General features: G+C 52.3%; 2 protein-coding genes and 1 pseudogene across 9 annotated transcripts; 1 reads left to right on the top strand and 2 right to left on the bottom strand.

Moving 5' to 3' along the window:
• Positions 1-18,582: 18,582 nt before the first annotated feature.
• On the top strand, positions 18,583-98,893 carry LMBR1 (limb development membrane protein 1). The gene is made up of 17 exons (XM_053926750.1): positions 18,583-18,841; positions 27,484-27,556; positions 29,786-29,825; positions 36,192-36,331; positions 47,609-47,712; positions 64,131-64,257; positions 64,682-64,750; positions 65,650-65,714; positions 69,525-69,597; positions 77,922-78,002; positions 81,738-81,814; positions 82,455-82,532; positions 85,860-85,933; positions 86,168-86,258; positions 87,523-87,589; positions 94,618-94,779; positions 96,830-98,893. The coding sequence occupies exons 1-17, from the start codon at positions 18,776-18,778 to the stop codon at positions 96,913-96,915; spliced, it is 1,473 nt and encodes a 490-aa protein (XP_053782725.1). The 5' UTR covers positions 18,583-18,775; the 3' UTR covers positions 96,916-98,893.
• Positions 98,894-101,445: 2,552 nt separating this feature from the next.
• RNF32 (ring finger protein 32) lies at positions 101,446-122,508 on the bottom strand. 8 transcript variants are annotated; one of them, XM_045198772.2, is made up of 9 exons: positions 122,421-122,508; positions 120,678-120,768; positions 119,896-120,160; positions 118,603-118,745; positions 115,251-115,283; positions 114,585-114,709; positions 114,396-114,504; positions 102,846-103,013; positions 101,446-102,247 (listed from the first exon to the last, which is right to left on the bottom strand). In XM_045198772.2, exons 2-9 carry the CDS (start codon positions 120,690-120,692, stop codon positions 101,996-101,998), a joined length of 1,110 nt encoding a protein of 369 aa, XP_045054707.1. In that variant the 5' UTR covers positions 120,693-120,768; positions 122,421-122,508; the 3' UTR covers positions 101,446-101,995. The 8 variants fall into 8 exon arrangements, with proteins under 8 accessions (XP_045054707.1, XP_045054706.1, XP_053783127.1 ...); XM_045198771.2 differs by having other exon boundaries at positions 122,275-122,490; XM_053927152.1 differs by having other exon boundaries at positions 119,896-120,052; positions 122,275-122,490.
• LOC112308319 (kxDL motif-containing protein 1 pseudogene) lies at positions 121,629-124,934 on the bottom strand (annotated as a pseudogene).
• Positions 124,935-133,917: the final 8,983 nt, after the last annotated feature.

The following is a 133,917-nucleotide window of genomic DNA, read 5'->3' as shown; positions in this document are numbered from 1 at the left end:
ACCTAAATCACGTGTCTCTTTTCAAAAAATAACTTGGAATAAGTTGATTAAAGTTACCTTACTACTTTTGTTTTTTAACAGTGTTATTGAAGTACAATTGGTATGCTAAAAGGCACATATTTAATGTATACAAGTTGATGAGTTTGGACATATGTATGTCTACACTGTGATTCCATCATCTCCAAGTTTCCTTCTGCCCCCCCTTTCTTTGGGGTAAGAACACTTAACATGAGCTCTACACTTGATTAATTTTTTAAAAAAGTTTATTTATTTTTAGAGTAAGAAGAAGGCAGAGAGAGAGAGAGAAACACAATCTATTGTTCTGCTTATTTTTGTAGTCATTGGTTGTTTCTTGTATGTGCCCCAACAGGGGATCGAACCTGCAACCTTGGCCCATCAGGACGGCGCTCTAACCCACTGAACTACCCAGCCAGGGCACAACTAATTTTTAAGTACACAGTATCATATTGTTAATTACAGGCACTATGTTGCATAGCAGATCTGTAGACACTATTTACCTTGCGAAACTGAAACTTTACACCACTGGACAACAACCCCACGTTCCTCCCTCCCCCAGCCCCTGGCAGGCAACTTCCTCTACTCTCTGTGTCTATGAACTCAGTTACTTTGGATTCCACAGGGAGTGGGACCCCCCCAGTACTTCTCCTGCTGAACTGGCTGACTTCACTGAGCATAGTGAACCACGGCTCTGCAGTTTCTTACGAAACTAAACCCACTCTCACACAGGACCCAGCATCCACGCTCCTTGGTATCCACCCAAAGAAGGTGAAGACTTCCGTCCCCACAGAAACCTGCTCCTGGATGTTTACACAGATTTAGTTAGAGTTGCCAAATCTTGGAAACAACCAAGATGTCGCTCAGTAACTGATGGATAAACCGTGGTCCGTTCAGACAATGGCATAGTACCCAGCATTAAAAAGAAATGAGTTATTAAACCATGAAAAGACGGGGAGGAAGCTTAAATGCATATCACGAAGTGAAAGAAGCCAGTCTGAACAGGCTACTTTCTGTGTGATTCCAACTCTAGGACGTTCTGGAAAAGGCAAAACTACGGGAACAGTAAAAATATCAGTGGTTCCCAGGAGTGAGAGGAGAGGGAGGAGTGAACAGGCGGAGCACAGAAGGTTTAGGGCAGTGAAATGACATTGCGCATGGCCCTGTACTGATGGATGCATGTCCTTACACCTTTGTCCAAACCCCTAGAATGGGCAACACCAAAGCCACCCTCACATAACTACAGACTACGGGGGACTACTTGACGTGTCACTGTGATACAGTTTGATACATTTTAGTCCATTGTACCAAATGCACCCTCTGGTGGGGGTCTTGATAATGGGGAGCTGTGTTGGGGGGGGAGTGAGGGGCACATTGGAAACCCTGTACCTTCCTCTTAATTTTATTGTAAACCTAGAACTGCTCTAAAAAGGTAAAGTCATTAAAAAAAAAAAAAAAAAAGCTTTGCCTAGACAATGGCTACTGGAGATGAACAGCTTAAAAAATTAATTCAGTTTTTACATCCTTTGAGCTTCATTAACTCCTTTTCAGGAAATTGCAGACTTAGACGATCTCACTCTGCCCCTCTCTCCCGCAGAAAACTCCTGAGACTTAGCAGCACTCGTTTAGATTTTGCTGACGAGGCCCTGGGCCGAGAGGCACGGAAGGGCGCTGTGCCCCGCCCCTCCCACCTCGGGAGCCAGAGCCGGGTTGACCAGGTGCCCCTCCAGGGCAGGCCCAGCAGGTGAGCCTGTTTGTCTCCCCCTCCTCTGGTTCACGCCCCCGATCATTTCCCAGGAAGAGGGAGCCGGAAACCCGAAGCAAACTCCATGTGTGCACATCTGGGAATGATTCTGTTCTACCTCCCTCTTGGTCGGTGGTGTGGCGGGGTACAGAATTGTAGGTTCGATATAATTACTGCCCGCCCCCCGCCCCCCGAACTTGGAAGGTGTCGCTTCATTATTCTCTAGCATCTGGTGCTGTTGGTGAGAAATCAGACGCCAATCTGATTGTTGCCCTTTCTGAGTTCGGAAGAGCTGTGGGCCTTTTTCACTTACTGTGCCAAGAACTTTTATTTATTTTTGCTACTTTCATTGTATTTTAATTTATACCGATACAAAACCACCCAGGTGGAGGTGAAGGAGGATGACCCTTCGGTGGTCATGGAGACAAGGATGAGTCCGTACAAATCCCTCCCCTCCCCCACCACGGCTCAGATGACCAATCAGGGTCACCCTTGTTGGTGCGTCAGTTGGGGTCTGTTGGGGCCTGAGGCTCCACAGTGACAGGGCAGTCCCGGTGTCGGTGGTCGTGGAAGCCGCGGTCCCCCGTGGAGCTGGGCGAGGTGGCGGTGGAGCTGCTGCCGGATGGCCTGAGTCCACGCCCCCGTCCACGTCCTCCCGGGGGAGACACAGGCGTGTCCCCCTGTCACCATTATCGTGGTGGGTCTTGAATTTATAGTCTTGTTCAGTCTGTTCGGAGTGGACTTCGCAGGAGACGTGTGTGAAGCGCGGCTGGCTGTGCAGAGGGAGGAGAAATGCGCCTCAGGGACAAGGGGAGCAGGGCCTCAGAGGAGTGCGCGGGGATCGGTGGTCCTCGGGCGCCGCCGGCGTATGAGAGTCGCCGCATGTACCCGGGCTCACCGGCTCCAGCAGAGGTGACCACGGCCTCCTGGCAGCCGAGGCAGGGCGTGATGCCCCTCGTGCCCGCGCTGGAGGAAGAGATGCACTCGCTCAGGCCAGAGGAGAGGGCACAGAGGTCACAGGAAGAGGAGTGAAGGTCACCATGTGAAGGTGCTTTTCCAAACCTGCCAGGAGACTGAGAGCTGAGCCCCGCTGGGGCCCTGCTGGAGCGGGCCTGGGTCTGAAAACAGCACCGTTCCTTGCTTCCACTTTGGCCTCCCCCCAGGTGCTGCGGTGACCCCCTACCTCCCCCTGACAACCCTGGAGGCCAGAGGGTGCAGGAGCCCCTCCTCCTGCCTGCGCTGCACACAGCAGTCAGCTCTGGAGTGGACAAACCATCCACGTGTGAAGAACACGGGGCGTCCTGGGATACACCGAGATGTGGGGGCTTCTCGTAGTCACGGTGTTTGGATTCTCTCAGCCACGGTGAGAGAAATGCTGTACTTAAGAAATGCATCTCTGCCCCGGCTGGTGTGGCTCAGTGAATTGAGCGCTGGCCTGCACACCAAAGGATTGCCGGTTCGATTCCCCATCCAGGCACATGCTTGGGTTGTGGGCTACGTCCCCAGTAGGGGGCATACTAGAGGCAACCGAACATTGACGTTTCTCTCCCTCTCTTTCTCCCTCCTTTCCCCCTCTATAAAAATAAATAAAATTGAAAAAAGAAAGAAAGAAATGCTTCAGAGAGGGCTGGATGAAAGTGAAGGGACTGACCAAAGAACATTTATGCACGACTCATGGACACGGACAACAGTATCGGGACTGACCGAAGGGACAGAGAGGGTGAGTGGAGGTGGGGAAAGGGAGAAAGAGCGGGAACAATTGTCATAGCCTGAACAATAAATTTAAAAAAAATGTGTCTTTGACACCAATGGAATCTTCCTCAGATGAACTTCTCAGTGCTTTGTAAGCATTAACACATACTAATTGAACAAGTAAACATTTACATTTGTTCTCTCCCTGACCACGGTGCTTTATTTTCTGATGGCGGTCTGCATTCAACACTGTTTTGTATTACTTTCAGTGTACAGCACAGCAGACAGACATTGTCATAAGTTGCAAACTGAGCCCTCCACCCTCCGATGTTTCCGGTGCCCGCCTGGTACCCAGCGTAGTTGTTACAATGTTATTGACTATGTTCCCTGTGCTGGACTTGCGTCCCTGTGACTGTGCGGTAACTGTGCCGAGAACTTTAAATCTGAGGATTTGCGTCTGCTGCCTCTGGTAATTTATGTTACTGCTTTAATACTATCCACCCCTCAGTCTCTTTATTTTCTTTCTGGGACACTCGTTGATTAGATGTCAGATTTTGGGGGGACTGGTGTTCTAATCCTTACTGTTTCCCATATTTTTCCTTTGTTTTTTTGCTCAGCTCTGCCTTCCAGCTTTTTTTTTCAATTGCACCACTTTGAAAAGTCTCTTGTCCTCATTTTTTCCCCCTCTCCCTATCATCCCTTTCTGTTTTACGAATACATTGTTTCCCTATAGCTCCAAGGATACAGTTTAGCGTCTTGCTTGAAGTTCCGCCCTGTTTCCTGTGATGTGTCAGGTCACTCTAGTTTGTTTCTATTTTGAAACAAATATGTCTTCCAGTTTCAGAAGCATTGTGCATTTATGTAATTGGAAAACCAATCTGGAAAATGAAAGTGGGAAAACGCAGCAATGAATAAAACCACATCCCCCTTGCCCCACCCCAAGCTGGAGATGAGCACCCTTACTGTCTGCGTGCACATCTTTGCAGGTATGCACATATATGCACATGCATGACATGGATGTTGGTGTGTTTGCAAACACACCGTGCATTTTTCATCGTGATGAGATTGTGGTTACCCATGGTTTCTCAGTTCCCTCATTCTTGTTTCTCTTTCTCTTTCTCCTTCATGTCCCTGGTTTCCCAGAAACGCCTGGTCGTCCTGTGCCGACCTGCCAGCTGAGAAGGAGGCGATGGTGTGTCCAGAGTGGGCCTTGCAGTGTGGCTGGGGCCAGTCCATGTCAGGCTGCCCTTTGGGGTGAGCAGGATGGGAGACCCACGGGCTTGTAGGGGATGAGCTTTGCATGTGAAATGGAAAGAGAGAACCCGAACCCACAGACAGAGGTGCTGAGGTCCAGTTCCACTTCTCCACGGGTCTGCGATTCCTTTCCAAGGGCTGCAAGTGAGTTGCCAGGGAGCTCCGCTGGGCTTGTTCTGGGTGACTGGGCCGGGTCAGCCGCCCCCCCTGGGGAGCCCTTCATGCTGGAATGCAGAGTAGATAAAACTCTGGACGTGTCCACTTTTTCATAAAACATACTGATCACTCATTCCATTTTGCAGCCTGGAGACCCCCTTATTCTCTCGGAAGCTAAGAACGCTTGATTCTAAGGCCGTGTCCTGCGATCTCCACCAGTCCCTCCTGGAGAGCATGAGTTGGCTCCTGGGAGCTGGTCCTCGACTTCCTCTTGCTGGCCGGCCGACCCTCTCCAATCGGTTATTCACACGGGGCTCCTCTCCGAGGTCAGCGTTTCTGACAGTTACCATCTCCATGCCCTATGACATCAACCTGTCAGGGGCGGCCGGCCGCTGGTTCACTGCGAGGCCTTTTTGAGCTGTAGGTAAATATATTAACAAAGACCCCGGCTGCTGCCCGACATTAAATAATGGCCGTGAATGATGGGAAGAAGAGCACCCCACGTTCTCTCACCAACCGCAAGATTGATGAGAATGGATCGCTCTGCCAGGAGAACTCAAAAATATGACAACCTTTTATTCCTCTGCCGCGTGGACGCATGTGTATTCACTTCTATGTTGTTACCAAAAACCCTCTCACAGCCATTCTGAGCTGGAAACACATTAAATCATCTCGTTAATTATATCGGAACGGCGTGCTGAGGTTCTGTGGCTAATCTAGTTTAAACTTGGCCTCTTCAGCTCATCCAATATTTTATTTCTATTCAGGTCATATTAGTCAACTGGTCACAGGCAGCTGTATGTATTTATCTTATTGGTTTATTTTAGCCCAGTAGTAAATTGTGCTAGAATTATAATCGTTCCTCTGTTTATATACATCTCACAATCCCATACAAACTTGACCTTTCAAAATGTGGTCTCAACACAGCATAAATATTAACGCTTCTACCGTCATCCCTCCCACTTTTTCCGGGGGAGTTTAAGCGGCTCAGAGTACTTTTTTCCCCTTGGAAACACTTCCCTTTTGTGTTTAATTGTGGCCGTGATCTCTATGTGCAAAGGGATACAAAGAGAGTTGCATAGAGAGCAACAATGTGCTTTAAAGCTAAAAGAAAAAGAAAAAAAAAAAGCAGCCCTGGCCGGGTAGCTCAGTGGGTGAGAGCGTCATCCCGCAGCACCAAGGTTGCGGTTCTATCTCTGCTCACCAGAGTCATCTGATGAATGCATCAGTAAGTACAACAGCAACTCCATGCTTCTCTCTCTCCCCTTGCCTCCTCCTCTCTCTAAAGTCAGTCAATAAAAATTAAAAAAAGGAAAAGAAGGTACTGGTGGAGGACGGGGGCAGGCTGGGCTCTGGGACTGTCTTGAGCTAACAGATTTCACCGGGAAGGTCGGGGGAGGGCAGCAAGGCCCAGGCCTCTTGGGACACCGGTCACAGTCCAGTATCCAGGGAGGAGGAGCGTCTTCCTTGCATCCCCCTTGCTGCCTTCCCGTCACCTTGCACGCGTGAGGACCTGCAGCAGGAGATAGAGGCTCAGTTAAGTGCCAGTCGCTTCCAGGGAAGGGCCTCCCAGGGTCAGATTCCTTAACTCGGTACATTTGTTACCGTTCAGGCTCGTGCCCCCCAGGGTCAGAGACTCAATTTTAGCCAAATACCTGGAGCGAATCAGATCCACGCCGCCACCTTCACGGAAGTGGTGACGAGGACAGGCCGTTGGGCTATTTACTGCAGGGTAAGAGGGTCACCAGACCGGTGGCCGTCTCCCTGGAGGCCGGCCCCGAGGGACGGAAGCTTAAATGCCATCGGGGGCAGCAGGGAGAGGCAGGGCCGCTTTGGGACCCGAGACCAAGGCAGCAGGAGGCACCCCGCGTAGGAGCGGTCTTGCCTCTGGCCCAGGCCCACTAACCGCAGCCTCTGGGCCCAGGTCGAGCGAGGTTGGATGGCCAGGTGGGCAGCGGTGGGTCCCCCCCATGGTTCCGGGGGAGGGGCTGGGGCAGCTATCCCCGGCCTTCCTTGCACCCTTTCCTCTTTCATTATTCAGATACATTAATGTGTCAGTTGGTTCATGGTTGCCTTTGCCGGAAGCCTCTTTCATCTCCTCCATCTGGCCAAAGTAACCCCCACCAGAAGGATCCACAGAAGAAGCCTCAGCTGCACACACACTGCCCACCACGCACAGACCCTGAACCCCGGCGCTGAGGGAGGCGGGGAGGCCGCCGGGGCCTCTTCAGCTTCCCATTGGGGGCCTCAGCCAATATCCACCCCCCTCCTCCCCCCAGGCCCAGGCTTCGAGGCTGGGCCAGCTCTACTACCTCACTTAGCGCCTTTCCCACCAGCTGAGCGCTGATTTGCTACCTACCTCTGAAATCTCATCTCCCTCATTTCCCAATCCCAAGGGGACCCCTCACTCTCTCACCACTGTCCTTTATGAGTAGCAAATAAAAATGTTCTGATTTTTTTGTTCCTGGTAAGGCTGTTAGAAACCGAGCTTCGGACCTCGGAGTTGGTATAAACCCCGGGCGAATTGCAGAGGGATTGCAGAGGAAACATCCTGCTTTGAAAAATGATACACGGACTTCATTCCCTAACTCTCTGCTGTGGTGGAAAATCTCACAGGGCACGGAAGTAGAGATGATCCTATAGTGAATCCCACGGACCCCCTCCCCACGCGGCCGAGGCGTATAACCCCCTCAGTTCATCTCCTCCCAAACCTTCATCTTTCCTGCCAGGTTATTTTGGACAAAGTCTCTGACCTCATACATATTATTGTGCCCTGGAAATAGTTCAGTATCGTACAGATAGCCATTTCTGCGATGGTTTTAATGTGGTGAAATACACCTGACATCAATTTACCGTTTTAATAATTTTTAAGTGTCCATCTCAGTGGCGTCGAGCTCACTCACTGTGCTGTGCAGCGGCCACCACCGCCTTCTCCAGAACTTCCTCATCTTCCCAAATGGAAGCTCCACCCCATTAAATGTCCCCCCACCCCTGCCCACCACCTGCTCTGGCCATGACAACTCCCGGAGCCCCGTGCAGGTGGCTCACACAGCATTAGTCCTTTTGTGTCTGGCTGATTTCAGTTACAATAAGGTTTCAAGGTTTACAGATACATTTTTAAAGGCTCAAACTGGCTAAAACTGTGCAGAATCTCCTATAGAGCCGTCTCTTATTTTACAGGGAGCAGGAAAGAGTCAAAGTGCAAGGTGGGGGTGGTGGGAGGGAATGTCTCCTTTAGATGCCACAGAGTCCCCTTTTTCCAGGGGGTGGGAGGGACATGGAGCAAGGGAGAAAACAGTTCGCAGGGACCAGAAACATAGGATTTGAGAGACCCCTTGAATGCACCAGGATCCTCTCACAGCCTGGCTCTCGAGGAAGAACATCCCTGTAATGGCTGTAATTGAGCGAGGGGGCCCCCGCAGGCACAAGACCACAGCCCCGAGCAGGAGGGCTGCCTCTCTCGTGTCTGTTATCTGCTGCCGTCCCTTGTCCGTCCAGCCTCTCGTTTGCCGCAGTCTCTCTGCTTCTTGGTTCCCAGCTCAACAGAAAACGTCCTCGTTCCAGATGAAGCTGGTACTTCGACACCCCAATAACTAGTATAATCATTAGACACATGTACCCGCCTCTCCTAAAGTCTAAGCGGAGGCTGGCGGAGGCTGGTTAGCATTGCTCTGCATTTGTGCATTTTTCGGTCAGCTCTGTTCAGGTTAGTATGTTCAGTTCCTGGAGAGTTGGAGAGTGCTGAGCATGGAGAACTAATGGGCAAACCTAAAAAGAAAAAGAAAAAGAAATTGTAGAAGTCTTCTTCCCCCCAAACAAGGCATCAGGTCACCCTACTGAGGACAGAAGTCAGGACAGCAGTGTCCCAGTTTGGTTGGGTGTGACTGTCGCCCACAGGGCAAGCTCCGCTCTCTGCAGGTTTGCAATCGTTAACAAGTGGGTGGGTGTCCGTTTGGACTGTGTGTCTGCATCCAGGCCAGAGCAGGGCGAGGGGACGGCTGCGGGTGCGTGACGGGCTGGGCTCGCTGCCGTCCTCTCCCTGGCCCCTCAGTGTCCACCCTTGGGGTAGAGGGCCGGTGGCTCTTCAGAGGGCCAGTTCCTGTCCTCACACTCTGCTGAGAACCTGGTCAACCGGCCGTGTCACTTACTAGTGGCTAATTTCATTGCTCTTTCTTGCCCTCATCAGGGGAAGAGAGAGACCCAGCTGGACGAACCACGGCCAGGGCCCTGCACTCGCCTCCACATGTCCTGAAGCCATCCTGCATCCCTGCTTTTGTCCTTGTGCCTCACAGAGACCTGCTTACCTTTGCTGATGAGACAGAGGGAGAAGGTGGAAATGTTTACATCTTAGATGTTATGCTTTATCTGATTATTTACAGGCATCTAGGATAGTCATTACTGTGTGGTCTTATTTGCCTACCAGGAATTAACCACACTTGAATTTAATTAGAAGAGAACATCCGTGGTTTTGGATAAAGCTCATTCCTCTTACATTTGAAAATCAATCTGATTTATTCCCACTCGGATGTCTCACGCCTCTGAAACAAATCTTCCAGAAAGCGGACAGCGTGTGTTTTCTTCCCAATGAGCTCACTTCAGAAAGTGACGAAGCGACTTTCCAAAATAACTCCTTGTTTAAGGGGAGGTTGATTTGTGTGCTTTTTCTTATAATCATTATTCAAGTAACAGTTTAATTCCACCCCAGACACAGGCCAGGAACTCAGCTGGACAGACATCGCCGCAGGGAGGGTCAGGTGCACACCGGGAGGGTCCACCAGCATCACCGTTTGTGCTGATGGAGGCTGAAGACTCAGGAGCTCGGACGTTAGGTCAGGTGTAGAATCCTGGCTCCCGAGACCTCCTAGAACACACACACGCACACTCACCCACAGACACACAGGTGCACGTGAAGTCAGGAGGCTGGATAACTTCTAAGGTCTCAGCCTGCGACGTTTAAAGCAACCCAATGAACAAATCAAAGTGTGTATTTTAGTGACATAGTCATAGGACTGAATGTGAGCAGAAGAGCAACTATCCCGTGACTGTAGACAGTGCATTTCGTTAGCGGGAACATGCCATCCTCAAGTCGGACACAATTATTATCTGCCTGTATTGCAACAATAGCTCTATGGTCTCAGACTATAACATAATACAATGTAGCGCAATGTAATATGATATGTACTCTACTGTAATATAATGCAAATAAGCAACATAATGCAACACAGCACCATACAATGTAATGTAACAACATAAGGTAATGTAAAGTGATTCAATATAACATCATACAAAGGGAGGCCCAAAAAACCCTGGAATTTATTTATAGAAAATTGTGTATTTATTCTTACATGTTTAAACTTCAGTCACCCTCAAAGTCCTCTCCACTGGATGCAATACACCTAGCGAGATGTTCTTCCCACTGCTCAAACAGTTTTTGAACTTGTCGATTCTGATGCCTTTTGGTGCTTCTGTCATTTTTTGTTTCACCTCGTCCACATCGGCAACACGATTCCCTTTGAGGACTTTTTTCATCCAAGGAAACAAAAAAAGAAAGTCACTCGGGGCAAGATCAGGTGAACAGGGAGGGTGGGGCACGGGGGTCCTGCCACCTTTGGTCAGAAACTGCTGAACACTCAGCAGTGTGGGCAGATGCACTTGTCAATCACCCATCATGCGATGGGCAAACATGTTGAAAGAGTCTTAAAAAAAAATTCACTGAAGCTGAATACCATCTCTCACAACAACACCAGCTGGTGCACTGATCCAGATGGGTTCCTAGGAGACGCACCCAGTGAGGGAAGGCTGGACTCCAAGAGGCTCACCTTCCAGGAGATAATTCTGGGTTTTGGGGTCCCCACCCCTATACTATGACATCTTTAATTGGCTCTCCAGCATCTGCCTAGGTCCTTTGCAAACTCTCTGGACAGTGAGCCCAGGCAGCAGCGGACAGGCATGTGTGACACAGGGCTCCCAGGGGACCCAGACTCCGAGGGCTCAGTCAAGGCCATTCATAAAGCCTTTACGTCGGAAAACCCAAAACAACAACAACCGTAGACCGGGCACTAGAAGAGCCAGCCCACATTGGTGTAAAAAACACTAGAGGTACGCCAGAAAAACAATTAAGAAATGTTCTTTCCAACCAGCAGTTTTCTCTGTGGCCACAATCAACACTGATCAAGACAGCGGACAAATATAAAGTCACCCGGGTCTCTTTAGAGAGCCCGAAGGTGTCCCGGGAACGTCGGACTTCACAAGCTGTGAGGACCGACTTCCACGCGGTCCTGACGTGATTCAGAGATGGTCCCTGGCCCGCTGGGCGCTGTCCTGGCCACGCACTATCAGGCTGTCGGGCAGGATTTATACGAGGGAGGATCCTGTAGGCGGCATTATTGATGGCAAATGGAAGCCTCACCAGACGCTGGAAATCGGAAGTACTTCTGTAAAACCCCCTTTGCACTTGAAAGGGCTATAAATCTAAAAATAATCTTGAATTCACAAGCAATCCTTTTATGCAATAAGTTGATAGCAAATATATTACTGAAGAGACACTTAATTACCTTAAAATCTACCACAGTTAGGAATGTATTGCAGCTCTTAAATTATAATTTAATCTTGTAACAGTAAGAAAATAAATATTTTTACGGTTCACTTTTCTCCTTTGGAGTTCCACCTTTCATCCTCACACATATAAAGACCAAGTAGCACTGTTTATAAACTGACATCCCAGGCAGTTCCAAAATTTCCTAAATATATAAAAAGCTGATTTTTTAAATCCTTACCCAAGGACATTTTTTCATGGACTTGAGAGAGATGGGGAGAGAGAGAGAGAGAGAGGGAGAGAGAGAGAGATATCTAGATTCCCTGACCAGGGATCAAACCCAAAACCTAGGTAGGTGCCCTGGCCAGGAATCAAACCTGCAACATTTTGGTGTACAGGACGGCACTCCAACCAACTGAGCCATTGGGCCAGGCCAGAAAGCTGATTTTGATGAACGAGAGAAAGGGCGTTTTCTCATTCCTCTCCGTGATGCCAGCAGTCACAGAGCTCTCCAGTGTGGCAGGGACCAATTCTACGGCACCAGCTCACATGAAGGAGACCTTCTGTGGACCGAAGGGAGTGGCCAGGGGCTGCCGATGCTCTACCTGGCGATTTCTAGCTGCGTGTCGGTGTTCTCACTCGGCCAGCTCAGAGGGACTCTTCATATCCGTCTCTGTCTGTCTCTCTGTATCACCCTTCTCCACCTATGTAACTGTAGCTTACGTCTGCAACAGTCTCTACTGTATCTGTATCCACATCTGTGTTTATAACTCTGTCTCTTTCTCTGTCCCCTGGGACAGCTCCGTGGAGCTCTGGACTTGGAGCAGAGATGACCTGAGCTCTGGGATTTCCTCTACCATTTATCGGCCGTGCAACGCTGGGTGTATAATTTAACATCATTGTGTTTCAGTTTGCTCATCTGTTAAAAAGGGACGATAACCCTAGTTTATCCCGTTGAAAGAATGGGTAGCAAGTGCCTTGTGGGCTATAAAATACCACATGAAGGTAAAACATGAGTAATAAAAATTTTAGGTCCAGTTTGGGAGGTGGTTGTAAATTAGGATATCGTTTCTCTTTAGGGGCCCTGCTCAGCAAAGGGCTGCCTGCTACGCTTTGCTCTTTGGGAGAATCTGCGGGAGCAGGAGGAGTGGGGCAGGGCCGTGCGGTGGACCCTGCCGTGAGCACTCACTGCTCCTGGCCTCAGTTTCCCCTTGGTAATATCCTCGGTCGATTCCATTAGAAGACATCGTCCTATGACCCAGGTGAAATCTGCGATGAAGGGAAAAATTAAGTGTGAGGATAAGCTAGATAAATAGCATCCCCTTTGGTCTAAAGTGGGCCAGCCTCCTGGGTTCTAAACCAGGGACGCCAGCCATAGGAGAGGCTGGTGGCTCAGAGGCCCAGGAGCAGGAAGGGACACACCTCCTGTGCCAGCCACTGAGGGTGTCACCGATGCCTCATGGAGCGCTGCTGCCCCCTGCTCGGTCCTCGCTCGCCATGCAGCCAGCCGGCGTACAGGGATGTCCCCTTCCCCTGAAGCAGGACTCATGGAGACAGCTTCTCGCAGTCCCATCCCTCCGCTAAGGTTGTTACACTGCAGGCTGGGCACACTGCCGACAAATGTGACCCCTACAAAGCATTTTCCAGGCATGCGCCTGTGTGCCATTCTGGTCCTGATGTCTGGGTGAATAGAGAGGGTGGTGAGGGGCACTTTGCTTCACTTGAAGACTTCTTGAAGAGGTGAATGAATAAGGCATTTCTTCCTTTTCAAGATTTTATTTATTTATTATTTAGAAAAGGGAAGGGAGGGAGAAAGAGAGGGAGAGAAACATCAATGTGTGGTTGCCTCTCGTGTGCCCCCTACTGAGGACCTGGCCCACAACCCAGGCACCCATCCTGACCAGGAATCAAACCAGCGACCCTTTGGTTCGCAGGCAGGCACTCAGTCTGCTGAGCCACACCAGGGCCAAATAATGCATTTCTGAGTCTGTCACTGTGACCTCCCAGTCCTTGTCCGCCACAAGCCTTTCTGGAGAAGCACTCTGAGCTCTGTGTAGGGTCCTGGGTGGAGAAGTGACAGGGGCATGGTCCCTGACTGTAGAGGACTGAGGCTGAGGACACAAGTCACATGCACAGACAGACGTTGACAGCAAGGACTTGTGTATTGTGCCAGACGTCATGTCAAAAAGCAACACAGGGGACTCGGGCTATTTCGCGTCCTAGTGGGCGGCTCATACGTCTCTTGGCGGCCCCTTTCCTCTTGCTTTTAGCGTTTATGCCGTTGAGAGGACTGCTGACTTCCTGGATAGAGTGATTTTATGACACTCACTTGAAAATGGGTTTAAAAGTGCTGTAAAAGAGGGACATTAGCAGCAGGATGTCTGGGAGTGCCACAGCTCAGGGGGCACAAAGGTGACAGATATTTGTCATGGTTTACAAGCTGCCTAGCTCCGCCTCTCGGCTCCTTAGAGAACACTGAGCTCCTCTTCCCGTCTGGGAGGAGGTTGCAGCTGGGGCTGCTGCTTTTTCCGGGGGCCCACTGGGGTGGCGGACCCGGACTGTATGGAAACGCAGGCTGCCCCTGGGGCTGTGACCTGCCCCTCGGCAGAGAAGACTGGAGGGGGGAACCCTATTCCCAGAAAAACTCATCAAGAAGTATGTTTTGTCTGCTGGTGTGGCATGCAACCCAAGAGCTGGGGAAACGATGGCAGGTTCCTGAATACCGTATGTATAAAAAGATGCGCGCAGTATTGGATAGGAAACCGCAAACGCTGTCAAAATGTCAGTTCTCCCTGACTCAGCTCCTACCAGATGCCAAGTGGATTCTGGGTCTTGGGAGGAAATGATGAATGATTCCAAGTTTATCTGGAAAAATAACCATTGGAGAGTAACCAGGACATCCTAATGTGGACAAGGGGACACTCTCAATGGACACCCCCCTCCCCCTACAGCCCTCTGTCCCCCGCCTTCTTTCTGGGCCATTCTCAGTGTGTGGCCTGGGTTCTCAGGGGTTAAATCTCCCTGAGGCCAGGGGCAGTCCTACTCCTAGCATAAAAAGGGCCAGTTCCTAACTTCTCTGTGTGTTAGTTTTCAAAACTGTAGAGTTGGCACCATGAGCACCTCTAAATGGAATGATGGTGAACCCGAAATTAGATAATATAAAGAGGCTATTAGAACAGTGCCTGGCGAACAACAGTAAGTGCTCAGAAATGTTGCCTATTTTCACTAAAAAATGGAAGTTTAAGAACCCAGGAGGTCTTAGACATGGTGCAAAGTTGGGTGTGGGATGTTCCAGAAGTGAGAGCGAGGCACCGTGCAGAGAAGTTGTAGCTCAAGCCGCTCCGCAGGCCCGGGTGGGCTGGGCAGCCTCTCAGGAAGGGAGCGGCCAGGGCAGCAAAGGTACCCGCTGGAGAGGGGGTGGGGGATGCAGGAGCTGGGAAGGTGGTGAATTTTCCTCTCGTTGGGGACCGGATATGGATGGAGGATGTGGGCTGGGAGTCCGCAAGCCTTGGTTTTCCAGTTATGAACTTGTGTCTCTTCAGGAAAGCCTGGGTCTTGGCTGCAAGCCGAGTAGGAGCTTTCCAACTGCTGCCGCGCACACCTGCGACGCCCCGGGGGTCCCTGGACAGTCTTGCTCCCCATGCCGTGAGGTGAGGTGCACTTGACTGATGGTTCCTTTCCCCCGCTTTGACTCATGTCCCTCCTAAATTCTGTGTGTCGGACTTGGAAGGAAAAAGAAAGTGAAGGTGGGTAATTAAAGCCAAGAAAGACGGTGCATGACTAAATTCATTATAAGCCAATAAAAATGATTGAAGTCAACCTGCAGTAAGTTAATGTGTATTTATGATATTGCCTTTAGAGAGTGTGCTAAATCGTCTCTTAGTTCACTGAACCCAAGCAGTGCCCTGCATAATTGCAAGGAAGGCCTGACATACGCCCTACGTGAGCATGTGGGGTGGGCACTTTCGCAAGATCTGTGGTGGTAAAAACCCAAGAGACCCAGTCCTCCCTGGGCCTAGTGACGAGTGGGGCAGAGACAGCGGGCCCTGCTTATGAGGGTCAGTTCTGGGTCAGCGTGGCTGGGCCACAGGCACCCAGATATCTAGCCTGAAATTACAGGGGGGGTGTGTCTGGGAGAGTGTGTCTCTGGGAACATTAACATCTGAATCTGCAGACCAAGCACAACAGACTGCCCTCTCCGGGGGGACAGATCTCATCACGGGTCTGAATAGGACAAAACGGGATGGCTGTTTTTGAGCTGGGACATCGGTCTTCTCCTGAACTTGAGATGGAACCATGTCATCAGCTCTCCTGGGCATCCAGCCTGCGGACTTCAGATCATGGGGGCTTGTCAGCCTCCACAATCATGGGGGCCACCTCCTTATTATGTACCTGTCTATCCATGCATCCATCCATCCATCTCATCACCTACCTGTCCATGCCTGTCTCTGTCTCCTATTGGTTGTGTTTCTCCTGAGAGCCCCGGCTGACACACTGCTCCTGCACTTCAGGGTAGTGGGGTGTTTGTGCACATGCTGAGGTGCATGGATGCATTCAGAAGAATTTAGGGGGGAGGGGGAGGGGGGGTTGGGGCAGAACCTGGAACAGAGGGATCTGAGGGTTTCACTCCGCGTCTCCCAGGAAGATGAAGGGTTTGGGTTTTATTGCTCGGAGGAGGCACCAGTGCCACAAAAAGAACTAGAGCTGGTGAGTCAGATGGACCTGGGCTCGAAGGTGAGCCGTGCAAACCAGGCCAGGTACTCACTTGCCCTGTCCAAGCCTCGGTGTCTTCGATGGTCCCACAGAGCTGACGATACCTGCCTCACAGGGTTACTGCCATGGTGACATTATGGGATGTGTGGAGGCGCCTGGGACGTAGTGGTTGTTCTACAAGAGCTAGCTCCCCACAGCCCCGGCATTCACTCACATGGACCTGAGATGCTGACGTAAACTGTGAGGGCAGGTGTGCTAAGTGTCCCACGAATGGCTGGGAAGACAACTCCTGTCACTCTTGTGTTTTGCCCCCGCGCTCCATGAGAACAGCACCGACACAGTCTTCTCCCCATGTGTGTCTGCAGTTGTGAACGCACGAGTGAAGGAAGAGACAGGAGTGTCGGGAAAGGCTTTGTGGAGAAGGACGGGGTCCCCGAATCTGATCAGCAGGCGGGGAGGCTGTGGAGTGGTTGAAGGTGCCAGGCCTTGGGCCAGGAAGGCTCTGGGGTTGGAGAGAGCCGGAGCCAGGCTGCAGGAAAGGGCTCTGCAGGGAAAGAAGTGGGGACAATGGCTGGAAGGGTGGTGCGGCCCCAAAACCAAGGTCTGGAATGCCACGTCTAGGAGTTTCATTTTACTCCACAGTTAATGAGATAACTGCAACACAGTGCTCCGAGCGGAGGAGAAAAGCTGTGTTTTGGGGAGATTCATGTTTCAGAGGGATGCAGAAACGAGGGTGTTGGCTGGGGTGGCAGAGATAATGGGGCCACCCATCTCCAGGTTGGTTGGAGCGAATTTACACAGTGGCAGTTGGAGGGGGGCCCAGGGGCTGGGAGAAGGGACGGCCCTGATTACATGAGCACGTCTCTGTAGGTTCCTATTTTCTAATGTCCCTTTGGCCAAAGAAATTCACATGTCCAGGCCCAGATTTAAGGGTGGAAAATAGACTCCAGTTCTTGCTGGAGGAGCCAAGCCATAGGCAAAGGGGTGAGGGTGGAAGGAGGGGTGAGCTCATGACCATTTTAAGCTGAACCCTGGGCTAAGTGGTATAAGTACCAAAGGCAGGAAGGGAGAACCAAGTACCAAGATCTAAGTGGGAGAATGTCTAAGAATGTCTACAGACAACCTCGTAAAAGGAAACAAAGAGGTTTAGATGGTTGGCATGTTGGGTTAGGGAAACCGGCCGTGCCGTAGGCACCCACTTTCTGGAATAGGTGATGAAATGCCACACACCTTTAAAAAAAAAAAAGATTTTATTTATTTATTTTTGAGAAGGGAAGGGAGGGAGAAAGAGAGGGAGAGAAACATCAATGTGTGGCTGCCTCTCATGCGCCCCCTGCTGTGGACCTGGCCCACAACCCAGGCACGTGCCCTGACTGGGAATCGAACTGGTGACACTTTGGTTCACAGGCCTGCACTCAATCCACTGAGCCACACCAGCCAGGGCTTGTCTTAATTTTTTAATTCAACTTTTATTTATTTATATTTAGAAAGAAAAACTGATTATCGTATTACAGGGTATTATTTTGCGTATGGTTATTGTTACCTTTTAACACATAAGCATAACTAAAATAATTAAAACATTTATATAAATATGGAATTAGTACTACCCATGTATAATGTGCATCCTTATTTTTCCCTCAAAAATTTGGGCAAAAAGTGCGCATTATACATGGCAAAATATGGTACCATAAAATCATTTGAAAGCAATTTGTAGATTTTCTTGCTTCCTAATGATTTTCAATTAGAGATGCAAAAAAAATATATAGTCAACAGGAATTTAAATGACTTTCTTATAGTCAAATAAATAAAAAATAATATGATGAACACACCAAACCAAACAAAAACCAATAAAAGATCCTTAATGAAGAATGGGGTGAATGACTGTGTCTGGCACGTTTGTCAGCCCCCCCCCCAATAAACGTGCTGTCCAGGGTCTGCCTGTGCAAATGGCTACCCTGCGACTTGGCAGGGGCCCCACTTTCAAGGCTATCGACATTTGCCAGGTGGGGAAGCCCCAGAACTCGGGTCGCAGGAGCCCCTTATCAGACCCGGAGAAGCCAGGTTTCCGCCCACAGCATGTCCCGAAACAACCGATTTCCGACCCGTACTTACTCTGGCAGCGAGTGAGTTTCCGTGGGAGAGCTCCTGCCTGCCTCTGCCCCAGGGTCCTGCAGGCTGAGCTGGGTGCCGGGTGCGACGCTGCCATAAACGACCAACTACTATGAATAGAGCGCCGACAGTGGGCTGGCCCGCGCATTTGCACTTGTCACCCACACTGGAGGGGGAACAGCCTCTGCGAAGTCGTCCCGATTGCCCGCTCGCTCGGCTTCGGGAGCGTGGCACCAAGCCCCGGTCCCGCCCCCCTCGCCCTCGCCACGCCCCCACCGCCTTAGGAACACCGACGCCGCGGCGCGCTCCTCTGACGCTTGGCGCCTTTCTGTGACGTAGGCCCCGCCCCAGTCCCGCCCCGGATCGCTAGGCACCGGCCCTCTACCCGGAGCGGCTTGTTCAGAGGCGGCGCTGAGACGGTGGCCGTGGTCGCGGTCGCCGTCCCCGCCCCGCCGGCTGTGGCCCGTTGTGGTCCCGGCTCAGCGCAGCGGCCGCCCTGCCCCTTGGGTCGGCAGGCGATGGTACGGCGGGGCGCGCGGACGCGGGCATGACGGAGGATGGAAGCGCAGGACGAGGTGTCGGCGCGGGAGCAGCACTTCCACAGCCAAGTGCGGGAGTTCACGGTGAGCTGGGCCCCCGCTCCCCGCCCCCTGCCCCCGCCTCCTTTCCTGGCCCCTCCATTCCCACCGACTCCCGACTGCCCGGTCGCCTCCCCGTGGCCACCTGCGCCGCTTCCCGCCCGGATCCGCCCCCGCGCGCGCCCACCGCCTGCCCGCCTCCGCCCTGCGCGCCGTTCCGTCGAGTCACCTGTGGTCCCACGCGGAGTGCTGTGGCGCCCCCCCGCGCCCGCACCGTCTCTGCTCTTCCTGGGCCGGGTGCCGGGCCTGGCGGGGAGACGGGCGCGCGTGCGAGTCCCCGCGGCGCGGGGCGCTCAAGCCGTCTGTGCGCCTGCAGCCCACTTGTATTAAGGCCGAACCACCTTCTGCTGGGGGAAGACCGGCGAGTCACCCGCCCGCGTCCCTGGTGCTTCGAGGCAGCCTCGCGGAGGCCCCTCTTCTGGCCCCTGTTTGGTCCGCGCTGCTGCCGGGATGTGGGCGCCGGCGTGGCCGTGGGAACCCGCTTGGAGACTTCCCTTAACACGGCGCCCAGAGAGGTGCCCTTCGGCGTCTGTAGAGCGGCGGAGACGGGCCAACTTCTCCCCGCTTCTCTCAGGCGTGGGCCCCCGGGGCTGGAGAGAACAAGTGGTTTCCCGTGGCCCGTCGGTGCGGGTGCGGACCTGGACGCCGCGAGTCTCTGCGCCAAGTCCTGCCCCGGAGCAGAGAGGAGCCCCGGATCCGAACTGTGCGGATGGAGAGACTTTGATTTCAATTTGTAGATTAAAGCTACAGTGACCGAGGGGGGCGCACGACCAAGCGCGTACCCAGTTTGAGGATTGCGACCCGCCTCCCCATCGCAGCGACTGTCGCCCAGGACGGCGACTCCTGCCCGGCTCCGCGGGGCCTTCTGCGCCGTCGCAGTCGTGCGCGGTGATGCAGACGGAGACTCGTCCGCGCGCTCGTGTCTGGTTCTCACCCGGCGATGCCAATATGCTCGTGCACGTGTACGCGCTCGGAGGTCCTAACCGTGCACGCCTCTCCTGTTTGCAGCGCTTCGTGTTTTCTGCCCTTCACGGACTCTCTAGATGGTATCTATCGCACGAAGGATTTTATTGAATTTCCTTGATGATTTGAATTTCTGAGCGCCCTTTCATGCGTTTATCGGTCATTTGGAAATCTTTTCTGAAGTGTCTGCAAGTCTTTTCTCCCATTTTAAAATTAGTTTATTTATCTTTTTAATGTTGATTTGCAAGAGTTCTTTGTTCGAGATGTGGCAACTTAGTGACGTCTTCTGACAAGCGGAAATTCTTGATTTTAATACCGCTCACTATATCAAGTGTTTTTTTTTATAATCAGTGTTTTTTTGTTTTATGTCCCGTTTGAGAAATCTTTGCTTAAGTCAAGGTTATGAAGAGGTTCTCTTGTGCTTTTCCCTAACTCCTTAATTGATTTGCTCCATCCCATTGAGATCTGAGTTCACTTGCAGCTTATTGCTGTGTGCGGGGTGAAGTAGGGGCCATACATGTTTCTTTTTTTAAATATATTTTATTGATCATGCTATTACAGTTGTCCCATTTTTTTCTCCCCTTTATTCCCCTCCATCCCATACCCCTCCTTCCACCATCATTCCCCCCCTTAGTTCATGTCCATGGGTCGTGCATGTGAGTTCTTTGGCTTCTCCATTTCCCGTACTATTCTTAACCTCCCCCTATCTATTTTCTACCTACCATTTCTGCTTCTTAGTGCCTGAACCTTCTTCCCCATTCTCCCCTTCCCCCTCCCCGATGATAACCCTCCGTGGTGATCTCCTTATCTATGATTCTGTTCCTGTTCTGCTTGTTTGCAAAGTTTTTTAGATTCAACTGTTGATAGTTGTGTATTGATGGTCATTTTACTGTTCATGTTTTTGATCTTCTTTTTCTTAGATAAGTCCCTTTAACATTTCACATAATAAGGGCTTGGTGATGATAAACTCCTTTAACTTGACCTTATCTGGGAAGCACTTTATCTGCCCTTCCATTCTAAATGATAGCTTTGCTGGATGGAGCAATCTTGGATGTAGGTCCTTGCCTTTCATGACTTGGAATGCTTCTTTCCTGCCCCTTCTTGCCTGCAAGGTCTCTTTTGAGAAAGCAGCTGATAGTCTAATGGGAACTCCTTTGTAGGTAACTGTGTCCTTTTCTCTTGCTGCTTTTACAATTCTCTCTTTATCTTTTTAATCTTTGGCATTTTAATTATGATGTACCTTTGTGTGTTCCTCTTTGGGTCCATCTTGTTTGGGACTCTCTGAGTTTCCTGGACTTGTATGTCTATTTCCTTTGCCAGATTGGGGAATTTTTCTCTCATTTTTTCAAATAAGTTTTCAGTTTCTAGCTGTTCCTCTTCTCCTTCTGTTATCACTGTAATTCGGACGTTGGAACGTTTAAAGTTGTCCTGGAGGTTCCTAAGCTTCTCCTCATTTTTTTGAATTCTTCTTTGTTTAATTCTGTTCTGGTTGAATGTTTATTTCTTCCTTCTGGTCCAAACCATTGATGTGAGTCCCAGTTTCCTTCCTGTCACTGTTGCTTCCCTGCACATTTTCCTTTATTTCACTTTTCATAGCCTCCACTTCTTCCTCTATTTTGTGACCATACTCATCCACTTCTGTGAGCACCCTGATCACCAGTGTTTTGAACTCTGCCTCTGATAGATTGGTCACTTAGTTGTTTTTCTGGAGCCTTGATCTGTTCTTTCACTTGGGCCATATTTCTTTGTCTCCACACACCTGTTACGTAGTAAGGGGCGGAGCCTTATGTGTTCACCAAGGCGGGGCAACCTATGTTGCTGGGCTGTGATGCTCTTCGTGGGGGAGGGGTCTGGGAGGGAACAGTGCTGCTTGTTCACCTCTCCTCTGATTTTCAGTCACTTGCCACTTCCCACGAGCAAATTGGGCCCTTCTGGTGCTGATTCCCGGGTGGGTGGGCTCGTGTACATTCGAGGACCCTGTGGGTCTCTCCAACAGACTCTCCTGTGAGGCTGGGGGTTTCTTCCAGTGCCTCAACCCCCACAGGTGTTTTCAATCAGGTTTTGAGGTTTCATTTCCCCACCTGGGACCCTGGGTTGCGTGGTCTGTGTCACTCCCCAGTTGTTCCACCCGGTTTATCCGCACGCGAATGTGGGGCTGTCCCCTCCACCAGCCATCGCCTGGCTGTGAGTCCTCTCCACCCAGCTGCCCACCTCCGCCCCTCCTACCTGTCTGGATGAATGTTTCTTCTTTAACTCCTTGGTTGTCGGACTTCCATACAGTTCGGTTTTCTGGCAGTTCTGGTTGTTTTTTGTGTTTAAATTGTTGTTGTCCTTGTTTTGGTTGTGGGAGGAGGCAGAGTGTGTCTACCTGCGCCTCCATCTCGTCTGGAAGTGCCACACGTGTTTCTTCACCTGGATGTGCAGTTGCTTAAGCGCCATGGTGACCTTTGCCACAGTCAGGTCACTGTGTGTGTATGGGGTTTGAGCGGGGACTCTGCTGCTCCACTGGGCTGTGTGTTTTCAGTTTATTTTGAAGGAACTGGGTGCTCTGTCATTGGGACTGCGGCCCCAGGTGCAGCGGCTGGGGGCTCCATTGCCTTGTCTCCTGCCGCCCCTTAGCTGCTGTCAGCCAGGCTTCGGCGTAGTGACAGGGTTACTGGCAGACTCCAGTTGAGAAGGAGTCTCTACAGAAAGCTGACGGCGACAGGGGGACAAAAACAAGGGCACCGGAGGGAATCCTAGCTCGACATCGCCCACAGCGCCATCCAGCAGGCACCATGGCCTGACACAGCCAGAGAGACGTGAAGCCTCATGCGGAAGGTCTGTTCCCCTCAGTCCTGCCGCCCTACACGCAATGCATGACTTCAGCAAAAACGTTACGAGGCGTGCTAAGAGGCAGAGCATGCAGTCTCCAGACACAAAGCAAGCAGCAGACCAGGCTCGGGCGTTACAGAGGTTTGGGGATTGTGAAGCCAGAATTCAAAATAACTGATTGGTGTGCAGAGGGCTCAGATGGAAGAAACGCACAGCATGCAAGAGCAGATGGGCGATGGGAGCGAAGAGAGGGGAACTCTGAGGGGCGTTAGGGACCGAGTAAGGTGTCACAAAAATGAGGAGGGCCTTTGATGGACTTCTCAGTTGATGCCACAGGGCCAAGGGAAGAATGAGTGAGCTGGAAGATGTGTCAGCAGAAGCTTTCCAAACCGAAGAACGAGGGGAAAAAGCGATTAAGAGAAGAAACAGCACAGCCAAGGACTGTAGGACAATCACAGAAGATACGACACACACGTATTGAGAATGCCAGAGAGAGAAGTACACGGGGAGGAAGAGGAGAAAGCTTTGCAGTGGTGATGGCCGAGAATTTTCCAAAGCTGCATGCAGGCTCAGAGACACCAAACAGGACAGATACGCAAACCGTCTAGACCTGGGTGTGTCACCTTCACACTGCAGAGCAGTGGAGACAGCGCGGAGAAAAGAAGCCGGAGGAGTGAAACACCTTCCATGTGGAGGATCGAGAGTGAGAGTCGGCCCCGGCCCTGTGGCTCGTTGGGTGGCTTGGCTGGAGCACCACCCCATGCACCGTAAGGGTGTGGGTTTGGTCTCCTGCCAGGGCACTTGTGGGTTCAGTCCCCAGTTGGGGTGCGTATGGGAGGCAACCCGTTGATGTTTCTCTCTCAGCCTTCTTCTTTGTCTAAAATCAGTGAGCGTCGGGTGAGGATTTGATCAGCCTGATAGGTATGGTTCCCATACGAAGCCACACACAGCCACTGCAGTGTTACTGGCTGTGTTCCCTGTGCTGGCCCTCACGTCCTGTGACTGTCCGGTAACGCCCGTCTGTACTTCTCATTCCCTTCACCTTTCACCAGCCTTTCAGCCCCTCTCCCACTGGCCACTCTTAGTTCTCTGCGAGGTTATTGAAAGAATTACAATGTAAATTTTAATTACTCAAGAACACTCACCATCTCTGTTGTTTCCCTTCACCAGCCTCAGAGTCGCTCTGGCTCTGCAGGGGGAATGGGGCTGCTGACTGCATTGCTGCAGACCTGTCTCTGCCCCGTCCCCGCCCCCAACACCCCCCCACCCCGTGGTGTCAGAGATGTGTTGGTGGTTGCTGGCCTTGAGCCCCTTTGTCCCTGCCCCTCTGCTTTTAGTCGCCCTGAATTTGTTGAAGCCCCTCGGCCCTAAATGAAAAGCTGGGATGTACCGCTTTCCTATAACATACTAGTTTGAATTTAGGTTCAAGCCTTACACCTGGAATTTAAGGATACTAGCTTTTTACATTGTTTTTTAAAAATTCTCTGTAGGTTACTGTGAGTGGGTGACTTGGCTCCCACACGCCCAGCCCTTCGTGAGCAGCATCAGGACTGACGGGGCCCCTGGAAAGGGCGGGTCACCATCTGGCCATCCCGAGAAGTCTGCTGGGGAGCTCCGTCGTCCCTCTCCTCCGTCACTGATGGGGGCCCGCCTCTCCCTTCGCGTGATTTCCCCCGTCTGTGCACAGGGGTTTGTCGTGTGCCTCTGGGTGCAGGAGGACTGGAGGAGTCCTCACCACCTGCCGCCCTTCCACACGCCCTCCTGTGGGCCTGTCTCTCTGCTGAGTTAGACGCTCACATAGGGGATCCCGGACGGCAGTCCAGCCAGGCCCCTGACTTTGGCTCTGTCCGTTATGGTGGCATTTTTATTCTCATAGGGGGTCGCTTTTACTTCCCAATGAGCAACACGTTGGCTTTCGTGGTTGCCCATCTTACTCCTGCTCTAGAGTGAATTGCTCTCCACCAGCCTTTCACTCAGTGCCCCGCGTCTGGGTCCCTTGAACTCCTTTTTCATCACCCTTCATGCCCTCCCATTCGCCGCATCTGCACTAGCTCCTGAAACTGCTGCTCCCCACCCCCAGATACTAACTAAAAGTCCCTTAAACATCCTCGAAGCAGTCTTCTGTTGTTCCACTGCCCTGGTCAAGTGCCTTTCTGCAGCCGCTCCTCCAACGGGGCCCTCTGCTCCTGCCCATCACCCGCCTGGTTTCACTGCTTGCCGCTCTCCTTAGGGCTCGCTCAGGGCCAGTCATTTCACTCCGCTCTTGCGGGGGCCCTAAACCTGGGGTTCTCAGACAGGGGCCCAGGGATTTCTGGGCGGCAGTGGTGAAGTCCCGGGGCAGATGAGGTTGCCTGTGAGGACCTTGCAGAAGGAGAGCAGGTGTCTGGCTCTGCCCTGGGATCGCAGGGGAGGGCGATGGCTAGCAGCTGGCAGTCAGTGAGGGTCACTGGGAGAGGGTCGGGGGAGGAGGTATGCTGCCGTGCAGGCTGCTGTGCAGAGGGCAGGGGGAATCATGAAAGCGTCATGTGGCTCCTGGGGTCCCTCCCGACCCTGCCAGGGCAGGCTGAGTTGGGCAGGGGCGTGAAGTCGGGTTTGTGCTTGCAGAGAGAGGGGAGGTGGGAAATGAAGGCTGCGGTGTGGACCATAAGGGCAGGAGGGAAGAGGGCACCTGGGAGACCCAGGCCCCTGACGTTTCCTGGGGACCCTCCTTGCATCGGCCTCAGAATGGGAGAGCCAGGCTCCTGCCTTACATGCAGGGGGGGCTCCTGCGCTGCTCGGAGTTGCAGTGCGGGTGGGCCTACAGCTTTAAAGGCTGCTCCCCTCCCCTGGACTCCCCTGTCTGCTGCGTCTCCCCTCCCTGTGCTCCCCCACGCTCCCGACCTTGCTTCCGCTTTGCTGACAAAATGGAAACCACCGAGAGACAGTGGCTTTGCTGCCACTGCTCACCTGCTTGGCCGCCGCAGTGGGACACGCATCTGTCCTGCTCTTCCTCCTGTCCTTGCTCCTCCTCCTCCTCCTCTAACCTATGGGGGTGTCAGAGCTGGCCCCTCAGGGCGGGCGCATGTGCATCAGCAGTCTCTCTGCCCTGGGTGGTTCCACACCCATCGTAACTTTTCCCATCTTAAAAGCAAACCAACCGTGACTCCACATTCCCTTCACGTTTCCTTTGCTTCTCGTTACCGTGAAACTTCTGGGAAGAGCTGTCTGCACACATTTGTTTCCAGTTCTTCTCCCTCAGTCCCCTTCGGTCTGGGTTTTGCCCCCACCCCTCCAACACCTGCACGTCTTGCTCTCTCTTTGCCCACGACTTCCCCAGGTGTCCCCTGGTTGGTGAGGCCTGCCCGGCCCCTGCGGGCGCTCCGTGTTCCCTGCGCCTGGACACATGCTATATTTGCGTGTTTATTACCTGTATTCCCGCTGGGACGGCAGCTCAGTGAGGCCGGCCCTTGGCTGTGTCCTGCTGGGCTCTCAGTCCTTAGGAGACTGCTCGCCACACGGGCTCGCTGAGGGTGACTTCTCCCAGCCCCGGCACAGGTGCTCATCCCTTAGGTCATCTGAGCTCTCCGACTTTGACCTTGACCTCATACGGCACGTTGTTGTCTGTGCCCGCGCACTCTTCTTCCGTTGCTCTGCCAGCCTGCTGGGCCTTCCGTCCCCTCGTACACAGTGTCCCCTGATTGTGCTCTGCACATTTCTGCCCCAGGCACTTGTCTTTCTGGTTGACCCCTCTCTCGCACTCCAGGGGATTTTGGGAAGAGGTGGTGATGGAGTGTCCCTTCTCTGCCAGGGCTCCCTGTGGGCCCCGCAGGCCGTCTCTGATGCTCCTGACTGCTCCTTGGGTCACTGTCCCAGGACAGTCGGGGGAGCTCTGATAGGAGGCTCATGGTCTTCCTCTCCATCTTTTAAAAATATATATATTTTATTTATTTGTTTTTAGAGAGAGGGGAAGGGAGGGAGAGAAACATTGATGTGAGAGAGAAGCATCCATCGGTTGCACCTCATGCGCCCCCTGCTGGGGACCTGACCCGCAACCCAGGCCTGTGCCCTGACTGGGAACCGAACTGGTGACCGACTGGTGCTTTGTCCACAGAGCCACACCAGCCAGGGCTTCCATCTTTAGCTGTCATTTCCTAGGCGACGTTGTACGGTGATGTTCACCACACAGGTCCACGGTCATTCTCAGTCACATGCTACCGACCCTTCCTGATAAATGCACATGTGGGGCGCTCCCTAGACTTTATCTCCACCTGGAATGCTTTCATTTGAGCGTTTTCCAAGTATTTTACTGTGGTCCACAGTTCTCAGAGGCCATTATTTCTGGCATACCTGGTCTTTGACCGTGAGGAGATCTGGTTTTTACCCACCCTTTTTTGCCTGCCACGCCCTAGATCTGATGGGAACTGGATGGAATCTAGTACTAACATCTGCGTTCAGCTTGTTTACTTTGACATATGGTGTGTTCACTGAGCAATTACTATGTCACTAGTTAGTGATGCCTTGTGTGTGCGCGTCCGTGTGGTACACATTTCACGTGACAGAGTCCGTCCTGCTGGCTGTCGGCGTTGCCCCTGCGGTCCCTGTGAGTGCCTGGGTCCTGCGCCTGTGTCTCACGCTCGGCTCCACGCTGGCTCCCGACTGCGAGGACAGCTTGGTCAGGTCAGGAATGGTGTTAAAACTGGCTCTTATAAGTTATTCCATCCAAACTTCGTGCTAGCAAAATATTGAAGACGTTTACTTTGGAATAGATTAAATCCTTTTCTCTATAGATACTAAGGGTATAACCTCTATTATTTTAAAAAAACATGAAAGACTGTATTGATAGCTGATGAGTCCACTTTGTTTTGTTCCAGATATGCTTCCTCCTCTTTGCCGTTCTCTATGCCGTTTCCTACGTTGTCATCACGAGGTACAGGAGGAAGTCAGGCAAGTACAAACGCCGTGGCCAGGCCTCGGTCATGCACGCGGGGTGGCCTAGGCCTGGCGTGCGGGCTGCACCCTGCCCATCCGGCGGCTGTGTATTCACTTTGCCCGGGACTGAGGCAGGCAGTGGCCCGGTGCTAAGAGCACTAAAAATCCCCTGTAGGGAACCTGACCCCCACAGGCTGTCCTCTGAGACCCAGGCCGGTCTGTCACACCCCCGGGCCGAGCGAAGCATGTGCTGGCTCCTCAGTGTCTGGGGACTCCAGTGTTCGCGAGGCTCTTTGGTTCCTTGACACCGGCTCTGAGTTCTAGTGTGCTCTCCCCATCCCATCCTGGCTCTGACTTCCAGGTGGTCTTTCTAGTTCCAGAGTGACGTGGAGGTCAGTCTCCCAGCACTGAGGCCTTTTATGACTCCGTATGTATCCTGCCAGAGGGACCCCATATCTTCATTCTTTTTTTAAAGAGCTTTGTGCTGATTGGTCGATTCACAAACGTTAGTGCTAGGGTTTAACAACTACCCAAGCAGGTACCTTACTCGCTGGCCTTCTGTTAAAGCTCAGCTGTTCTCCAGAAACCATAGAATTTGCTACCTGTGATGTTGGGCTCATTCTGGGTACCATGTGAACGCTAAGGGTTCCAGATACTGAAGGCCCCTTGCACTGTGTCCTCACGCTGCACTTGTCAGACTTTTGAAAGCGGTCGGGAGTGCTGCTGGCTCCGGCGGCTCCCTCAGCACTGTCATGGGGCTCCGTGGCCGCCCCGAAGCGCCCTCGGTCTCTCAGCTTTGCAGGCCTGAGGCCCGAAGCAGAACCTCAGGCAGTTTAGAAGATGTTTTGGCAACAGGTTTCATAGACCATGGACACAGAAGTGTGTACACACACACACACACACACACAGGTGGTATGAATGAATGTTTTAGGGGGATTAGGGGATGGTGAGCGGGCCGATTGGAGATTCGTTAGATGCATGTTAGAATAATCACAGGGACAGGTGATAGGTGATGAGGATGCTGGGACTAGTTGGTGCAGTGTGGAGACAGAATTGAAAAAATAAAACGTCGTTTGAGGTGTTGATTGGATGTGGGCACAGCAGTATAAACATGAGTTGGGACTTTGTTGTTTTGTGGCCCCTTCAGTCGTGAGGCTGTTGAGAGCAGCCGTAAGGCTGTTGAGAGCAGCCGTAAGCAAGAATGTAGACAGGACTAGGGACCAGCCCTGATGCGAACCGGCAGTGAAGCGGGTGGGTGCTCAGAGCCACGGAGACTCACAGAGAGAGCCTCGGAGGGCAAGCCAGTTAGGTCCTGAGTGGGAGGGGGCCCAAGGGGCCATGTAATATTCTTTTTCTTTTTCAGAAAGGTTTTACATATTTATTTTTAGAGAGGGGGAAGGGAGGGGGAAATTCAGGGAGAGAAACATCGATGGGAGAGAGAAAGGTGGTTTCTTGTACACACCGCAACTAGAAACCGAATCTGCGACCCAGACATGTGCCCTGACTGGGAATCGAACCAGCGACCTTTTGCTTGGCAGAACGATGCTCAACCAACTGAGCCACACCAGCCAGGGCCAATAGTCTTATAACTGGGTCGTAGATTCTTTGGCTGGTAAGCATAAGTGAGAGGACCAGAGAGAATGCTGAAAGCCGTGGAGGGGGTGGGGGAGGCTGCCTGAGCATCGGCAAGACTTGAGGCTCCTGTGTGTCACCTGCGCAGTGGCGGTGGTGCGCTGTGGCAGCGGTGCCCAGGGTGGCCCAGGGTGGCCCAGGCAAGGCCTTATCACTACCACTGCTAATGACAACTCAGACTGTGGAAAAGAACATGCGTTCTAAGGGTCTGAATTCTAATTACATAGTAACCTTTTTTTTGCTATGATTAACCATTAAACTTCATTCATCTGCGATTTCACGTACCTGGGTAACAGTAAACTTGGTAGTGGCCCCAGGAGTCTGAGCAGATTGGATTTTCTTAAGCACTGAATGTTTGGGACATTTTAATTTACATGTGGTCCTTTTGTTAACAAGAGTTTTTGAGTAATCCAAACAGTTCTTTAACCATACCCACCCTATCTGATTTAGTGAGATACAAACTTGTGTCTGTGCCGAAGCAAACACAGTGGTGTTTAACAGTTGTTTCCAGTCAACAGTTGCTTCTTTAAATTTGTATTTTTGTTTTTTATAAATTAATGAAACATTTTGTTGGAAAATACAGTAATATAAATACCTTAATCATTTTTGCAGATGAACACGAAGATGAAGAGGCCATCGTCAACAGGATTTCGTATGTATTTAAATTGTTTTGTTCTTAATTCTGAAGTCATACATTCTCCAAATTTAATTCCACCTTTTGGGCAGAGATGTGGAAGAGGTTTACGTAACGCCTTCCGCTCCTCCATCTGTGCTAACCCTATCCCAGAAAGCACGCATAGGCGGTACGCATGACTAATGGAGGGCTGGTCATCTCGTGTGAAAACTGGCTTGTTTAAGGAGCCCACAGACCTTCTCTGCAGAAGGTGTGACCGGGAAGTGGGCGGCCAGCGGGGCCACGGGGAGGACGGCCCTTGGCTGCGAGGGGTCTGCTGAGAGGACCCCGCAGTTCTGGAGGAGGGGCAGAGGCCACTCTGGTGAACTCCCTCCTGTGGGCGGGAGGCGGTCCTTTCAGGGCCGCCAGAGCTCTGTGCCCGCCCACCCGTGTACGCCGACCCAACGTGCGGGAGGGAGACACCTTCCGTCCTCTCAGGAGTCACAGTAGATGGAGAGCAGTGCGTTCCTGTCTGTCAGAATTTGCGTGATTAAAATCTGAAATTCCACAGCTGTACCTGCGACACAGGAGAGTCTCCGTATTCCAGGATTGTTGTTACTGACGCTTAAACTTTCCTTTTGTAGCAAACATTCATGGGCAAGTTAGAGAATGCAAAGCCTTTCCGCACTGACCTCTGGGAGCGGGTGCTGACCAGGGTGCCCGTGTTCGCAGGACTCGTTCGTGCCTGAGCCCTGTGAGTGGTGCCTTGTCCTGCCAATCCCTGCAGCCTCGCACACCCGGAAGTGGGCCGCTGCCGTCGGTGTGCCTGCGGTCGCCCGGCCACGTGCCTGTAGCAGCAGGGAGGCGCCCTGTGCCTGCAGTCCCTGCAGACCGAAGCGCATCCTCAGCTCCCCGGCCCCGTGGGTTTGACTGTCGACCTGTCACACCCAGTGTCAGATCACACAGCTTTTGCTGAGGTGCTGCGCACACACTCATGCACACACATATGCACACGCTTTTGCTGCACTGGACATGGCTCAGCCGTGAAGAGGAAGGCAGCCCTGAGGCTGCTGCTGTGTGGATGGGTCTCGAGCGCACAGTGCCAAGTGAGACAGGCCCATCACGTCACCAAAGGCCACACAGCCTGTGAGTCCCTTGAGGAGGGACGCCAGAACAGGTGGATCCAGCAGAAGGCCAGGCGGCGCCCAGGGGCCGAGGGAAGGAGCCCAGGGGGGCTGTCTCTGGCAAAGAAGTGCTCCAGCGCTGCCCCTGGATCGGTCACTGCAGAGTGGTCAGTGCTGTGGGAATCCCACCTCAATAAAAAATGCTTTCAAGTAATGAGTGGCCCGAACAGGACTGATTTGATGGATAACAGGAAAGTGAACACGGGTGGGTCCTGCGTTGCTAGATTGGGCGTTTAAATTATTTTTAGTGCCTGCGGAAAACACCTCTAACTTCATACTGGGAGCTCTCCCTGCGGGTTTAAAACGGGGGTCTGACACGTGGTGAGTTAAAGGTACAGGGTGAGGCTCCGCAGGCGTTGTCCCAGCGCTGTGACATTGGGGGGCATTCCCACGTGGGCCATCGTGGTCCCTGTCGTGGTTGCTGCCCCTGTGAGAACACAGCACCCACCCCACTTCCGTGCCTCAGAGGCCGCAGCTGTGTGCCTCGGCCCCAGGGCTGGCGGGGTGTCCCCAGGGAGGTCTTCTCCTCTCTGTCGGGCCTCTGGCCCACTCGGCGGTGCATTTACTGACCTGATTTGCAGATCGATATTTTATAAATAGGCAGGAACACATTGCTCTTGCAGTGTTTTAGGACACCCTGTGGTTTCCTCGGGGAGAGGCTCAGGAGGGGCCCCGCCCCCACCTGTTTCAGCCAGACGGCCTGTCCAAGGGCCCCGTCCTGACGGGAGGTGGGTGTGCATGGACGGCAAGGTCAGGAGGGAGTGCGGAGTGGAAGGCCCCCCGTGCTCCCGCCCTGCCTGTCCCCCTGGGTCCTCGCCCTGGCTCTCACGGTCTCCCTCTGGCTTCTGTCCCTTCTGTGATGAGAGCGGGGGAACTGAGCCTGGGCTCAGGCTCTGACCCTGGGATGACCTTGAGTCCAGGGGAGACAAAGGGGCCGAGGGACGCATTCCCCGTGTGGGAGCCCGGCCCACCGCCTGTGGGGTCACGCTGTTGTGCGGGAGATGTCGCATATGCAGGCAGTGAGGTGTGGCGCGGCTGTGCAGGAGTGTGATCTCAGGCATCCCTGCTCCCCGACCCTCACCCTCATCGTCCTTCCCCCAGGGAAGGGCGTCGTGTGGGCACAGCAGAGGGAGACACAGAAACTGCAGCTGGGAAGGAGGAGGTGCGGGCATCACGTGGGCGTCGCCTGTGTGCCCAGAGAGGTCAGGGAGCTCTGATGCGCAGGGTCCTCCAGCAGGTCTGGCACTGGAGGGGCTGGCACCATGGAGTCCCCACCTTCTGTCTCTCCTGGGCTCTAGGGCCCTGCCTTCTGCGTCGGTCTGGGTCTGCCTCCCCGCCCCCTGAATTCACATCCTCTGCCCTCCCCACCAAAGTGGCCTTTCAGGCAGCCCGCAGCCCTCGCTGGGGTTTGTGTTAGAGCAGTTGGTGTGGAAGTACGGTGCCTGCCTGGGGAGGCTTCTGGGGAGGGCCAGGGAGTCCAGGCCGGTGAAGTGGGTCTCTGTGCAGGGGCAGGCCTGCCCTGGGGCACGGCCCCCGAGGGGCACCCGCTGTGGCTCTCAGGACCTGAGGGGAGGGGAGGAAGTCGCCCTGCAGAGGGAGGTCTGGCAGGGGTGTCACCCCGAGGTGGAGAGGAGGGACGCCCACAGTGTTTGGGGCAGGGCTCCGTCACAGGAGGCAGAGCCCACACAGGGTGGCAGGGCACCCGTGCAGGTGGCCTGGCCTGGGGGGGCTCAGGTGGGGTACCTCTGCATGGGGGGGCTGTCAGTGTGATGTGGATTGATCCCCCGGAGGTGACGGAGCCAGGCTCGGAGCCAGGCTCGGAGCCAGGCTCGGAGCCAGGAGAGGGAGCCCGGGACAGTGACCCTGGGTTGTCCCCGTGAGGCTGGAGGTGCCGGTGTGGCCCCGTGGTCTCTGCCCAGGGTTACTGAGCCAACTGCAGATGGCAGTGTGGGTGTATGCATGTGTGAGGGGACCCCAAACCTGGGATCACCTTCTGGAGGGCAAGCCCTTGTAGGACAGGCTTCCCCCACTGGGTGAGCGTTCTAGGAACCCTTCTGCATCCGTGTGCCAGCTGGCATTGTTGTGAGAGGCTGTGTTTGGATTCAGTGAATTTTTTTTGAAGACTCTTTCAGCGTGTTTGCCCATTGCATGATGGGTGATTGACGAGCACAACTGCCCACACCACGCTGAGTGTCCAGCATTTCCTGACCAAAGACGGCACGACCCCTGTGCCCACCCTCTCCATTCACCCGATCTCACCCCGAATGACTCTTTTTGTTGTTTCCTTGGATGAAAAAAGTCCTCAAAGGGAGACATTTTGCTGATGTGGAAGAGGTGAAACAACAAAGGCAGAAGCACCAAAAGACATCAGAATCAACAAGTCCAGGAACTGTCTTGAGCAGTGGGAAAAACATTTCAGTGGGTGTGTTGCCTCCAACAGGGAGTTGTTTGAAGGTGACTGAAGTTTACACATGGAAGAGTAAATACGTTTTATAAATACATTCCAGGTTTTCTGGGTTCCCCCTCGGTACTCACACAGCACACACGCACACCCCTGGGTGGCCTGTCACTGAGCACCTGGAGCGTGACACCCTGGAGCAGGGAGTGCTGGCAGCACCCAGACCTCCACCTGGGCCCACTGCTGTCCGCTCACAGGGACCAGGGCTCCTGGGGGCAACGGGCTGCAGGGCCGGGGTGGGGCGTGGGGCAGGCTCACCTCGTAGACTTTGTGCTCCAAGGCGAGGAGGTGCGAGGAGAACGATGGGGCCATGCCAGGAAGACTGTGAAGCCTCTGAGGGCTTTCCCGCCGCATCAGGGCCATCTGAGCGTCTGAGTAACGGTGGTCCTGGGTCCTGTGTGGACTCAGTGGAAGAGTCTGAGCCTGTCCTGGTGGCCACCACTGAATGCGTGGTGGTTGGACAAGGAGCAGGTGTCTCTCCTGGTTCCAAGCTCAGCTTCCACGTGGTACCTGCAGATAGAGGGAAGAGGCCCCGCAGACGCTACCCTGACCAGTGGTCAGCATGCGACCCGTGTGGGACAGACGGACTCAAGGCTGCTGGGGAGCCTGCAGTAAGACGCCTGGAGACTGTGTCTGTGACATCCTGGCGGGCTGCACACGTCCCCAGCTGGGCCCCTTATTGCCCCTCCAGGTGCAGCCTTCACCATCACGGTGGCAGATCAGCCGGACAGCCTGTGGTCAGGCTGACTCTTGGAGGCATCCTCGGCCCCTCCCATTCCACAGAAGTGGCTCTGGGGCAGGAGGTGGTGGTTGGAAAACTGCCCTTCGGTTTGGGGGGCGCTTTTCTGTAGGCACAGAAGCAGCCACCACTCTGCCTCTGCCTCCGCAGCGTGGCGCCGCGGGGCCATGCTGTAGGACCCGTGCCGCGCTCACCCCTGTGTGCCAGTGGCTAGGTCCGCTGTCCTCGCGGCCCCCAGGGGCTGAGGGTGGGGTGGTGGTGTTGTGCGTCGGGGCCAGCCCCCGTGTGGACCATGCAGTCAGCTCCCGAGGTCTTGCTGAAAGCCACCGTGATGGTCACAGTGGCCACATAGCCAGGAGTTTGGGTCGCCTGTGGCTTCACATCCTTGGTCAGCCCTCCTACACGTGTGGCTCTGTTGGGTTACAGGCCCCAGTTTTGACTTGGAGACTGGGGTTGGCCCTCACGGCCTGGTCTGTGGTTGGAGTGTTGTGGGCGCTGAGACCAGGGCTGGGATGCCGAGGGACGTGTCGCAGGGCGAGCGGTGTGGGGGCCCAGGGAGAAAGCTGGCCGTGGCCCAGGCCGGAGGCGCAGTGCCCACAGAGTGTGGGGGGCAAATGTGGGGGGGAATGGGTTGGCTGGCCAGCTACGGGACTGGTGTGGGGTGTGGGAGAGCCACTGGGGTGGCTGTGCAGTGCCTGGCCTGGGGCTGTGGGCTTGACCTTAGTCCAGGCGTTGGGAGGAGGGGTGGACGCCCGCGGGACACGTGCTCCCTCCAAGGGGAGCACGAGACTCCCGCCAGGCCCCTGGCTGGCCATTGGGGGCGGTGGCCGTGGGCCTGGAGGAGGACTTGTGCTCCTGCTCTACCAGCAAGCATGTCCAGTCAGCAGAGCCTCACAGGGTGCGTCCTGCGTCTGGTTGGGATGGTATTTTCGGCGAGTGTCATTCAGTGTCCCAGTCAGTGATTGACTAGCAGGTTTTGGGCCTGGCTTGACTTTGAAGTAGGAGACACTTCTGCGGGTCGCCACAAGGTGGCGTTGGCCGCACAAGTTACTCTGTTCCATGAGGGTTTTGAACGTTTAGTATGACCTTTTTTTGTTGTATCTTCTTATGTTTTCACGTTCTCCCTGCATTTGCTTTAATGGAGTGGATGTTAATGGAGTGGATGTTAAATTGTTACCTCCAGTGTTGGTGAGATTCCTGTTTTCTTCGCCATTGAAAAAAATCTTAGAAACATGGATAGAAAATTTAAACTTTTCAAAGACGTGTGGCTGGGAGCCAAAGCCCCTTACAATTCCACTGTCCTATGGGATTGTTAGGTGTTGCACTGGGTTTTTTGTGCCTCTAATTTTCTTCTTGTACATGTGTGCTTTTTTGGGGGGTGTTTTATATTTATTTTTCCTGCTTTTCTTCAGTTTGTTCATTTTTACTTGTTTTAGATGCCTTTCGAAATTAGTACATATTAGAGATATTTTGAAACATGACAAAATAGTGTTTTAAATACTGTTTAATAGTATAATATTCTTTAATAGTTCCTTACTATTTAATTAATAATTTATTTACACTTTACTCATTTTAAAAGATGGTAGACTAATGGCCCTGTAAGTTTTTTCTGCTGAAATAATGCATTTTTCCCACAGCTTTCACAAGTCATTTTTTTCTTCTGAAACAGCTGTTGCCTTGCGTTTAGCATGTGTTGTTAGTTCAGTGCGTGTGAGCCGAGTACTGACACTTAAAAGAGAGACGAGGCTGCAGTTCACTCTCCGTAAAGTGTGTGGCGCACTCTGTCTCTCAGGGCGCCCTTGTTGGGCTGACTGACCCCCGCAGCCTGCAGTTCCAGGAGTTGCCTGGTCTGACTGCCAGGGTCACACGTGTCATGTGTCTGCCAACGACATGTAGGACGTGTAGTTCATGAACTTCTCCTGTGGAGAGGTTTAGATAGGAACGTACATGCCTCTTCGTTTGGAGTCACCCACACATTCCAGGCTTCCCCAGCTGCTGGTGACGGTTCCTCTCCTCCCTTCCAGGCTGCTCCTGAGCACGTTCACGCTCGCAGTCTCCGCAGGGGCCGTGCTTCTCCTGCCCTTCTCCATCGTCAGCAACGAGGTCCTGCTCTCTTTCCCGCACAGCTACTACATCCAGTGGCTGAACGGCTCCCTGATCCACGGTCAGTATGTCCCAGTCTGTGTTTCAACTTTTTACCGCACTGTACTTCTAGGTTTTCCTTTCACTTTCTGTATCACGGACGTTAAAAACTTAGCAGAAAGGTAAGACGCTCTTCAGTTCCGCAAAGCGAGCGAGAGATGACGAGCCGCCTGTGCGCGGGTTTCCTCTGGGTGAGGAGCGTGGCGGCCGCACAGCCTTGTCAGTGCGCTGCATGCCAGCGGTTGCCCGTCTCAAGGTGGCGGCTCTGGAGGACGGGAGTGTAGAATCAGAAGAAAACCCAAGCTATGATACGTGCTGGAAGGTAGGAGAGTGATGGAATTAAAATTGTGGCACTAGAGCCAGCGAACAGTCCTTCAGCTGCTGAGGTATGTCCCCCGGGGCAATTTTTGTTGGGCTGTGCGTACTTGTGACCCCACACTGTGGTTCCGTCTGTTAAGACGACAGCACAGGGAATCTGGCCAGTCTCGGTGAGGGCTGTGCTTTGACTTGGCGACAGGAATAGGCAGCGTGTGGTTTTGGACGTCATGAAGAAGCAGTATAAAGCCCACCTTTGTTTTACCCACCTCTGCGTCCCACAGGTTTTTGAAGACCATACTTTTAGATACTGTTTATACTTAGGGGTGAACATTAAAAGTCAGGCATTAGTAAATTTCAGTGTCCCATTGTTAAGTGTTACTGACAATTTCTAGTTAATTGGTCTCAGTAGTTCAGTCATTTATGGTAATGTACGTCACTATAGTTATGTATAGTAGCAATTTTCAACCGGTGTGCTGCGAGAACTTCTAAAACATGCAGCAACACCTATTTAGTCAGGGGCACTGACCTCCTTCCCTTATCGTCAAACCAAAAAATGACAGCAGCCAACACAATAATGTTTATCTGGTGTGAACGAATCAAATCATACCTATTTTTTTGTCAGATAGGCAAAAAGTATATTTTTTGGTGTGCTGCAGAATTTTAGTAATTAATTTATGTGAGCCCTGAGATGAAAAAGGTTGAAAATCACTGTGTACAGTAATTAAAATAAAAGACAACCTAGGTGCTCAGAGTAGGACGTTTGCGTAAAGTGTGTGTGGGTGGAGCAAAGCAGTGGAGGGCTTTCTTGGCTGGGACAGATGATGATGTAGGTGAGTAACTGTTGATTCAGGAAGACAGGGAAAAAATACTGTTCTCCGCGTGGTAGGGCAGTATGATAAAATTTTATTTTAGTATTTGCATTGTGTAACATTTCTACAGTGGGCATGTGTTGCTTTTTTATTAAAAGAAAAAAGTTCTGTTAAGGTAAAAATTTCACAACTCATTGTGAAAATTGTTTTTTTTTTCCTGTCTTCTAAATAAATAAGCAGAGGCTATTATAGTTTTGAAGTTCTCACAACGCTGACAATTCAAAAGTAAACATCATCTTCTGAGGCTTATGCTTTCTTGGTATAATTAAAAAAAATTCGATGAGTCACTTTTTGACAATTAGATTAGAACCTCAGTCCCACTGAGAGATTGGTTTTAACTCAGTTTTACCATCTTGGAAGTTCTGGAGTTTGGCTGAATGCGGATGAGCTCTCTTGCGCAGACTCCCGGACTTCCCTGTCTGTGTGAGGCACGGGGTGACCCCGCGCTGCCTGGGGCTGGCTGTTGTGTCGCGAGGCTTTTCGAGACCCCAGCAGAGGGAGCTAGAAGCTAGTGCATCCTGTGGTTGCCTGGCTTTCTGTCTGGCACGGTTTTGTTTCACACTGAGTATTTGGGGTTATTAAGTAACCCTTTGAATTCGGATACTTCTTTCAGGACTAGGCCTTGGCTGTCTTTCGGACAGGCCGCCGTCAGTGCTGATGTAGACAGACCACAAGGGTTGTGAATTGTCACGATACTACTTCTGTATTGTTAGTCACATGCTCCATTAGTTACACGCTCCATTTGACAAGTGTTTTGTCAAAACTATAGAAACATTCTTAGGGATATTTATGTGAGTCTGTCTGGTACATGTTTGCAAGATGCCGGGAACTTACTAAGTTTTAGACAGTTGCTAAGGATATAATTACTACTTAGGAATGTGTGTTAGATCTGTGATTTTTCTGTATATTAGATATTCTCACAGTAACTTTATATGTTGCAGACTTGGTAATTAAATTAGCATACGCTAAGTCTAAAACTTTCACATTTATTTATTATGGCTAATAAATTTAATTTTTTGCGTTTAATTATTTGGACTTTGAAGAAAGCCCGTTATTCATGTGGATCGTATCGGAGAAAACCACCAACTCTCAAATTCTTCCTGTTAGGAAGCCGTGGGCAGCTTCACGATGGGAGCACGCCGTGAAAAATGCATTGTCAGGCAGTTTTCCTCTCGTGCGAACATGGCAGAACGCACTCACACACGCCTAGGTGGCCGGGCCACTGCACGCCAGGCCACGCGGTGCAGCCCATCACCCCTGGGCCATCAGTTGCCCGGCTTGTGAGTGCACGAGACAATGCGGGATTGAATCTGGCGCAAGAGGGCACACTGCCATCGGGGGACACGATCCATAAACCAGGGGGCGGGGGGTTGTGCACGGCCACTGCAGGCTCAGCACAGCCGCTGTTTCACTGCCGGCTTGTGTGTGCAGTCAAAGGAGCACCCCCTACAGAACAGCGCAAGTGCAGCAACCTCGTGACGCAGCACCGCGGTCGTGTGTCATTCCCAACCCAGTGTCATGTGCCGCGCGCAAACGTGTTGCTCTCCTGTTGCATGAGCAGCGGTGCCGTGGGTCTGTCTACGCCACATCCCGCAAACACGGGAGCAGGGGACGCGCTGTGACGTCTGGCTGCTACAAGGGCACGCTAGGTGAGGGGTTCCTCAGCTCCATCGTCGTCTGTGCGGTCAGTCCCGGGCTGACACACCTCTGCAGTGGGGGTCCAGATCACATCACATCCGTCCCCTGATCGCGGTGGTCAGGGCTCCAGCAGGAATGTAGAGTCTCCCGGGAAACGGGCAGCTAGGGGAAATGACATTTTAAATGTTACATAACATGTATATTTAAAGTTCCATACGTAAAAGAAGGCGTCCAGGTTCCCGACCCACTGAAGCAGCTGGCGGGTGTTCAGAACCTTCGCGGTCATCTGGGTGGTTTTCCTCACGGGTTCAGCAGACACTGCTGCCCGTTCCTTCTGCATCTGCTGGGGCAGCCTTCCTTCTGGGGCTTTCCACGACTGTCTTGTCATCAGTGTGCGGGTTCCTCAGGGTGGGTCCTTTTACTGATGTGTGAGCTTTTGCCCAGGGCAGAGTTTTATGTCTTTTTTTATAAGTTTGTGTATTTTTTCTTATTTTACTTTATTTATTTATTTTCAGAGACAGGGGAAAGGAGGGAGAAAGAGAGGGAGAGAAACATCCATGTGTGGTTGCCCCTCGTGCACCCCCTACTGGGGGCCTTGCCCACAACCCAGGCCGGTGCCCTGACTGGGACTTGAATCAGCAACCTTTCCTTTTGCAGCATGATGCCCAAGCCACTGAGCTACACTAGTCAGGGCAACGAGAATAATTCTGTAAGGAAAGGGTGGAGAGCCAACTTTAGCTGTAACTTACCCATTTCTTGTCTCTATCTGGTCCAATTGCTGGTGTGCATTAGAGTTTTCCAGTGTTTTGCCATCTGCGGTGTGTTTAGACGGTGGGGAGAGGCACGGATGTTGGTTTAACACCGGGGTGTGTTGTTTCTCTTCTGTTCTTCCTGAGAGCGCTGGGAGTCAGGGACAAGCCTGTTTCACGCAGGAGGAAACAGAACGTGAGGGTCCATGTCCCCTTCCAGGCCACACAGCTGACGCCGCAAGCTCGGGCTGCCAGACGTGAAGGGCCGCTGAGGTCCTCAGAGGTCTTTCCGTCACAGAAGCGTGGGTCCCTTGTTCTGTTAGAGGATGCTACAGAACAGTGGTCGTTCTGCTGAAGTCGGGTGTGTGCAGCAGGCTTGGGTGTCCATGTGCAGCAGGCTTGGGCGTATGTGTGCCCAGACACAGATGCATTGGAAACACAGCAGTAGGAGACTGAGAGGGAGAGAGAGACCCCCGGAGGAAAGAGTGGCAGGAGACTGACCAGGGCGTCGGGGGACGGTGCTCCTGCAGGAGGGAGGGGCGAGACAAATACTTGGACAGTCAGTGCCAGGACTATGTCAGCATCAGGTGAGACCCATAAACCCACTGATCCGAGAAGCTCCGCCAGCCCCGTGTGCAAGGAGCTCTACCGGGAGGTATCAGCAGATGGGACCCAACCAGTGACAAGGAGCAAAATCTTAAAAGCATTCAGAGAAAAAGACACCCAAGTGCAGAGGAGCAAGGGTAAGAATCGGCTCTTTCTTGTGGGGAAAATGCCAGCCAGATGGCAATTACCTGCCAACCTAAGTCCAGCAAGAGTATTTTTCCAAGATAAAAGCAAAGGAAAGACAGTGTCAGATACACAAAGATAAAAATTCATCCCTGGCAGGCTGTACCGCAGAGAGTGAGTCCCGTGGGCGGAGGCTGACTAGGGGGCTAGCAGTGTGGACCTCCGGCCCTAGAAGTGCAGTTTGTGGGTAAACATTATAGTTTTCCTTTATTGTGTGTCTTACTGAAGGTGATTGGTTATTTCAAAAATAAAATAGCAGTGGTGCGTTGCTTTGCAATGTGTACAAGTTAAACGTGTAAGCACAGAAGTACAAAGGTGGAAGGAGAAAAAGGGAAACATGGATGTAGGGTCCTAGGGGGCACGTGGGTGGCTGTGCTGTCGGGGAAGGCACAGTGTGATGAGTTAGAGGGGTGCACGGCACAGCAAGAGGTGCGGTCAGTAAGCAAATACAGGAGTTGAAATGGGATCTTAGGAAGAGTTGGCCCCAAGCAGCAGAGAACAAGCAGGAAGGGGCAGACAGAGAACAATGGGGCGAATGGAGGAAGGAGCCGGTTGACAGACTTACCCTGACCGTCTCGGTAAGCCTCAGTGGCCTGAACCCCAGTTCAAGGGCAGAGGTGGCCAGGTGGGATGAGTGAGGGAGACACAAATCTGTGCTGCCTGCAAGAAACCTGGGGCGGGTCTGCGGATGCAAGCAGGTTAACGGGAATAGAAGAAAGGCGTGCCCTGCTCGTTCTGGCAAAAAGGAAGCTGCAGTAGGTGTGTGGGTATCAGCAAAGGGTGAGGAATAAAGAAGGTCATTTCGTAATGACCTGCTGAAGGTAATGACCTTTTGATGAAGGATTCACTCATCAAAAGAACATGATAATAAATGCCTATTAAATCCATGAAGCAAAATATTATAGAAGTGAAAGGATTAATAGTCAAAGTCACAATTATATTCAGATATATCTATATCCATTCTTCAGTAATTGGTAGAACACGTAGGAAGGAAAAACTAAGAATATGGAAGAGTTGAATGACACTCTTCAACAACTTGTCCTAATTTGCATGTATTAGAACACACTTTTTCAAGTACGCTGAGCACGTTTGTTAGAGACCCATATCCGATGCCAATCAGCAAGTCTCCGTATTTGTGGAAAGATTTAAGTCATACGAGGTATGTGCTCTGACAGTGATGAAGTTAAACGGGAAATCAGTGACAGACGCGTGTCTGTAGAATTCCCTCTAGTATTTGGTAACTAAATAACATACTTCACAATAATGCATAGGTCACAGAAGTCAAAAGAAGTTTGAAAGTGCTTTAAACTAAATAAAAATGGAAAAAAGCCATTTCAAAATGTTTGTAGCACTAAAATGCATGTTTTAGGGAAAAAAGTGTCAAATTAATTCCTACAGTTTCCACCTTAAGAAACTAGAAAAAGGAGAGCAAATAAATCCCAAAGAAAGAAGATGGGAAATAAAAGATGAGAGGAGGAACCAGTGACATAGAAAACTGAGAAAGCATACGGAATCAGTGAGATCAACATCCTTGGTAAGCTCAAATAACAAAAGAAGACGCCAATTACCTGTATCAGGAATGAGAAAGATAACATCACCACAGTCTCAGCCTTTGAAGGGATAATTCATGCATATTATGAACAGTGTTATCTGAACAAATTCAACAGTTTTGAGAAGTGGAACAATTCCTTGGCTGGCAAGAATTCCTGGACCCCTCTCAGACATTGTGGAAATGCTGCAAACGTTCTCGTAAATAAGACTGTAGGCCAAGGGGGCTTCACTGTCAGCCCGCCAAATATTTAAGGAAGAAATAACACCAATTCTACACATACCTTTTCAGAAAATTGGAAATGAGGGAGCATGCCCTAACTCGCTGAGGCCAGCATTACCCTGATACCAAAACCAGACAGCCATCACGGGAAGACTGCAGGCAGGTGTCCCTCCTGAACATAGACGCGTGCATTCTAAACAACACTGTAGCCAAGCAAGTGCAACAGTACGGGAAAAGGGTGATACAACAGGACTTGGGGAAAAAACCAGTGACTAGCTTATCACATCCACATGCCACAAAAGCCAGGGTCATCACCATATATGCAGAAAAAGCTGCTGGCAGAATTCAGCGTTCTTTCTTGACACACATCTCTCAGCTAACTAGGCACGAAAGGGAATCTCCTCATCCTGATAAGGAGCTTCCACAAGAACCCTGTAGGTAACACCATACTTCATAGACAAAGACGGAACGTGTCCCCCGGGCTCAGGAGCAGGGCGCATGTCCCCTCTCACCACTCGCGTGCAACCTTGTTCTGGTGAGTTTCACCAAATAACACTCAGGCTAGAAAGAAAAAAGGAGACCTCTGTTAATAGGTGATCTGATTGTCTAGGTAGAAGTTCTGGTGGGATTTCTTATAAAAAAGCTATTAGAACCAATAAGTGAATTTTGCAAGGTTTCAGGATATGAGATCGATATACAGAACTCAAATGCACTTCTGTAGGTTAGCAATACAAAATCGGAAGTTGACTTAAGAACCAATGCCAGCGAAGTACAGTGGCGTCACAAATGTGAAACCCTTAGGGATGCTTGCGCCCGCACACTGTGGACCGTGGGACCCCGCGGAAAAAAGTTAGAGTCCCACAGTAAACGGAGAGGCAGCCTGTGCTCAGGGACCCAAGGACAGTACCGTTCAGATATCATTTCTCCCCACATTGACCTGTGGATCAACACAGTCCTAGTCCCAATCCCAGCAGACCTTTTTGGTAGGAATTGGCCAGCTCATCTGAGATTCAGATGGGAATTCTAAGAAGTTAGAAATGCACAAACAACTTTGAAAGAAAACAAAACTGGAGGCCTTAGTATTTGACTCAAAGACTATTTCGAAGCTGTAGTAATTGAGACCAAGTGGCATCAGCGTGGAGATAGACACACACATCCATCAACTCAGCACAGCAGAGCCCAGGGTGTGAGGTCTGTCTGGACAAAGTGTGGCCATTGTTACCACAATGAGAACAGTTTGGGCGACATTGATGTAACCTGGCAGCCAAGGAGCGTGGACTGGAATGCACATGCGTGAACAAAGACGACTTCCCTGTACTGGTCAGTGGGGGCGGTAGATGCCCTTGAGTGAGCATGTGTATCATGTGGCCACTGCATTCAAAATGACTGAGTGACTCCCTGGCTGCTGTGGCTCAGCGGACTGAGTGCTGGCCTGTGAACCAAAGAGTTGCTGGTTTGATTCCCAGTCAGGGCACATGCCTGGGTTGTGGGCCAGGTCCCCAACAGGGGGTGCTCAGTAGGCAACCACACATTGATGTTTCTCTCCCTCTCTCCCTTCCCCTCTGCCTAAAAATAAATGAATAAGATCTTTAAGTCAAAACAAAACAAAATGACTGAGTGAGCAGAGAAATGCATTTGCATCACAGTTTGTGTTAAGGTTGAACATCCCTCCACAGCAACTATTTGGATGATTCAGAAGGCTGCAGCTATGGGCAACTGGTGATCGGCTTCCTCACAACAACGCACCTGCTCACGCATCACGTCTGCTGCAGAGTTTTTTTGGCAAAACGTCAAATCACCCAGGTGACTCAGCCCCGCTACAGCCCAGATTTCGCACCCTGCAACTTCTGGCTTTTCTCAAAACTAAAATCACCTGTGAAAGGAAAGAGATTTCACACTGTTGATGAGATTCAGGAAAATACAATAGGGCAGCTGATGGCGACTGGGAGAACTGTGTGAGGTCCCAAGGTGCCTACTTTGAAGGGGACTGAGATGTCATTGTCCTGTGTACAATGTTTCTTATGTCTTGTCTCTTCTTTGATAAATGTCTCTGTTTTTCCTAGTACATGGCTGGACACCTTCTGGACAGACCTTGTATGTCTACGTGTCCATTGTCAATTTACTTTCAACAGAGGTGCAAAGGTAATTTGGGGGAAAAGGGCATTTTCCACTAACGCTGTTAGAATAATTGAATAGCCAGAGACAAAAAATGAACTTGGATCTATACCTGGCATCGTCTGCAAAAAGCAGTCAGAAGGATCGTAGACGTAAACCCTGGAACTGTGACCCGTGCAGAAGAGACTTGGGAGGAAGTCTGTGACATCAGCCCAGGCCACAGTTTCTGGGGTAGATGCTATCCATTAAAGCATGACCTGGCTGCTGTGAAAAAAATGTTTGATAAATTGGACTTCAACAAAATTAAGACATTTTGTTCTTTGAAACCAACTGTCCAGAGGATGAAAAGACAGTGCGCAGACTGGCAGAACATCTCTGCGGGTGACACGTCTGATGAGGGACTCGTGTTCAGCGCAGATCAAGGACTTGCCCAACCTGGAGCCAGTGAACAGACAGCCCCGTGAACAGCAGGCCGCAGCGGTGCAGAGATGTCCCCGGAGACCATGGAAACGTGGCAGATAAGTTGACGAGAAGATGCTCACTGCCGTTCTTACTCGTTAGGGAATCGCAAATCAACACAGTAACGAGCTCCCCTGTATAACCGCTAGAGTGGCGGAGACTAAAAGATCGCGTATACCCTGTTTTGGCAAAATGCGGATGAAATTTGACCTCTGCTGCTGGGGATGTAAAATTATACAACCACTTTGGAAACGTTCCAGCAGTTTCTTAGAGCATCAGACATACTCCTAGTCTGTGACCCAGCCGTTCCACACCCACGTGCTTACCCCAAGGAAGTGAAGGCATGTGTCCACAGGGAGCCTGGGGCGTGGGTGTGCAGAGCAGGCTCTGTGGGGGACTGGGAGCGGCCCGGTTTGCAGGGAGATGGCTGCCGTTCACTCCCTGAATTCCGTCCGACTCGTACAAAGGATAGACTGCTGATGCACATCACAGTGTTGAAAAATCTCAAGTTGTTACCCTTGGTGACAGCAGCCAGACAAAACCAAGGGTACACATCACACGTACCAAGTATGTACAATTGTAGAAAATACAGCCTTTTCTAGAAACAGGGGTGAGGAGTGGCCGGCGGCAGTGTGTGCGGACTGGGAGGCGGCGGCGGGCCGGCATGTGCGGTACTTCGTTTGTGGCGATGCTGTCACTGGGGGGCACGTCTGTCCAAATTTATGAAGTTGTACACTTTGTGTAGTGATGACCATTATGTCAGTAAGTTAAAGTTCATGTTTTTGCTTTTTATACGCCGTGATTTCCTTCACTTTGCACTGGCAGTCGAGAATTCATTCTAAGTCTCCTTCCTTCGTCTGGCCCACGAGCTCTTACAGAGAGGGCGCTTCCTTGTTCACATTCGGTGACGTGGAATATCAAGTCCCTTCACGCAGCTCAGGGGCTGAGCTGCACTGATTGTCCCACGGCACTGGTTCCCTCACCTCCCCACACCGCCTGTGGACAGGTCCTCAGCCTTGCTCTCGCGACAGGGACCTGTGAGTTGGCAGGGCTGTCACCTGGGGTGCAGGCGGGCAGGCGCCCAGGTGGCCCCGGAACTGCAGGTTGTGCAGGCGGCCGCGGTCCTTTGAGGTCTTCAGGTCATCAGCACAGCACAGCGTCCACTGCGGCAGTCACGGCCCCTTTGATGGAAGACTGGGCTGCGGTGTTGCCGGGCTGGGATAGAAAAGCACTTCAGAACCCTTGTTACGGTAGAACGTTCCCGTGAAAGTTTTCCCCTGGAAGATGTAAGATGTTGTCTTAAACTTTTTGTAAAACATTTTATTTTTTGCTAAGGTAAGTGTATTATTGTCAGCTTTATTGAATCTGTGGAAGTTTTTGAAAGAAAGTGTGAGCTGACTTGGTTACTTCTATCACCGGACCTGCTGGAGGAGGTGGACCTCTCCAGGCGGCCTGTACGAGCACATGCTTGTTCGCTTGGTGTGTGCCGTGCGTGCCTTGCTGTTCCGAAGGGGCTCTGGGCAGACCCTCGCTCCTGGAGTGCACGCCGCCGGGGCAGCGGTGTCTGTTCCACTCGCCCGCTGCAGTGTCTTAGCGCCTGGACCACCTGCGCCTCGTGAACAGGGCGAGGACGGAGTGGCAGTTAGTTGCCCGCGTCAGAAGCACTGGATTGTAACTGTAGCATAGTTTTCATCTTTGAGTCTGGATTTCATAAATTTTGTAAAGAACACTGCCATCATTTTGAAAGTAAGTTTTAAATTTTGGTGTTTTACCTTTAAAGAGCAGGAGATGTTGAGCCAAGTATTGCCTGAAGGACACAGGTGAAGGTCTCTTTCTATAAATCTGTTCTTAGTTGCTTTTTACTGTGGTTTTCTGAGGCCGCAGAATATGCCAGGAAGGGAAAGGGCTATGGGAGTGTGCCTACCTGTCTTCCCTTTGTTTTCCCACTTGGCAGTGCACACTGAGCCACCTACGAGAGGTGCTTTTTAGACATCCCAGGAGTGGGCGCTGCCACTGGCTGGCCCTGCAACCTCCACACGCTGTGACCCGCCTTCGCTGCGGTCATGGGGGGTGGTGCTGGGATGAGTGAACGGGTTTGCATCCTGTCTGTAAATCACTTAGACTAGCACTTGGCACAGAAGGGCTCAATAAATGCTAATTATTCCTTTTAGGGTTTTAATGAGGCTTAAATTAAATGAGATTATGCATGTAAAATGCTTCGTAGAGTATCTGGCATTTATTAAGTGCGCCATAAATGCTAGTGGCTCTGATTCAGATATTCAGGTGCCAGTATGTCGAAGGAGGCTGTGTGTCTGGGTCTCTACATATGCCATATCTTTAGTGCATTTATTTTAGGGCATGAGGAAAGATTTCTGTATTGGCTTTGACCAATAGGTACGTGTCCTGAAGTTACACAAAATTTAAATAATTACTTTCCGATTTCTAGGGTCAGGTCGCTTGTCAGGCCGCACTGCTTTACTGCGTAGTTTTACTGGTCGGAAGCACAGCTCTGACTGGCACTGCCGTGTGGCGCGGCGCTCCCTCGGCCAGGCCTGTGGGCCCCTAACCTGTCTCCTGCGTTGCCCCTGCAGGTCTGTGGAACCTCGCTTCTCTCTTCTCCAACCTCTGTCTGTTTGTCTTGATGCCCTTTGCCTTCTTCTTCCTGGAGTCAGAAGGTTTTGCTGGCCTGAAAAAGGTGAGTGAACCGTGCATTGGAATCAAATCAGTTAAAAATGGAGAGGTAAGTATTATTCATGTTGAACTGTAAAAAATTAGCTAAACCACTGTTTGACTGGAATGTAAAAAGTTTAATGAACAACATCTCATTAATGTAATTAATGAAATTAACAGTCATATTAGCAATACTGCTTATTGAACGACTCTGCCTGTCCATGGGGTGGGAGTCACCTTTGACCTTTGAGTGTGTCTGTGGGCACGTGGCATGGTGGGGTGCTCCCGCAAGGACGGGCACCCGGCGGGCAGCAGCAGTTGCCCCTTCCTCAGGCTCCCTCCTGCAGTTTAAGGCCTGGCGCGGACTTTTAGAATGTGTCCTGATGTGACTTGTTTCACCTGCACTGTTCGGGCCTGTGGCATGTCCCTCAGCCATGCGCTGTCAGACAGTCGGGTCCCCGAGGTGCTGTGAGTTCCTGCGGGGGTGAGGCGGGCGGTGGAGGAGGACCCAGCAGACTTCGCGGGAGCACCCCCGTCATCCGCCTGTCCAGGGTGTAGTGACTCTTTCTGTCTCGATGTGGCAGTTTAAAGGGAAAGGAAGAGAGTTTCTGCTTACTGCCCGTGGAGCGCTTTGCTGTACATTTGTGGAATACAGTGCAAAGATTTGAGTACCTAGTGGTTTTTGGGTGACTCGTACACTTGGTGAAGTGAGACCGAGTGTCGTGGTTTATTTGCAGGCACCACATGCTTCTTAAGTCCTGGTTCTCTTCGTGCTTGGTGTCTGGAGTGGGAGTGTGTGTCTCACTGTGAACAGAGCCGTGACGTCAGGTGCGCGGATTTGGCTCGGGCAGGGGTACGCGGTGGGTGTGCTTTTCTTCCATGTGACTCTCCGTGGGTTCTTAGGGGTGCAGTAGTTTAGCCTCACATTTTGATGACTCTCTGGTTTTAAGCCTGAAGGGCATCCGTTGCAGACCCGTGCGCTGCGGGGCCGAGAAGAGCCCCAGGTGACGGTGGGAGTGCGGGGTCGTGGGCTTGCCTTCCGGGTGCAGACACCAGCCCTCACAGCGTCTGCAGCGCCCACCAGGAGGAGGCCCTGCGCTCTGAAAGTGGCTGTGTCTGCCAGCCACACCCGTCAGGGAGAAAACTGGCTTTTACATGTTGGAATTGGCTTTCGTCATGATGCATCGGGTTGGCCCAAAAGTTCGTTTGTTTTTTTCCATGTCTTTAACTTCATTTGAAGCAATTGCTTTAGATTGTATTGTGACAGCTGTCACATCAGCATGCATTTAAGAAAAAACTTACCAAAACTGGTGAATTTTTGTGTAGCCATTTTAACATTGAAGATGAAAGAAAATATGCAACATTTTCGGCATATTATGCTTTACTATCTCAAGAAAGGTAAAAACGCAATGGAAACACAGAAGATTTGTGCCGTGTGTGGAGAAGGTGCTGTGACTGATCGAGCGTGTCAGAAGTGGTTTGTGAGGTTTCGTGCTGGAGATTCCTTGCTGGACAATGCCCCGTGGTTGGGTAGAACAGTTGAGGTTGACAGCAATCAAATTGAGACATTAATTAAACAATCCACATTCTACCATGTGGGAGATAGCCGACATGCTCAGAATATCCAAATCAATAAAGTTATAGGTGAACATGAAAAACGTGCCTTATTTTATGGAAAAAACCGTACGGACTTTTTGGCCAACCCCATTTATTTTGCACCTACAATTGTATAGAATTCTTCCATCTAAATTTTTTACTTCATCTCTCTCTACACGACTGAAAAGATTTTTTTAAGCACATTTTTGATCACGTTACCGTCGTCAAAATCCCTCTGGGTCACCAGCTCCATTGGCGTCGCCGAGGGGACGGACGTGGGGAATGAATGATTCCAGGGCATCGTCGACCCACGCGTGTGCGTGACCCACACACGGCTGCACAGACGGAGGGAGAGTGTGCAGGCAGTGCCGCCGGCGGCCGTGGTCCTCAGTGCTGTTAGGGCAGGAGGGCCAGGGCTGTGGCTGGCAGGCTGCGGAGGGAGGGTGAGTGCTGGGGGGGCCTTGAAGGAGAGAGCAGAGTGTGGAGATGGGGGTCGGACTGCTGGGCGGGCTCGCCTCAGCGGGGCTTCTCTGTAAGATGGGCGCAGCGACAACGGTTGCCTGCTGCCGGGTGAGGTCAGACGAGAGGAGCGGGTTTGTGGGAAGCGAAGCCCGCAGTCCAGGACCTGGCTCAGTGGGTGAGAGCTGCCATTGCCACTGCCCGGAGCGGAATGCATCTGACTGGTAAGCACTCTGTCGTGGAAAGGACTGGTGTGGCGCAGGGCTGCCTGAAAGCCCCCGAATGCAGCTAGCTCTTAGTTATTTATCATCCCAGGCAGTTGCTAAGATTCCCACTTTGGAACCGCATGGACGGGAACAGAACCCAACCTGCTTGCAGACGGTGCATACTGGACCGTATCGTGTGTCTCCAGTTTTAGGTCACTGCCAGCGACGTGGCAAGGGCCGTTAGCACTGTCTGGTCACGTGTGGGTGTGTGAGGTGCACACCCGAGCCTCTCAGTGTCAGGCCTCAATGTGCTCCGAGGGCGTAGGTGTGACCGGTGTGGGTCCCAGGTAGCATGAAACCTGCAGCCCTCTCGTGGTGCCCCAGGCTGTGCCATGGCTGCCGGGCGCTGGCACTCACTGAGGCACTCCCACGGCCTGCACAGCCAGCTGGCAGGTCCACGAGTTCCTCTGTGTCCCTGAGCAGCTCTTTGCTCACTGGTGACGTTTGACACACCGGTCCCCAGCGATACTGAGGAGAGCTTAGAAAACCTCTAATTGGAAGGTCTAGCACCGTGATCTCTGCAGTGACAGACTTGCAGCATGGCTGAGTTACAGTCCCTCTACGCTCCTCGGCCACCCTCCTGGTGCTGTTTTACTGCGTCTGGGTCTGGTGGGGGTCCCGGAGAGGCACATGGCCCCGCGTCCTCCCATTGATTCCCCTGGGCGATCAATTTTAAAGCAGCCCCTTGCATATTGTGCCGAGATGCGGAAATTGGCCACTAGCCACGGGCGGATGCAGAGCTTGAATTGAAAATCAAATTAAGCAGAATTCTCTACTTAGTTTTTAATTAAACCACTATGTTAATTCAAACAGGACATTTTAGGCCTGGGGGGCTGACCATGTCCGTTTAAGGGCCTTAAATAGCCTTTCTTCTGCCTCCTTGCCATGGCGTGTGTTTCTATTTTAGGAGGCCGTCTCTGTGCAGTTCCTACTCTTTACAGTTCTCAAGGGTAGGTGAATGTAAGTGGTTTTGATAAAGCTTTTTTTTTTTTTTTTTTTTAGTGAGAAGGTCACTTTTATCTTGGAACTCCAGCTTGTTGCTAGAAGTGAAATGTTGACCAACTTTGGAGTGTTTCCCTGTCCACATGTGTTGTGTCGAGTGTCACAGGTGACCGTGTGTGTGGGAACCTGACCCCACACCTACGTTTTCGTGTTCCAGCTCTGATGAAAAGGCCGCATCTGCTGGTCTTTGTTTTGTGGTTGGAGACGCGTTTTCTACAGTTTTTCTCTTTGTCCCTGGGACGTGCACCAGAGCGTGAGGGGCTTGGGTCCCACAGCTCACTCCCTCGCAGCCGAGTGGATGGCCGTGAGGTTTCCTCTGCCCGTGGTGCCTGGGAAGGGACCCCGCGACAACCTGGGTGGCATCCGAGTGCATGAGGAGCCCTGAAGATGGACCCTCAGCTGAGGTTTGAGTGGGAGTCAGGGGTGCGATTGTTTCATACGATATTTCAACCTCTTCCCTTAGAATTAAAATGTTGTGAGGAAAACATTCAATAACATAATGAGAGTGAAAAAAATCTCATCTATGGTAGATTAATTCAAAACGAAGGATGTTTCTGGGAGCAGCTTCGCCCCGTGCCTCACCTCAGTGCCAATCTTTGATTTGAAGTCACGGCATAAAATGTAACCCGAGTGACATCGACATCCTGACCAATTACCCGAGGACCCAGACAGCCCCCCACGTCCAGAGCATACAGCACGCGCTCTGTGGGATTAGGAGGTTAACTCCTGAAACTTCAAACGGAGTGCTTGATAATAAAAGCAAAAAGTACAGAATTGGAGGTGACTTCCTTTCTTAATTAATTGGACCGGCCAGGTGGGGTGAGGAGCTGGGTGCCGGTGCTGGAAGGCCATAAAGCCGAGCGCCGTGACGGCCTGCGCACGAGGGTCAGAGATCGCTTTAATATGTCTCTATCCTGTGTCACAGTTTGAAACTGTCCTGGTTTATGTCCCTCTTGGCAAACTTCCATAAAAGTGACCCTGTACTGTATTTTATGGCCAGATGACTTTTCCCCCAGTGGCTAATTTGTATCAGGCCTCCGCCTTCAGGAGACACAGGCAGGAGGAGGAAGCCCCGCGCGGTCGCGGGGAGCTTTCCTGGCGTTCTTTCATTATTTTTGCTTGTTTTTGCCACTGATCATCCATAAATTGTTGGGAAAGAGTGATTAAGGAAGTACTGCTTAGTGTCAGTGGCACAAGCGCATGTTTGGTCGGGCTGCTGGGGTGGGAGGAAGCCCGAGCGCGGAGGGAAACTCCTGCTGGGAGCCTCCGAGAAGCCTCACCCAGGGTCGCGTTTTGATCTTCGAGTTTACTGCAGAAAGCGGAGCCCTGTCGCACTCAGCATCGTTGTGTGCTAACTTGATTTCCCCAACACCTCCGGGAAAAAAATCATCCAGTAAGTTATTAGGAGGCTTCCACAACCCTCCCCCAGTGGGGAGGACTGGCTTCTTCCAGAGAAACCCCAAGGACCAGAAGGAATATCTTCCGAGTCCGAGGCCCTGGTGGCAGTGCGCTCGAGGCTGCTCTTGGAGCCGTGGCTCTGCCGTGAAGGCGCGGCTGCGGTGACAGGCCGAGCTCCGCAACCAGGAGGCTGGGCGGGCAGCACCCCAGGGAAAGGCACACCTGTGCAGCTTTGAGGAAAGGCCTACACTTGTTTCCTTTAAAACTTATCTGAGCTTGTAAAGATTTTAAACAGAATCATCCACTTCATGCCTGACATTAATTTTGTCCCTGTTCTCAGCACAACTGCATGTTGGAGGGAGGGAGTGAGGACTTTAGGAGCAGCTCCGTGTTTACTCAGCAGCAGCTGCGTTGCTGTGTCGCCCGGCCCATGCACTTTGTGACGGTCTGAAACTTGGAACTGGACTGTTGTGTGGCACTCTTGTGTGCTCGAGTTGTCAAAAAGTGGGAGCATCCTACTCTCCGGCCGGCTTGTCTCTTTACTTGTGTAACAGTGTAGCAGCCAAAGGGTGAGCCCTGGCTCTCCGAAGGCCGGCCCGAAACCCCAGCTCTTCCCCTTCCTGACCTGGGACTTGTGGCACTTGTTGTGGTGTCTCCATCCGTGAGATAGGCTGGCAGGTCCCCTGTGCTGCTGGGGTGCTGCTGCAGGGCATGGCCACCTCCCCCATCCCCTGGCAGGGCACCTGCGGAGCGGGAGGAGCAGCCGTGACTGCTGGGTGCTCTGATGCGGGGCTGCGTGACAGTTGATAACCGAGGCACCAGGAAGGTTTGTGCAGGATCACCTTGCACAGTAGCGAAGTGATCTGAGAAATTCCCGCGGCGTGGACGGTTGGCTTCGTGATCTACTTTTTATCTTAACACCAGTGTAGGCTGTAAAAGCAGGTATTACATTTAATAGGTAACTAAACTTCAAACTTTATTTTATATGATGATTAAATTGCTAACAAATGTCTCATAATCCAGGGCTCTTTGTTAAATGAGGAAAAGTTTTGGTAGGGAGGAAATAAAAAATCACCCGGTTTAGATTTTAAAGTAATTGTACTTTTCATTAAACTGGCCCTAATACTTCCAATATTCATGAAACAATTTTATGAGATAGTCATTGTCTATTAGAGTCTCTTTTCTAGAATGTTTTTTGGGGGAATTGAAAACTATCCACCCTTGGCTAGAAAGGACTTTATTTGAAAATAAAATTAAATGTCAGACTTAAGTCTAACTAGAGAGCTTTTTACATGACGACGATGCCTGCCACAGAGCTGTAGGACCAGGGCTCACCCAGGAGACTGGAGTTGCGATTGTTAAAACCTTGTATTTATTTGGCTTTTAAACTCATATTTATTTGTCTGTAAATTCATTTGTTCATCACGTCGCTGTTTAATCTCCTGATCTCTGTGACAACGTGGTCTGCCACTCCGAAGCTCTTTGGTTTGGCCCGTTTGTGTCGGCGGCCCCGACCGTGCTTTCTCTCTGCCTGTTAGGCTTCCTGGCCCTTCATCTGGAACGTTGTCGAGACTCAGTTAGTGGTTGATTTCAGGGCCTTTACTCGGACCGGAGGCTCTGTGGGCCCTGCTTGAATCAGCTCCGATTCCCTCACCAGGGGCGGCCCTGTCTTTTCTTCTGGCCTCTGCTCTTCAGCTTTGGAGCTGTTGGGCTCTCATGGCTTTGGTGTTGTTCCAAGAAGAACTTCTCCAAATTGGGGCGCAGACACCCCTTCCCAAGACTCTGGAGGAGTCTTTCCTTTCTGTGTCTGCGTCCCAGAGGGCACCCTGCCCCGCTCTCTGGGCTCCCACAAGCCTTGCACGATGCTGGCAAGGCTGCTCATTTGGGCTGGTTTTCCTGTGTATTGTCACTTCTGTCATTTTTTAATTAATATTTTAATTTTAATTGAAACGATTTTAGAGGAATCCAATTAAACCCCACCCCCTGTATTTTATATCATTCCAAATTACCTGTCAACATTTGTACTTGAATTATATTGTATAGTGATAATTGGTGTGTACATATATTTTATGTCCTTGCTTGAATAACTCAGCTTACAAACATAAATTTTCTGGTGCAGGCAAATCCTCTGAGACATGGAGGTGAGCAGAGGGAACCCTGGGTGTTGTGTCTAGGGTCCAGGGCTTGGGAGGTGTGGCTTGAGCGGCGTGGGCTGCTCTTCCTGGGACTTGGCAGATTTATGTCTCTGCTGGGTGAGGGTTCGCTGGTAGGAAGCCTAGAGTGATGCAGAGGCCGAGTCTGATCGAGGTGGGGCTGGTCTCCTGCACGGGAGGCAGTGCCGCGTACTGCGCTCTGCTGTCCTGCCGGACGGCATTTCGTCTCACATCTGTGAGCACGCTGACGGAGCATTTCCAGTCGTCTACGAGTATCTGGATTCCTCAGGTTCTCCTTTGATGTGGTTCTAACAAAAACAGGCTGTGCTGGTGAAGGGTGTGAGGGACAGCGCACGCCAGGCGCTCGGGGGCAGCCACAGCCCGCAGGCAGCAGCACGCTTGCTTGGGGAGGGAGTAGAGGGCGTGGGTCCTGGCGTTTGAGAGTCGGGTCGGGATTTCCCAGTGTCCGCAGGGATGGAAGCTACCGAGACACCTCACCCAGGCCTAGTCCACCATCACGAGAGCAGGAGATGACAGAGAGAACAAGGGCACAAAGCTCTTAAATAAAGAGTCGAGGGACTCTGAAGATGACCAGATGTTCAAGAAAAGCCCGCGCTGCCAGGGGTGCCAGATGCAGTGGACTCATTGGGAAAACCTATGCCTAGAGTTCACGTGAGAGTTCATGTCAGCGAGAGTGAAGTCAGGCGGGCGCCTCTGAGCAGGCAGGGAACTCGTGCGGTGCGACCTCGCCTGTGGCTGGCATTGTTCATGATGGAAAACTCTACTAGTGTCTACGTTAAAATGTGGAGGCCAACTTAAATACTTTTATTTCTCACAAGAAATACCACTGTGGCCCTGGCTGGTGGGGGTCAGTGGACTGAGCGCCGGTCTGCGAACCAGAGGGTCACAGGTTCAGTTTCCTGTCCAGGCACAGGCCTGGGTTGGGGCCAGGTCCCCAGTTGGGGGCCTGGGAGAGGCAACCACACATTGATGTTTCTCTCTCTCTCTTTCTCCCTCCCTTCCCCTCTCTCTAAAAATAAATAAAACCTTAAAAAAAAAAAAGAAATACCACTGTAGTTCTTTACCAGTACAGTTAGAGAAGAAAAGGAAAAATTGAAACAAACAAAATAGTCATTAACAGGTGATACCATCTATTGAAAAATCGTACAAAATCTAAAGATAAATTGTTAATTCAAAGAAGAAATTTAGCAAGGGAGGTGGATGTAGGATTACTATAGAAAGTCAATAAGTAACAGCGACAGACAGAAAACCAATTACAAATGCCTTGTATAATGTCAAGACAGCCCAAGGTGTGTTCAAATGCATCCAGCAGGCGGTATGGGAAGTCTCCATGGAAACAGTGTATGGAGACAAGACTTCTTACTGAGATGTTAAAGAAGACCCGGATAAATGGACAGAGGTGTTTCTGCGTCTGCGAGTCTCTTTACACGGTGGAAATGCCGGTTCCGAGGTTACTGTTCAGAGTCACCGCCGTGCCGGCGCAGAGTCCGCGGGTGGCCACCTCGCCCAGTGCGAGGCGCAGACAGTGAAGTTCTCAGGGGCGCGGGCCCAGGCGCTTTGGGGGAAGGTGCGCGGCGCTGGACCTTTGTCACGCTGGACCTTTGTCAAATATCAAACGAGCGACAGCGGACTTGAGCAGACGCGTCTCCACAGACCGTGCGCAGACGGCCGGGCAGCACGTGGAAAGGCCTCGGCGTGGCGGATCACACCCAGGATGGAGTGCGCCCTCACGCCTGTGAGCGTGGCTGCAAACATGGCCCGGAAGCGCGGGTGTGCAGACACGGGCCTCCGGCGCTGTCTGCGGAGAGTAAACTGTGCCACCCAGCCGCCCCACGTCTAGGTGTGTGCCCGAGAGAATGGCAGGCAGGGGGCGGGCCGGGGGGGGGGGGCAGGTATTTACAGCTCGTTTTCTGGCCGCGTCGCTAACCCCAGCCGGAAGGCGGAGGCCGCCCACGAGCCTGTCAGTGGGTCGGGGGATGTGTGGGTGAACACCGCGTGGGCGAACACCGCGTGGGCAAACACCGCGTGGTGCACCGCGTGAACGCACCGTGGATGTGCGTTCAGCTTTTAAGAGGAAGGCCATGCTGGCGCGGCGGCCATGTGGACGGCCCCTGAGGGCGGTGTGACAGGTGAGATGGCAGAGAGTCCCGAAGGCCAGTGCTGTGTGAGGCCACCTGCGAGGTCCTCAGAGCGGGCGAATTCCGTTGAGTAGCCGGTGGGGTCGGGGCGGGGAGGCATTGCTCACGGGTGCAGCATCCCTCGGCAGGTGGGCCTCTCTGGGGCAGGGGTGGGGCCTGCGCACGGCTGACCCGCTGGGTCTCATGGTCTGTGTGCTTTCCTGCAGTGACAAGTATGTAAACGACCACCACTGCAGTTCGGACTGCGGGTCCTTGGGGCACACTGCTGCGGGGCTTGTGGCTAGGAGGCCAGCTGGGTGCCACGGTGGTCATGTGCCTTGAAGTCCGCCACCATGTCCACAGGCATTTTACAGATGCATGAAGACTCTCATGGTTTAAAAGCAGAAATACAAAAAGGTGGTTTAGTTCTTGGTGATGGCTGGCATTGCCCACATAGAGGCTGCTGTGGACAGCCACCGTGCCAGGGGCCCGCTCTGCGGTGGAGAATGTTACAAAGTATGCACCCACTGGTGTGCACACCCACCCCTGAAGTGGCTGCCTCGGAGCGTGGGAGGGGGTGCGGGGCTGGGGAGGGCTGTCCCGCAGCAGTGGCGTGGGCGGCCTTACTGTGTGCGCACGCGCAAGCTCTTCCATGGTGTTTCCCCGTTCCTAGTGCTTTTGGTGTGAATGCCCTCCCTGCCACATAAGCAGCGTGACACTGTTGTCCGAGTTGTCGTGTGGCCTTGCATCCCGTCTGTCCCGATGGCAGGACATCAGCAGTGTGGGAGAGGCTGACTCCAGTCGGCGGTCCTCTTGCTGGGTCTCACTGGTGCTTGGGCCAGGGGTTTACAAGGCGGCATGGGCGACGTCTGGGCCCAGTGTCTTCTGGGGCAGAGCCTCCAGCCCCAGGGTGGTCTCCTGTTCTGGAAAACCTGTGCTCTAGGGGGAAGAGGGTTTGTGTATTTTGCTTGACCCCTTTCCTGAAAGGGTGGGCATGTCTTAAGTACGTTTGAAGCGTTCTCCCTGCTCTCCGTTTCTAGGTCACTTTGTCTTTTGTGTCCTATGTCTGTCCTGTGGGCAGGTGGAAAGCCCGGCCGCTCTCTGACAGCCCGGAGGTGAAGGTGCGTCCGGAGGCTGCCTCGGGGTGACCACAGGGCGGCCATTGGACTTTCCTGGTGTGAGCGTCCTTACACTTCATAACGGGTCCCTCTGACGGACCATGGAGACCCTGGGACAGACGGTGGCCATGGGAGCTCCCTGCCCACCAGCCGCCACTTCCTCCCATGAACTGGACAACTGGAGGCCCCTCCGACCAGAGCCCGAGGGGAGACCCGTGCCGGCTAATGTCCCGTCCTTGCGATGGGCTGCCCTGTGCTGAGAGCGCCCCTTTTGAATTCAGAACTGTGTCTCACATTTTTGGTGTGAGGTTCCAGCAGTCTCCCTGAAACTCAGTTCTTCATTTACATGCTGGAAGCTTGCTGTTTTAATTCATTTGCCAGCAGTCTGGAGGACTTTTGTGCGGCTAGTATCGTGAGATACTGAAGACCATGAATTTGAATCCAATGCACATCTTAGTTCGGTGGACTAGAGATCTTAGTGTTTTTGTTTTAACCTAGCCCAGAGTACCTTTTGTCACGTTTTAATAACTCGATTGCCTCATAGTTTTTTTCTGTCTTGGGTGCGCTGCATTAAATGAGTCTGTGCGTATACTTATCTGCAGAAAATACTACTGTCAAATCATTTCGCTGTAGAATTTAACACAGCTTTCTATAAAGCTGTTTTCTGTGACTTGGGACTAAAACGCTTTTCGTCCTGCCTCACAGTCACTTTGAGAGCAAAGAGGGAAACACTCGACACCGTGGAGAGCCCGTGTGAAGTTCTTCCCTGGCTGAAAGAAATTCGTACCTGTCTGTCCTTTCTGTCCTCTCTCACTGCTCCTATCGATCTTCCCAGATGCCTGCAGTGTGGCTGCTGCAGCCCGGGCGTCGTGCTGAGCAAACCGCCTTGTACCGTTACCAGGAGACCCTTTTTGTTCAGTGAAAACAATGGCTAGATATTTATTTTAAGTGTTCTGTGGACGTAGAAATTTTTCCCAGGCTTTCCTGATCGGTGGAGACACCGTCTATAAAGTGCTGTTTACATACCTTCCAAGAGGTCAGGATGTCCAGGCAAAACCTTGTGTAAATGTTCATCACCATAGAAACATATCAGCTCATTGTTGGGGCTTCTGTGAGTACATTGTGCTTTTTACTTTATTGGTGTTCAGCACAGAGCGGTCGAATGTGGGGTTGACCAGCGCAGCAACTGGAGCCATTTCAGTGTTCTACGTTTGCACGTTCAGTGCGTATTTACGAGCCTGCTTAACCCAACTTAAACTCTTACAATGTTGAGATAGTCGTAATTTCCAAAATAATACTGGTATGAAACTGGTGTAATTAATTCTCAGCTTACTTTTCTGAAAAGCGATGCGGTGCTTCAGGGCAGAAGTCCTCTGTTTCGGTGATGCTCCTGACTGCTACCCTGAGTGCTTGTTTCGCAACGGTGTCGGTACAAGGGACGGGGCGTCATCTCAGTAACTCAGGTTTATGGTTTTGGGGGGTCAATGAAAACCTGGCACGATCCGTAGAACCCTAGCAATGTGCAGCACGGGCAAAGTGTCCACAGCTCCGTGTGGGGAGCACAGCTGGTGACAGCAAGTCCAGCTGCCACAGCGCTGTCACCTGACATCCAGGAGACCCTGCTCCCGGTGGAGAGGAACAGGGGAGGCCTCCTCTGCCCCAATAGTGCCGTGCCGCTTTGTCGCCTGCAGAGGTCTCAGCAAGTTGCTCTGACATCTGGCCATCTCTTAGCTCAGTGCATGGAAGAGGGGAGCTGATAGGGACCTTCCCCTTGGGGCCTCCTCGCTCCCGATCCCCTCCTGATCCCGACTCCCAATGGAAAGATGAGCGGCGGGCATCTTTGTTTGCTACACGCTGTCCCGCTGGCAATTACTGGTCGTGATGAAAGCTCTCCCGCCGCCTCTCTTCGCAGTGCCGGCAGAGTCCCATCCCAAGTGTAACCCTGGCCTGTGAGCGCCACAAGGCCCATGTTCTGTAGGCTTCGTGACACTGTCCTCAACTCAAGGAAGCCCTGCTGACAGCTCGTGTGGGGGGTGCCTGACAGAGCTGGCTGATGCCGAATCAGCAACTGGGGTTCCGGAGTGTTGGCAGTCCCTGCGCCCCTTTCTCTGCCCCTGCGCGTGGAAGGCGGAAGCCTGGCCCCTGGCGTTAGTAAACAGGCCTGTGTTTGCCTGCTAGTTCAGCCGAAGCTCACACATCGGACGACTAATTGATTCTAGGTGAGCCGATTTTGTCTCATTTAATCACAGAGACTAAAATTAGCAAAAGGAAAATGCCATTGTCCTGGCCCCCTAGGGGCGCAAGTCGGGATGACAGTTACTGGTCCCTCCCCGGCCCGGCCTGGTGCCGCGGCCTCAGTGTCCCGCCGCGCTGGCCTACTCCGCGCACGTGGCGCCGCTCCTTCTCTCTGTAGGGTTAGGTTGACAGCTGCAAACGGACAGAGTGCCCTTCTGAGTTACTCACTGTCTTTCAAAGGGAATTTTAATCAATTTGAAGTAAATTTTTGAAGAATTTGTTCGATTTGCCTGCTTCAGAAGGTTGGTTTGGATTTTTTTGGTTAATGTTTTTATTTGACCACTCAACCGTGAGAATATACATTTGAGACCTTTCTTCTTGGTATTCTTCATATGTCTGTAGCAGAAGAGGCGCCCTGTTGGAATTGTGCAGCTTGTTTCTTTCTAGGAAGGCTTGTTCACGCAGAGTTCTCTGAGTGCACACAAGATTTGGGGGACTCGGTGTGTGAGCAAGTGTGCGCAGGCAGGTGGCGACCCTGTGAGGGCTTTCCGAGGGGGTCACACTTAGGTCGCACTCCAGATACTCAGGGAGAGGATAGACTTTTTCTTAACGTAAGCAGAAGGGGCAGTTGGGAGTTCAGTAGATTTCCTCTTTTTGACGTGAATTCTACTTAGAACTCTTAAGTCGAGCGGCAGCTTGCTAACTGAGGGGGTCACTTTAAGCAACTTAGTTTTTAAAGAATCTTGCTGTACGGTTGACTGTAGAAGAACTGGCCTGAAAGTGCTCGGGAACCCAGAGCCCTGACAGGAGGGCCTGTCAGCAGTGGCGGTCCCCAGTCTGCCCGGTGACCGTCATCACCCCCGTGTGGCTGTGGCCGTAAAGCGGCTACAGTGGAGGACGGTGTGCCCCCTTCTCCGCCCCGTGCTCCCTGCACGCAGCCTGCATGTGGCCGGGACAGGACGTCACGTGAGCGCAGGCCTCTCGGCCTCGCCCTGCCCTCGCCCAAGGTCCTTTCGTGCACCCTGGCCAGCGGAAGAGAGCTCCAGGTGGCCCCTCGTTGGCTGCAGTGGCACCCATGCGTCTGGACTTTGCGGGTGTTGTTGTGTCCCTGTGCCTGTTTCCCAGTTGTGACCCAGAGTGATGGGAGGAGGTTTGCATGACCCCAGGCCTCGCAGACTCCAAGGCCAAGGCCGTCGCCATGGTCAGCTTGCTCAGTGCCAGGCCTGGTGCTGAGCATGTTCCCTGTACTGACTCCCCTGATCCGTGTAGCGCCCCGACGAGGCAGGGGCGTTGTCAGTGGACCCGTTTCACAGAGGGGGAGGCTGAGGCACAGCAAGGCTCATCACTGCCCAGGGCCATCCAGTTGGGCAGCTGTGGGACCAGGGCCTGAACCTGGCGGCCTGCTGGGGTGGGGCTGCGCACCAGCCCCCCCGTCTCATCGGTGGAACTGGCTGTTTCCAAAGCTGGTGCTTGTGGGTGCAGTGTCTTGGAAGTTAAGTCTTTCAAGAAAAAACTGAGAATTAAAAAATAGGAGTTCATTCTCATGTTACTTAAGTGATACACACCCACTGCAGAAAGTATGGAGAACCCAGAAAAGCACAAAGCATACAAAAAACACAGTCCCCCGTGGCCATAGCCTCAGCGATAGGACAGTCCCTCTGGCTGGCAGCACAAGGCTTGCTGCAGCACTGTCTCCAGTCCACCCCTCCCTGCCGCCAAGCCTCCCTTTCCCCTCCGTAGCCTGGCCCTAGACCCATGTCAGCGGTCACCGGGCCCTCCCGCCTCCTGCCTGCGTTCGAGTGCTGGCCGCCAGGTCCCGGGAGCTCTGTCCTGGCCCTGTCCCCTGGCCTGGGCCTTGTGTGCTCTCCAGAGCACTCATCCGCCCCCGCCCTTGGTGCCCCACACTGCCCAGATGCCGTGGGTGCCTGCGAGCTCACAGCTTGGCCTGCCAGGTACTGCCTGGGGTAGAGGTCTCCCGGGTCAGAGACGGGACCTCGCGACTCATAGCATGGCCAGAGTGTGAGCTGCTGGCTCCTCTCGGTGTGCCAACCGCAGCCCACAGGGGCTGCATGGCCAGGGGCCATGTCCACAGTGGGCCCCGTCCCAGCCGAGGAGCCCCAAGCTTAGGGAACCCACATTCTTTAAAAAGGGCTGCAAGCAGCCCGCTGCCCCTTGCTCTGCTGGCGACATTATCTTTGTCACACCTGACTGTAAACAGACCTGCTCCTGCCTCCGAGAGGCATGGCTCTGTCGTCCAGGGCGGGGTGCTGTGCAGGCGTCCTCGACGAGGACCCTGCCTGTGAGCTGCGCAGAGATGGGAGGGCCCTGGGGCCTCGCCCCCGCCACGGGCTCCCCTCTGAGGACAAGCACGCTTCACTGCTGCGACGGGTTTGTCAACAGAGCGTCGGGGGAAGTGTGCATCTTGAGGAGGGTCACTCCCGACGTTTGCCACCCCCACCCCAGCACTGGGCTCACACTGTGGTCGCGGTGTTTTAATTATGGCACTTCTGTCTGGGCAGCGGGCCTCGGCCCCCGGACACTGTGGCTCAGCTGCCATCTGTCCGCGCTGCTGTGCCATTTGCTCCTGCACTGGGGACGCACGCGCGGAGGGTTGTGGCAGCCTTGACACTCCTGTGGGCTGGGAGTGTGCGACGCAGAGGGCACCTGCTCTTGTACCTGTCCTGCCTACGGGTTCTCCACACCACACGCAGCGCACAGGGGAGAGACTCTTGCTTAGAAAGGGAGAAAGATGGACAGAGGAGTCTCGGTTAAAAAGTGGTGGTTGTGCTTGGCCCCCTGCGTGGCTGGACGTTTCTGTGAAGTGGGAGTGTGTGTTGTGACTGCTCACTCTTCGTACCCCTGGGGAAGCGGCTGCTGTCCCATGAACATGAGCCCCGCTCACTCCGGCTCAGCGCCTCCTGTGCTGTGAGCGCCGTGGGGCGCTGACTGCATACCTGTGCGCTGGCTGTCCTATCCAGGGCTGCCCTGTGCTGGGACGGACCAGTAAGAAAGGCCACTTCAACTCTGCGTCACCACGTGGGGTGAGGGATACCACTCCACCCCGACCCCAGGACGTGCCCTGCCTTCTGCTGAGTACGAGGAGCAGGTGGTTCCTTTGATCTAGAAGCTGGAAAGTAATACTTAGGGCAAAATCAAAGTGAGTGTGTGTTTAGGGTCGTTACTTATGACTCACGTCTTCGCCTTCTTTTCCATGTGGGAGGAGAGGTCACGTGGTTCCTTAAGGAACAGGGATGCACTTTTGACGTCTGTGTGTGTGTGTGTGTGTGTGAGAGAGAGATACTACAGGGTGGTGCTCACGGCAGCGATGTGGCCGTGAGCTGTCGTGTGGACTCAGTCATAGGGGGACTTTTCAGGAGCGTGAGGAAGGTTTTGTGGCTGCCTTGTCCAGGAGGTTTCAAGCTGACAAGGCCAGCCTCTAGTTTGGCCCCGGGCTGGACTTGTTTTACATTTAGAACAAAGTGTGCACGGGTCCCAGCCCTTGGAGGGAGGAGAAGTCTGGAGGGTTACACTCTGTTCCTGTTGTGAAGGCTGCCTCCTGGGCCCCTCCTGTCCAGCGCGGTGGAGGCCTCCACTGCCCACTAGAGGGCGCCGGCGGCCCGGAGCTGCGGGAGCTGCGGGAGCTGGGCCCCTGCGCCAGCAGGCTTTGTGCCTGCAGCCGGTAGCGCTCTCGCCATCTGCTTGGCTCTGCTCCGTAATTAGCCTTGTATCCCTTGATTAGAACTACAGATAAAAGTTGATTAATCTGCTTCCATGGTGGAAAGTGTTAGGAAAGTAATTAATTGTTTAGGATGGTTCTGTTCCGCAAAATGTTTTTACAAAGAATTTTTTTGGTACTTTCTTCAAAGCTCATGGTATTTTGCATAATTTTGAAAAAGTCAAACTGAAACCTTGAAATAATAAGATGTCACCAACTGTGAACACTTAGTGTTTTTTGTCCTGCTGGTAAATACACAACCCCTCCCTTTCCCAAGGAGTTTTGTGCTTCCTGTCAATGGACAGAAACCTGGTTACTCACAAGCTCATTGAAATGCCGACATCACACCTCTTTATCTTCCAGGGCATCCGAGCCCGCATCCTGGAGACGCTGGTCATGCTCCTGCTGCTCGCTCTGCTGATCCTCGGGATGGTGTGGGTCGCCTCAGCGCTCGTGGACCGCGACGCGGCCAGCATGGAGTCTCTGTACGGTGAGCTGGGCCTCCCCGCCCGTGTCCCCCAGGGCCCGCGGTCGCTCACTCACCTCGTAGGCAGCTGGGCCGTTCTGTGTAGCGTCAGCCCTCGATAGTGTACAGAACTAAGAAGCCTTCCCACACATTGCAGGGAACTGCGAACACCTGTGTGTGCCCTGCACGCAGCTGCTCAGCGTCGGCTGTGGCTGTGAGCTGGTGTCTGGTCTCCACGTCCCAGGCAGGCTTTTCTCACTTCCAGACAGGCTTGCAGAGGGGCTGCTCGCTGCCCCTCTCCCGAGGCCTCTACGCATGCAGTGCAGAGGCTATGAGGGGTGCCAGGCTCCTGGGGGCGGTCCCGCTATGCAGTGCGCTCGTTCACAGTCAGCCCTGTCCTCATGGGCAGTGGGTCGGATTCACTGACGCCTGCTTCCGTTTTCTGTAGATCTCTGGGAGTTCTACCTGCCCTATTTGTACTCCTGTATATCACTGATGGGGTGTTTGTTACTGCTCTGTGAGTATTTTTCTGATGTACTATCGCCCGGAGAGTAGAGCTACTCTGTGTTCTAGACAATGGTGGGAAATTTTCCCGATGACACTTGCTACCAACTTGGAGACTTTCCCAAAGTTGACCCTTAAGCATTTTTATGTTCAAGATAAATTTCGACAAATTGAACCCTTGAAATAATAAGACATTTGTGTTCTCTCTAAGAAAAGCCTCTTCCCCAGGGGTGGGGGAAGGGGGAGACGCACGGCCCAAACACAGCACACACAGGTGTGTGCAGACATGCACACAGACATAGACCCGCGCAGACATGCGCACTCGCAGCACACGCACACAGACCTGTGTGTGCACACCCACAGACAGGCACACACTCCCCCACCCCCGCCATTGCAACACTAGACTCTGCTTTCCGATGGTAGTGGTGGGAACCTGTGCGAGATGACTGGGGTCTTATGGGAAAGTTTGCTTAGTTTTCTTTCAGACATCACAGTGTATCTCAGGGATGTTATTTACAGGTAAATGTCGTTAAAAATATTTAAGATTATCCCTGTCACTTTTAGATGTTCTTGTCTGCTTCTCAGTCCCATTAGTACCTGAAATTTAGTCTGCTCTGTGGCTGGTTTTCTCTATAACTTCGTTCAAGTGAAAAGGCCATCATCACTCAGCTGCCAGAGGCTCGCCTGTGCGTGTCCTCGGCCTGTAGCCATCATCTGCCCTTCCTCAAGCACAGAAGGCAAAAGGCGTCCCTCCAGCCTGTCCCTGACGACGTGGAGGAGCGGAGCCCTCCGCAGACTCGGGGGGTGATGCAGAGACAGCGCTTTCTCGCAAGTGCGGTCTGAGTGAGCATGGTCTCAGGACCTGTGGCGCTTGCCCCGCGGTGAGTGCTCCCTGTCACCGTCTCCCCACAGTGTGCACCCCCGTGGGCCTGTCCCGCATGTTCACCGTGATGGGCCAGCTGCTCGTGAAGCCGGCGGTGAGTACTGCGGGAACCGTCTGTCTGGGGTAACGGCGTTTGCACTGGCGGCTTTTAGGTTGCCAGCCAGCACTCAGAACCAGAAGAGTGTTTTTGTGGGTGTAGGACCTGGTTTGTTGTTTTTGTTTTAATCTTTTTCATTTTTGGAAACCACATTTGTTTTTGCTTTTAAAATACTAACTATAGGCACTCAGGTGAAGTTTCTGTAGCAGGTTTTAAGAGAAGATTTACAAATATTTACAGGTATTTGTTTCCTCATATAAAATAGTAACTACTATGTGTCAAAATTTACCACATACGCTCTTTGATTTACAAAAGCAGTTATGTTTCTGAATATTGGTCTACATATTAGATCTTGTCCCTTTAATCTCAGAAGTTACGTATATTCATTTTCACACGATTTGCAACTAGCAGTAATTCTTACCAGTTGTTTCTTTGGCCTCCAGGTATTTTGTCAAATGATCAATAGCAGGGAAAGGATTCTTAGCTGTGTGTAGACGTGTTGCTCAGATTCGGGGCATGGACTCTCACCGCCCACACGCTCCAGTCTGGGCTGCCCACCTGTTACGAGGCCTCTGCAGCATGCCTGCACCGAGTTCAGCCTCCCGCACCTCCCGCCCTTGTTGACGCTACCCTGGACTCACCAGCCGTCCAGGGTCTTTCCCCGCGGCTCCTCTCCCCGCTCTCCTGTGTGGCAGCCTCTGAAGCCCCGGCCCTGGGACCCGCTGCCTTCCTGCCTGACTCTGGCCCTCGTCTCCCTTCTTTAGGCTAAAATAATTAAGCCCCTTCTGCATTTCTCACGTTCCCTTCTCTTTGTGTTTTACTAGAGGTATTCACTAAATTTCTATGGCTATGTGTTTGTCTTCCTTCAGAAAAAACTAAGGAAATACAGTATGTATTATTTTGGTAAATGCTAGCTTAATTTAGAAGGTTTTAGAAAAGATAAATGGCGTTCTCTTCATATCTTCTTTAGAATGAGATTGGATTTTTTACTTGCTGCCTAAACGGCACTCCTGGGCACCGCGCACGCACTCTCAAGTCTGGGGCTCCCGCCCCCCTCGAGCAGGCCTGGTGGCATGCGTGCATCCGGTGTTTTCCTGGCACTCTGCTCTGTTTGTGTGTCTCAGTCTCTTTCTCCATTTTCATTTCCTGCCCCTAAATACAGACGGGTGTGTCAAGTTCGGAGCTTGCTCTCAAGTGGCTGTGCTCTGCTGTCCTGGCCATGTCGGCCCTGCCCTGCCCTGCCCTGTGCCTGACTCAGGCTAGGGCGAGGCCTTCAAGCTCTGTGATGAGTGCCCGCGAACCGGGTCAGCGCATGCGAACCAGGCGCCTTTCTGACCTCCCTCCCGGGGCCATTTTCCTCCTAGACTTGCCTGTTATGAACAGTGTCCTTCGCTCTTTTCTTGTTCCTCACCTCCAATCATGATCCTTTAAAAAATTTTTTTTATTGTTCAATTACAGTTATCCCCATTCCCCCCCTCCCCCCTGTTATTCTCCCCTGCCCTACCCACTCCCCTCCCACATTCAATCCTCCCCACTGTTGACTTTGTCCCTGGGTCCTTTACCCATGTTCCTTGACTTGACCCTTCCCCTTCTTTGTCCCATTACCCCCCTTCCCTCCCCTTTCTGGTCACTGGCAGTTTGTTGTTTATTTCCATGTTTCTGGTTCTATTTTGCTCAAATGTTTGCTTTGTTGATTAGGTTCCACTTATAGGTGAGATAATATATTTTGTCTTTTACCGCCTGGCTTACGTCACTTAGCATAATGCTCTCTTAGTTCCATCCATGCTGTCACAAAGGGTAGGAGCTCCTTCTTTCTTTCTACTGCATCGAATTCCATTGTGTAAATGTACCACAGTTGTTTGATCCGCTCATTTGCTGATGGGCATTTTGGCTGTTTCCAGCACTTGGCTTTGTGAATTGTGTTGCTATGAACATTGAGGTGCATAGGTTCTTTTGGATTGGTGTTTCAGGGTTCTTAGGGAATAACCCCATCAGTGGAATTGCTGGGTCAAAAGGCAGTTCCATTTTTAGTTTTCTGAGGAAATTCCATACGGTTTTCCACAGTGGCTGCACCAGTCTGCATTCCCACCAACAGTGCACTAGGGTTCCCTTTTCTCCACTTCCTCTCCAACACTTGTGGTTTGTTGATTTGTTTACGATGGCCATTCTGACTGGTATGAAGTATCTCACTGTGGTTTTAATTTGCACCTGTCTGATGGCTGGTGATGCTGAGCATCCTTTCCATAATGGTCTTCTGTTGAGTCATTGATTCTGTGCTGTGTGCTTGCTGGGAGTGCCTCCTGTCACACATTTCCACCTAACCCCGATGGCAGACACGCAGCTCAGGTAGTGGTGTCTCATGTGGGGCTGAGTCACCCCGAGGGGCTTCTGTGGAGCCTGCTCTTCCCCAACTAGGACTTGCGTGCTGTCTCCTTAGGGAGGCCCTCCCTGGTGTCCCCAGGTGGGGCTCCCCACCTTCTCTTCCTGTCCCTCCTCACTCACAGGGTGCTCATCTTCTACAGTCATTTAGATTCACTCTTACTTTTAATGTGCTAGTTCTAGGCCATAGGAGAGTGTCGGTATTTATTGACACCCTGATAGTCACTGGATTGCTGTAAATCAGCTTTATGTAAATCCTGCAAATTCGGTGCCTGATGGGGACCGCACGATCTGAGACCCCTTGTCCTGGCAACGCCCCACAGGGTGCTGAGCGGGTCAGTGTGTGGGTTTTCGGTCCTTCTGCTTTGTCCACAACACCTCACAATTCATCGTGTTGCTGGGAGGAGTGGTTTGGGTTTGAGTGACACGGAGCCTTGACACCAGCTCTGGGCTCCTTCCTGGCTCTCCCCAAGCCGGGCCGCACGCAGGGGCGCTTCGGGGGCGGCCCTGCTGATGGGGCTGGCGGGGCCCACTGTGGGCCTGCTGGCCTGGAGATGGTGCGGACACTAGCCCACTAGCGGCTTCCCGAGGGGTGTGGGCGTGGTCTCTGACTAGTGTTGTTGGTGGGGCAGCAAGTGGTAGGCGTGCCAGCCTGTGGCTCCATAGGGCTCTGTCTGCGGCAGCAGTTGCTAACAGACCGCCGCAGGTGGGTTCCAGACATGCGGTGCCACCTGGCCGTTCCGTCAGGGCACTGACCTCGGTTCCTTCAGGTGGTCAAATAAAAAAACGACAACAGCCAATGCAACAGTAGCTGTCTGCTGTGAGCGAATCCAAATTATACCTAGTTTTTGGTTAGATTGGCAAAAATATATTTTTGGTGTGCCACAGAATTTTGGTAATTACTTTATGTGTGCCACGAGATGAAAGTCCTTGGGATGATTGGAATCACACCAGCGTCGAACATTTGCAGGAGGTCTTCAGTGTATAAAGGTGACGCGAGTGGAAAGCACTCCCGGCGGTGGTTTAGTTTATGGGTTCGCTGTGTCAAATGTTATGCAGGTGAGTGACGCTGAGAGCCAGTCTGGAGCGGGCACCCTGCCCTCCCTGCAGTGGGGCCGTGCTGGTGGGCCCGAGGACAGACCACCGCGCTCAGCTTTTCGCCCGCTCAGAGCTGACCCACTGGTTCACCACTGGGGGCTCACCCTTCAGACTTGAAAAGCATTCAGTTTTGTGGTAATTGTCTTTCATGTGCTTAGTTATGTACTGAAGTATTTTTACTTAATTTGTAAATTGAATAGTTTGTCAGCATTTTTATGTTGGGTTCCTAGTAGTTTGAATGCTATCTAAATCACAGGTCAAGTAGCCTAAATGTTCTCATAAGCACTAGTTCTCTGTTGCATCATTCAATGGTTTGATCTTTAAATGCAGATTCTTGAAGACCTGGATGAACAAATTTATATTATTACCCTCGAGGAAGAAGCACTCCAGAGGCGACTGAATGGTACGTGTGTTATGTGTTTAGACCAGAAAAAGCGGTGACTTGGCTCATAGAAGACGCACTTGAGGGGAAAGATGCAAGCTTCTCGGGGCCTTTGTGCTGTTGCCCGGCTTGTGCTCGTGCCAGGGGAGCAGAGGCATTTCGGTCAGGTTGCCGCCTCTCCCTGAATGACTGGCTGTGCTCAGCAAGGTCAGCCCAACGCCATGACCCCGGGCGGTGAGCCTCTGCTGCCCCATCCTGGTGCTGGCAGCCTGCGACCCCGCTTGCTAGGCCGGGCACACTGTCTCGGCGAGGGTCCCGGCAGTGCCCCGTCCCTTTCTGGGTGAGGCTTCCAGGGAAAACATAGCTTTGACGCGAGGGTGCTGGGTTTGACTCTCTTGAGTTGTGCCGGGCATTCTGTTGGTATTTGGGAATGCCATGTGTCAGCAGCTGGTAATCAGGTGAGCATGGCACAGAATTTAAACTTTGATTTTAAATCACTGATTACTGGTGGGTTTGAATGAAGAGCCAGTGGGGAAAGGAATGAGGACATGGTGACAGGCAACACGGTTTGTGTAAATTTTGTTTTGATTTTACTTAGATGGTTTTCACCCTGCACACTTTTCTCTTAAAACATATATTTTTAATGTTGAAAACACACCACCAGGACCAGATTATTAATAGCTAACTGTATTTCAGACTCATAATTCAAGAGTAGGTATGAAGTGGAAAGTTACTTTAAGTGTGAAATATTGAGAAGCAGGAAGAAATATACCTACTTTCTTTAATTACAAATAGCAAATTTAAATGGTCAACCCAAGAGTGTTGATAACATTTAGGGCTTTGTTCTTCGATGAAAAAAATTCAGATTCTTATCTATTCCGGAGAATTCTTGTCAGTAATATTTTGCATTTTGATACCATTAACTTTTAGCCTGGAACTACGTGTGTCTTTTATTCTTCTAACGTTTTAAAGCACTTAAAGATCAAGCATATTTAATTTCAGAATTATAACCCCAATCAACACTGTCGGCTTTGTGGCATTTCATTAAAGTAGTAAACATAGCAGTACATTTGTCTCCCTTAGACAGTCATTCTCCTGTGCAATAACCGCGCCAGAGTCACGGGGGTGGTGAGCAGATGCCTGCGGTGCGGCTGCTTCCACCCGAGCTGTGCGCTGCCCCGACCCGCAGGTCAGGGGGCAGGGCCCAGGAGGGCGAGCGTGGCGCTCTGCGAATTGGAGAGTCGGAGTTCAGACTGATCGAAACCAAGTCAGGCCAGAGACATAGCCTCTCCTCACGTCGCCCGTCTGCAGGAGGAAAATCAGGCCACTCAGAGTCTTTCTGGACCCTTTGGCCACCCTTGTCAAAAGGGGCTCATGACGTCTGACGGAATTAAAAAGGAAATACTTGCCAGGGGGCTAACCTGTTCGAAAAGGGAACCAGGCCAGAATGAACAAACCCATACCCACCCCCCCGCCCCCCCAGCACAGCAGTGCCAGTGTGGGGAGAGGTCAGCCGCATACCACTTCTGAGGGCGTGGTGGTGGGCGTGTCTCCATGTCTTTCTGGGGAGACCCCCCGCCCCCCGCCACCGTCCACTGTCCACCGGCCCATTGCTGGGGTCCTGCTGTTTGTCCTGGTGGACTGACTCAGGTGGGACCCTAACCCACCAGCAAGACCCTTCCCCGCTCAACCTGCCCCACCCAACCTCCTCAGGTCACTGAAGAGGCCTGGCCGGCCCAGCACCCACTGCCTCTCCCACACCCTCCTCTTACTCCTGGGCTCCGGCAGTGGTCCTCTAGTCAGCTCTGGCTATCTGCACACACCGTGTGTCTCAGCCAGGACCCCCTACCTGACACAGTCTCCCTGCTCAGTGACTGCTCCCCAGGCTCTCCTCTTCCATCCCGGGTCAGCCTCCCTGCCCAGGACTGTGCTGTCTGCTCCCACCTGCTGTGGTTCCTGTGATGGCGGTGCCCACCTGGGTGACGGCCCTGCCTGGGAATGTCCTCTGAGCCCCTGCAGGGTGGCCACCCAGCCCTGCCATTAGCGGTCACTCCAGCCTTCATGGTCTTACAGCCTGTTAGCCGCTCTGTAGCCCATTTCCTGCGGGACTGCATGTCCCACGACATTCAGCATCCATGGCATGCAGTCTGTGTCCTCTGGTGCTTCCTGTTCCGGTCCCCGCCAAAGCCCGTGTCCTCCTGAGGGGCTGTCTGCGCCCCACACTGGCCCTCTCCTGTGGTCCCCTTGCAGTTGTCCCTCATGCCCCCTTGCACCCCAGGGCCCCTGGGTGCGCTCACGGCCTCCCTTGGGGCGCTGGCTGCCTCCACCCTCCCCCTCCTGCTCACGGGATCCCGCAGCACTCTCTGCCGCCTGCCATCCCACCTCCCTTCCCCGTGTCGCACCCACACCCGGGGCAGGACCCCACCGCCCAGGGGCTCCTACTGGCCCCTCCTGTGCCCGGGTCTGTGCCCCTGCCCGACACAGGCACGAGGGACCCGTGGGGCGGGGGGGCCATTTCCCCACGGGAGTGACGAAGGGAGAGCGTATGGGAGACAGTCTCATGGACGGAGCGCCCAGGAAAGGCTGTCGTGGAGACCCCTGAGGACGAGCCAGGGCCAAGGGCTCTCCTGAGGCGGCTGAGTGGGTGGCCTTCCCCAGTGGAGAGCCACGGGGCGCGAGCGGTCAGGACCCTCACTCCCCTGGGCCCCTGAGGGGCCGCCCTACAGAAAGGCCCTTCGCAGGGACTGTGCAGCGAAGTCCTCTGCAGCCTCTGCCCAGAGGAGGAGGGTGGTGGGTCATTAGCATGTGAGGTGTTTAAGCAGCGCAAGAGCATTAATTGAAGTAATTAGCTTTTGCGAGTGTAGCCTGTGGGTGTACGGGGCAACTTAGAAGTGCCGTAATGACTAGGAATGCGTTTTGGTTGTTGAAGTTCAAAACCTTCACCGTTGTTCTAATGTGCTTTAGGTAACAATGCTGTAGGCTTTGAACTTAACGACTCAGTGTGGTTGTGTGAGGTGCCGTCTTCATCGTCATGGTGAAGAGTCCGTGTGTCACTCCTGGTAGCAATGACTTCCCTGCTTGATTCTAGTCTTTTTTGAAGCCTTGTGCCACTGGAGCGTGACGAGTTCTTTATTCTTCGACGCGCACAAGGTGCACTCGTTTCATTCCTGCCCGGTGCCAGGGTGTAATAACCTCTGTATTCTGAAAAACGAAGGGCTGAAAGCCCAGCACATCAGCCTGTTCACAGAACCCAGTGGCCGGTCAGGAGCCCTGTCCTCACCTGTCCTCGAGTCCTGCCATTTACAACAGAGTTGAATTCGCCAGGCCGGTTCACGGTGACGCCGAGGTGCAGGGAGGCGTTGGCTCCTGCTCTCCTGATCGCGCCCACCTTCCTGGGCCGGGCAGCTGGCTCCTTTGCTCACTGCTTGTCTGGCGTCACCCTCGCTGTGACAATGTGAGGGAACTTCGGTCCGATTTTATCCTGTGTTCTCGCACATAAGTGCACCGCACTTTTATCGGACTCTGAGTGGTCTACAGTGTAGCTCTAGTTACCCTAAGAATACTATTCACTGTTGCTTACAACTCTGAAGTTAAAGTATCTCAAATTTGTAGACTCTGGGCCAGTTTGAGAAAGGCTTGAGCTTATGCTGAAGGTGATCAGATGTCTGCTTTCACGAAGAAGACGCGCAGCAGAAGCTGTTGGCAGCGAATGGCCCTTTCCTCGGCATCCCTGTGGTGGGACAATGTCCTGGCGTCCTGAGCTATCAGAAGAGAGCGCTGACTCTACAGGCAGTGCCAATTAAGTGGTTTCTCTCTCAAGATGCCAGCACTTGGGTCCAAAGCGATGTCACTGAGCAGCTGTAAGCTAGCACGCCGCGTCATGGATGGGGGTACTGTGGAGTAGCAAACTGTGACACACCTTTGAGTCAGGTGTCGGACAGTCTCTGACGTGCAGAGAGAGGGACCGCTCTGTGTAAATGGCCCTAGTGTGTGAGCAGGGATGTGTTTCATGTACACGAGCTACTTGTTCAACCACGTGAACCTGATTGGGACAGCGGTGTTCCTGGTAGTAACGCACGTGAACACGAAGTTTGGGGAACAGTCTAGGTCAAGATCTTTAACGTCTCCCAAGAACTTGTATCTAAAGTCGAACAAAAGCCGGTTACTTCAGGTGTCCATAGCATCGTGGGATGTTCCTGAAGCTCCTTACGTAGTATTGTCTGCCCTGCTTGTCGCCATTTATGTTGCAGGCACCTTTGCATTTTCAGAGTTGTGTTGGCTATTGGAAGTTCGATGTTCCTGGGTTGCATCCTGAGCCCTATACCTATGTAGATGTCAGAAGTAAACAGAAACAGTTCTAAGCCAATATCACATTGCAAATGGAACAGAACGCGGACCAGAGTGTCAGGGGCGTGAGGGCTGGCGCCTCCTCTGTGGGGAGTGTCTGCTGTCGTTTTCATGGGTCGGGGGCAGCCTCCTCAGCTGCGGCTGGGCGGTGGGCACGTCCCGGTACGGTGCAGGGGTAGGGAATGGAGACTGTGCACTTGGTGAGTCATCAGGGGTCTTGGGATGGAACCGCAGCATCGTTTGTCTGAGTAACTCAAAATAACAAACAGGACTGGAGGGGCCTCCCCTTCTTGGTGCTGGAGAGCACCTTGGTCATTGACTGTGCTGACTGTCATCCAGGGTTTAAAGAGTTACTACTTAGATAACAGGTCTTCTAATCAACTTTTTGGTTATATGCTAAATTACAAAGTTGCATGAGCAAATCGTCTGTCCTAGAAGCGCCCTCCCCACGTGGCGCTCACTGGGAGGCTGCGTGTAGGGCGGCGTGCTGCCCGGGGGGTGGGGCAGGGCCGCCCCACGTTCCTGGGTGGTTCGCACACTGGAGTGGAGACCCGGGTCTGTTTGACGAGATCAGACGTCGTATGTTTCAAGCTGAACGGCTCGAGTCTGCCCTTGAACATGTGTCTGTCAGTCAGGGCTGTCTTGTGTGTGCAGAGAAGACTCAGGGACAGCTCAGTGGCTGGAGGAAGGCCAGGCTGTCTTCTTGGAAACGGAGTATCAGAACATTCTCAATAGCACCCCAGTCTTCCCTCCTCAGGGTGAAGCCGAGGAAGGTTGCCTTTAGCTATCAGCTTTCCCGAGTCCAAAGCGACGGGTGGGGCAGGATCAAAAATACTTACTTGATCAAAGTTATTGGCTCTGAAGTCATCCTTCCCGATGTAAGGAAGATGAAAGGTATTGTTTTTATTGCACGCTAGTAACAGTGTAATTTTGAACTAATTGGTGTTGAACTGCCAATCACCTGGGGGAATGCAAATAGATACTCTTACAGTTTCCTTTGAGGTAGGAAATCTTGTGTCGAGGCTGGAAGGAAAACAGAATAATACCGTTAAATTGACCTTAAATGAGCTGCCTTGTGGTTGTCTTGGAGAACCCCTTTTTATTTTCCCTGACTCGCCCCAACAGGTTTGTCTCCCAGTTTGACTTACTGACTAGACAGAGCTGCTGGTGAGCATTTGGATTCCTTCTGAAACGCAGTGGTGGTAATGCCGTCCTTCAGGACCTTGTGGTGGTTTCGCTGGTGCGCCGTAAGTGCGTCGCATTCCAGGGTTGTCTGCAGCGGGCCGGCTCCTCCCCACAGCCGTCAAGCTCTCCTGCGCACTGAGGGTGCAGAGCTCCGCCCAGGCAGAGGCCCACCGTCCTCGGTGACGCTGCTGTGCACAGTGACAGGAGGGAGTGTCTTTGAGCTCTCTCATTCCGGATGCGCCTGGTCGTGTACTAGCAGCACGATTTCTTTGAGGACAGTAAGAATGTTTTCTTGATGTTTGTATGAAGTCATCATTTACTAACTGCCTACTGCGTGCCTTGCGTTGTGTTACGCAGAGTAAGCACACAGCATTTCAGCAATACCGCTTTTGTTATTTTCCTTTGAAAAATAATGCTAGGGCCGGTCTAGGTGTTTGTGCTGAGGCTCACAGACATCGTGCCCACAACGCAGGCACGTCTTTCCCGTGTTTTCGAAGTGGCGGCAGCAGCGATATGGTTTACCCTGGCACACACCCCCTTTCAGTCCCGGATGCCCATGAGATGGTGTCCAAAGCAGTGAACTGGCTGCTGGGGCACTAATTCTTTTCCAGTCCAGGGAAGGGGTTGCAGTTGGGAATTGAATTTGTTGTTAATCAGATACAGAACTTATATGAGCATTAACTACAGAGACACACCATGTAACATACACACAGTGGGATAAAAAATAAAATGTACTTACTAAGACTGTTACATTCAAAGACACTCGAAAACCTTACGATGCTGTGCCACTGTAAATTCCTTGCTACAGGAAACATCCATTAGCTTTGTAACTTGATTATTTCTCTCTTTGCTCTGGCTACCAGAAACCTTGAACTAGATTTGTAGTTAAAATTGAGTAGTTTGGGGGCACACTACCCGAATATCTTGGCTCTGTGCTTGCCCCTGTTCCCTTATAAGTTGTATATTGACACGAGAGATGATCACACTCGAGTTCTGGGAATACTGAGAACATCCAGGGTGTTCAGGGCCCTCAGCTCCCCCATAGGCAGGCATTGGGTGTCTGTCTCCAGTGACGGGCGGAGGGGCAGCACTCACCTCTTCTAGGGACCTGGGTAGGGCTGCGGCTCGGAGAAGGGTCCCAAGTCTCCTATCATGCCTGCATCCCAAGGCCTGTGGCCTGTTTGGGGTTGGGGGGCTCCACTTGCAGCCTCTGCCTTGGCGGGAGAGTGCTGCTTGCCCCCCGAGAGGTCCCCAGCACGGAGGCTTCTATCTCCCAAGTCTGTGTTTCTGTCCACGTCATCCCCTGTCCCCAAGAGCAGAGACTGCTGGGCCCTCCAGGTGGTTTGTTGCCGTCTGAGGGCCGGTCTGTCCTGGTTAGGTGAGCAGGGTGCAGCAGTGGCAGACGAAGGAAGATGGCCCCCTGCTGTGGGCCGAACGCCTCGGAGGCCACCTCAGTTGCTCATGTCCAGCGAAATGTGATTGATACAGCTTAACCCTCAAAGGAGGCGTGTACATATCTTTAGTCTGACTCCTTCGTATCCTCTCTGTAAGTAAGGCAGATAAAAACAGGAAGAGAGCGGAGCTTAAGGTACAAGACAGAATTTAAGTTGGAAAGCATCAAACATGAGGGGGGTTGTCACGTGGGGACAGAAGGTGTGATCCGTAAGGAAGATGTCCCAGTCTCGTGGGGACAGAAAAGACTTAGACAAATACAAACGTGAAAAAACAAAAATGAAAACACGTAGAGCCTAACAAAGTGACGCTGCAGTGGGGGGATTTAATTTTTCTATTTCTGAATTCGACAGGTAGAATAGAAAGAGTATGCAGAGACACAGACCATTAGAGAAACAGGCAGGACACGTGTGTAGGGAAACCCATGTGCTGATGGGCGTGAAAAGACACTCAGCCACTTTGGGGGAGATGTGCGCTAGAGTAACAATGAGGGAACGTCCTCACAAGTCGAATTGGCAAAAATTAAAGAGTGGTAACATCCATTGCCAGGGAAGATGGGGAAATAGGTGCTTTCAAAAGCTGTTGGTGGGAATGCAAATTACTACATTAATTTAAGATACAATAAATTACAACATTTGAAGGGAAGTAAACCAAATGTCCCTTCTGCATAAACCACACCCCTGCCTCAGCAGTCCGAATTTTGGGGATCCGTCCTACAGAGATAAGAGAGTCAGGACGAACGGGATGTACATACGGAAATCTTCATGGCAGCGTTGTTTGTGGCGGCAGAAAACTGAGGAGGACTTGAGTAGTCACGAATGGAATGATTGCGAGTAAAGCTGAAGGACATCCGGACTGTGGAACGTTCCTCAGCTGTTAAGGACTTGACCCTGTCCACGTGGGCGTGCGAGTGACTCGGAAGGACGGGCACCCTAATGTGGCGGACTGACCCATTCTCATAAGACGGGTAGAAAGCCCGTGCGTAAGGCTCACGCGAGTGTGTGGCTGTGCACACGGAGGATCCGCCAGACCGTTAGCCGTGGCCACTGGTGGGGGGGGCGGGGAGGAGACCTTCATTTCCTCTTACTTCATAACGAGCACGTGATACTGTTTCAACTACACGGGTTAGTAATAGATCAAGTGAGAGTCTTACCAAAGTAGCACATTTCCTAGGACGCATGTCAAACTTGGAGGGGTCAAGTGGTGAAAATGGACGTGCTTCCCTGTGGGCCACGACAGCCTTTGTGTCCGGGCTCAGGGGCCAGGGCTCACACGTCTGCATTTTAGTTAACCACGGGCCGCCTGTTCCGCGCGCGCTCAGCTCTGCTGTTCTGCTTCTAAAGCAGCTTTGCTTCCGGCAGGACTGGCTTCGTCAGCGGAACACAGTGCAATGGAGCTGGAACAAGAACTGGAAAACGTAAAGACTCTGAAGACAAAATTAGGTATTGTACGTTTTTTCCTTGACTTCTGTTTTGGTCTTGGTTTTTTGTTAAAGACTTTCCTATCTGAAATATTCAAAAATTGTGAACTCTTAGTTTATATTACAAGCTTTCATTCTGTCCAAAGCCATTGATAAAGACTGGTTTGGTTTGGGCAGAGGCTAAGCGTGTATTTACTCAAGTGTGTGCGCACGCATGCACAAAATGAACTTTTATAAAACATACCGGTGTTCACAGGTGTTGCCCCCTGTCTTTTCACTTGCCTACTTCCTGCCGAGGCCTCGCCGGCCCTCCTCGTCGTTACTGTGTCTGTGTCTTCTCTTCAGCTCTCCCGTCGCCGATGCAGAGCCGCTTGATTGTGCTGGGCCTCTGAGGACCTTTCTTTTTGTTTCCTGTTCTTCGGGTTCATTGATTTCTTTTTGACCTGGGAATTTATAGTTTTCATCTAACGTGGAAAATTTTTGCCATTATTTCTCCAGATGGTTTTTCTTCTTCTGTCTGTGCCTCCCTTTTCAAGGGCTCTGTGGAGTGGCCCTGTAGTTCAAGGACGTTCCCTTACTGTTCCTGTTTTCTGTTTGCTCTGCGTGTTTCAGTTTGGGTAGTGTCTGCACTGTGTCTTGGTGCTCGCTGATCTTTCTCCCGAGAGTCTGACCTGCCTTGGATCCCACCTACTGCCCTTTCCAGACACCGCAGTCTCCCCCTCCAGGAGTTCTGTGTAGGCCTGCTTTGCGGCCTCCACACACCTGGTGGGCATGTTCAGTCCGTGGGCCGCACCTTCCTGAGTGTGTGGGGTGCAGTTACAGTAATACTTTCCACGGCTGTGTCTGCTAACTCGAACATCGGTGCGCGTCCTGGAGAAGTCTCGGTCAGCGGACTCACTGTGTCCTGTGCTTTCTCGCACGCACGGGCACTTCTGATTTCACTGTAGGCCCTGTGAGGTGTGTATCGCTGCATGCTGGTGCTTCTGCGCCCCTGTGAGTGCAGGGCTTGCCCTGGGCTGCGGGGCAGGTACGTGGGAACCGTGGGTGGCATCAGGGCTTGCCCTGCAGACTCAGTAGGCTGGGCTAGAACGGCACTCCTCTGGGCTAGTCGCTCCCCCCACCGAGACCGGCCCCTCTCAGCGCTTGCTCTACCCAGTGCCCCCGGGTCTTGGGGGCGCAGCATGCTTCTCTGCCCTTTGTGATGGTTGGATGCTGCTCCTCCCACTCCTTTGGGTGGTTCTTCCATCGGCCAGGTGTTCTCTCTCCCGTGCCTAAGTGGTCATTGCCCTCTGCCCTCCTTGGAGTTTTCTCTCTGGGCGACCGTCCCCTCTGGCGCTTTGCCTGGTGAAACCCTGCAGGCTCGGGCCCCCCAGACTCCTGTGGTGTGTCTGCCCCTCTAGGCATGCGGGTCCTGCTCCCTGCGCCAGGGCCAGAACTCCCTCCAGAGAGCGAGCTGGGGCAGACACAGGGATTGTCCTGCTTATGTCCCCTTTCAGAGGCCTCTGTCCCTCAGTGACCAGTGTCCAAAGGCCTTAAAAACTGTCGTTGCACATGCCTGTATGTTTTGGCTTCTTAATCATTTCAGGCGGACCAGAGCTCTGGTCCCTGCCGTCACTGTCCTCACGGGTGCAGGCCCAGCACTGGCAGCGAAGGTCGTCTCTGCTGCTCAGTCACGCTCATTTCTGCTGTGGCGTTGCAGCACCGGGAGCCACTCTCTGCCTCCTGCTGTTGATGGGCACGCGGTGGGTTTCTGGTCCTGTGCTGTCCTGAACGATGTCGGTGTGGACATTCTTCTGCGTAGCTCTTGGTAGAAGTGGACTTGTGGGGTCACTGAGTATGTGCGTGTCCGGCTTGTTCAGACGTCGCCAAACTGCTCTCCCAGGTGACTGTCACTGTGCTCCCCTGCGAGGCCCCAGGGAGGCCCCCGTTGCCACACACCGAAGTCAGCAGTCGGCAGTGCCGGGCTCAGGGCCTTTGCTCTGGGGTTTCAGTTTGGGTGACCCGGTGTGTGTTGCTGGTGTTCGCTTAGCCTCTGCTTGGAAAACACCTGTGAGTATTTTACGTCGTGCTGCTTTGCCGGCCACGAGTGCGCTCTTGGTTTTGTTAATCTGAAAACGTCATTCTTTTGCCGTTTCGTTCGTAGGGCACTGGTGCTGAGTTGGGAGTTCTCACTGGGTAGTGTTCACGTTGTGAAGATGTCCCAGCGTCCCAGTCTGCTTCACAGCCGCATTACTGCCCAGCGGAAGGGCTTTGAAGGTTTTCTTTGGTCTTTGTCTTTCTCCTAATCTGTCTTCCACTTCCCTGTCTTTGCTGGTGTAATCGTCTTCAAAACTATCAAACTGTTACTTTCAGTTACAGTAGTTTTTAGTTCTAGATGTTCCTTTTGATGATTTTTCTAGATTCAATTGTGACATTTGCCATCTCGTCATTTGTCTTATTGAGCCTGTAGATCAGTTATTTTAAGGCCACTTTCTGATGAGTCCAACCTCTGGGTCAACCAGAAGTCTGTTGCTATTGTTTTTCTTTCATCCTATCTCCTGCTGATGTTGGATTGAACGCTAGACATTTCTTAGCATAACTGCAGAAACATGGGTGATTTCCCCCGTTTTGAGAGGACTGACTTTGTTTTTGGTAGGCAGTCAGAGACGGGACAGATCTGTCTGGTCTGTCCGGGTCGGAGGTCGTCCACACTGGGCTTTAGTGTTCACCAGGGCTGGTCTGGCGCGGCGGTGGCCTTGCTCCTGGCACATAGCTTCTCCTGGGTCCTGAGAGCCGGCTGTTGTTGCCGGCTGTCATGCCATCTTCCTTGTGAGCCCTGAGCTCTGGTTTTCTCCTCTCAAGGACCAGGAGCCCGACAGGGCTGAGCTTGGCTGCTCTGCTTCTGAGATGCACCTTCCCGCGCCTCCTCTCAGCCCATTGCCAGAAGGCCTCGACGGGGACAGTGGCTGCCGCTCAGATTCTCATCCCCTTTTCTCTTCTCCCTGAGCCCCACCACTCAAGTTCTGGCCACTGTGGTCGCCCCAAATGCCAATCTTTGTGTCCTCGGCTCTGCCGAGTGTGCGGGAGGCTCCACTGTAGCGATGTGGGCTTCCTTTGTCCCCTGGTTTCCGCTAGCTCTCAGCCCTGCGGGCTGTGCGGTTACCTGCTGGCACCTGTCAGGGGGGTGCACGTTCATTTCCATTCACTCCACAGACCACTGGCCCCTCCGTTTTGATTGTCATGTGGGTCTCTGGTACCTTGTGCAGATTTATTAAAGAATTAGTTTGACCCACCTTCTCCAGCTGTTTGCAGTGTGAGGGTCGGTGTGACGGGGTGGACCTTGTAATTACAAGTGGAAGCTTGCCCTCAGCCTTCAGGAAACTGGAGTGTTTACCTTTGGGAGATGAGATTCGGGGGGATTTTTACTGCTGTTACTTTATTCATTCAAATCTGTATCAATATGTAAATCTGTGTCAAAACAAATATTTCTATATTTTCAGAGTAAGCTATTTATAAACAGTTGATTTCATTAAAGAACTAAAATTCAGGCATCACAGGGTTGAGCTGTTTAATGTAGCAATCTGATGTTAAAACTCTGACTTTTATAATTTGTAAAGGAAACTTAAGTTTTTTATGTTTTTTTTTTTTTTTTTTTTTTAAAAAGAACTTCTGTAAGACTAATACATACTGGTTAGAGCAGTAAGGAGTGAAAATTTGCACCCGGAGACAATGCTCGGCAATTACTGCGGTGTTGTTATGTCGTTTCTCCTTCTACTAGAGCGGCGGAAAAAGGCATCAGCCTGGGAGAGGAACTTGGTGTACCCGGCAGTCATGGTCCTGCTCCTCATCGAGACCGTAAGCGCAGACCGGCCTGGTGGCACAGAGCACACTGCTGTGGCGTTGCTTTACCGTTTGCGTAGGGCGGCTCCTCAGCTGAGCGGTTCCGGAAAGCCGGTTCTCTGCCAGTGAGATTAAAACGTGTGTGTGCCTTTGTTCGTAAACACTCGACAGAGCAAAAATAAAAATTCATGGTGATGGGGAAAGGTTCTTGAGCTTCTGTTTCTTCATGGAACCAGGAAGTCCCTTCTTCTGTCTCATCAAACACTAGGAAGAGGCAGGGCTGCAGAAGCCGCTTCGGGCCCTGTGAGGGGGTGCGAAAACCACGCTAGGAAGTCAGTTTCGGTGACGTTTCAACCCTTTTAAAAATCTGGGCAGTTTTGGGTTTCCAGTTGGTGAAATCAGCCAGTAAATGGGTCTACATTGTCAGCTTTCAGCCCAGGCTTCGCGACTGCAGTAATTCACAGGGTCTTTCAGAATTCACTCTGCAGTGTTCGTAGACAGTCCGGTCACTTCGGGCTCACAGGTGAGACTGTGGTCCTGACCGCCTTCTGTCTTTCCTGAAGGACGCAGCTGGGTGGCCACGTAGGTTTAATGTGTTTGTGTTGGCAAACTGGCTTTGAAATTGAGGGCTGATGACCGACTTTTTGTTTTGCAGTCCACTTCGGTTCTCCTGGTGGCTTGTAATATTCTTTGCCTGTTGGTCGATGAAACAGCCATGCCAAAGGGGACGAGGGTAAGGTACCGTGTTTCAGAATGCCTTTCTTTTGCAAAACACCCTGTACACCCTGTTGCAGATAAGTCACCTTCCCACCTGCGTGTTCTTCAAGTTGTGTGGGCTTCTTCATGCAGGAAGCCTTCCCAGACGGGGCTGGTAAACTAAGATTTGTTTCTAGCCTCTTACTTTGGATTGCCTGGACCGTTTCTCAAGAATCAGAGTTTCATTTACACTTTATATGAGAATTTATCTTTGTTTTGCTGAGATTCATTGCCTGGGATTTTGTGAAGTAATGACATGTGAGGAGTTTACTAAATGGATTCACTGGGTTTGCAAAAGATTTAAATGTGTGGTCTAAGAGAGCCCTGCTTCAAAAGAATCACACATTTTATGACAAAGTATTCAGTTACTGGAGGAGAGTCGGGTATATTTTTTATGAATTAACTTAGTTTCCTCTCTCGTTTAAAAGTGGATAATTTTATTAAATTCTGTCAATTAGCTGATTTGAATATATTCTCCATAAAGAAGGTAATTACAGCCCTGGCTGGTGTGGCTCAGGGGATTGAGTGGCAGCCTGTGCACCGAAAGGTCGATTCCCAGTCAGGGCACGGGCCTGGGTCGCGGGCCGGGTCCCCAGCTGGAGGAGTGAGAGAGGCAACCAGTTGATGTATCTCGCACATCGATGTTTCTCTCCTTCTCTTTCTCCCTCCCTTCCCCTCTCTCTAAAAATAAATTAAGATTTTTTTTTTGAAAAAAGAAGGTAATTACAGCTAAATATTCATATTTGGCATTGTTTTTCTAGATGTCTTTATAAACTTTTGGATACTTTATAAACTTTTGGATACTTAAAGTAGCATTCAAATTTTGACATTTTAGTCTATTTTCTAAGTTGGCCACTTCCCATTCCCCATAGGAATGACTTTGGAACTCTTTCAGACTTCCGACGCACTTCTCTCTCTGAACCAGAGGGTAAACCTGTTCTCTCAGAGAGAAAAGCCGTCGTCTGTCTTAACTCCTTCCCTCAGTCCACCATGCAGACACCCGTGCTTCCCAGAGCTAATTCTTTTAGCCGCGGTCTCGCTTTAGACCCCGCACACCTTCCCAGGACCCTGTACTGCCGGCTCCCGCCATTGTCTCTGCACCCGTGTGGGCCCGCCCTCGGGCTCCGGTGCCCCATCCCACTAACAGACCTCAGCAAGGAGCAGCCTCCCCATCCACAGCCTGGCCTTTGTCTTTGGTTTAGACCCGGTCCCACCGATAGAGCTGGAAGTCACCTGCGGTGTGGGCTTCTGTCCTCTTTTTAACCCATTCCTGAATACCGCACTCCAGGTGCGTCCTATGTCCCATCGCACGTTTTTGTGCCCTCCTCGCAGTGCCCAGTGGGGAGGGACGCATACCTGGTAGGCCCCTTGTGTGACTGTGTAAATAAATCAGGTCACCCTTCTCTCGACACGGATTGTTTCCAGTTGTTGGGGAGGGAAATTTCTTCTTCTACCTTCCTAGGCTCTCTGGCTGGTCTCAGAACTGGACTGATGTGACGCAGACAGGCAGGAGAGGACCACGTTTAGTTACACACGCACATGGGGGGCCCCGCAGAAATGAGACCTCAGGAAATGGTCAAAGCCTGTACGTGTGAACTGTGGCCAAAGCCGTCTGTGCACCGTTTTTTGACAAAGAAACAATTGCCCGTGAAGATTGCACGAGACAAAGGGTTTGTGTTTTGGTTAATGACTTCATGAAGAAGTGACGGAGTTTGTTCCACGACCTGTGCCCCGAACTTCCTGTCTCTGGCCATGAGAGCGCCTTTGCCTTCTGGCTAGGGCCCTGGGTCCTTGGGCATAGGGGTCCCGGCTAGGGCACTGGGTCCTTGGGTGTAGGGGTCCCGGCTAGGGCGCTGGGTCCTTGGGCGTAGGGGTCCCGGCTAGGGCGCTGGGTCCTTGGGTGCAGGGGTCCTGGCTAGGGCGCTGGGTCCTTGGGCGTAGGGGTCCCGGCTAGGGCGCTGGGTCCTTGGGCGTAGGGGTCCCGGCTAGGGCGCAGGGGTCCCGGCTAGGGCGCTGGGTCCTTGGGTGCAGGGGTCCCGGCTAGGGTGCTGGGTCCTTGGGCATAGGGAAACGAGGGAAGGGCAGAGGGTTCACAGTCAGTGTGCTTTCTACTGATGTTGTCACTGTTCAGTTCTTCTTCAGAAGATTGACAAACTTTGAGAAATTCTTTGTCCTTAATTATATATGAAATGTCCATGGATGTACTTACTTCTTTATACCTAAATTAAAATGTATACAAAACCATATATATATAGAAGGTTTTACTTATTATTTAGAGAGAGGAAAGAGGGTGAGAAAGAGAGGGAGAGACATTGATGTGTGAGAGATGTATCAATTGGTTGCCTCTCACACCCCCTCAACTGGGCACCTGGCCTGCAACCCAGGCATCTGCCTTGACTGGGAATTGAACCGGTGACCTTTTGATTCACAGGCCAGCACTCAGTCCACTGAGCCACACCAGCCAGGGCAAAATACTTATTATATTATTTATTGGTTTATTGATTTTTTCATAGTGTGACTATACATTCTAAACTATCCTGGTATGTCTGTTAGATCTAATAGAAGCTGATAATAAAATAAGTCATTTATATTCATGTAGTTCCTTTAATTAGTAAGCTGTGAAAATATTTTTCCCGCTTCAGGAAGAAAGAATTTTTTTGCCTGTTTGGTCTCATTGACATATACTACTTTTCTCTTTGTTGTTTTTTTTAAGTCCTAGATAAAGATAGGTTTTGAGAATAGGTGTAATGTTTAGGAAAAAATTTATAGCATTACATTAAAAAAGTCCAGGTTCACTAAGTTGTTATATTTTTTAAAACTATGAATTTCCAAGGAAGGCTGGGGGGCAAGGAAGCTCCAGAGGCACAGACAAGGCTGTGTACACTCACTTTCTCCCTGTGCTGAGCTTGCTTTGTACACACTCTAAGTGTGTGATTCTTATGTGCTGCCTCAGGGTAGAGGTAATTATATATCTTATTCGTATTGTACTATTATGTTTTTAAAAGATTTCTTTCAAGACTATTCAGGATTTCACACTATACATAATCACATTATTGTGATAAGTAACTTAAATTTGAGATAAATCAGAAATGGTTTGAGCTTGTTAAAATTGTTAACATGTGGTTGAATTAATTAATGAACTTGGTCTGATGTCTCTCTTTATTGTCCTTTAAAGTCTAGATGTTATTCCTAGGGTGTTAAACATCCCTAATTTCAACTGTCCTATATTTATGAAACAACAATTTTAGAGAAACCAAATATAATAGTGTCACTGAATTCTGAAAGTGTTTCTTTTTCCCCCCAGGGGCCTGGGATAGGAAATGCCTCTCTCTCTGCTTTTGGTTTTGTGGGAGCCGCACTTGAAATCATTTTGATTTTGTATCCTTTCTTTAACGGAACATTCTGTCTGTTAACAAGTTTTCTGTCTAGTTTTCTGGGACAGTGGCAATTCACTAAGACACTTGCCTGGAAGAAAAAACAAGCCATTCTTCCTCAGGCACTCCAAGTGGCCTCGGGTTTTGTTTTGAGTTTCCTTTGGGCCTGCAGACTTCTGGAGACCACTGAGAACTAACACAACTGGCATTCTTGGGAGGTTTTCCTTGATTCTCACAGCTATCTCATGGTGTCTTCTGTCGTCGGTTTCTATAGCCTCCGATTTTTTGGAGACTTTCTCCCCAAAAAGGATGACACAACCATGACAAAGGTAAGGTCAAGTTTCAGGTGGCGGCGCCTCCCCTTTGCCTTGCAGACCAAAGTGCTTTATTTAGTAATCGCCCCGAACAGTTCATTTGCTGTGATAGGTGTTTGTTTGTAAGTTGCGTGAACGCAAACTGGAAGATTTTCAAGGCGCTGACCGAGTGGGAAAGGCTGTGCTCTGTTTAATTTGGACGGCGTCCATTCACTTGGAAAGGCGCGGGACGCAGAGCTGGTTAGCTGGCTGCAGAGGGCTCCTGAAAGGACCCTTTTTCCTCCAAAGAAAACCTTCTGCTAATGAGCCACTCGGGCAGCGCTGACTGTGCTTCGTGGGGCTTGTTTGAGGTTTGAAGAGCCTCGTCGCTACAAGTAGTAGAGACCAAGTATTTCAGATTTGAATAATTAAAGCAAGACGGAAGAGCCCTATTCAGAAACGTTTTGCAGTCTGAGGCTGATTTGACTTCCTACAATGCATCCTTGGCTTCGGAATAGCCCGGGCTGTTACACAGTGACCGCGGCTTTGGAAAGCGTTCCCACAGGCTGACAAGGAAGAGTAACTAAGGGGAGCTGTTGGCTTCTTTTATTTGAGCAGATATTCCATATTGTTGCCCTGTTTTAAGAGACACCGTAGTTTCTCTTTATTCATTGGTCTATGTATCTGTTTATCGATATATCTAAAGTACTATGAGTTCTTGAGATCCTTAGCATCTAGTTTAAGTAATCACAATTATTAATTAGTATTTTCAGCTATTTCTTGTGAAAGAATAAGCATAGTTCACACTGAAAATGAGTTACTAGACTTAATGTATTTTGAACTTACAGCTTTTTGGTATTAAAGTTTGGTATTAAAGGTTTTATAATAGTTAAACATTTAGGAGTAGATCTCACATGTACCTTGAGCAGTGGTTGGCTTTAGAAATAGAGTCGGAAATATTAAATGTATTAATTCTTCTTTGCTCTATCAATAGGCAGGTCCTTTTGAAACTGGCAGCCCCAATCAGTAATTAAAATGCTTTGTCCGAGGTGTGAAGGGACGTAAGCGATCTATAAACTTGTGCCTGTGCCCGGCTCTGCAGACGTTCTTGAGAACTTACAGACAGAACGTTAAATGTTCGTAGACAGTCTCCCCTCATTTTAAACTCTGCAGTGAGTAGTGCAAACAAGAAGTTAGCGAGTGCAGTGGGTCACTGGCATGCGCAGCACCTTCCCAGAAGGTGCCGGGTTTCGTTTGTCACCCTTTTGCTGACCTACCCGACTCTCCATGCCTCGTCCAGATCATCGGGAACTGCGTGTCCCTCTTGGTCCTGAGCTCCGCGCTGCCTGTGATGTCGAGGACACTGGGTGAGTTTTCGGGGCACCTTCGTCCGAGGGCCGTGTTTCCGCTGAGCTTCCTCCTTCACTCGGTGTCTGAAGGGTTGCGGTCCCTCCCACGTGGCTTTGCACCTTTCCTTCTGCGCCTCGTTGTGTGTGGGGCCACACCACAAGGCACTTGTATCACGTGAAGTCCATTTATTTTTTAAATATTTAAAAATATGTCTTCTCTAAACAATGGACTTTTTGTTTACTGACTAGTTAAGCTTTTGAGTCTCTAGTGAGGAAACATTTTTTTTGGTTATGTTTTTATTTATTTATTTATTTCATTATTTTTATTGTTGTTCAATCACGGTTGTCTGCATTTGCCCCCCACCACTCCCCCCACCCCAGCTGTTTTTTTTTTTTTAAAGTGTTTAATGTTTAGAAAATATTAAACTAATTTTTTTTATATGAAATCTTTTAAAAACTTATAATTTAGTATGTGGTGTAGGAAACTGAAAATCTGTCCGAGTTATCTTAAGCTGCTTTGTGTCTGTGAAGCAGATGGGAAAACTGGGGGACCCCAGAGAGCGCACGCTGATGGAAGGGGCCGCCTCCGGTTCTCTGGGATTTCACACGCCTGCCCTCCTGAAGTTTTCTTAGTGTTTCAGTGGACAGGATTGTGATCTTGTTTAAAAGTAAAGCATTTTCCTTTGTTACAGGAGTAGCTGGAAGTCTTCATGTGGCCTTTTTATCGCCTGTGCAGACTCTGTCCACGCAGCTCTCGGCTGAACATAGCTGCACACAGAGTCCACGGGAGCTCTGTTTGGCTTCCGACTCAGGGCTCCACCTGAGGGTGCTCATGATGGCCAGGAAACCCCGTCGTCCGGCCCTAGCAGTGGCTGGCTTTGACTTAGCCCTTGGGTTGCATCACTGTTCACGCAGGCCCGGGGCCAGAGGGCGCAGGCTTCCGAGTTCCCGTCCCCTGTGCGTTCGGATGGGGAGGCCGCGTTCTCACGGAGAGCGAGGGCTCCATGTGAATGTGGAGGGGCCGCCCTCTGCACACTGGTACAGGGCTTGTTTATTTATTTGTCTGTGTGGGCTTCGTAGGGCTGGTTACTGTTTCCCCATCTGCTTATCGCGCCCAAAGCGCGCAGTTCTGGAACGTGTGCAGCCCGTCGCCCTGTGTGGGACGGCGGTCCAGCAAGTAATTTCTGTGATGTTACAGCCACTTCGCACTTTGCCACTCGTGAAACTCACCGTGCTCTGAAGTTTGAAGTTCTTAATAGCCACGTACACTGATTTTACGGAAGAAAATTACATGCTGAGTATAGTTTCAATACAAAGAAAACAAATTAATGGTAAAAATGGCTTTTGAAGATCAACACTTTAAATTCCTGAGTAGTTTGCCATAGAGATAAATAAAAGGAAGAAACAGAAAGATGGAACAATTAAAACGCAGCTCACAAATGCCCGGCCCCAGCTGTCCAAACAGGATTAGCCGAGTGCGGGAGGGGACGGCGGTCACGTGTGCTGTGCGCCGCCCGGCACGCACGCTCGGCCTGCTCTGCCGGTGGCGCTGAATAGATGAAAAGGAATAAATGCGCTGAACAGATTCATGGAGGCTTTTCAGAGTGCTACAAAAGCAAATTTCTAGACTAAAAGGGAAAGCTTTATTTCAGCATGATGGGAAATGCAAACTTGAGAGTTACTTTGTAATTCCTCTATTAACTCTTTAGAAGTGAGTCTTTGATTTTAAGAAGATAAAATATAGAGAATTGTCACGAATATTATCCCACTGTATAACGGGATTTTGATTTACTAGCTGAAAAACTTATCAGACGAGAATAGAGGATGTGTTTAACCACTGAATGCAGGGCCCTAGTGGTTTCCTGTCCTCGCTCAGTCCCCTGCCTCCCACCAGGCCAGCCTGGCCCTCGGGGCGCACCCAGCCCTTCTTGTCACCCGGGAACCTCGTAGCTGGGAAAACCATCGCTTCCCTATAGCCGTGCGGCTTTTCTCTTACTTTAATAGTGTTTTAGGGATGACCACAACTTTAATTATCGGTTGAAAATATATTGAATCCTGCATACAAAGTTGATTTGGTGGTGTATGATTTTTAAGAAAAACGTGCCCACTCCTATTGCTGCTGTCCCGTAGGCATGAACCGCAGCTTCAGGCTTACACGCCTGGTGTGATGACCCATTTATCAAAGACTGCCTTCGGAGTAGCTTCCTATATTGGAAAATGGTGCTAATTGCAAAATTAGTACTAATTGTACTAATTGAAAAATTACCACTAAGTAGATTTTATAAGCATACCACTCACCACAAAGGTGTGTGAGAATAATTTTGACCATGTAGTTTTAGTCAAATGTAGTTAACATAGGTGATAGTTTTGTTATTTATAGGAAAGACGAAAAACATTGTTTGCTGCTGTTCAGACTTCAGGAACCCAACCTCTGGGGGATTTGATGTCCGTGTTTTTGGTAAACAGCAGACCCTTAAGGTGCTGAGAGGAGACGCTGACAGGTGCAGCCAGACGCGGCCAGGCCCTGGTAGTGACCTGCACACAGACTTTTCCTGTGATGAAACACCAGGAGGTAGCAGGGGCTTCCGTAGGAACAGATTCTGTCTGGTGGCTGCTACGTTCTTTATCGTGCTTCATCAAGAAACAGCAGAGAGGTCGACGTATTTCTGCATTCTTTATGTGAAATCTCCCTTACCCAGAACGTTTTTCCCAGCGGTGACCGACAGGCCTTGCAGTGTTTTCCTAATTTCTATTCTAAGTTTATTTTTATAGTTCTTTTTCCATCCTTAGGTTCTTTCTGTGACTGGCCAGTCATACTGGGCACAAATGCTGATTTAAAAAAATGTGCTTGTGACCTGAACACAAAAGCACTCACCCTTTGAGTCGGCTTGAACTTCTCGGTGTCGGGTCCACATGTGTCTCATCAGGGTTCCTCTAGTCCATCGTCCTGCAGGAGATAAAGTGGATTATTCTCCTTTGTTCTCCAGTGAGGGGATCCTATGTAATTTCCACCCTTTTTGGAGGGGCTTTCGTTTGGGGTGTGGTGAACACACGGCTCATCCTCACCCTGGGCCCGCCCCTCCAGTTCTCATTGTGGGGCTCGGAAATGGCAAAGGTGCGGCAGAAGTACCGGTCATAACATGCACCCCTGATATGACATCGGTGTAGAAATACCGAGAATTCCAAACCTCACACTGAGTTTCTCACCAAACAAACGGTGCCCGATTCGGTACGTCAGGTACTGAGTGGGAAGTAGCTGGGGAGTGGCACTGCTGGACTGTGGCTTGGTTAGCGGTGTTGTTCTCACGTCCGAGCACTCCCCACGTGTGGCTGGTCACGTGTTCGGCCAGAGGAAGCACCCTGAGTGTCCTGGAGATCAGAGAGGGACCGCTGCCCGCCTGCGCGCCCGCCCTCCCGGCACCCGCTCGCTCGGCGCGTTCGGACGCTGCCCTGGTTCCAGGCCTCACCGTCTCGCCCGAGGAAATGTCACGGCCACACTCACCCAAACCACGCGGCCGTCTGTGGACACACAGCCGAGCACCTTCCCGGACAGTTTGTCGTAGACATTTCCACATGCAAATGACTTCAGTTAGGGTCACTGAGCTGGGAGCAGCCTTGAAGACGCAGCTTTCAAATGTCGACAATTAAAGCGCCGTAACTAAAACGCGATTGTAAACTGCAGTCAGGGACTAGTTTGCGCTGAGGCGAGAGCCCCGGCCGGCTGAGGACACCACCAGGTTGTGCGCACGCTGTCCCCAGAGACTGAGCAGCACAGCAGTGACATGCCCACTGGGCCTGTCGGAGGGGAAGGCGCTGTGGCTCTGTCGGCACGGCCTGTGCCAGCCCTCGTGCGTGCGTGTGTGTGTGTGTGTGTGTGTGTGTGAGACTTGCATGTGGGCCGTAGCGCTGGCTCTCTTCTGTACACACTTGAGGAGGAGCTGTGTTCTGGCCCCTGCTGTAGAGAGTGCTCTGCAGGCGGCGGTCAGGGTGTTTGGCAGTGTCGGCACGACCCGGTCCTCACCTGGGTCCCGGCCACTAGCTGAGTCACTTATCGACGGGGGGTTTGGAGCTCCTGTAGCTGTGGGTTTGCTCGTCTCTCCCTGTAGTTGTTGGGTTTTGCTTCCTGTACTTGGAAGCTCTAGCATTAGATACACAAGTATGTAGGATCATTATGCGCTCTTGACAAAGCGACCCTTTTCTAATTACGACGGTGGCGGTGGCGCTCTTTACCCCAGTGGTACTCTCCGCTCTGAAGTCCACTTCCCGTGGAATTCCAGTAGCCGTTCCAGCCTCTTGTTGATCAGGGTTCGCAGAGTCCACGTTTGCCACTCTTACGCATCCCCTGATGCGTCCACGTTTCCATGGTTGGGGTTTCTGTCAGTGGTGTATAGTTGGGCCTTGCTCTTGTTTAATCTTTGTCTTTGAATTTGGGTGTTTAGACTGTTTACATTGAACGAGTTTGTTGACATGATTGCTTTTGAATCTACCACAATACTGTTCATTTTCTGTTTGACTCGCTGCTTCTTCTTTGTTCTCTCTTTTCCCTTCTCCTGCATCCTTCCGGATGCATTGCATTTTAAGAAATGACCCCACCTTGTCTATTTTGTTGGCCTACTTGCCGTAACTCTTGGTTGTGTTATTTGAAGACTTGTTTCAGGGCCTATCGTGCGCGTTTTAAACCTACCACAGCGTCCCTCCCAGTGACAGAGTTGCCGGTAGCCCGAGAGCCTCACAGCAATGCCTGGCCGGCCCTTGGTGACAGGGGAGCCAGGCCCCAAATGGCTGCACGGTCAAAAGTGCACCCAGAACTTTCGACCCCCAGGAGTGAGCTGTGGTGGTGTTTTAATGCACAGGCGCGTTTTACAATTGAATCGTTGCCATGGCAGAAGCCTCTCCAGTCAGCAGAGCAACTGTCCCTGGCGCCTTGCTGCCCGGGCCCCCGGCAGGTTTTCGGGGTTGGAGAGCTGTGTGTGTTGTCCGGGCAGCATCCCACTCGGTCAGTGCTGCCTAGGCGGTGTGAGCATTCAGCCAAAGCCCTGTCTCAGTCTAAGGTTTCGCCTCGTGCCTCAGTGTGTGGCAGGGGCGGGCTCCTCGGTTCCTGTCTGTGGGGCGACCTGAGTGTCCAGGGGACGGAAGGGCGTGGGCGAGGCCTCGCCCTTTGCCTGACAGTTCCACTCAGGTCTCGGCCCTGGCCCTCCAGATACCGAGGTGAGCCCGTGGAGGAGTTCTAGGAGAGCCGTGCCCGTGGCTCAGAGCGTGCGCTCCCACTGTCTGTGGGCGCCCTCGCCCCGCCTCCCTGCCCGCACCCGCGGTTTCCAGTGCGGAGTGTGTGCCCCGTGAGCTCACAGAGGAGGGCCCTGGCCGTGTGAAGAGACTGTTGGAACTTGCATTCATCTCTGTCATTGCAAAGCTCATCACAAGTCTTCGTCTCGTCTGTGTACGACCTGTGTGTCAGTGACCAGTCCATACGGAGTTTGTGAGTGATCACCCACCTGCGTGCTGTACGTCTACACTCGCATCCTGGGCTTGCTCACGGTGGTGCACGGCACAGGAAGTTGTAGACTAGATCAGACCCTTTTGCAGAGTCTGTCTGGGCAGGGAGTTCTGTGATCTCCTGGTTCCAGTGTATAGGCGTCAGGTACGGTTCCGTGTGTGCGCCTTAGCGTGTGCCCCTCAGGAAAGGGCCCGTGGCTCCCGCCAGGTTTGCGAGGCAGCTTCGGCCTCAGTGGTCCAATAAACTGCTTACTGGGATCTCTGGGCTGAAACCACTGCGGTGTGTTTGGAAGGACTACGTTCTCTGTATTTTATCTAAGAAGTGACCCCTGCAATTTGATGTGTATTCCTCATAATAAGCAGCGTCTCTAAGCTCTGAGAAGCCGCAGCCAGTGCTGGGACCCTGTGGTATGGGGACTACGCGTCCTCCGCCGTGGTCTGGTCCCTTGACCTCCCATGGGGGGACCTTGTTGTGTGTTTCCATGACTCTTCTGTCCCCTTGAAGTGCTGTGGCAGCTTAGTGCCCCTCAAAGGCAGAGGCACTGGCCCTGGGTGGATGTGACCACAGGAAGCTCCTTGGCGAAGCTATCGGGATTGTGACACCGTGTAGACGGGCGGGGCTCTCTGCGGTCTCTGGGAGCCTGTCCTGCAGCAGGCGGGGGTGGGGGGATGGCTAAGTTCAAAAGTCGGCTGGTAGGGTGAAGTTGAGTTTAGTCAAAGTGATTCTTAATCCTCAGGCCACCCATAAAGCAAAGGTGCGTGGTTCCGTTTTACTGCGCTCTGTGGTCGCAACTCTCTGTCACCCCATGTGGCTCTTTGCTGCCTGCCTTCAAGCGCGTCAGCAGCATGCCAGTGGTTGGAAAACTCCTGCCGGTCCCGTTCTTCCAGCAGTGTGGGTCCCGGGCCCCACTCAGTGAAGAGGGCGGCCGTTTAAATTCTCTTTTTCAATAAGAGGACTTGTTTTTTTAAGTAGCCGAAATGCAGCATGAGGCAGCCACACTGCATTTCCAGCTTCGCCATGTACTTGACAAGCCTGGGGCATCCAGTTCAGATGAGTGATGTTTTTCTGAAAAGGACTCGCCTGCAGCTGATTCGCTGATGTAATAAGTGTGCAGCGGTGTGAGGCGTCACTCTGGGTACCGGGGTCATAGGCGTGCAAAGGCCGGGTCCCTGTTTGTCCTCCCAGAGCTCGCGCCCGGTGGGGAGAGGAGGCAGCAGAGAAGACCCAAAGGAGGAAACCGTGTCAGGTTGCGTGTGCGGCGCAGAAGCAGAATTTGGATAGAGGGCCATGGAGGCCCAGCTGTCTTTGGTGGGGGACGGGTGCCCCCTTGGGGTGGGGGGGGGGACGTTGAGCAGGGACCTGAAGGGGGAGGGGATGTGCAGTGGCAGTTTGTCCCTCCCCCACCCAGAGTGGTTCCTGCCTCTGTTGACGGGCGGGGAGGCGAGGAGGATTGGCTGCCGGAGGAGTCGGGTCTGGTCTGCGCTGTGCGCTGTGGCATCTGCGCGCACGTCGTGCCTGGTGTTACTGGGGGCTGTCTGTCTGTTTTCCACAGGAATCACCAGGTTCGACTTGCTGGGAGACTTCGGCAGGTTTAACTGGCTGGGGAATTTCTACATCGTCCTGTCCTACAACCTGCTTTTCGCCATTGTGACGACGCTGTGTCTGGTGAGGAAGTTCACCTCGGCCGTGCGGGAAGAGCTCCTCAAGGCCCTAGGTAACCCTCGGCACCAGGTGTCCCTCTCCTCCTGCTCCTCAACATGTGTGACCCCGGGGTGTCCATCTTCCCCACTGTGTGGCCTCGGCCCCGTGTGAAATCCCCGCTCTCAGCCTGCCCCATGGGCTGCAGCCTGGTCCAGGGCCCCGGGAGGGTCAGGAGGCATCGACTCGGTGGTGCTGTGCGCTGAGCTTGCCTCGGGCTGGTTGTCTGGTACTGACGCCATGTACTGGGTCACAGCTAAGGGCGTTTTGAGGCTTGGGTATCACTGGGCCCTGCTGATCCAGCACCTCTTCAGTAAGCTGAATGATGACTCGGATGAAGGACTGGCACTCCCGGCGCTCAAGGAGAGGAGGTGTTCGTGGTCCTGTGTCCCGTGGGTCACACGCTCTGGGACAGTAGTCAGACTGCTTCGGATTGGCTTGGGCGCAAGGGGAGCAGGGGGCCCAGGGCTGTGTTCTCCATGCCGACTTCAGCTCTGGACTGATGGGTTCCAGCCCTTGCGTTCTTAGAGCCCGCGCTGCCCCCACCTTCTGGGATGGGCTGTGTCCTCTCCTGTCGGGGGGGCGGGCAGCCCGTGGCCATGGCAGAGAGCGTCAGCCTGTGTGTCTGAGTCACCCCGCTGCGGGCCCCCACCCCACCCTCTGCTGTGGACCTCAGCGCTTGCAGGGCTGCGTGGGGGCGGCCCTGCTGGGGTCCCATTTTCTGACAGCTAGACCCTCGCACACAGCAGTACAGCTCTGGCCCAGGGCATCCCGAGAGGGGGACCTTTGGGAAGGAAAACAGATTTTGGTCCCCTGCTCACATGCACTTCATGTCGTGTCCACCCCGTGAGGCGGTGGCCAGTGCCGTATGGTCCCGGACGACCGGTGAGCTCCACTCGGCAGAAGCTCCAGGAGCAGGTTGGGCCCCTGTGATGTCCACACGGTGACGTGGGGTCAGATGAGCCCCAGCGCAGGCCTGCGGGGCCACTTCTCACATCAGGCCCCCGCTCCGTTGACTGGTGTGCGGAGGCTGAGCCTGCCTCCCGGCCAGGCGCTGTCAGAGAGTGTCAGCCTGGGGGGGGCACTCCAGCTCTGCCAGGGGACAGGGTGCCGGGTCGGTGCCCATGGAAGACAGATGAGGCAGTCCCTCAGCCTGCCAGCCTGCGCGGCACCCAGGTTTCAGGAGGAACTGATTGCAATTCCCCCACTCCAGGAGGGGGTGCCGGGTCAGCCAGGGTGTCGATGGCCTCACTGGTGCTCTGCACACCCTCCTCTCCCTCCCCTCCCTCCCTTCATCCCACGGCTGGGCTGGGTGGTCGCTGTCACTCAGCGGGGTGCTGCCCCTGTGTGGGACTGGTTCCTCCTCTCCTACCCACTTCCCCCAGACGTGCAGGCGACAGAACCCTGGGACGAGGAGTGCCTCGCTTGCTGAACCTGCCTGAAGAGCCTGCAGCCAGGCGGGCAGTTCTCTGGGGTTGCAGGAGGAGAGCCTCACCCTGGAGCGAGCCCCTGCACACCGTGTCCCCGAGGCCTTTCCAAGGGCCTGCTGCTTGGCCCCGCCCATCTCTGTCCTATTCTGTTGGTGCGCTGCAGCCTCAGCAGCACAGACTCCCTGTCCTGTCCGCCCCGCCAGGGCGCAGGACTGTCCCGTGTTAGGTGCCTTACATAAGCGACCTCTGTGTGACACGGGGGTCACGCCGCCCCCCTCCCCGGGGGGGAGACACTGAGTCTCCGAGGCATCTCTGAGGGGTGAAGTGTCACCCATGGTCAGCGTATTGTTTTACATTTCTCTCCCTTCCCTTCGGGCAGCATGCCCCGCCGCCTGTCTGTTTCAGCCCGTGGTCCTGTATCGGTGTGTCTCCCATGCGTCTCCGTGTGCTTTCACATGGAAATGGACCACGCTTTCTGGGGCTGGGTGCCTGGGCAACATGGCTTGGCTGGGGCGAGGCTGGTGGAGGGTTACTGCTGAGGGCGGCCAGGAGGGCTGGTGTCCACCGTAGCATGTCACACCCTGTGCCCACCCTCCCCACGGCCCCACTCTCTCACTGTCTCCCGTCTGTCCGCAGGGCTCCGCAAGCTGCGCCTGCCTACCACCTCCAGGGGTGCAGAAACGGCCAAGCTGTCTGCAAACGGGCACCAGAAAGTCCTGTGAGGCCTGTGGTGCCACCTTGTAGCCCAGAGACCTGGCCTGGCCTCCTGACACACCTGTGACAGGCGCCTCGCAGGGGACGTGGCCACCTTCTCATCATCCACGGGAACTTGGTGGTCGAGGGTCCCCTTCCACTCCACGGCAGGCCCTGCGGTATCCTGCTACACGCCCACCTCTGCTCGCGTCTGATGACGGCCACCGTGTGAGACAGCCCGGGCGACACTCCACTCAGGCCTGCCCTCTGTTTTGTGCAGGACGCAGTGCACCAAGGCCCTGGTGCTGGGACAGAAGGCGCGACCCTGGGTCTGTGCGGTGGCCTGGGGGCCGGCAGCGGTCGCCCACGGTGCCCTCACGTCTGTCGAGCAGGACCGAAGCACAGCTCTGCCTCATGTTACAGAGGGCGCCGAGGGGGCTGTGAGGCGAGGGAACACGGGGTGCTGTCCACCAGCGAGCTCTGGGGGCCCTGCACCAGGGCCAGTCCCCAGGGAAGGTGCCTGCATGCCGTGCGGTCGGTCCCCCTCTCACAGCACACTTGCTGGTGTGGAAACCTGGTCCCTTGGATTCCGCCTGCCAGGCGATATGCACACTCAGTTTTTTAAGCCCTTTTTTCAAAAATCCCTTACGTCCTCATGCTCCTCTGCCCGTTATGAAACTCTGAACTTGCTGTGGTGGAAACCCCTTCTTTCGCCAGATGCGCTGGCCTTGGCCGCCGTTGCCAACGTACACCTCAGACCCGGGAACGAGGCCGTTCCGACACCGAGTGCACAGCGTCGGCACCCAGGATGTGCCAGCCACCCTGCCGTGAGCCCTGTGCTGGCGGTCTGCCCGCCGTGCAGCTGTGACTGATTCCAGAGCAGTCTCCTGACCCCGGGCACCGAGTGCAGTCGCCCTGCGCTGGTGTCCAGGGGTCGGGCTCTGCGGGTCGTGCGTGAGGAGCCCGAGAGCGGTTCCGAATCCGTGCGCGTGTTCACGTGCACGCTGTGTGTGGGGCGGGCCGTCTGCGCTTGGACCGCAGTAGAAGAACCTTTTCAAATGGTTGCATCTACAGCTTTTTGGGGGAGAAATGATGAAAGCCAGGCTGTGTACTATCGACATAAAAAACATCCACTTAGAGCCAAACTCCTAAGAGAAACTAATCTGTGTGCGCGCCCCACTGACTCCACCTGCCCTGTGTGTGTGCTTCTGCACTTCCTTCCGAGCCCGCTTTTTAAAAGAGCACTTCCCCAGCGTGTACCACACTCAGTAAGCCGCTCGCTCTTGCACTGGTGACTGTCAGCACGAGACCCCACACTGGGAAAATGAATAAAGGTGGGCTGCTTTCTCATTTCTCTGGTAGTTATGCCTAGTTCAGCATTAGTTGCAAACTTTGCTTTTTACTGAGACTTGCTTGCAGTCCATTCTTCAAGCGGACCAGGCCATAGAAGAGGAGGAGGAGGAGGAGACATCTTTCAATAAAGGGCTCTCGTGGAAGTCACGCTGGCCTCAGGGGAGCAGCGGAGGCACTCCTGCACACTTGTGAGACGCCTGAGCGTTTCTGAGTGAACGTTTGGCTTCTCCACGAACATTAGGCCCGTGTTCACGGGCGCCTCTGCTGAGGGCCTGGGCCCTTCCGCACCGGGAGGCAGCACTGCCATTTCCTCGTGCTCCCGGCACATCTGCCCCAGGGGGACTGCTGTGCGCCTGCCCTCCCACATGAGCGCAGCCAGTCCAGGCCCTGCTGACCTGGGCACGCCTGGCCATGTGGTCCCCATGCAGGGCGTCCAGGGTCGCGGCGGGTCAGCTGCAGGAACCTGCGATGGAGTACTGGTGAGGAGAGGTGCGCCAGCAGCCATGGGGCCGGGGAGGGAGCCACCACCTCGTTGCTGTCGGGGGAGCGTGTCTGCGGCAGTGACAAGCAGGGCACTGCAGCTGTCTCCAGGAGAACTAGCCAACCCCTCTCATTAATTGGTTCTGCATATTTAAATAAATTATTTTGGAATTATTTAATTTGCAGATGATGGCATTTGTGATGACTTTCCAAGGTATTAGGTTTAATGTTGATGTAGCTCTGTGTGCGTTCTCTGTAAGACAGACCTGCTCAGTGTACGTGCACCCGCTCACGTCGGCTCCTCAGTGGCCCCCGGGGGGATGTTGGCGGGCGAGAGGGGACCTCCCTGCGTTTCTGACTCCTGGGTGTGCCCCAGGTGCATGCACCCCTGGTCCCGGGGCACGCACGCTTGCCTGTGGCCTTTGGCACCCTGGGCTGCCCCAGCAAGGGCAGGTGGTTAGAAGCCCCTCGGGGCTTTCCGCCTTGCTTGCACCGTATTTAATGAATAAAGGCAGAATTCTTACAGTAGTTTTTTAAACAAATATTAGCGTACATACCGTACTGATTTTAAACTTTAAAAAGTCTGGTGTGATGCTACTTTAAAACTAGTGTTTGGGTGCACTGGTGACTGTGTTCACAGCACATTTTGTTTACAAATTGTTGGTCTTGTTTGTTTATGAGGTACTTTCAGAGTGAACTTTTAAGTCTTAGAAATTAAAGTTTTACAGAAATGAGTTCATCCCTTGGTTTATAAGCACTAAAATGTGTTTTCTAAAAAATCTCAAACACCACCATGTGTAAACTTTCAGGGTGCGTGTAAGTGGCCTCCCTCTCCGTTTTATGATTGAATGGAGGAAGAAGTGTTTTTCTCTGGTGGTCATGGAGTCACCAGTGGGTCCGATTCTTGCCCCCTGAAATACAGCGTCTGTGTCGCCTTCATTGTTTGTGTCACCTAGGTTTCTCTGCTGCTCCCGGCCTCTTCCACGGGAGGACCGAGCCCCCGGCACCGGTGAGTTCTGGGAACGGTGAAGGACGTTAGCTGCTGGCTGGGTCCTGGTCGCTTCCAATCTTTTTGACCAGAGGGGGGAGAGCATTTCCCATTGTGACTCAATGTGTACGCATACACCATTCTCCACATAGAACAAAAATGTAAGAAACAATACTTTTTTTTTTTTTACTATGTGTCATGTATGCTGGCTTTTTCTATGTGTTTCCTTACTTTTTAAAATGCTGGACACAAACCACTAAGAGGTCTCCTGACCTAATGCACGGTAAACTTCAGCTTGAAAAATACGGCTTTGGAGTCTGATAGAAGGAAGAATGACGAGACCTGTCCTTGGCTTTTGAAAATGGTCCATCAGGTAAACTTGGTTATTCCAAACGCCAGCAAAGCAAAAGTACCATATATGCAAATCACAAAAATGTAGTCAAAATCAGTCAAAATTGCTAAAACTCTGAAAAATGGATTATAGCCCTGGCCAAGTGGTTCAGTTGGTTGGGGCATCGTCCTGTACACCAAAAGGTTGCAGGTTTGATTCCCGGTCAGGGCTCAGGCCTGGGTTGTGGGTTCCAACCTCATTCAGGGAGCATATGGGCAGCAACCAATTCCACTCTCTCAAATCAGTAAGCGTATCCTCAGGTGGGGATAAAACAGTAGTAATAAAGCACACACCCACCTGGAAATGCAGAAACACTGTTTTAAAATAACTCCAGAGATTTGTGGATCAGGGCGGACTTAAGTAGCACCACAGAATTCCCTCTGCTGAGTCCTCCAGTGAACCCCCCTCCTCAGGGCCCCAGCTCGTTCTTGGTCCTCGGTCGACTGAGGCTGGGATGGGATCCTGGGAAAGTCCGCAGTTGCTGGGACCTGACCTGGGGCTCTGTTGCCACCTTCAAGCTGCCGCGAGAAGCAGTTGACATCCTGTCACCGCTCCATGGCTGCAGCTGGGTGTCCTCGCACCGGTAGGCGAGCTGCTCCCAACAACCTTTCCACGGGAAATGGCCAGGTGGCCATGGTGGCCACCCCTGCACAGGTGTGCTTTCCTGCCTTTGCCCCGTGTGCCCAGCACCAGGTTCCATCCCTCCCGAGTTCCTACAGCTCCTTCCTGTGTCAGAAGTCCTTGGCTGAGAGACGAGCAGTGAGCGCGGCCCGTTTTGGCAGGGGAAGAAGACTCGACTGGAGGGATGTGGGCCAGCTCACAGACTTGTGGGCAACTTGAGAGAGGGCCTCAGATGCCTGGGACAGTGCCCCCGTGGGCCCTTGCTGCCACTGAGAGACCCAGGCGCTGCTGGCCTCTCCCTTGGGGTTCCAGGGCGGGGCAGAGACTCAGCCGACCAGGCCCTGAGACTCCCAAGCGTGGCCCGCAGACCACTGCCTGCCCTTCCCAGCAGGTGAGGGCACTCACCGGGGACCCGGGGCACAGAGGACATTGGGCCACCAGCCATGACCCATGAGCTGGAAGGAAATGTGAATGGAGGCTACTGAGAGGAGACCCTCTGCCTGCCCTCACCCCGGCTGCTGGGACTTGGGACCTCGTCTGTTGCAGCAGCTGGGTGTGTAACCTGTACAACTGTCCTGGCCGTCGTCATCACCCGGGTCCCAGGAAGAGTCCCCCAGGGTCAGGACACTTCCCATCAAGAGGTTATGGATTCCGTCGAGGCCGAGCTCAAACGGTGTGGTCCTGAGTTGTGAAAAAGTGGTTGACCGTCTTCTGCTGTCGAATGGTTTATTTTTATGCTTGGGTTTACACACGCAAGTGCCACTGGGAGGGATGTGTCACACAAAGAAGGAAAAGCAGTCCATGTAGAGCCAAGTTGGGGTGGTGGAGGGGCCACAAGGCCCTGGGCGGTCAGACACCTGTGGCGGGCAGTAGCCAGGCCCCCGGGTGCCGCTCAGAGCCTGGCGGACCCGCCAGGGAGCCACGGCCTGCTGGGAGAGGACGGGCATGAGCTGCTGGGAGCCTCCCTGCGGGGCCGCCAACCGCACAGCAGGTCGGGGAGGCACAGAGCCTCGGAAACCCAAGTTGCAGCCGTCCCCCGTTTATTTCAACAGATCAAACTCATGAACTTGAAGTTTTATTTCTCTAGACTAAAGACGAAAACTGGGTCAGTCATCAGCTTTTAAAATAATATTTACGCTTCCCGTGTACAAGCACGAAACATTTTCTTCATTGCAGAACAGTTTACACAGTAGTGCTCAACCCCAAACCCCCACAGTGCATCCCAAAGTAAGGTCGACTGCCCCAGAATGATGTGATTTCTTCCCTTCCTGTGCGCTCAACTTTCCAGAATCCTCTTCTGGTAGCAGGAGCGGCAGAGGGGGCAGGCGTGGAAGGGAGAGGCGTCCCCCCAGGAGAGCCGCTCCAGGGCCAGGAGGCAGGCGTGGTGGAACATGTGCGAGCAGGACAGGAGCGCCGTCGGCCGCGCCGTGGTGCCGTCGCCCGTCCCTGAGGGGCCGCTGGGGCCGCTGGTGCTTAGGGACAACGGTGTGAGGCAGATGGAGCACTCATAGGTGTCCCGGCGCAGGGCCTGCAACACAGGGGAGACGTGAGGTGTCCCATGGGTGCCTGGTGTCGCCCTCGGTCAGAGCGAGGGCAGTGTGCCTAGAGACAGGGCCCTCTGCAGAGAACAAGGTGCGTTCTGTGTACGCGACCCAGAATGTACACTGATTGTGTGCGTGTTCTCTGCTACTCGTGTGAGAAGTGAAAGGGGAGAGTAACCCGCCCATGCTAAGAGATTTAAAGACAACAATCCTTTATAACATGCCGAGCGTTGACAGTGTAGGTTTCCTTTTAATTAAGCAACGGAGGGGCCTTCTTCAGAAGACTCAACTCAGTGGAGCTGCGAAACACCTTTATAAAGTGTCCTATGTTTAGGAGACTCGGGCCAGTTTTTCCTCCGTTGCATTCTCCACGGCCACTGCAGACCCAAGGGGAGGCCAGGAGACAGTGAGGGGGGTGGGGACGCAGTGGGGCTGTTCCCTTTGGTGTTTTCTCCACGTACAGATGGGCAGAATCTCCAACTGAAGGGCCTTGCAGTCACCCCGGAGCGGATGGCGACAGTCCAAGGGACCCTTGGTCTCCCCTCCGAGGTCACCACCGACCCCCGGTCACCGAGCAAAGCCTACCTGTGCCTGGATTTTCTGCCAGTCGTCGTCGGTGAGCCTGCGGCTGCACTGCTGGTCCAGCTGCTGCAGGACGCTGCGGTTGATGGCCAGGCAGTGGTCGATTTCTGCCAAGAGCTCATCGACGTCCGTGCGGTAGGAGCACAGCACACGCTGGCTGATTGCTGTGAACTGAGGACAGGAGCCTGCTGAGCTTGGGGTCTAGGGTGGGGTCGGGGGAGGGAAGCACCTTCTGGAGGCCCTGCCACCTTCTGCACCAACTCCCCACAGGTCTCTGCCTTCCATTAATGCTGCTTTGGGACACCGACATGGGGCTGTCTGCTCAATAACCTCACGTCCAGGAAATGCATGCCGAGAGAGCACCCAAAAGGCCACCTGGTGGTTTGCTCTGGAGGCTGTCAGCAAGGAACACACCGACAGTAAAAGTTGACAGGAGAAAGGAGCTAGAATTTTATGGAATTAGCCATATGTCATCCTGCCCTGACACCCTTCACTGTCACTTAAGGAGGACGGTGGTGGCACAATGCCGCAGTTTCCTCCTGTTCCCAGACAGCTGGTGACCAGAGCTGGTGCGTGGGTCTCTGTTTGCCGGCTGCCTTCCCACTGTGGTTGCAGATTATGAATTACTATTTTAGTGTGACCATAAAAAGGGAAATCCAGAGAAAGATGATCACCTTCTGTTAAATGAGCTTTTCAGTCTGTTCTCGCAACGCTATGAAATCAGGATTTGAAAACCCCCATGGCCTAAGGACCTTACAGATCTCTGCACAGAAGCCGATGCAGTCAAGTGATGGATGGTGTCTGCCCCTTTGCTATAGATCAGATCTTTAGGATGTAAACTTTTTTTTTTTATACTGCTAGCAGAGACGTGGGGGCAGCATATTACTGTTCATCTCCAACTCTTAAAAACTTTGCTTTGACGGTGGTGTGCTTAGATCAGTCTCTAATGTTCCCCCAAGCTCAGTTCTTTCTATAAAGCACTTCACATTGACCCAAGATTTAGAGAAGCAGAGACACCTTGTGACAAACGATGGAACTGGACAGCGTGAGTTGTGGTGGTGGGGTGCTATCGCCTCCTGCTGGCAGGAATTGGAATTGCTGGCACAAGCACACCTAGGGCAGGACGCGCTGTAGGGCGGGCTTTGCGGGGTAAATCGCTCCAGTGTGATTAGTATGGTGAACAATTCTAGATAATGCAGGTAACGGACGCTGGGGTGACGTCCCCCATTAGGCTCGTGTTTGTGCCATTATGAGGTGACAGTTGCTAATGCAAAGCAATCCAAGCCCACATCCTTCAGGCTCCTCTGGACTCAGGTTTGGCCACGGGCCCTAATTTGGGAATGTTTACTATGGGGCTCACCCTGCGCTCTGTGAATTTTAACCTGCAGAATTAGGAAGCCTCCGACTCTTGTGCATATGCCCTTCCGGCAGGAAGGCTGTCACCGCCTTTTAAAAAAACGTCAAGTCCTGTAGATATGGATTTATTAGAAATTTAACATGTCTTCAACTTTACTAGGGAGACTGGTTGTTCCTGTTAGTGTCTTGGCTGCCGATGGTTTGCCCCTTTTCCCGTGAGTCCCGCAGGACTTGGGGAATATTTGCATTAACAGAAGCACCGAGGCGGGTGAGTGCGGCCGTGAAGACGGGGCTCCAGGAGTCCGGGGAGGGCTGGCTTGGGGGTCCGGCTCGGTTGTACAGACCTGGCTTATCGATCGTTCGCCGTTCAGCAGATCTCATGAAACAGACTGGAAATAGTGGGGGCACCGGGGGAGGCACAGCGTGGAGGCGCATGATACACTTAAAAAACTCCCAAGTCCGATTGTTGTTAGAATTTCCTAAAATGCGAGACTTCGAGCTCCTCTAGCGGGCGCCGCCCAAGAGAAATGGAACTTGTCCCGCATTGGCAATCTTAAAACTTCCAGGAGCCGGGTTTAAAAAAGGGTTAAAGAGGTGAAATTATTTTTAATGATGTTTTTTACTTAACCCAGCACATCCCATGTATTATCATTTCACAATGTGTCAATCGAACAAACTATGAAAGGGACACTTTCCATTCTTTTTCCTCGTCGAGCCTTGACGTCCCCGCACGCATTGTGCGTTTTCAGCCCGTCGGATTTGGGCGGCCTCCCTCCGGGGCTGGAAGGCAGTGGTGGCCCGAGGCTCATCACGGACAGGGGCCCTGTCGTCCGAGGCACGGACAGGTAGCTAGTCCTTCGTCAGACCTTTGAAGGCTGAACCTGCCGTGAACGGCAGTGCAACCACCTGCTGCTTAGGCCGCCGTGATCACACGCACGAAGAGAACACGCACAAGCGGTAGTGGGGCAGGAGCCCGTGGAGCGTTACGGCCTTCAGCCCCAGCGCTCTCTCGTCCTCGTCCTCGAGGATGCGCACTGGGCGTGAAGGGGGCGCGGTGCGGTCACACACGCGGGGACGCGCGGGTCTCTGCCCAGCCGCACCACTCAGCCGCGGGAGGGCGCCCTGCTCTGCGGCCGCGCCGCGCATCACGACGCCGCGCGTTCACTTTACGCAAGGAGAGACGTCAGGAGGTATGTCGTGCCCAAGAGACGTCATGTCAGGTCTGGAGGATGGCGCGTTGGGACGACTGGCTCTGCGGGCCCCCTCCTCTCCCGCGTTGGCTGGAGGGGGGGGACTTCCGGCTCCGTGGCTGCGGCTGTCGGCTGTGCCTGTCGGGGACTGAAACGTCGTGGGGCTGTGACGCCTCGTGAGGAGCCCTGGGCGGACGGCGGCGCGGGAGCCCCTCAGCGCTGTGCCCGCGAGGACGTAGCTGTGGAGCGTGGCCGAGGTGGGTGACTCCGGGCGGGGCGCAGGCGGGGCTGTGCTCTGCGTCCCTTAGGTTGGGGGCCGGCGCGGGGCCTTGCGGTCCAAGTACTGTGCTGCAGGCCAGTCAGAGCCCTGTGACCTCGAGTGAGAGACGGGGGGGTGGGGGGGGCGGACGTCCCGCTCCCACATTCTAACGTGGGCCGGCGTCCCCGTCTGACCGGCGCTGCGCCGGCGCGAGGGCAGGGTGAGCACTAGTTCTCCGGCAGGGGCGGGGCGCCCCGCCGCAGGCGCCGTCCTGCCCGGGCCTGAGGCCCGTGAATCCTGGCGACGCCGGGCTTCTCCGCCGCGTCCTGGGCTCCCTCCGCGTCCTGGGCTCCCTCCGGGGAGAGGGCGCGCCGTCAGCTCCGTCAGCTCGCAGCCGCACGTGGCTCTGGGGACCCGCGTCTTCCCGCTCCTCCAGCCGCGTGGGCTCCCAGTTCAGCTCCCAGTGTTCTTCCGTGCCGGTCCAATTCCTGGTGACCAGCAGGTTGTTTGGAGCTCTTTCTTGGTGGAGACATCTGATGAGCGTTAATGTTCAAAACGTGTGAAGTGCTCACAAACTCGGTGCCAGAAAGCAGACAAGCCAGTTAAAGCAGGGGTGCAGTCCGGAACACGCCTGTCTCCCCGGAGGACACACACGGAGGAAGGAGAGACGCTCAGCAAGCATCACTAGCCATCAGAGAGATGCAAATTAAAACCACAGTGGGTTACCATCTCACACCAGTCAGAGTGGCCAACATAAACAAATCCACAAACAAATGTTGGAGAGGATGCGGAGAAAAGGGAACCCTAGCGCACTGTTGGTGGGAATGCAGACTGGTGAGACCACTGTGGAAAACAGTATGGAATTTCCTCAGAAAACTAAAAATGGAACTGCCCTTTGACCCAGCAATTCCGCTGCTGGGATTATACCCTAAGAACCCTGAAACACCAATCCAAAAGAGCCTGTGCACCCCAATGTTCATAGCAGCACAATTTACAATAGCCAAGTACTGGAAGCAACCGAAGTGCCCATCAGCAAACGAGTGGATCCAAAAACTATGGTATATCTACACAATGGAATTCTACGGAGCAGAGAGAAAGAAGGAGCTTATACCCTTTGCAACAGCATGGATGGAACTGGAGAGCATTATGCTAAGTGAAATAAGCCAGACGGTGAGGGGCAGATACCATATGATCTCACTCACACGTGGAACCTAGTGAACAAACTGAACAAGCGAGATGGAGACAGGCTCGGTGGAGAGTGGGTGGCAGCTGGCAGTGGTGGGGGAGGGATGAGCAGAAAGGACAGAGGACTCATGGACTCGGAAAACAGTGTGGTTGGTTGCAGGGCGGAGGTGGGTGTAAGAAGGCTGAGTGGTAATGGGAAGAAAATATAATAAAGATTAAATCAATAAAAAATAAAAATAAAAAAATCGAAGTCGTCACTTAGTCCTAAATTATACGACATTTTGTCAATGAGAAAAATAACGATTCTCTTCCTATGTAGTGGTGGCTGAAGACTGTTAAATTGCAGTTGATTCCGTCTCAGCTAAACAACTTTGACCTCAACTTTAATGCTCCGTGAGTGGTCCAAGGGCCCGGAACAGTGCTCGAAGCAGCGACCTCAGCACTCTGGGAGCCACAGGCCTCTTCTGGTGGGCTCTGTGCCATCCCAGGGCCACATGGCCAGGGCACCTGCTCGCTCGGCCCAGAGGCCGCGGTGGGGGCGGCATGCCGATCCAGGCGGCGGCAGGGGTGGGCAGGTAGGTGCCTGGGGGAGGTGGCCATGTGGCAGGATGTGCGCCTGGTGCCCATGGTGTCACTGGCACGGCCCCCTCACCTCTCGCTCCATCTAGCGCTGTCTCCGCACATCCTCTGGAGGCTGAGGGCCTAGGGGCCTGGCACCGGCTGTGGCCCTGGCTGCTTCCCTGCGTGAGTCTGCAGGCCCAGACTCCTCTGCGTCTGTCTTCGTGACCTCGGGCGCGTCTGTCCTCGCGCTTGGGGTGGAAGTGAGTCGCCGCTCTCGACTCTCAGAGCAGCTCTGGCCCTTCTTTGGACACTTCTCACAGCTGGACGCTGTCTCCTTTCTCCGGTGTGTACTCGTCTGCCTGAAGGAGTCCGTTAGACTCGAGGAAGAGCCCCACTCATCCCGGTAAGGCCCTCGCCACTCAGTACAGATTTTCAGTTTGGGTTTGCGATGGATTGCAAGTGTACCTAGTGTACGCACGTACGTGGGAGAGCGCAGGGCAACTTTCTCTTCAGGGTTGAAAAGTAACAACATACGGAATGGTTTTGAAGTTACTGCCAGTTTCAAGATTCCATAAAAGATGGGTGTTTAGGTTATAACATGACTTTGACATTAGCGTGTTAATAAACATATGGAAAAGCCCTCAGTATGTATTTAAGGCAAGTCTGCGAGTGTGAGCTGGTGTGACTGCCTTCATCCCTGTAGCTTCAAGGGTTCGAAAGTTAGCAAGGAGAATACTTTAAAAAGTTAAATATGTTTATTGATTGCCTACTGTGGCCACTTCAAAGCCATAGGCTAAGTGTAGCTTTTATGAAATAATTCTTAAATATCAAGTTCTCACATGCTCACTGCCCACCTGCCTTTGCTAACTCCCTCACTGTTCCATGGGTCAGGCGCCCTTAGTAAATGAAGGGCAAGACCTAACCCCTCTCAGTCCCCGAAAAAGACACCTGAGTGCTAGTTTTTAAAAAACAACGAAGGGTCACTATTTTTCAATAGAAGTAGACAAAATACGTAAAACTTCCAATTTTAATGAGAATGACTGTCTTCATATATTTTCCTTTTGAGTCTCATATTTCAGATATTTGATAAGTAGTTAAAGAGTTCAGGTTATTGATATGTAAAGCAATTACTGGTCATTTACAAGTAACGCACAGGCTAAACATTAAAAAAGTGTGCTCACAAAAGTGCCCAGGTGAACTCTGTCTGCCCAGGAGGCCTCTCGGAGTGATCCATCTTGATGTCAGCAAATTGCTTACTAATGTGTTGATTTAGGGCCACCCTCAAAAGCAAAATGAAAAGCCTGGAATTTACAGCATATCAATGAATCAGTTGATAAGCTTTTACTGGTTTAATATCCTTGCAGTCTTGCTGCTTGGAGCCACTTCAAGTTAGCAACAGAATGTTTGCCATCTCTGTGTGATAAAGGAACTCAAAGGACTAAACAAACTTTCAGACCATTATGCTGTTTGGTGAGATGTAAATGAAAAAAGGAAGAGAAATCTCACGGGGGAGGGTGTGGGAGCGGGCGGCCCCTGAAGCCAACCACAGCCCTGACAAATCACTACCTTTCTAAACAACGGTCAGGACTTTTAGGTTGGGTGGAGATAATATAATGCATTTGAAAAGTTTTAATTGCAGCCATAAAAAACCATGCCTCAATTATATGACATAGGCTAGCAGGCCTTCCAGATAAGGATCAAAGGCTTTCACTCAGCCTCTTGGTGCTCACTGGTGACAGGTGCTCACTGGTGACAGGCGTGGGCACGGCAGCTCCGGGACCTCTGCAGGGGCTTCAAGCTGAGCTCACGGTGTCCCGGGACCACTGTGCTGTCTGAACAGCTCCGGTGCCCTCTGACAAGCACTGCTGACTCAAGGTCAGTTCTCAACACTTATTCACGGGTGCAAAACTCAACATCCGACCTGCGGATTCTTAGCCCAGGACTGCCACCTCTTTGAAAGACTCTACATCACTCTGCTCTGGTTTAGTCTTGTTAGGAATGTGCCAATGACATCGTAAAGCAAGGCTAGGCTGCGAAAAGGAAATCTCAGTGTATGCAGGCATTGACGTTTGCAGAAGGACGACCTCTGTGTTTTTTTAATCAGTTAACACCCAGTAGGTACATGAAAACTAAAGTAAGAAGAGACTTCATTCATTCTCCCCGTAAGAAGAGTGAAAATGCAAGGCCACAGTTCTTTTACAGGGAAGACAGATTGCTTTGCAAAAATAGAATGGCCTGAGCTAATCTAATCTAGGGTATTAAAGACATATCCATCTCCTCGAGCTCTTGAAACTTTAAAGGAAACAAGCACTTCCTAATTTATTGTGCCTAAAAATATCTCCTTATTATCCCTCTTTGCCTTTTCCCCCCTAACGATTAGACTGTTTCCCAGAAGGTAACTTATCGCTGGTCTAACCCAGTGGTTCCCAAGCATGGCAGAGGAGTTTTCACCCACTTGCCAGGGGAGGAAAGAAGTGATTCAGTGGAGTGAACATTTTGTACAGCTGTGTGTCTTCACACTAGGGGAGTCTCCTTTAGTGTGTGGCTAAGTCAGCCGACTCCTGTGGCGCTGACATAGGTTTCCTTTTCCGAGATGATTCTGGCAGTCCCGGTGGTCTGGGGATGGCAGAGGACACAGCTGCACAGGCTTTGCCGGAGGCCGTGCCGCTGACGTCCACTACCATTGGCTGTGGGGTGTATCACATGGCTGACCCCTCCTAGGAGTGTGCACTTTCCATTTTTAAGACTAAAATACAATGAATTTGTTCGGATTTAACACTCACCAGTGGTGAGAACGGAGATACAGCTGAGGGCTGCGGCTGCTGGTGCACACGACAGCACAGGTCAGAGCCGGCAGCCGTCCCCAGGTGCTTGAGGGCTTGTCGGGTCCGACCCAGGCAGCTGCTGCACAGCCTGCTCTGTGAACTTTGCAGCTTCTGAAGCTGGGACTTAGATCTCTGGTGGTTCCGTGCACTTGGTGGTGGTGGGGTGGCGGTGGGGTGCAGGCACGTGGAGAGACAGGTGTCAGAGACCGAGCCAAGAGGCACACTTCTGCAGGAGTGTCCACTGACTGTGTCACAAAGCTGGTCCCCCAGCCGAGGGACCTTGAGAGGGCCATTGCTTGTTCTGGCTGTGGAATTCATTTATTCTTAAATGGGCACTGATTCTTCTGAAGCTGGACTTGAGTATACATGTTAGGTGTGGAAAACCTGGAGGTTAAATGAGAAACCCAGACCAGGAGTTACACTTCGATTTTATATATCTTCACCTGTGAATTTTCATTTTAATTGACATACTAGGTTAGCCAAACGCTGGTGGTCTCTGGTTTTTGATGGCAGCCGCCCCGACGGCTGAGGTGCACGCTCAGCGTGGTGTGGACGGACGTGCCTCTCCCTGACGACAGGTGACGCGGAGCACCTTCCCATGTGCTGTCAGCCATCTGGGTGCTCCTTTGGAAAAATGTCTATTTAGGTCCTCTGCCATTGTACAGGTTCTGTATTTTATTGCTGTTGAGTTGTAGGGGTTCTTTATGTAGTTTGAGAATTGACCCCTTATCAGATTAGACCAGATACAAGGTTATCAGATATTTTTCCGGTTCCATAGGTTGCCCTTCCATTTTGTTGCTTGTTTCCCTGTGCAGAAGCTTTTTACTCCCATTTATGTATTTATTTATTTATTTATTTTGCTGTTTTTACTTTTATTTTTCATGTTATATCCAAAAAATCATTGCCAAGACCAACGTCAAGGAGACTTTTCTCTGTATTTTCTTCTAGGAATTCTATGGTTCCAGGTCTTAAGACTAACTTAACAAAGTCTTTAATCCATTTTGAGTTAATTTTTGTTATATCCTCTGGAATTGACCCCTTTGTCATATATAATGGTCCTTGTCGCTTGCTAGAGCTTCTGGGCTGAAGTCCGTTTTGTCTGGCAGAAGCACACCTAGAAGTGCACGCGGGTGCTCTCTCCTGGTCTCCACTGACCTACCGTCTCCCGTCCTTGCGCTCTGAGCCCCCGCGTCCTCAGCGCTAAGGGCGCCTCTCACGGGCTGCGTGTGGTTGGGTCTTCAGCCTTTAACCTGTTTGTCCTTTGAGTCATTTTAAGCCTTTTGATGGGAGGAATTAATCTGTCTACATCGAGGAATCATGGGAGGTAAGGACTCCTAACGCCACCTTGTTGTTTTGTACCTGTGTTGTCGTTCCGGACTGTTCTATTATGGAACATTCCCCAGCTTTTTCTCCTTTATGGCATCGGTCTTTTACAAAGCCAGCTGTTTGTGGAATATTCCTCATCCTGGATTTACTTGACTGCATGTTTTCTCATGACTGGGTTTGGGCTCAGCATTTTTAGCATGAGAGTGCAAAGGCAGTGTTTGGTCCCCATGCACCGTCACAGGAGGGGCGTGTAGTGCTGGCTGTGTTTAGATGTCCACTGGCCTTCCCACCGTGAAGACTTCCCATTCTCCTTGTTAACTGGAGGTGGTCTGCGGGAGGCACTTTGCAACTGAGTGTCCTCCTCCACGGGGGAGTCTGACCGACTGCCGCAAGCTCTCCGCACGCTGTCATCTGTGGTGCCGTTGTGGTGCATCCCTCTGGTCTGGGTGTGTGTGTGGAATCCTGGGTGATGTGAAGTTCGGTAACCTAGTTCAGTCTTCAGATTCCACTAACACATACCAGCATTTTAAAACTGGAGGTTAAAATTATAGCTTGTTATTTCCTAGACCGTGCCTGTAGCTGACAAAAGTGAGTTCCATCGAGTTGGATAAGTAGGGAAAATCATGAAATTGCCAGAGACTCAGTGGCTGACTCAGAAGCAGCTGCAGCCAGAAGCCAGCCTCTGGGCTCTGCCCCCACAAGCCCCGACGGAGGCACGGCAGTGAGGGGCCAGGGAGGAGTGCAGGCCTGCCGCCAGCGTCGGGTTTGACATGAAATGCAGTCCTCTCGTATTTGAAATGGGGTTTGGTTTGCAGGTTTTCAGTGTTCGTGGCCAGGTGGGGTACGTGGCGAGGGTGGGGGTGAGGAAAGTGCAGAGAAGGGTGAGGAACTGGCAGCGATAGCGCGGGACCCTAGAGGTCATTAAAACGTAGGAAGCAAAGCTGTGTATAGAATGCAGGAGCAGTTAGAAAATTTGTGCAACAAACTGACCTCACCAAATTAACACTTTGGGGAAGAAAGGTCTAAATCACAGTGTGCACGCGTGTGTGTGGGCGTGCAGACACATAATCCTTTGAATCTCATGCCTCTTTGCTTTATGTGAAAGCGCAGTGCAGCCCATAGTTTTAAAACTTACTAAAACAGTGGGTGCAGATGAGAAATATAAGCTAAAATGACTATCAAATCTAGTTAGAATGTTGTAACAGAGAATCATGAGTCATTTGTGATCGGAGAGCCAACACTGTCATATTGTGGAGTCACTGAGAGGAACTGAGAGAGTGCAAGCGGAGCGAAGCCTGGATGGGGTGTCAGGGAAGGATGCAAAGCAGTGGTGACTTGGGAGTGAAGGGCAACCGGAGAGGTAACCGGTCTCTGAAGGGGGTGGAAAGACGTCGCTGAGAAAACGACCAGCTGGCCGGGAGACCAGGTGCCCTGTGGGGCCGAGCACGAGCACCGCACGTTAGGCAGAAATGCCATCGTGGCCTAGGGACAAAGACTTCTAAACATAGATGGTGAACTCCGAGGACCTGAGATCCAGAGGAGGCGAGCTCTATGCTCTCCAAGCAGAGAAAGAGGAGAGGCTCGGGGCCCAAGGAGAAGGGAGGCGGCACGCACCGTTTTTAGCCAGTCACCAGTTTTAGCTGGTGTGCTGCCTCTCCTGCAGAACCAGGATGTTTGAGAAAGTACGGGATGGGGTCTTTCACGAGGACTCTGTCCCCCTCCCCTAAAGGAGGGGCATGACTGACTTGGACATGTAATTGTTCCACATAGAAACGTGGACAAACGTGGACGCGCAGCCCCTGTCCACAGCCTCCCCCTACTGCTTGCCCCACTCCTCCCAGGGGCCAGAGCCTTCCTGCAGAGCCCCGCCCACCTCAGAGGGGATGCCACCCAGTGCGAGGACAGGGTGGCACCGCGGCATCTCATCTCTCCACCCCCGGCTTCAATGGCTTTGCTGTCAGGACAAACCGAGTTTCAGGTGGTCTGCTCACAAGGTGTATTTCATGTTGCCCTCCTGCTGGGGGCCGAGCAAGTGTATTTTCTTGGTTAAATTGGTGATACCACGCTGAGCCACAATTCTGGGTTTGTTTTTTTTCCCCACACTGTGGTGCCTACGTTGCTGGGACGGCTGCCCGAGGGAAGGGCACTGGGTGTCAGCTGTGGCAGAGTGAGGCCCAGGTCTCTGTCCTCCAGGGTCCCTGTGGTGCTGAGATACTTGAACGTCCGAGGGCGGCCTGAGGGTGCAGGGAGTGGCACCTTGGCCTCGGAGGTCCAACTGGGCGGCCGAGGAAACCAGGAGCCTGTGAGTGAGCCTCCCCCTCCTCCCTCAAAGCACGGGGCAAGAGTAGTTAGGGATGGAGGGGCCTTTGTATGGTAAGGAGTAACTCTTGTCACTCATGACTCTAAACTCTATGTCCTGGGAGGTGACCACGGGGTTCCACCTGAGGGTCAGAGCTAACATGCCGTCCGAACGCCCGGCCGCCCTGCGACGCTGTGACGGAGAGGAGCTGGAACACACGTGAATGTTTACAGTGAGTGCCTGCTTCCCAGCACCTGCTGTCAACAGCACTCTGGTTCTCAGCTCAGGTCCGCAAGGCAGAAGGGCGTCCCTCATGTCCCAGAGGAGGTAGCTGGGGCGGCGGGCGGCTGTTGTTTGCCTGACGCACAAAGCTGATGAGGGTTGAACTGGGATTTGAACCCAGGCCTCACTGGCTGCCCCACTCTGCCTTGCCTGTCCTTTTTGCATGGGACATGATGGAAAGCTGTTAAGCCAAAAGTTATATTAAAAAATGGCTAAAAGAAATGGTAGAAACTGAAGTTTCTGGAGAGTTAAGGGTCTGTCTGTACCTACCTTTTCTTCAAAGAATTTTCTCCTCAACTTAGTGTCTGTGGGTGGCAGCGTCCTTCTCAGGTCTTGGTACCACTTCCTAACCACGTGTCCCCTCCAGCAAGCTTGGATCCTGGAGCACAATGTTGGAGAGGGACTGTCAGGGCCTCGCTGCCACTGCAGTGGGGGTCTCAGGGGCGGGGCCCTTCTCACCTTGTCGCGCACTTTCTCTTGAACAGCTGGGCCCCGTCGTGAATCACTCGGGTTTGGTACTGGTTCTTTCTGCAGAGGGGACAGGTCTTTTTACCTGTGAACTTTTCAAAGGCCTGAAGGCATGCCTGAAGAGAAACATTTCACTTAAAACTTTATAAGTAATTACTTATAAACAACATTTTTACTTCTAATGTAATTATAGTGTTCTTTTCTCTCATAATTATGAGACTTAGTGCGATTCAGATCATGAAGAACTTTCATCAGATGCTAACACCTTCCTCATGCGGCTTGTTCCACATGGTGTTTTACAGGAATACACATGCAGACACATCAACACCTCCGAAAACAAATTGCGTAAAGGCAGAGGGCACTGCATCCAGGGTGACCCTGCGGTCAGTCATGGGATACAGGCTGTCCCTCGCTCTGATGGACATTACTAACTATCTGCCAGACAAGCATTTGTGTTCCTTTGTCCTGTAAAGTTCCCGATTTTTCTAACCAGGATGAGTTGGGCTGTAGCCTAGTCATATTTCTAGCTGCAAATGGCGATTGTGGGTAAAACAAATGGCCCCTTTGGGGAGACTCAGGGAGCAGGGTGAGCCCCGTGTCCCGCAGCTGTGGGGGACAGTCACGCACGTGGCGACAGAGAGGAGCCGGGCTACTCACCCTGTGGAACACGTGGGAGCATGAAAGCAGCACCTGCCCACAGGGAGACAGAAAGTGTTTGAAGTTTAAATTGGTTTAAAGGAGAAGAAGCATAAATGCATTAATTAAAGAAATAGCCAATGCTTAAAAAGGTAAGCTGTGTCATTTCTTTGAAAATTTTAAAAAACAAATTAATAACCTGATATCCATAATATTTAGTGTTTAAGTTTAGCACGGCGCAGGTATATAATCTCAGTGAGAAGAGCCAAGTTACACGCCAGACACACCCGTGAAGTTTGCTGTGGAATGACAGTCATTGGAATGACTATGTTTAAAAATGAAGCAGTCCAGAAGCGGGTGCATTTCCCGGGCAGGTCGGGCAGGGGGAGGACAGAGAAGGGTAAGCACATACTTTTTCAGGGCTGCGTTCAACTACGTTGCACTCTTAAAGTTTTAAAAGTCACAGCTTTATTGAGATACAATTCTGACACTTAAATAGCAGTAAATCCTAGATACATATGAACCGCTTTTAGTTTTGTAAATGCAGGGAAAGTGCAGTCACAAGAAAAATCTTCCTTTTCTGTGACCAGATTCCCACCAAATAGTGACGACACTCTGGGCTGTGACAAGACAGAAGCTTGGGCCCAATAAAGGAAGGTGGCTGATTCTTCTGGAAGGGAAGGCAGGGAGGGATGAGACCAGGACGCCCGCACTCGGCAGGGAGCGGCTTTGGCCACAGGCCTCCTGTGGGGGCAGAGGCAGTTCTCTGACACCAGCCACCGGGCCGTGGGGGACTTCCCGGTTTTCACAGCGGTCACCCTCCTGCTGTCACTCAGTCCGCACTTCTCTTCCTGAGTGGGAAGAGTGGAAGGGACATTGCGGTGCATGCAGCTCCGAAACCTGGAGCCTTTCCTCGAGACCCACGGCCAACAGTAAGCCTGCACTGGAAAAGTCAGTAACGTTGGTCCTTTTAAATTACCACCGTTTAATTGAGTAGCAATCTTTTGTGTACACGATAGAATAGTCTTTCAGAGTGTCTCATCAACAGATACTCGGTGATCTGTGTTGGAGAATGTTGTACTCTGTGTATTTAAAATATACTTGTGAATGTTCATAGGTATCTACTGTTGGCAAACGTTCTCTGAGATAACCAAAATAAGTGACTGGGTGATGGAAAATGTCCTCAGAGTGAGGGTCGGAGTCCACCTGGACCCGAGCATGCTGCCCTGCCTCACACACGCAGGACATCAGTCAGAGCCCTCGGAAGTCAGTGAGTGTCAGCAAAGTGTCAGCTGCTGCTTAGAACTAAGGGAAACTTCAACATGAGAACAATAGCGAGAAATGCAAAATGAACACAAATGTCCATATGTACAACCAGACAAAACTACAGAGTTCAGTGAGAAATTAACAAAAACAGAATGGAAGAACTGTTGTGTGGGCGGTATGCCAGCCCCTCCCTTTTTGATAGATCAGGTTGTTTACAACGTAATTAGGAGCAGCAGTTAGTCACGAGGGGGCTCCCGTAAGACTGTCAGCTGGACTCTCAACAGAAACATTGCAGGCTGGAGTGGCAAGAAACATTCAAAGTGATGAAAAGTTAGGATCTACAACCAAGACTACTCTAGCCAGCAAAGCTGTCATTTAGAATCAAAGGACAGATAAAGAGCTTCCCAGAAAAGGAAAAGCTAAAGGAGTTCATTGTCACCAAGCCATTTATTACATGAAATGTTAAAGGCAGGGGTCCCCAAACTCCGGGCTGCAGGCTGGTGCTGGTCTGGGCCAGCTAGGAACCAGGCCGCCCTGCAGGAGGTGAGCTTGAATATAATGTGCTTGAATCACCCCGAAACTGTCCCCCACCTCTCACGGGTCTGTGGAAAAATTGTCTTCCATGAAACTGGTCCCTGGTGCCAAAAACGTTGGGGACTGCTGGTTAAAGGGTCTTCATTAAGAAGAAAAGATAAAAATGTGAACAATAGATGGCAATAAATACATGTCTATCAACAATGGAATCTTAAAAACAAACTAAACGAAGCAGAACAGAAACAGACTCACAGATACAGAGAACATTTGACGGTTGCCAGATCAGGGGGTGGGGTGGGGGGAGGGGGGAGGAAAGTGAAGGGTTGAGGAGCAGGGATTGGTTGGGACAGAACGGTCCCGTGGAGGTGAGCTCAGTAATGTTCCGATAACCAGTCTGGTGCCGGATGGTAGGAGACTCACCAGGGTGACCACCTGGTGAGTTAGTTACACAACGTCTGATCACTGGGCGTGTCTGAAACTGACCTGATGTGTGTCAGCTGTGACTGAAAAATACAAAGTGACTTAAAACACTGAAACAAACAAAGAGGTTACCAGGGCCAGAAAGACTCCTTGTGGCTTCGTTAACTCTTGTTACACTAAAACGTTAGACTATCCTAGATGGTAGTCCTGTGGTTTCAGAGCTAAAGTCTTTCTGAAATTCCCAAGTTTCACAGATGTGCAGTGAGACCTGACAGACCTGAGAGAGAGTAGGTGTGAAACAAGTTGTGAATTCAGATTAGTAAGGACTCAAGTTTCATTATGAACTAACTTGGTAATGGTAAAGCCGACGACGACGTGCGCGGTCTGCGAGTTTACTTGGCAGGGCAGTAGGTGGGGCCTGCCTGTCCCTCTGTTTGCTGTATTCTCCCCGCAGACTGTGGGAGGCAGGAGGTTGCCCTGCGGGAAATCACTGTGGGCTGGCCGTACGCTCAGAAGGGAAACAGCTGCAGGGAGGAAGTGTCCTAACGTGCAGATGACAGGTAGCGAGGCAGACCGACTGTGGGCACGGGGAAACCCGTGACGTAGACAAATGCTGCAATCCGTAGTGTCCTCGGTCTTCCCCTGACAGACTTATGCATGGAGACTGAGTGGCTTTAAGGACCTTCCACAGATTATTGAGACAGGCAAGCCTGGTTTTTCTTTCTTATTCCAGTTCACACACCAGCTTAAAAATTCCTTTTTGCTTCCCCCTCCCTCCGTTGGGCCTCGAACACCTCTCTGCACCTGCCGTCGGTGTCTCTCTCTGCTCAGCCCTCATGGCCGGCAGCACGGGAGTGCTCCTTCTACAGACCTGGTGCCTGAGAATGGATCCCTGCCGATAGGACGGGCCTGCCTAATGCGGGGTTCAGCTCTTCCCAGCACGTGGGCTTTCACGAATGGGAGAGAGTCCAGTGTGTGAGGGTCATGGGAGAAGGTGGAAAAGAGCAGCCTGGAGTTTGTCTTGGTGCTCGGTGCCACACAGTGCCCACGTGAGGACAGCCCCTGTTCGGTGTCCCCCAGGAGTGGGGCCGCTGGGTGTGCCCGTCTCACCCTCCCGCTCCACGCTGGGGGCTACACACTGGGAGCTACATACCTGGGGGCGCAGCTGGAACTCTTCCTTGCACACTGGGCAGGGCTGTGTGGAGTCCCCCTGCGAGATGGACCTCTGCCTCACTTTGTCCCATTCGTCTGGCGAGAGTGGCAGCGGGGGAGGTTCGAACAGGCCCAGCTTCTGCGCTAAAGTTAAACCAAAGTGAGTAAAAATGGAGGTGACAGTGTGGTGCTGCCCACAGGTAATTTTGTAGCTCTGAGCACAGCCAGCTGCTAGCAGTTCTGAGTGAAGTGGGATGGCGTCTGTTGGGCACGGTGGCGGTGGGCCCCTCTGTGCTGGGTGGGCCCCTCCGTCTGTCCCAATGGTGCTGGGACAGTGTCCAGATGCACCTGTCCCCACGCCCGGCATCCTTCTAAAATCTTGTCTGTTTCTAACTTCCTGTTTAAAATAATTTCACACTCAAAAGGTGGTGAAAACTGTGAAGAATTCTCACGTGTCTTTATCCAGCTTCCCCAAAGGCTAAATACAGGGGCCAACCAGGAAATTAACGCCGACCTACTGCTGTCCGTCCGCTCCTGTTTGGGTCTCATTCTTGTCCCACTCAGCCCCTCTCCTGGCCCAGACCCCTCACCACACCTGGCGTCATGTCCTCTCCGTCTGCTCCAGTCTGTGGCAGCCCCTCAGTCTTGACCTGCTGTTCGGGACTTGATACTTTTGGGTAGTACTGGCGTAGAATGTCGTCAGTTTGGGGTTGTCTGATGCTTCCTCGGGATTAAATTCGGACGTGCACTGTGGCGAGAATGCCACAGAAGGGACATTGCACCCTTCTTAGAGCGCAGATAGGGAGACACCTGACGTCAGGGTGTGTCCCTGTGTGGCACGGTCACTTTGGTCACGTGGTAAAGTGCTGGCTGCCCCGTGTTGCCTCTGTTAAGCTGCGGTGTGCCCTTGCAGTGCAAGCAGACCAGGGGGAGGTGCTGTGGGACTGTGTCGCAGCCTGAGTTTCCCACTGGTGGTGTTCTCACTGTGCTGCCTGCCGAACAGTGACTTCCTGCTTCTGGCACCTCTACGTGGTTAGCTGTCACTCTGCTGCGAGAGGCCTTTCTCTTTCCGTTCCTCGGGCACTCGCTCACTTGCGTCAGCGTGAACGCGTAGGTAGGTACTTGTTGTCTTTGTTTACCTGCCTGATTTGTCCCCATCATCACTTTTAAACTTTAGCACATATGTATCTTTCTACGAGACTACAAATTACTTCTGTCTGAGGAACATTATACTATCAGTCTCAACTAAATTCTTTAGCTTGAAGCCAAAATGTGAAGGATGAGATCAGCTTACCTAAAGTTAATGGTGGTGGTTTGGGATCGAGAACATACTCTCTTTCTGGATCAGCCTCTCTGGGGCCTTGTGTCCTCCTTTGAAGTCCTGTGTCTATGACAGCTTTCGCATTTCTTTTTAGAGATTTGAGTGCATTCTCTCTCTTCTGTGTCTTTGTCTGGGAAGGATCGGCCACGGAAGGGTTTTGTAGTTGAAGGTCATGTAAAATGTGATCTTGTAAAGCAACCGCAATGATTGCTAAGTTACCTCGTTTACATGAGTGCCCCTGAAAAGTGGGGGAGAGCGGCACACACAGAACATTACATAACGTGCCACTCAGAAGAAAACGGAAGCTTTAATTCTCGATCTCGAAAGTATACTAGACCAAATCTAACGGAAGAATGCGCGACCCCTTGGCAGCCGAGCCGGAGCAAAGCCCAGTCTCTGCACCTACGGTGATGACACAGTAGCATCTCTTCATTTGATTGCCAAGGCCTCTAATTACAACATGGATGGATTTGTTATGACCCATGAAGGATGTGCGTGCCTGGACACATTCTGCTTCACCCTATTAAATCCGACTGCAGGCGAATGTTGCTTCTCTTATCCTAAAGAGAGCGCTACGTTGGTGAAAGTTACAGGGAGCGAAGTTGCCGTGCAGCGGAGAGGGGCTTGCTGTGAATGCTTAGCTGACAGTCGCGCATGCAAGCACGGTTTGCAGCTATCCTGTGTGCTCCACACAGCCGGATTAAAACTCATTCACGACTGAAACCACGCGTAAGTTTCTAACAAGAGTTTTGTACCGTATTTTTTAGCATGCCAAATCAGGAAGCGCTGCTGCTTGCTTGGCTATATCAGATCACGTCATCACATTGAATTCCTTTCATTGTCCTCCTGTAAAAACACAGTCAACAGGAAGTCAGGGTTAGACCGCACATAAAACTGAGAATCCCCCAGTGCTCAGCAGAAGGGTGTTACACATACATACAAAAAGCCTCAGCCCAAAGGCCAGGGGGACTGAGTGGAACCTGTGCTCTAGAGGTGGCACTCACCTGGGACGGAAGGGACAGAGGGCTACACTATGTGGACTCGAGTGCAGGCTCCCCAGGGCCCAGCTGCATGGGTAGCTTTGGGGAGAGAGGAAGCAGAAGAGGAATGCGGCCGACAGGGCTTCGTCTCTGCCACGCGCACACACAATACGGGGATGCACTTGGGGTCCACTCTTGCTCCACCTGTTTGTCAGGCAATTTACTTTTCATATCTTAGTCTCAGTTTTCTCACCTTAAAACAGGTATAGTAATACAGACACACCTTGCAGGGTTATTGTTAGGATTAAATGAGACGATCTCTGAAACGTATCTTCCGTGGGCCTTTCCCACCGAAGATACTCTGTACAAGCTTATTATTGTTCCACTTCCCTGCTGGAAGACTCTGGAATTGGCCCTTTCAGTTTCTAGACAGGAGTCCAACATATTCTGGGGAGAAATAGTGAGTTGCGGAAGTAATCTAGGCAGTAGTGTTGCGGGCCTAAATGAGACTAGAAATGAGTCAATCCACAAGAAGTGTCTAAAGCCCCGCCTACACCGGAGGTGCCCGGTGGAGTGAGCTCGCCAAGGAGCGAGGTGGGGGGTGGGGTGGGGTGGGGTGGGGTGGGGTGGGAGGAGGGCCAGCGCGGTCTGTCGGTACAGACGCATCTGGTTCGGCTCTGGACCAAGGGATGCAGCAAGGGACTTTCCGTGGTGACCGCCACGTCATCACGACAGTGAGGTGGCAGGCGCGGGAGCAGGTCCAGTGCTGACAGATGTCACGGGAGTGTTGTACTCTGCGGCGTCGTTACACTGCAGAGCTGGAGCCTTCTCAATGGGCCCCACCCACTCTCTAAACTAGGGGACAGACCCAGAGACCAGGCGACCTTCAAGAGCGTGTCCTGAGTCTGTGGCAAGGGTGGGGTTACACACTAAACCCATGTCCTGTGTTAAGCGCTGAATTTAATAGGAATATTCTTTCTCTATAAATTCCAGTATTGCCAACTAGTTAGAGAGACAGGGCGTCTGACAAAAAATACTGGTGCGGAGCCAGAGCTCGTTGTTCCTGATTTGTCTCCATGACCTTAGGCTACGGAACGAAACGTGCTCACTGAACACCCACGCGAGACACACATGTGCAGTGTGAGGCCGCGGTCGGACACCCGGGCTTCCATCTCACAACTCGCGGTTCCTGGTCAGCCCCCTGCGGGCGACGGCACACCTGGGGCAGCCGGAGGCGCGCGGAGAGTGTGAAATTAATTACATAGGACGCTCCGCCCTCCTCGGTCACGCTTTCGGACTCGGCCCTGGCCAGTGCCCAGTGGCTCTGGGCTTCGGGTCACCGGTTTCTGACCGGGACATGTTTAGGACCTACCGGGTGCAGGCCCCGGGTGCCCTGGGACCGAGGGCCCTCGCAGCCGGGCGGACGTCGGGGTGATGCGCAGTCGAGGGTCCTGGGGCCAGGCCCTTCTCCTACCTAACCCTGCAGGGACAGTCCCTTCACCGCTTCACCGCCCTTACTTGGCCTCAGCACACCCGCCACGGGCTGTGCCCTGGACCTCTGTGACCACTCGTGGTTGCCTGGCAACCACTGCAGGCACGGTCATACCCTAGCGCGCATGCTCAACGACCCAGTCATGCACTGCGCGTGTGACGAGTTCCGGCTGTGGCCTGTGTTGCTGCCGCTCCCCCCTCCCCGCCCCATGATGGCGGTGCCGCGCATGCTCGTCAGCCCCGCTAGCCCCAGGGCCGCATTGCGCATGCTTGCGCTGGTCTGAGGCTGTATGGGGGAGGGGGCTTGACCATAGGGGTCACAGTGTCGCGGTGATCGCCTGCGCCCACCGCGCTCTCTAAAGTAGGGTGCTTCCAGGAGCCCTGGGGGTTTTCCTTTGAGCCTTGTCCTGGATTCCATTAGCCTTTTGGATCTGTAGTTCTCAGCACGTTTGACAAGATTGCAGACATTCGTTTACTCAAGTACCATTTCTGCCCTGGATTCTGGGTACCTTTATATCAAACTTCTTTATATGTATATATACAGACGTCCCCACCACCGTTTTTCTACCCGACAAATGGTGCAAAGGCAATATGTATTTGGTGGAAACCATACTTCTAGTTTTGAATTTTGAACTTTTCCCAGGCTAGGGATATGCAGTCGGGTGCTCTCTGGGATGCTGGACAGTCACGGTGAGCTGCAGCTCCGTCGCGGAGTTACACACCTGGCCCTCTACCGTGTCACGGTAAAGTGCATTTTCCACTTGTGGTATTTTTAACTCATGATGGGTTTATCAGGATGTAACCCCAACATAAGTCAAGGAACATATATATAGTCTGTCCGGAAAAAGTCCAGCCATCGTCAATACAATGAGAATGATTTGTACAACATCCACATAACCTGGCCGCCAAGGAGACTGGACTGGAGTGCACATGGGTGAACAATGACGACCTCACTGTACTCGTCAGTGGGGGTGGTACACGCCGTTGAGTGAGCGTGTGTACTGTGTGGCTGCTGCATTCAAAATGACTGCGTGAGGAGAGCAGTGAATCTGCTTCCAATTGTGTGTTAAACTTGAACATTCCTCCACAGAAACTATTTAGATGATTCAGAAGGCTGAGCAGCTATGGGCAGCTGGTGACTGGCAGCTTCATCAGGCAGGACAATGCGCCCGCTCACGCATCACGTCTCGTGCAGCTTTTGTCTCAGGATGTGTCTGTTCTGTGTCTCCTGCTATCTCCTAACATGCTGTGCTCTCCCCCATCTGCTCGCAAACTTGGTGTTTGTACTCGCGCCTTTAGACGCTCATCTTCTTTTCTTCGTCTGTTTATTGATACCTTCCTGATGTCATCTGTAAATATCGGTACAAAAATACTCCATTAAAGTCTGTTGTCCAACGTGGCTGGGCTTGCTTCATGGAGACCCCAGGAGAGGCCTGCAGGGCCTCGGGGTCCACACCTCTGGTCAGCCAGACATGGGCCTCATCACGCCTGGGGCTCAGAGGACAGTCATGGGCTTTCTGCACCTGTTTCGGAAACTTTGAGATACTGATGGGAGAAAGTATTTAACACTTTCATTGGAGCAAGGGACAGGGAGGCCTGAATTACTGTGTGCAGGAGGGGGGTGGGGTGACCTCAGGCCTGAGAGTGCTTGCCCAAGTCGCGGAGGTCCTGACCAGGGTGCTGAGACAGGAATGTCTGGTGTGTGTCTTTGGGAACCTTTAAGTGTCGTTTGGGGCAGACCTCAGGCCTGGCCCTGGGAAAGCTTCCTTGTGCCCAGCTCAGCGGCTCCAGGTGGCTGCTCATCCCCTGGCCTTGCCAAGGGTCTGCAGGAGAGGGATGCTGTCAGTGAGGGAGGAGTGGGGATGGCAGACCCCAGGAATCCCACACCCCTGGGAGGGAGCCTTGTCTCCCAGGGTGCCCTGGCGGACAGAATAAGGTGGTGAAGCTGACTGTCTGGAGGCAGGATTACCTGCTGCCATCTCAGGCACCTGGAGAGCCCTGCAACCCCTCTGAGCTCCTGGGAGCCAGGCTGCTTGCCTGACATCTCCTTGTTGTCTATGTGGCCATGGCCATCGATGACAGGCGAGTCGGGCTGGACGTGGGACACGTCCTCAAAGCCAGGGCTGAAGGAGGGGAGATGCTGTCTGGGCTGGCAACACGGGGGCCTGTGCCCTGTTCCAAGAAGGCAATGGTGGTTGTGCCGGGTGGGATAGGGTCTTTATCTTCGCCCTCCAGAAGGGAGGCCTCTGGGATGTGGCTGGAGGCCGGCTTCCCTTCCAGCATCCCGATCCTGTGGAAGATGCTGTCCAGGTCCCGCTTCATCTCCCCCAGGGTCCTGGTGTGGTGCCTGAAGTGCACGCTCTTCTGCTGCAGGTGGGCACTCAGTAGGTGGTTGAAGTTCTCTAGCACCTCTCTGGTCTTCTCAAAGAGGTCCAGCATGCTTCTCCCAGATGGAGTGTTGGCGTCGATGTCGTCCGCATTCCCCTCGCTCACGAGGCCGAGTCCAGGGGTCCATCTCTTCCTCCTCCTCTGCTGCTGCATGTCTGGTGGCCTCGCTCGCCTCTCTGTGCATCTTTAACTGTACTCATCTATGTAATTTCTGTGTCTGTTTCCATTGATTCTTTTTTTCTTCTCATTATGGGTTATGTTTTCTGCTTTTCTGTGAGTTTTATGTTATTAGTTTTACATGTTGCTCTATTGATTTTGAGTTTTGTGTGTGACGTGTGTGAAGTGCCCGGAAACAGTGTTGCCTTTGGCCCATGGCAACTTTGTTCCCACAACTAACAAAGCCCTCTGAGTGTGCTGTCAGGAGCTCCCATACAGGCTGTTGGGGCCTGGGAATATTCACAGTCGGTGCAGGCCTGGGCTTAGAGACTTGTTCTGCCTCCCCCAGCAGTGAACCCCCCTCCCTGTGCTGGCCGCAGGGCGTCCCCTTGCACTTGCACCTGTGGGGACTCAGGCCAGCCTGCAGAGGAGCCCCCCGATCCCCAGTCACTGGAGTGCTCTTTCTCCAAACTCTTTTCTCTCTGGGCCTGTCCTGGCCTCCTAGACCGCTGACCTCTGTACCCTGCGGTCCTCTGGGTTGCTGGCCCCGTTCGGGTGATGACCTGGGAGCTCTCCTGGCTCTCTTTGTGTCCACTCCCTTAGATTCACAGTCTGCACGGCCTGTTGTCGGGGCTTGGAAACCATCGTTTCATATATTTGGGCCGACTTTTTTAGTTGTTTGAGGTAAGGGTGAATCTGGTCCCTAACACTCCATTGTGGCCAGAAGCAGAAATCAATAGAAAAAAATTTTAGTGATAGTGACTCACCTGTGCTATTTAAGCTTCTGTTTGTACTGCTATTGAAATAAAGTTTAGCTGAAAGTACAAAGAAAACATACAAAATGTGAATCTTCTTTTTTTCTTCCCTGACAGTGAGATCTAAACAAGCTACCAACTAGGTTGATTGGAAATGGACCACTGACTGTTAAAGAACCAAAGTTAAAATGTGACATGTCTTTGCAAGAGTCAATGATATTATTATAGTCAGGAAACAAGATACTTTGAAGCTCACTTAAGATCAGTTTTCCCTTAGTGGAATTAAATTTTCTAAGCTGGCCACTCTTGTTTGGAAGTTTGTAAAAACAGACCAAAAACAAGCTAAATTTTGACTGCCGGCCAAGATGGAGGTGTAGGTAGACACACTGTGCCTCCTCACACAACCAAAAGAAGGACAACAACAATTTAAAAACAAAAAACAACCAGAACTGACAGAAAATCAGACTGTATGGAAGTCCAATAACGAAGGAGATAAAGAAGAAACATTCATCCAGACCGGTAGGAGGTGTGGAGATGGGCAGCCGGGGCAGAGAGGACTCGAGGCAAGGTGGCGGCTGGCAGACCCAGTGAGGTGGCAGACTGTGGAGCAGGGTGGGCAAAGCTACAGCTGGCCAGTGAGGAAGCAGCTCGTGGACCGGGTGACAGACCTGGCAACCCAGGGCTCCAGCACGGGGAAATAAAGCCTCAAACCTCTGGTTGAAAACACCTGTGGGGGTTGAGGTGGCAGTGGGAGAAACTCCCAGCCTCACAGGAGAGTTTGTTGGAGAGCCACAAGGGGCCTAGAGTGTGCACAAACCCAACCACTCAGGAAGCAGCACCAGAAGGGCCCAATTTGATTGTGGGTGGTCGGGGAAGTGACTGAAAACCGGCAGAGAGTGGAGCAAGCCCCATTGCTCCCTCTCAGCCCCTTTCCCACGTACAGTCACAGCACAGCAACCAGCATTACCCTGTCCTGGTGGACACCTAAAGCTCTGCCCCTTTATATAACAGGCACGCCAAGGCCAAAAAAAAAAGAGGCTGAAATGAAAGAACAGATCAAAGCGCCAGAAAAAATACAACTAAGCAACAAAGAGATAACCATCAGACGCACAGCTCAAAACACTGGTAATCAGGAAGCTCACAGAATTGGTTGAATTTGGTAAAAAAAATTAGATGAAGAAATGAAGGCTATGCTAAAAGAAACAAAGGAAAACGTACAGGGAACCAATAGTGATAGGAAGGAAACTGGGACTCACATCAATGGTTTGGACCAGAAGGAAGAAAGAGACATTCAACCAGAACAGAATGAAGAAACAAGAATTCAAAAAAAATGAGGAGAGGCTTAGGAACCTCCAGGACAACTTTAAGCGTTCCAACATCCGAATCATAGGGGTGCCAGCAGGAGAAGAGGAAGAGCAAGAAACTGAAAACTTATTTGAACAAATAATGAAGGAGAACTTCCCTAATCTGGCAAAGGAAATAGACTTCCAGGAAGTCCAGGAAGCCCAGAGAGTCCCAAATAAATTGGACCCAAAGAGGAGCACACCAAGGCACATCATAATCCCATTACCCCAGATTAAAGATAAGGAGAGAATCTTAGCAGCAAGAGAAAAGGACACAGTTACCTCCAAAGGAGTTCCCATAAGACTGTCAGCTGATTTCTCAAAAGAAACCTTGCAGGCAAGAAGGGGCTGGAAAGAAGTATTCTAAGTCATGAAAGGCAAGGACCTACATCCAAGATTGCTCCATCCAGCAAAGCTATTATTTAGAATGGAAGGGCAGATAAAGTGCTTCCCAGATAAGGTCAAGTTAAAGGAGTTCATCATCACCAAGCCCTTATTATATGAAATGTTAAAGGGACTTACCTAAGAAAAAGAAGATAAAAACTATGAACAGTGAAAGCACAAGAAACTCAGTTATTAACAACCACACCTAAAACAAAAACAAAAGCAAACTAAGCAAACCACTAGAACAGGAACAGAACCACAGAAATGGAGATCACATGGAGGGTTATCAACAGGGGAGTGGGAGGGGGAGAGAGGGGGGAAAGGTACAGAGAACAAGTAGCATAAATGGTAGGTAGAAAATAGACAGGGGAAGGGTAAGAATAGTATAGGAAATGTAGAAGCCAAAGAACTTATATGTATGACCCATGGACATGAACTATAGGGGGGGAATGTGGGAGGGAGGGGATGTACAGGGTGGAATGGAGTGAGGGGGGGGGAATGGGACAACTGTAATAGCATAATCAATAAAATATATTAAAAAACAAGCTAAATTTTATTTTTTAAGAAGACTTTATTTTAGAGAGGGGAAGAGAGGGAGAGAAACATCAATGTGTGGTTGCCTCTTGTGCGCCCCTTACCGGGGACCTGGCCTGCAACCCAGGCATGTGCCCTGACTGGGAATTGAACCAGCAATACTTTGGTTTGTAGGCCAGTGCTCAATCCACTGAGCCACCCTGGCCAGGGCCAGGTTTATTGTTTTAAAAGAGTAACTTTAGCCCTGACTGGGTGGCTCTGTTGGTTGGAGCATAGTCCCGTACACCGAAAGGTTGTGGGTTTGATTCCCAGTCAGGGTGTGTATGGGAGGCAGCCAATCAATGTTTCTCTCCCTCTCTCTTTCTCCCTCCGTCTCTAAAATAAATAAATATATCCTCAGATGAGGATTAAGAAAAAGAATGACTTTACTTTTTGGTGAAATGATAGGTGTTATAAAATCTCTTAACACCATGTAATTAAACAAAAGAGAGCAAACACCTGTGATCACATGCGTGTGCTTGGGGCCCCCACACCCTGACGTGATTCCCATGGATGTGTTCCCAATGCCTGTGGACATTAGTTTGAGACAGGGGATCACGCCCTACATGCTCTTTTAAAATAGAAGTGTTGGGTTTTATTGCCAGGTGGAACATCTTTACTACAAAGCTCCGTAGTGATGAAAACTTCGAGGTATCGCCGCCCCAGTTTCCTGACCACGTATCCCCACGGAGCCATTTGTAAAAGGAGCTCCACGCACACATCCCCGCCCATGTTCCGCTGCTGTCTGTGCCATCAGCGTCTCTGCAAGTCTCCCGCAGACAGGACACCGTGCACTGTTGCGGGTGCAGGGCCCGTAGGTGGTGAAGCTGAGGTGACATGCCTTGTGGAAGGCGGAGGGTGGAGGCGTGCCAGTGGGAGGGGAGGGGAAGCTCTTGGGAGCACACAGAAGAACTCCACATCATTTGTGGAGAGAGGCAGCCTCAGAAGTCAAGGTTGACTGTTGTGCCGTAGTGGTCAGTCTGGTTCTGTGCTCCCCTGTGGCCCCTCCCTTCGGTTTCTGCTCATGTGTGTGTGTGTGTGTGTGTGTGTGTGTGTGTGTGGCTCGTGGTCATCTCCATGGTCCTGTACTCCTTCCTGCTCTGCAGGTACAGATGTGTCGAAGGGGAGCATCGAGGCTGTTTAGACCGAGGGCCTGGCCACCCGACCGCCCCTGGGTGCGCAGACTCTGAGGGGAGCAGCAGTGTGGAGGCCTCACAGTGGGAAGGGGCCCCCGTGTGCCCGATGGTGGCTGTGGGTGTGAGGAGCTGGAGGTGGGCTGCAGAGAGGTGTATGTCGCCATGACCGGGTTGGGGCGTACTTGGCCTCCTCTGGCGTCTTCAGAGTCCTGAAGTCAGCGCAGCACAGGTGGGGGCTGCAGTCACTGGCCGGTCCCCACCGTGTGGGGCCGGTTGCCGCAGAGGTGGTTCTGTTGTCACGTGTGGCCTGGCCACCGTCCGCGTGTACACTCACTCCCAGTGCTTGGGTGCTGTGCCAGCTGCCTGCTGCGGCCGTAATGCTGCAGTGCAGTCCCCTCCGCCCCCGAGCTCAGTGGACTCAAACAGGAGAGTTCTCCCGGCTCCAGAGGAGGCCTGCAGGTTGGCCCTGTTGGCTGGGCTGTGCCAGAGGTCATCTTCGTCCCTGCTGACATCACTTACCACACGAACAGGCAATGGACAGAAGGAGCCAGAAAGAGATAACAGGCCGATGGAATAGGAGCTGCTGGCTGACCGAGGCTGGCTGGGCCTCCGGGCTGCCCGGCCACTCTGCGTAAGTGTTCCACACACTCCGGCCGGTGGCGCGGTGAGCTCCTGGTCGTGGTGGCGAGGACCAGGCGGGGGCGGCACCCTGGGTGCAAGCCTGTCGCAGCCCTTGCTTGGATAACTGTCAACGTGCCATCAGTCAGAGCAAGTCACGTGGTGGGGCCAGGAATCAGGACGGGGGCCTGCAAAACTGACCACGCTTGGGTCAGGGGGTCCTGACAGCTGCAGTCTCTCCGCCTAGGACTCTGCGTTCTGCCCACCCCACCTCCGAGTTTGGCCACATGTTTCCTTGCTCCGGCGAGTCGGACATCGGGCGTGAGCCAACAGCGGGGACGATGGAGGCTCAGTAGTTCTCGCATCCGCCGCGCATCCTGGTGACTTTGTAAACGGGGTCTTAGCCCGCGAGTCCAGGACTTGTTAATTCATAGGTCAGGCGTTTAAAAAGACCGTTAAATGGCTTTTCTGAAGTTCACACGTTTTCGCCACGGGACAGGTAATTTGGAAGCGGGTATTTTTGTGGAAAAGTGTGTGTCCCGTGTCCCATCGGTGCAGTATTCTCCACATCACCAACCCCCCTGGGTCCCTCAGCGAAGTCTCCATTCATTTCTTCTGGATTCACCTCATTGCTTAGTTGTGAGCCTGTAGGTAGCAACTGCCTTGCACATCGGTTGTGCTTTTCATCCGTATTAAACCCTTGTATAACAACTGTCACTGTCTTTTTGTCGTCCTTACAATGCATCCCAAAGGGAGGGAGTTTGGGGTGCATTTAAGTCCAGGTGTGTGCCTCTGGGAAGACGTCAGTGCACCCTGTGTACACAGCAGCGCGCCAGGTTGACGGAGAGGGGCCGGCTGCCTCGGCTGTGACAGCGTCCCATTGTGACTGCCTCGAAGCGCTTTGTGACTCCTGAAATGCTCGCTCAAGGGCGGGGCAAACGCGGTACTAGGGCAAGTGCCCTGTTAAGTCCTTTTACGGAGTCGAAGCCTCTTTAACAGAAAGGCATAGTGCGGTACAAGTAGAAATCCCGAAAGAAGCTGAGAAATAAATGAGTAGTACATGAAAAAATTAGTTTTTTTCCTAAAATCACTCTATTTTGTACTAATCCTGTCAGTGGTTTGGGTTGGGAACATTTTCATGAGTATTTTTGAAGAGGCTTTTTTTCCTGGCTTATTTTTTAAATTAAGTTTTTTCGATTCCAGTTTGCATTCGGTATTGTTGGGGGTTAGTGTCAGGTGTGTGCACTGTTCTCAGGTGTGTCTTAATCAACGTCCAGAGAGTAACGTCTGCGTTGTTCTTGGCATCACCAGCGCAGGGAGAGGGGTGGCCGTGGCTTTGGGCCAGGTCTGGTCGTTGTTCGTCCGGCTAGTGTTTATCGAGTGCCTGTTCTGTGGAAGCGCCGGGCCAGGGCCGGCAGAGACAGCCAAGGGAAATCAGTTCCCAGCCCTGGTCTCTGGGGACTGCAGGTGAGAAGGAGAGGGGAAACGTGCACCCGAGGAACTGAAGTGTCCTTGGCTGACCACTGGGGACACGTGGTCAGCACGGCCCCCTGACCAGACTGCGCCCTGGCAGGCGCAGGGTCCCTGGACAGAGGAGTGTGGAGCTGGGGAGAGCTTTCCAAAAGGCGGTGGGGCAGGTTAGGGAAGGAGGTGGGCCTGCGCTCTCCAGGGGCAGAGGGCCAGGTCCCAGGGAGGGGCAGAGGGCCCTGGTGTGCGGGAGGGTAGTAGCAAAGAGCACGTTCTCTGTGCGGAATGTGCGCATTCCTACAGTGACTCAGGAGGCCGGGAGCCGTTAGAACGAGTGGCGTTGCGAAAAACGAGAGCTTTGCATTCCCAAGTGGAAGGTCATCCTTTCCTTCCCGCGGGGTCTCCCTGTGACCTTTGCAGAAGATGTCTGTAGCTGTAAAAGGCGTCTCTCATGGAGCAAGCCCAGTTGAGGACCCTGAGCTCTCGCTCACACACCAGTGACTCCTTGCTGTCACCACGGCGCTTGCGTCAGCGTGGCCCTTCCAGGTCCTTGGGGCACCTGCCTCGCTGCCCTGCAGAGGGGGAGGCCGGGAGCTTCGGCCCGGGAGCCCCAGTTCCTCCGTGCAGCGTGCCAGTTCCTGGCCCTGCCCCGGCTGCCCAGGCTGTGTTTGCTAACGCTCTGGTCATTGTAGGGAATGAAGGGATAGTGAAAGGTCGGATTGTTGACTGGTTGGTTAAATCTTGGATTTACTAATTCGTGGTTTCTGTCAGGACATCTGAATCCAAAAATACTTTTTTCAAATAAATCAAGAACTTACGTCTCACAGAATCAGAAATAATTTTCACTTGTCTTCTTGATTGCAGCCCACCCACACACAGCCTAAGACCCTGTCCGGACCTGTGAGCTCTTGTGGACTTCACAACTTCCCAAGTGGGAAACCCCACCCCACTCAAATCACTCGGTGGGGGATGAGACGGGGGCCTCGGATTCAGGAAGGAGTGTGGAATGAAGGGTTAACGTGCCTGTTCTTAAGCCATCAGGGCAACTTCTGTGTTCATTACAGACTGCCACGGAAGCTGGGGTTTTCAAAGTGAAGGGACTAAGGTTCAGATCCGGGCTCTGGCACTTATTCGATGCGTGTGACCCGGGGCAAGTCCTTGACTTCCTTGTGCCTCACTTTGCTCATTTGGAAAATGGGCACAGCGAGCGCCCCCCACAGGACCTCCGCAGAGATTGAAACCAGTAACCCGTGTGAGCGCTGAGCTGGTGCCGAGCAGACGGCAAGTGCCCGGCTCGGAGCCCCAGACCTGGGTTCCCTTCCAGGGTTACTTAGTCACCGTTCCCCTGGAAGGGCCCCTCCTGGTGACAGTCAGCCCAGGAAAGAAAGAGGCAGTGGCTGTGTCTTCGGGTCCTGCGGCAGCTTCTCTTCCACGGTTTGCTGGACCCAGGCACACCACAGAGTGCTTTCCAACCCAGAACAAGAGCCCAGGGCACGCGAGCCTGCGCCTTGGCGTTTGACTCTTACAGTGAGTTCCAGACAAATTGGATGCACGGCCCTCTAAACAAGGAGTCAGTGCTCCTAGTGTGTGAGCTGTGTTTGCCTTTTCCTCATTTCAAGCTCTTCGCCCTTTGAGAATGTGGTAACGTTCTATCATTTCAGACCTCAGAATTAGCACTGAAAACACGGGATTCTTTCCCTGGACGGATGAAAGTAATGGATTGTTTGCCGGGTCAAACACAGCATGCTATTTGTCACACCGCGGTTTGTGTATCTTTCTAGAAGCTTTCCACTTTGATCTCAGTCAAAGCGCGCTCAGTAGCACAGATGACAGAGTGGAAAAAAACGCCCCCGTGATATGCATTGTCACTCATAGAAACTCTAAGTCAACAAGTACAGAGGCGCAGAGTCAAAGCCCGGCTCCTTTAAAGGGGCTTGTACGTTCTTGTGAGGCAGCAGACCTCTGCCTTTCTTGGGCGAGACAAAGGTGTGGGACGATTTATTAGGTAAAGACGGAGTTCGCGGTGTGCAATCAAAAGGCGCCTCTTCAAGGCCAGCCCTGGCCCTTGCCTGCATTTTTAGGTAAACAGCCGCATTTGAAAGACCTCGCAGAGCCGGGCCCCGCGCACATGAAAGCGGCTTTCTTAAACTGTCATCAGAGTGGGTTTTAGAACGTGCTTTTAATACTTACAAGGTTGATGTTTGCCTTTTAGAAAATGCTGTTTGAGATCGCTCTTTATTTGACTTCCCCCCCCCCCCCCCCCCCCCCGGCATGCCTTTTACCTGACTCGCGGCAGCTTGAAGGAAACTCGCCCCGTTGTGAGACCAGACGAAGATTTAGGGAAATGTCGTGCATGTGACCTCTTGAAAGTCAAGGCTTCAAAAAAAAAAAAAAAAATCCTGACCAAACACTATAAAAACTGGATGGAAAACAAAGGCAGATAATCTTCATCTGGACATTCGGTTTCAGATTCTTTTTATGGAGCTGGGGTTGATGACACTGTGAGATAAATTAATTGTTTTCCAGGGCGGCTCTGTGCTTCTACTTCCTCCCTGGTTTTAACAAGCCACGACTCAGGTCCATAGAAAGGTTAGAAAAAGAGAGGGTGGGGATGTAGGAGTTTGTGTACACTCAAGTCTCCCTCTTCTAGGTCACGGCTCTCCTGAAAAACATGTGTCTCTGCTGTTCAGTCTGTGTTTGGAGA

The sequence above is a fragment of the Desmodus rotundus genome, chromosome 6, assembly GCF_022682495.2.
Source record: "Desmodus rotundus isolate HL8 chromosome 6, HLdesRot8A.1, whole genome shotgun sequence".
Classification (NCBI taxonomy): Eukaryota; Metazoa; Chordata; class Mammalia; order Chiroptera; family Phyllostomidae; genus Desmodus; species Desmodus rotundus.
Note: the sequence above shows the minus strand (reverse complement) of the source record. Positions and strands in the feature narration are given on the sequence as shown.

What these genes read in the sequence shown, in the direction of transcription:
- LMBR1 (XM_053926750.1), top strand. Translation starts at nt 18,776, where the DNA reads ATGGAAGCGCAGGACGAGGTGTCGGCGCGGGAGCAGCACTTCCACAGC. An exon ending in GAGGTACAGGAGGAAGTCAG is followed by an intron (nt 27,557 to 29,785) that starts GCAAGTACAAAC and finishes TCATTTTTGCAG; the next exon opens with ATGAACACGAAGATGAAGAG. An exon ending in CAGCATGGAGTCTCTGTACG is followed by an intron (nt 64,258 to 64,681) that starts GTGAGCTGGGCC and finishes CGTTTTCTGTAG; the next exon opens with ATCTCTGGGAGTTCTACCTG.
- RNF32 (XM_045198772.2), bottom strand. An exon ending in ACCACCACCATTAACTTTAG is followed by an intron (nt 118,746 to 119,895) that starts GTAAGCTGATCT and finishes GTTTAACTTTAG; the next exon opens with CGCAGAAGCTGGGCCTGTTC. An exon ending in AAGAGAAAGTGCGCGACAAG is followed by an intron (nt 114,505 to 114,584) that starts GTGAGAAGGGCC and finishes ATTGTGCTCCAG; the next exon opens with GATCCAAGCTTGCTGGAGGG.